The 144,179-nt window shown below is 44.3% G+C and overlaps 3 protein-coding genes across 8 annotated transcripts in view; 2 read left to right on the top strand and 1 right to left on the bottom strand.

The window, feature by feature from the left end:
• Positions 1 to 25,344: 25,344 nt before the first annotated feature.
• Positions 25,345 to 98,559, top strand: phldb1b (pleckstrin homology-like domain, family B, member 1b). 5 transcript variants are annotated; one of them, XM_070905783.1, is made up of 27 exons: positions 25,345 to 25,449; positions 26,541 to 26,642; positions 30,289 to 30,412; positions 31,533 to 31,703; positions 53,116 to 53,241; positions 59,946 to 61,441; positions 77,593 to 77,910; positions 78,506 to 78,652; positions 78,884 to 79,021; positions 80,882 to 81,010; positions 83,250 to 83,405; positions 83,717 to 83,827; positions 83,995 to 84,084; positions 84,512 to 84,646; positions 85,395 to 85,517; positions 86,551 to 86,712; positions 87,749 to 87,889; positions 88,749 to 88,865; positions 89,025 to 89,130; positions 89,784 to 89,828; positions 90,879 to 91,221; positions 92,772 to 92,862; positions 94,130 to 94,276; positions 94,622 to 94,841; positions 96,814 to 96,899; positions 97,048 to 97,077; positions 98,018 to 98,559. In XM_070905783.1, the coding sequence occupies exons 1-27, from the start codon at positions 25,414 to 25,416 to the stop codon at positions 98,156 to 98,158; spliced, it is 5,031 nt and encodes a 1,676-aa protein (XP_070761884.1). In that variant the 5' UTR covers positions 25,345 to 25,413; the 3' UTR covers positions 98,159 to 98,559. The 5 variants fall into 5 exon arrangements, with proteins under 5 accessions (XP_070761884.1, XP_070761888.1, XP_070761885.1 ...); XM_070905787.1 differs by lacking the exons at positions 84,512 to 84,646; positions 85,395 to 85,517; positions 86,551 to 86,712; ... (1 more) ...; positions 89,784 to 89,828; positions 97,048 to 97,077 and having other exon boundaries at positions 77,593 to 77,853; positions 89,028 to 89,130; XM_070905784.1 differs by lacking the exons at positions 84,512 to 84,646; positions 85,395 to 85,517; positions 86,551 to 86,712; ... (1 more) ...; positions 89,784 to 89,828; positions 97,048 to 97,077 and having other exon boundaries at positions 89,028 to 89,130.
• A 3,367-nt stretch (positions 98,560 to 101,926) lies between these two features.
• On the bottom strand, positions 101,927 to 127,731 carry LOC139285256 (alpha-2-macroglobulin). The gene is made up of 36 exons (XM_070905790.1): positions 127,649 to 127,731; positions 125,981 to 126,161; positions 124,871 to 125,027; positions 123,860 to 123,912; positions 122,883 to 122,903; positions 122,504 to 122,672; positions 122,303 to 122,387; positions 121,736 to 121,856; positions 121,517 to 121,631; positions 121,322 to 121,431; positions 120,068 to 120,223; positions 119,565 to 119,801; positions 119,045 to 119,108; positions 118,192 to 118,337; positions 117,854 to 118,003; positions 117,309 to 117,584; positions 116,797 to 116,884; positions 116,562 to 116,700; positions 115,662 to 115,887; positions 115,395 to 115,521; positions 113,219 to 113,340; positions 112,700 to 112,751; positions 111,927 to 112,010; positions 111,654 to 111,830; positions 111,050 to 111,131; positions 109,217 to 109,373; positions 107,860 to 107,934; positions 107,243 to 107,408; positions 105,914 to 106,110; positions 105,585 to 105,800; positions 104,742 to 104,860; positions 104,088 to 104,178; positions 103,916 to 103,984; positions 103,621 to 103,726; positions 103,464 to 103,505; positions 101,927 to 102,581 (listed from the first exon to the last, which is right to left on the bottom strand). Exons 1-36 carry the CDS (start codon positions 127,729 to 127,731, stop codon positions 102,559 to 102,561), a joined length of 4,482 nt encoding a protein of 1,493 aa, XP_070761891.1. The 3' UTR covers positions 101,927 to 102,558.
• Positions 127,732 to 141,939: 14,208 nt separating this feature from the next.
• Positions 141,940 to 144,179, top strand: part of atf5b (activating transcription factor 5b) — a 4,629-nt gene continuing 2,389 nt past the window's right edge. Inside the window, exons 1-3 of one of the 2 annotated variants that reach the window (XM_070906105.1) lie at positions 141,940 to 142,043; positions 142,766 to 142,987; positions 143,345 to 144,179. The exon at positions 143,345 to 144,179 is cut by the window's right edge and continues 354 nt beyond it. In XM_070906105.1, the coding sequence (XP_070762206.1) occupies positions 142,849 to 142,987; positions 143,345 to 144,179 (974 nt within the window). In that variant the 5' untranslated portion in view covers positions 141,940 to 142,043; positions 142,766 to 142,848. Of the gene's footprint in view, positions 142,044 to 142,136; positions 142,165 to 142,765; positions 142,988 to 143,344 lie in introns of those variants that run through there. The other variant, XM_070906106.1, reaches the window with a different exon arrangement.

The raw sequence follows: 144,179 nt of genomic DNA, 5'->3' as shown, positions 1-144,179 counted from the left end.
GGTCAAAGGTCAAACACACACTTCTTCAAATGTCAAAACAGTCCCTCTCTTATTTCTTTAGTCTTGCTGTTACTCATGATTTTTATAGTTTTACGCTGCAGTACTCGCCCCTGCCATTGTTTTGGATTCATTGGAGTATAAATGATGATTTTCTGCAGATGGACTGCGTGACAGAAGCTGAACGGCCACAAAGACGCTGCGGCCCAACAGATGGGTAAATGCCGGGAGATGAAGGGTAGGAGGGGATGTTGGGGAGGGGGGGGGGGGGGGGGGGGCAGGGCTTTAAAGGGTCAGAGGGGGCGAGTTCACACCCATATTTGGACTGTGGGGTGTTGTTGGAGGATGGGGGGGGGGGGTGTTAATAGCAGCCCTCCAGTCATAAAAAGAGGGTGTGTCTCTTTACGAATGAATGAGCAGGCTGATAAGCTTTGAAAGGGGTCTCAGAGGAGGGAGAGGGGCGAGGGGAGAGCAGGGCGACACCGGAGCCCGCACTGTTGTCTCTGGCCTGTTAAACACACAGCCGGCAGGCGGACGCCTCACACCGCAGAGCGCACGGCTCATCCAGTGTTTGGATGTTTTGACTGGATTTGGGATCCGAGTGAATCGACTGACTGGAGTTTCGTCGAGGGCTGTTCTCCCTTGAATGGAGCACGGGGAGTTGGGGAAGCTTTGTAACCGGTCAGTTTTGCTGCTGTCCACTCACCTGGATTCAAGGATGATGCTCAAGAAAGTGCGATTCAAGGTAGGAAAAGGGATGTCTTGTTGTGACTAAGCCATCGAACAGGATGAGTGTTCCACACCATCATCACACACAACATACAGGACACTTTCTATTAGAGTAATAATAACTTCAAACTGAGGAAGTTCTAACCTGACACACACACACACACACACACACACTGTTCAAGTCTCCACTTATTATTATTTTAAGCCTGTTCTCCCATACGATCACATGTGACTATCTAAAATCGCAGCATGGGTCCAACGAATATCAGCTTCATGAGATCTTTTGCCAGTTGTTTCCGAACCCTCGGTGTCTGCTGGTCGCTCCCTCAGGGGAAATCCTTCAGCCCACAGGAAGTGATGTGTTTCACCTTTCACTGTGTATGTGGAAGAAATGCAGGTCTTTTCTGGGAAGACCCACAGCGGACGTGAGAGAAGGAGGCTGCGCTCGGGCCTCTGCGGGCTCTTCCTCCTCGCTCCCATATATATATATATATATATATATATATATATATGTCCATCCTGGCTCAGGACGTAGTGAGTGGGACAGGAAAGGAGGGTCGCTGTCTCATGCCTTTTTACGCTCTCACCTGTTAGCGCCAGCTGTTCAGGCCATCCGCCTGAGAGGTGACACTTTTCCCGAGCAGTGTGACAAATGAGAGTGTGAGGAGGAGGAGGAGGAGGAGGAAGAGGAGGGGGCTGGTACCCAGAGAGTGAGAGTGTAAAGAAACCAAGTAAACAAAAACAGGAGAGAGAGAAATTGAGGGTTCTTTAGCAGCCCTTTAGTTGTGTCCGTGAAGGCCTGTGTTTTCTGTAGTCTTCATGAAGGATCCTGAAGTTTACAAAGGAACCACTTTGTGCCGCTACTTGCTGAGCCATCTGAAATATCAAGAGCAGGGACAGACAGTGGGAGGACACTGGATGCATTCTGTATCCGCATGTGGAATTTCCCTTCAAACAACAGCTGACTCTCTGTGTGGGTCTCTCCTCACACCAGCCTGCCACATTCTGCCCCCCCCCCCACCCCGCTCTGTCCTCAACATCAACATCAGCAGCATCTCCTCCACGTCCAGGTTCGGCCCAGTGTACAAGAGGTGATCGTGTCAGTCATCAATGGTACATCAGAAGGATGTAATCTATCATATTTATGACGTGTAATACTAATCCTAATGCTCTCCCATCATGGTTAATATCTGTCAGCGTTGGAGCAGTTCACATCAGCGGCACTAGGTGGCGCTGGTGCTCTGCCGTTCCCCCCCTGCTCTCCCGTCTCAGCCACCAGAAAGAAATGACGCCTGAAGCCAAACTCCCTCAGTAATCCCTCAGAACAGCAGCACTCCGAGACATGTGTCGATATTAAACCACTGCCGGCCATTGTCAAAAGCGGGAACAACATTTCAGCGGTGAAAGGCGGACCGTGACATGGAGATTGACACGGAAGTTATTGTGAGGCACACTCAGTCACTCAGCCTTCAATGAAGCATTTCTCTGGTGGCACATTGTGGGCCCACAACAGAGCTGCAGCTTCCTACAGTATGGCCCCCGGGGCTCCAGGGGCAACACGTGGGAGTCTGATCCACCACCCATCAACTGCAAACACATCCTGGCAAAAAAAAAAATGATGACCCACTTCCTTCAAATCTTTACATTCCTCCCCCTCTGCCGGCCCTGAATCGCTCAGTAATTGAATTTCCACCCCGCGCAGAGAACGTCCAAGCTTTTTGTTCTCTGAGTGAGATACTCCAATCATCTCCGAGGATCAAGTCAGCGCCCATCAAGGCCTTTGATGTTCATAATGAGCGCTTCCCTCGGCTCAGCCCTGCGGCGCTGCGCTGTATGTTTCTATAAAGGCGTTAGGATTTGAATGGGTGTGCGTGGGTGCTGGTGTGGTGCAAGGGGGGAGGAGGGGACCAGAACCAAATATGCTTTTCATTAAAGATGAAAGGAGAGCGAGAGCTTTTACTGTCTCAGACGTCTGTTTATGCTAAGTGTGAGGGTGTGTGTGTGTGTGTGTGTGTGTGCGAGCGTGTTCACATAAAAGAGAAATCTACCTTTGACCCCCCCCCCCCAGTGATTTGTGGTTACCCGGAGGCTCCACAACAAGGATGTGAGGCTCGACGCCATCGTATCAGTTAGCATCTTTGCATCCAGACAGATATTATTTGTCTCTTGTCACACGTTCAGCTCAGAGAGAGAATTGTGTTGAGTTTTCATCCCGAGCGTCCGTAAATCCAAATCCTGTTGCCAGCGGATTGAAGGTTTATGTGTAATGTGAAAGGCGTCGTTCACGGTGAGAAAGAAGAACCACAGCGAGAGATAGTGTGTGTGTGTGTGTGTGTGTGTGTGTGTGTGTGTGTCGAGGAGAGGCCCTAAACTCTACTCAGCTTTTCAGCCTCAGTTTGGTTAAAGGCACATTGTGGAGTTTTTGACCACTAGTAGCGCTGTGGAGCAATGTTTTTTGTATGAGCGGCGGGGAAAAGAAGAACTCTAGCAAACAGGGATGAAAGGGTAGAGTTTAAAATGTTGAAGGAGAATTGCTTTTGCAAATGTTTTACAGGCATTCAACACGTTTGTTAGACCTCTAGGATACACACACAATGTGCTCTGGTGAGAAACACTGAAAGAAAGCAGAACTTTTGTTTATTTACAAGGAAACTCTGTAGAGAACCTTTGAGGTATCAGCGTGCTTAATGCAAACTAGATTCTAAAGTGTTTATACCTGTTTCCAATGGCAACACTTCAAGGGTGGGGTGCGAGACGCGATGAATTGCAAACTTAACGCTGTTACACGATCAATCATTTTGCTTTATAGACCTCCGAGGTATTATTGTTTTTGGTTTTAGCACTTCATCAACCTTATTTCTGGCAAAACAGTTCCGATAAATCAACTAGCGACCAGCTTCTTGCTGGCAAAGACCAAACCACAACTAAAATGAGAGTGAATATTGAACTTGAACATCATCTGGTGGACTGAAACACAATGTCACACAATGAATTCTACTATTGCTCTGCTGAATATGTAAAAATGCGACAACAACCAAAAGCGATAATACGATTAATGCAGCTTTATAAGAATACTCTACTGAAAGGATTTGCTTTGGGGGAGGGAGGTGTCTAAATATCTAAAAAGGCTCAGTCTGGTTAGTTTGGTAAAGGGTCAATAAAAACGTGAGATGCCAATCGATAGCACAGTTTATGGAGGCCTTTAAAAAGCAAAGGTCAATACAAAATGATGCTACAGGACGAACCAGAGCAATAACAGGCATTAGACTGTCATGCATTGTTGTAGCATTGTTGAGCAGTTGTGGGTAGGTGGTCATGGTGGGAGGTAGACCTTGTTCCCAAAATTGAGAATGAGCAAGAAAGGGGGTGGGGGGGGCGGGGGGCGTAAAAGCCAGACATCTCAGTAGAGATTAAAACTCCCATCAGCCCACATTGATTTATTACAGCAGCTCTGTTCTGTGCAGCTGCAGAGAAGACTTGCTGTCGGATAAACAGGTTGAATGTGTTGCGCCTCAGTCAGCTTGGTCGGGATGTTTCTCCCCCCCCCCCCCCCCCCCCCCCCCCCCGTGACAGCCCAGCTGCGTGATTTAGGCCGGCAGACGAGCGTAATTCATATAAATCACGATGAATCCCACCCAGCCTCGCAGGAATGTTAGGCATGTGCAGTTTGTCACATAATTCAAAATGAAGCTTTTCCGGATCAGGACATGACACGGAGGCAACTATGTACACACACAGATGCATGCAGTGGTTTCAGCTGGAATTTGGGCTAAGTGATATCACAGTGGAGAGGCGAGGTAGATCCAGATTGCTGGTTTTGGTCAGAGAGGAACCACCAGCTATTTAACGTTGACAGCTGCGCGCAGTGCTGTAGAAAAACAGAAACACAGCATGACTTTCACCGTCTTTTCTGCTATGTGAACCAGTCCTCCAGCATTACTGAATGTATATAAGTATACGTTATTTGTGTGTATAAGTATATATAATGTGTTATTTCACTTCTGTGCAGGGAGAACTCTAATTGTGGGTATGCATGTCCGCGCTTGTTTGACCTCAGTATTGTTTGTGACTCTATCCGGAACGTCAACGTAGCGGCCACTGTCACGGCAGCCTGGAAGCATTACGGCAACATCTGAGAGCAACCAAGTGTACCGTGCACTAAAATCTGTAAACGTTCTCTGGCATCCAACATGTGGGAGATTTTTTTGTGTGTGTATGACGTTCATACAGCTCTCCAGAATCCAATGATTCTGTCATATGCTGAATTTGATGATGTAAGACAGGTGACAAAGGAAAGGCAAACCCAGAATAAAGTGGACAAACATTAGATGCTTTCATACAGGACACAAGGGGTCATTTCATGATTTGATTAGTGTGGAAATGATGTAAATTGTATGCAATGGCCTTAACAGTCAACAAACCTCCACCCTGAACACCTTATCGCACGCCTAAAGTAGCCCACAGAAGGAGAGCTGTTCTTAGCTACAGACTGTGGACCAGCCTGCCTAGTTACATTAGATATGACCTTTCTTAAAATCAACTGAAGACCTACTTACAGATAATCATATAAGCTGGAATCACAGTGAAATGTGAAATGTAGTTTAGTTCATACAGTACGTTTTCATCTCTTTCTACTACCATTTTGTATTTTAACTACTTTTACTTCTTTGATTTTATTTTTATGAACATAGTTTTTGTATTTTTTTGTTTGTTTTTTATTTTTAATGCCATACTGTAAAGCACTTTGAGCTGCATTTTATGTATGAATGGTGCTATACAAATAAAGTTATTATCATTAAAGTTATCATGGGAGATTTTAGAGCGGTGTTAGACAGCGCTCTGCATCGCACCGAGGGGTCCAGTGCTGCCTAAAGCTGCTGTTTTAACACTATTATTGTCATTTTCGGGTGAGCCTGGAAATGTTGTTGGTTCTATATAAGGAGACGCCTTTGGACAAGTCGAAGTGGCACACCTGAGAAGTCAATGTGAAGCTTCTGACTGAACCTACACGTTTTTCTATCTGATGTCGTCTCGTTTTTTGGGTGCCTGTGTATGTAAATGCAGCTGTAATATTAGTCTGTGCTTGTTTGGCACATTCCTTCCATTATATGCAAAACTAATTATATACCAATTTCAACCATTTATGCATTTTATTGATGGTCGTGTGTTGTTGGTTGTGTTGTATTAGGAATCACTGCTTTGTTGTATGTATTCTTAAATGATTTCTCTCACCATTGTGTTAATGTTTCATTTGCGTGGACCCCACAGAGATTAGCAACTGCTATGGCAGGAGCTAATGGGGATCCTAGAGAAGAAACAAAAGTGTGTGAAAGAATCTGAAAAAAACCCAAAAACTGTTCATGACCTTATTAATGGATGACAGAGGATATCATTTGCTTCAAGAGGAGAAAACAAAACGGACAATTGTACCGCCGTCCAACAATGTCAAGGCTTAAGTCTCCTGGTGCTACACTTACTGGAGCCAATTGGAAGTGAAGTGGCGCACTGCCTGGCATTACACAGCGTGAGCCTGTTAGCCTCGACTCAGGGCAAAAAGAAACTGTATCTGCACACAGATCCCCAACACACATATTTGCAGATCTCAGTCATGGCATGAGCGTATAGCTAAAAGTCACATGTTAAAAAAGACAGCCAGCCTCCTCAGTTCCAGCCAATAGGTGGAACTGAAGAGTTTGATGTGTTTTTTCCTGCTCTTAAAGCTAAATACCTCTAATGCGTCCCACTCATTAACAATGGAGCATTTACATTTGTTTTTTGAGTACCTGCATATTTTCTGATTCTTTCACACATGCACAAATGTTATGGTACAGTTTTGGCCCCATAACTGTCTTTGTCTTAGACGGTCGTAGAATTGACCACAATAAACGAAAGCATGTTTATCAGAATAGAATAGACTCGAATGGACTCTGTGCACCTGAGAGGTGAGCATGAGGGAAAATGTGGTTTCAGAGTAACATTAGTTCCAGTGTGAGAGAACAAATGGCTGTTCTCCAGTGCAGAGTTCCCCCCCCCCCTCTCGTTTCCCCACCCTGTTTGCCCACGAGTCCCGTTTAAGGTGAACATTTCTGCAGGTTTTCATGAACAACACGGCATTTCTTTATCCAGAAGAATGAGCGCCTTGTGTCGATGTGTTGGGGCGAGGCTAACCCACCGGACAGGGAAGCCAGGAGAGGGAGAGACAGGGGGGGGGGGGTACAAGTGTTCAAGGAGTGCGTGTGTGTGTGAGAAATGCCAAAGAAGAGAGAGAGAGAGAGAGAGTGACAGAGTGAGCATGTGAGTCAAGAGAGAGTGAGAGGGAGGGGACCAGCAGCAGCCAGACAGTGTGTGTCAGCAGCCACATGGCTTTAGCCCAGTGTGTGTAATGACAGCGAGAGACAGTGTGTGTGTGTGTGTGTATCGAGGAGAGGCAGTGAGTGAGAGACCCTGACGGCAGAGGGGAGAGAAAGAGAGCGAGAGAGGACACAACAAAGAAAGGAGCTTCCTCTTTGGATCCCAGTCCCAGTTTCGTCTCTTCCTTTGTGTTTTTGAATTTTGTGACACCAGCAGCAGTTTTTACGCTCCCGTCCCGTCTTCATGAGCAGCGGCAGTGTGTTTGTTTCGTTCTGTGTGTGTTAGTGGAGACCCTCCCACCCAACACACACACACACACACACACACACACACACCCACCACTCCGTAAGGTAAAGTAGAAGCTTTGCACATTTAAGATTAAAGGCCGATTGCTGTCTTCTGGGAGCTTGTTTGCAAGATGCTGCGGCTGTGTGTGTGTGTGTGTGTGTGTGTGTGTGTGTGTGTAAACAGTGCAGGTGTCAGACAGTCGGCAGGTTTGATCATAAAGCTACTGTAACGCCTTCATGTCTTTCTTTTAACAGTTCAAGTGCAGTCTGATTTAAAAGCAGTGACAGACAAATGTTATTTCTTACATCGTGTTGTTATCATGTTCACTTATAACGTAGAAGCTGCTGACAATGTCAGAAAGAATCACAGTCAACAAGGTGATCGAACAAAGTGTCATCAAATCCCCAAAGAAATACTAAATCTGTTTCTGCGACACATTTCTGCGTAACGATATCTTCACATTGTTACATTAACTGACGATTCGTAAGATTTGAGCCTTGTTTTGAAGTTGACGTAGTTACAGTATTGACTAATGATGTACTAGAAATTATTTACATAATGGGTTTTATGGGTTTTTTGACCAAGAGTGACATGTGGTTTACGTTTTCCAGTAGTTCTGACATTGTTTGATGCAGTATGATATGTATGAGCAGCACTATCTGTGGCTAAATAAACGATGATGTGTCCATGAGTTAACTGATGAGCACGGGGTTGGTAGTTTTGCTTGGAGGACGTATATGGCATTTTATTTCCGTGGTTGGGATGTAATGCACTCAGTTAAAAAACACTTTGGCGTCAAGCCTAATGAATGATCTGATGCGACCACCGTCTTGGTGTCCCGTGTGGAGTCTCGTGGATGTTTCCCTGTCCGGAAGTCGAGTGTGTCCTTGGCTTATCGGCAGCACAGGCACAACAAGTCAGGTGGCGTCTGCTCTCTGTAGAGTCTGAGACAGTTAGGCAGGACTGGCCGGCCTCTGGGATCACATCCAGAGCAAAATGAGTTGGTTTTAAAGCTGCGCTAATCGAAACATTTCTGTATTAACAGTGGATCAAAAAGGCCCATGTGTATGTGGAAGGGGTCAGCTCTACAGAGCCTTTTAGCTCCCTTCAGCTCGTTGTCTCGGCCCACAACTTTAATGTTTGCTTCACTCTCACCGCTCTCACATAGCAGACAGACACAGTTAGAGACTAGCTGTTGAACACAGTGGAGCATTTAGCAGCTAAAGAGTCGGGTATATTTACCTCAGGAGTTGAATATTGGGCTTCCGTTCATCCAGTTAGAAACACAAGTTAATGCTAATGCTGCTCGGTGTCTGCTGGAAGTCTTAATAGAAAACTGATTGCTGAGATTTTTGTCATTTCACCTTTATGATGGTATGTCAAATGTTGTGGTTTCAGCTTGTTCCGCTGCCTCTGAGTGAGCAGAAAAATCCGTTATGGCTGCTTTAAGATGCCATTTGTTACAGAATACCCGTATGTTTGATCACCTTTGGATTACTTTGCCTTTCATGGGATTTTTTTGTTTTTTTTGCAACACAGCTCTCTGTTATTCTCAGAGATGTAAAATGATATTTGTATCCACAAGCAGCCAGTGAAATGTGTATTGGCAAAACTATGTAATCATTTCTAACATTTGCTAGCGTTAGCCATCATAACCTACTGGTCATACCAGACCGAGTAAGGTTGTAGCCCCTAAGGGTATGTTTCATTGCTGATGAAGCTTTTCACTGAACGTTACATATTCTCATAATCCAAATCATGATCTTACATTTTGTCAAAAGCACCCTACGACCAGAATGGAGTTTCTTCTTCCCTAAACACAGATGGACAGTGTTGCTCTACCTGGACGAAAGAAGTTAGAGATGGAGAGGAAAACGGCAAAGCATGGGCCTGTGAGAGGCAGACCTTCCACCCCCCCCCACCCCCCGAAACACTGGCTGCTTTATAGGGAGAGAGAGACCCATACAGGGTTTGTTGTTGTTTGAACCTCCCTGACCGAAGCAGAGCTGGGCCACATTTTTTGGGTGCCTGGCAGAGAAAACGGCCGCGCAGAGTTCCCAGACTGCGGCAACTCTCCAGCTAGTGATAATAAATCCTTTGTTATGTGAGCTCATTCTGTTGAGAGCATAATCAGGCCAGCACAGAGGCACTCTATCTACCCCCCCCCCCCACCACCCCACCACCCCACCCCACCCCTTTCCCCCTCAACCCCACACCCAATATCCATCCAGTCCCATTCTCTTACTGGCTCTCCTGTGTTGGGTCTTAATGCCTCCTCTGGGTGCTCCACTGCTGCTGTTAGCGATACTGCTGACCTTGAATGTGATCAGGCAGTCACATTTTTTTTTTTTTTTTTGCCTTTTTGGAAATTCGCCACCAGAGGACTATAATAAGCTCATCATTTCAGCGCATCATGGCTGCTTAGTGTAAGACCCATGGGAAATGAGTGAATTTATAGAGGAAAATAATGAAAAGAAGTGTAGACGTAGCATCGTTACATGCAGGCAATTTTCATCAGAGCCTCTCAATTACAACATCAGGGTCTGGATGGCGATTATTTATCAGTGTGGAGCAGTTTGAGTGGTAATCGACCTCCGTGTGTGTAGTAGTGTGTGCTACTGATTGGTGTGCGAGAGTGAACAATAATTGGTCTCATGGGCCTGCTGTTATGAAAGTTATGAAATAATAATAATATCTCAGATAAAAGGGGCATGATGTGCTTTGATGATGCATTCTGTAATTTAAAGAAAATACACACATTGACCTGATGGAGGTGCTGTAACTAAAGAAGCAATTTAGAAGCCATCTGATAGGCTTTCAACATTTCAAATGATAAAATTATGATGACATTTCATCCATTTTAATTTAATTACATTTTTACTTTTCTAATCGACTCTCCAATTACTTACAAGTTACACTGAACGGCCGAACTGGGACAAAGTAATTAAAGGTCAGAATCTTGATAAGATGGTAAAAGTGTTTTGTAGACGTGACACCTCTCTCTCTCTCTCTCTCTCTCACGTTTTGCATTGCTTTGAAAACATTTCACAGATCTTCATGGTAGAAGAAAGATTTGGCTACACGGGGCAAGAGAATGAAACAATCAGACAAGTTTTCAGACAAACCCCCGGGTTAGTCAAAGCCTGACGTACCATACTTGCTGTGGTTGTGCGCGCGCAGTTTTTCCTGTGAAATGAAGAATTGTTAATGAAATTTAATAGGCCATCGCTTTAAAGCTGCTAATCAATATTACCATATGAAAAGTGCAACTAATGACTCCACGTAATGTGAAAGTGTCGCTTGTAGTGACGAACCCACTGAGAATCAACGCCAGGCTCTGCAGTCCCTCTCAGCTCTACAGGGATTTTTAGCGCCTTTCAGCTCATTGTTTTGGTTTTTACGGCCCGCAACTTCACTGTTTTGGTTCAGTATCCTCGTTTCCAGCAGCAGCAGCAGCAGGAAGCTGTTTTCATGAAACAAGCTCTGATAAACCCACTGTACACTACCTGCTCAGCAGACAAAGTTAGCAGCTAGCTGGTGAACACGGTTGAGGATTTAGCAGCTAAAGAGACATGGACTTTCCTCAGCTGGACACAAACATGATGTTGTTCTGTGTCTGCTGGATGTGTAAGTAGGTCATAGGTACTAATACGTCAGTGTTGTGTTTACAGCTCTTTACACTGCCCCCATGTAGCCAACTGGGTGAGTACAATGTTTCCACAACAGATGGACAAACTATGAAAGCAACACCCAAATTGTGATAAACTGGAATGATCATTTTAACAATTATCCTTGTTAAAAGTCATTGTTGCTCCACCACTGGTCGGATTTGGATTACATTTAGAGGGGTGGTGGACCGTGTTACTGACTGTCCCAGATAGCTGCATCATTAAGGGGGGACAAGTAGTGAGGATGGGCACCTCGTCAGGACAGCAGACGTTTCTGTAGGTCAGATTAGGGCTCCACTCTGTCCTGACACACCATTTTGTTATTCACACAAACAGCTGTACAGTCTGCTGTCTGCTCCCTGTCCAACAGCTGCAGCATGTACAGCTCGTACACACATCAACAGGCAGCCAATCAGAGCGCATGTCTGGGATGTGACCTCTGCAGACTTCTCTCCCTTTTTCCTAGCCCCATCATTTCCTCCCTTCGCTGTCTTTCGCCTTTCATCTGCAGCGTGCCTTCAGGCCAGCGATTCATCCCGAAACACAGACATGATCATTCTCAGGCTGCTCACCTCACCTCGCTTCACTTCACCTCGCTCTCGGAAACAAAAAGAAGCTTTTCCTCTCTCGCTCTCGGACGTGACGACTGTCTGAGACACTGCGGGCTTGTGATGTGATAATGTACACCTAACATCTAACCAACTGTAAGGAAGGAATAGGCTGCACACACACACACACACACACACACACACACACACACACACCGCCCAAAAGCAAGTACACACACATAACAATGTTTTCCCTGAGGAGTTGCCATGGTAACAAAGGATTTGGCAGAGGCAGCAGTCTGGCACAGGATGATCTCATGGTGTTTTGGCTGCTGCTCCTCATCTTCACCTGGCCTATTTGGACACACACACACACACACACACACACACACACACACACACACACACACACCCTGGCTTTCTCTGTCTGGCTGTGAGCACACTGATGCACTATGACGTTAACGGGTGTGTCATAAACTAAAAAGATCTGCAAAATACAGAAAGAAAATAGGATATAAATAGCAAATGTGATTGTGTTTGGCAAATATGGGGTTCAAGAACATATTACTGTAAATAATAGCTGGGAAAATAGTAGTATTATTCGAAATATTAGAATAGTCTTCTTCGTGCAGATAAAGGGAAAGCAGCAGGACATATTGAGACAAATAATAATGAGAAGAAGCCAGAAAACGTCCAGTGGAGGAAAATGAACTTAATCACATTAAGATGACAGAGAGCGGTGAATACAGAGAATGTGTGTATTCAGTAGTGACATTATGCATGTTTTCCAATAAGGAAAGATTGACCAATAAGGAAATACAGTAAGTGTTTCCAGACTTACTGTTGAATGTCCTCACAGTGTAATGAGGCTGACTGACAGGACAACACAAAGAGACACAGAGGGCTGTTTGGCTGTCTGTGAGCATGTCTGTTCTCTGGATCAGTTTCCATGACTCAAAGGGATATCCCACGCTGCCTCCAGCCTCCCCTCCTCACCCCTTCATTTCCCTTCCTTCCCCCGCCTCCACCTCCTCTCCCCGTCACTCCCTTCTTTCATAGTTTAACACCAACAATGTCCCAAAAGCCGGGCGGATTCTGGAAGTATTCAAATATGGACACTGGATGGTTTTTAAAGCGCACCTTTTGAATGAGTTGACAGCTGTGAAGGAGAGCATCGAACTGAAGGGAGGAGAGGAGGGTGAGAGACACTGTGAGTGTGTGTGTGTGGATGAGTGTTTGTATATCACAAGTTAAAGCTCCTCCTTCAGGCTGGAGGTAGGAGAGATCTGACGTGAATTTATTTCACATTTATTGGTCAATACGGATCAATACTGGACTAGTTTGTCTAAGCTTTAAGCCAAACTGGTTCTAACGCACAGCATGGGTATGTCGTTTATATATTGAGTTTCAGTGGAGGAATTTAGTGTTTCAAGAACACTAATGAACGCTGTTTCTGATCATGAAGACTCAAAGATACTTCAGATTTTATTACGTAAAATGTTATGTTAGATTAGCATTAGCACCAAAATACAATCTCCTTAAAGGGACAGTTCACCCCAAAATCAATCTAGATTGTTTTGGTGTGAGTTGCCGAGTTTTGGAGATCTTGGCGGGAGAGATGTTTGCCTTCTTTGGAATATAATGGAACTAGAAAAAAAAAAAACCATTTGAAACACTCAACAGCAAGGTTTCTTTCCAAAAATCATGACTCCAGATAATCCACAGACCTTGATGTTAGCAGTTTCATGTAGGAACTATTTTCTGTCTGCCAAACTACACCCGCTAACTGTATCACAGCGCAGAAGGAAGCGTGCATCTACTGGCTGTAATGTTAGCTAGCTCGGCCGAGGAGGACGCCATTAATGTCCTGTGCTGTCGCCAGCACGAGCCTCTCGTCCATGAGCAGATGCACACTCAAAACTACGTTGTGCACCATATCTATTCCTTCTGTTTTCCTCCACTCGGCCCTCTCCTGTCTCTGCCTGATAAGGTGCTGCGAGTGGCAGTTAGTCAACTGGAAAATTGTATCAAACAGTCGAGGTTTGGTAGCAGATAAGAAGTCGCCATAATTCCCCATATTAGTATTCATCACCTTTAATCACTGGGTGACCCCCCCCAAGATTTATCATGGGACACCATCGCAGGGTCCCGACCTCCAAGTTAGGAACGTCCGCACTAAGGTTACATGGACTCTATGATATCTTTTGCATTAAAGCTGCAAATATTTAATATCGTAGACGTAATCGTTGGCGACACAGACATTTAAGTAAATGACTGTTTTGACTGACGAAACTATTTCAACCCGAGGTCCTCTTGCTAGCTTTCTCCAGAGCTTACAACCTCATCACGCGGCCGTGGTCTTCATCGACGCATGGAGTTTGCTCGGTTGTCATGGAGATGGATCTGCCGACATCAGCGCTCAGGCAGCTGTTGCGGTGTGACTTCCTCATCAAACTCCATCCGGCAATAAAAGCTCCCTCCAGAAAAAGCTAGTAAGTGGATCTTGAGTTGTGATTGTGTTGGTCAAACTAGTTCCAGGGTCAGGAATGAACTCTCATGCTCGACTATTTTTTTTGGCTAATCGTCCCAACACAGTGTAGTGTGTTAAAATACTAATAGATCTCAGTGTTGAAACCACCTCTGATATTTAACTCATATCCACTGTTTGGTAAAAGCCCAGTGTTGGTCCCAAATATCAGTCTAACCCTCATCCCCACACACATGTCCCTGTCCCCTCTGGTGTGTTGTGGTCATGCAGTGTGTGTGTGTGTGTGTGTATGTGTGTGAACCTTAGTGTGGGTCTTGTAGTCCAGTATGCAGCAGCAGGCCAGCAGCGCTCCCACTCCTCCTCCAGAGGATTACTGCTGTTGAAAGAACCTCTTTGTCCCCGCAAGGCTGGAATGCCTGTCCAGCTCCACGAACCACTGAGCAATGGAACACCACTGGAATACCACATTCCCAGTCACCCACTCCCACTGGTTTGCTTAAGGTGGGAGTAACACGTGACATTGACTCATGCTACTGTGTTCCAGGTGTTTTTATCTTCGTTACTTTGAGAAGGTTGAATAGGAAATCAGCTAAAGCAGGGCAACTGGGCAGATCCTCTTTCTATATTAGTCATGGAATGTGAGAAAGAAAAATACAGCTGTACCTTTTGTAATGCAAACAAAGTTTCTGGGTTTTGGTTTACTGCTTGCTGACAATGAACTGCTAAAATATTAAAGCCGTTAAAGCTCAGTTTTTTGACCACTTGGGGGACTCCTAGCCTGGGAACCAAACAAAATCGGTCAGTAGCAGCCATCTTGGTTAGTTACGAAAATGCCTCAATGGTGCTCCTCTGTCAGTCATCCTATCAAACCCCTCCCATATTAGATCAACGGTTGTGATTGGCCCCACCCGGGCCCGGTCGGCTGGAAATGTCTGAGCGGGAGGGGGGCCAGACGCGTCAGCCAGAGCAAATAAAACGTGAGCTCGGAGATTCGTTCGGTTCCCAGGCTAGCTTTAATCTCTTGTAGGAAAAAACTGGGAGAGGAAACTTTTTCAGTGGACTTCCATATAGTCAGACTTTTCTTGGATGAAACGTCTAATGGCCATTAGAGGAACTGCTGCTGCCATTGGCTTTACGATTCAAGCTGTTGATTTAGGGCTGCTGGGCCTAAATTGGCCAACCGCGGCGCCAATCTCAGTCTGTTTATAGATTACCAGCTTTTTGGGGCTGAGCAAAGTGTTCATGCAAGGGTTCATACTTCAACTGATCTCTCAGTATACATGCTGTGACTAAGCTGGTCATGTTTCTCGTCGCCTTCATTCTTATCACTATATTATAAGTACTTGGCTCTGAGCTTTTGTTGGCACGGCAACACACTCACCATCATTGTTAGTCTTGGTCCCTAGCTAAGACTTGTTTCGGTAGATTGAGAAGCTTGAACACAGTGGAATTAAAAGGAACACACCTCCGGATATATCTATGCTTTGAGCATGAAGTACTAATACCCTCTTAAAGAAAGAAGAATGGCTCGGAAGTTTGTACATTTGTAGCCTGCTCCTCCACAAAAGACGGCAGTTTGTTTTGAGTATGCCACCTTTGCAAGCCCACAGGCGGTTGCTATTTGATACTCAAAAAAAAGTTTCACCTTTCACAGCTTACTAGCAGCAACACAGCATGTGTAAATATATTGAGCTAATGCAATATAGCTGCAACCTTACTGAGTAGGGGGGGGGCAATGAACCGCATTTCTAATGATTTGCTGTAACAAACAGAGGTGTGCTTTTCAAAAAGTAAAAGATTTGATTGTACAACTGTTTCCACTCCTACTCTTGAGTAAAGAGGCGGCCAGAGAAACACTGAGTCATCTCTGCCTGTGGCTTCAGTCGAGTGTCTTAGTCAACATCACCATTGTGGAGTGTTAGCAGTGGTTTGGATCCTGACAACAAGCATTCTTTCATGGAGGCTTTGAGGTGTAATTTCTACTGTCACTGGAGACAATAATCTGATAATGACAGGCTCTCTGATCCTCAGAACTGCTGCGCTGCAGCTTCACACGTCTCCGCTGGCAGTGATTTCACAGCTTTGATGACAAAAACACACTGCAGCATATATCATCAGCCGAGTTTTCGTGTCGTGTCATTTCCTCTGTTTACTTCGGCATTTGTATTGCAGCCTGCGTTCATCTGCCGAAAGTCACCCGAGGGGCCATGCTGTCTTTCAGCCCTTTACAACCACAGATTTCTACTGTTAGGCAGCAAAACACTTGTCTGGCTCAAGAGTTTCTCAGTATTAGTCATTGAGGAAGGTGAGCGGTATATTCATTCACTTTCCTCCCCTGTTTTTTTCCCGTTGGGTCCTGGGATTCAACAGCATTCCTGTAACCTCTTGTCTCCTGCCACTCCAGTGTGTACAGTATGCTTGTGTGTGTGTGTGTGTGTGTGTGTGTGTTCATACCATTTTGTCTGTACAAGACACAGCGACGGGGGCAGATGGTGTGTTTAGCTGCCAGCTGATAATGGCGTCTCTCCAATGCTCAGCGTTTCATGCCAGAATAATGAATCTGTGTTTACTCATGCTATCAGGCTACGAGGGATACACTGCTATCTCCCTGAGCATAGATGTGCATTTTAATGTGTGGTGGTTAGGCTTATTCTTATCTGCGGAAAAATACTATACTGCATGGAGACAATCATTCAGAACGAAATACGATTCATCACTCAAACTAAATACAATTAAATTACTATACTTTGGTGGAAAGTTGTGAACGAGTCTGTTTCAAGGATTTATTTTGAACCTTGGAACCATTTTTCTGTTTTGCACAGTTTTAATGTGAGCACACGATTCGTTGATTGGAACAATAACACACTGGCATGTCTAAAAACAAATATCTGACCAATGAATTGACAGCCACCAAGGAGCTTTTCTAGCCAGATTAAGCTTTGCTTGGGACAACTGAGCCCATTCATTAAAGCACTGAAACAGCAACTAGTACCCCGGTTCAAATCCAAGTAAACACTGTTACCTGAACATCTGGCACCGTAGGACTAGTGAAAGTGGTCTCCTATCTATTTAAAGCTGCATATTTTTTTGTGTGGCTGCGGAACATCCTTATAAAGCTTTTCTAGCAGCTCTCAAATTTGTCACCAGAACACATATTGGAAAATTTTAACAAATATTTGACATATTGTGGCCTTATAAACTAACGTGTTAGCAAACACATCCAGCAGACACGGAGCAACATTAGCATTCATTGGCGGTTGTGTTTCTGGTCACCTGATGAATGTAAGTCCCATATGCTAGCCCCTTCTCATTGTCTCGCTACCTCTCCCGGGCTTCATACCTCCAGGTTTTGGTTTGACATTTTGCTGCCTTCAACACTAACATAATAATAACAATATACAATAAAAATGTTTGTTTATGTCTCATAAAATACTTAATTGGCGCCACTGTGCTCGCTAGCTAGTTGCTAACTTTGTCTTGTCTGTCGTTTGGTGCTGGGCAGATAAGTGTGCAGCGGGTTTATCAGAGCTTTTAGCTGAAAACGTTACGTACCTGATGAGAGCCGAGCTGTAGGCTGAAAAACCAAAGCGATGATCCAAACCAGACCTTAGGTTAGCGTAAAGATTGGATACGGGGGACACAGCTGGCCTGGCCCTGTAACAAAATTAACATGCCTATGTAGAGGGACAAATCTTGAGAAAAAGAAACATATAATATCATTCAGTATCAAACTGATACCGATACTGATAACGTACATCGGTAGTGTTCGTGGAGTTCATGGTGGTTGAGGGCAGTCCTGTCCCACAGCAGAGGCTAACCCCGACCTCGGCCTGTGTCGCTAACAGGAAGTGCTCCCTGGCTCGGCTGGCTGCACAGGAAGTCTACATATAGTGACGCTCACCGCTGGATGAAGCCTCTCTGTATGTCATCTTCCTCTATCTGTCACAGGCTTCCTCCTGTCGCGCTGAGATGAGTCTTTCCTGAGTACAAACGTATTGCTTAAAGACGAGGTTTGGTCGCATTTGAATCTGTATTATTGCAAATGTGCTCTAATAGGGTTTCTTCTTGCTTAGAGTAATTTTTTTCTGAAAACAACCTTAATTCATTTGACATTCCTTTTATTCTGACATGAATCTTGACACAAAATATGTAAATTGTTTACATCAAATAGAATCAGTCTGATGCAAGTAAGCTAACTATGTTGTCTTTTAAAGGAAAAAGAAGCACACGCAAAAAGTTTTCAAACTTTCTCTTTCTCTTCACCTCACATATCACAACACCTCAATCACAACTTCTTTATTTTCTTTACCTGTCTGACACATTTATATTTGATGTGCAACGAGATAAGCTGTCAGAGCTCGCAAAAGAGAAAGTTGTTGCCGTTGTTTTTATAGCAGTTGTTGTTCTTGAAGCCGAGACGCCACGACTAAGGACGCCACTAACCAGAGCTATTCAGGATCGGCCCATGAAGGCTTGTAAATGCTATGTTTAGGTTTGGATGCCACCGCTGGAGTGAAGAGCACTGATGCCTATGCAGTCTGCTGTATATGTAGTAAGACGTGATTTGTCGTGCCTAAACTTCTATAGATGGACTTCTTCCTGTGCCGCCCACCAAAACCGAACTGCTCCAGGGTGTTATTGGCCCTGTTCTATTCAAGTGTCCCGGTACGCCATGTCAGTGAGACAGTGAGCCAGCGATGCCAGGACCCCGAAACTGAAACAGCTAAATGGAATTCAGCCGTTATTCATTTTATTGTTTACACCTGTGCTTTTCCTGCTGTGACATGTCGTGCCTTTGTCGTGTTTTTTGTTTTTGTTGACTTACAGTGCATCCGGAAAGTATTCACGGCGCTTCACTTTTTCCACATTTTGTTATGTTACACCCTTATTCCAAAATGGATTAAATTAATTTTTTTCCTCAAAATTCTACACACAACACCCCATAATGACAATGTGAAAAAAGTTTTTTTGAAATTTTTGCAAATTTATTAAAAATAAAAAACTAAGAAATCACATGTACATAAGTATTCACAGCCTTTGCCATGAAGCTCAAAATTGAGCTCAGGTGCATCCTGTTTCCACTGATCATCCTTGAGATGTTTCTGCAGCTTAATTGGAGTCCACCTGTGGTAAATTCAGTTGATTGGACATGATTTGGAAAGGCACACACCTGTCTATATAAGGTCCCACAGTTGACAGTGCATGTCAGAGCACAAACCAAGCACGAAGTCAAAGGAATTGTCTGTAGACCTCCGAGACAGGATTGTCTCGAGGCACAAATCTGGGGAAGGTTACAGAAAAATTTCTGCTGCTTTGAAGGTCCCAATGAGCACAGTGGCCTCCATCATCCGTAAGTGGAAGAAGTTCGGAACCACCAGGACTCTTCCTAGAGCTGGCCGGCCATCTAAACTGAGTAATCGGGGGAGAAGGGCCTTAGTCAGGGAGGTGACCAAGAACCCGATGGTCACTCTGTCAGAGCTCCAGAGTTCCTCTGTGGAGAGAGGAGAACCTTCCAGAAGGACAACCATCTCTGCAGCAATCCACCAATCAGGCCTGTATGGTAGAGTGGCCAGACGGAAGCCACTCCTTAGTAAAAGGCACATAGCAGCCCGCCTGGAGTTTGCCAAAAGGCACCTGAAGGACTCTCAGACCATGAGAAACAAAATTCTCTGGTCTGATGAGACAAAGATTGAACTCTTTGGTGTGAATGCCAGGCGTCACGTTTGGAGGAAACCAGGCACCGCTCATCACCAGGCCAATACCATCCCTACAGTGAAGCATGGTGGTGGCAGCATCATGCTGTGGGGATGTTTTTCAGCGGCAGGAACTGGGAGACTAGTCAGGATAGAGGGAAAGATGAATGCAGCAAAGTACAGAGACATCCTGGATGAAAACCTGCTCCAGAGCGCTCTTGACCTCAGACTGGGGCGACGGTTTATCTTTCAGCAGGACAACGACCCTAAGCACACAGCCAAGATATCAAAGGAGTGGCTTCAGGACAACTCTGTGAATGTCCTTGAGTGGCCCAGCCAGAGCCCAGACTTGAATCCGATTGAACATCTCTGGAGAGATCTGAAAATGGCTGTGCACCGACGCTTCCCATCCAACCTGATGGAGCTTGAGAGGTGCTGCAAAGAGGAATGGGTGAAACTGCCCAAAGATAGGTGTGCCAAGCTTGTGGCATCATATTCAAAAAGACTTGAGGCTGTAATTGCTGCCAAAGGTGCATCAACAAAGTATTGAGCAAAGGCTGTGAATACTTATGTACATGTGATTTCTCAGGTTTTTTATTTTTAATAAATTTGCAAAAATCTCAAAAAAAAAATTTTCACGTTGTCATTATGGGGTGTTGTGTGTAGAATTGAGGAAAAAAATGAATTTAATCCATTTTGGTATAAGGCTGCAACATAACAAAATGTGGAAAAAGTGAAGCGCTGTGAATACTTTCCGGATGCACTGTATGTGTATTTTAAAGGTCCGTCTGGGGGTGGAACTAGCTTCGGCTAAAAATGCTGTGGTATGTGGCAAAGGCTCATGCTATATACTTGTGGCTTATACTTAGGCGATAACTCTGATGTCAGTTCCATATCTGTCTTGTTCTGGCAGAAACACTTTTGTTTCATTTTGAGAAATGTTTTGGCTACATAATGTTGTAATGCTGCATTCTCTCTAGCCACGCTCTGCAGTTGAACAAATAGCAGGGTGCACGAGGCTTTAGGTCTCTCAGTATGACCAAACCTGGTCTGAGGGTTCTGTAGTTGACAGAAGATGAAGGCTGTCCTCTGGGTGTTGTCAGACTGTGGTATCATACATGTACGTTGTGTGTGAGCTGTTCTGCCTCCTCCTCCTCCTCCTCCTCCTCCTCCTCACTGCCATAAATTCACTTTCAGTGTTGAGCTAAATGTCTGTGTGTTCCATAAAAGCAGGCTTGTATAATTTATGTTGTGGTTTCCAGATGTTTAACTATCTTGTCATTCTTGTTGTGATGTTGTATCCAAATCAGTGACCTCATCTCGTCCTATTAGTTCACACTAACACTCAGCTGAGCCATGTAAATTCAGCTGAAAGAAACTCTTATTTTGTAGAATTTTACTGCCAGAATGGGGTGATTTAAAAACACTTTGCCATCAACGGCGACATTTTAGACAATTTCGCTCTTATGATTTGCAGATTCATACACAGCATGCGGTCAGCATGTTGTCTCGCCTGAAAAGGAGCCTATCGTGAATCCACCCTTCTTTACCGCGGCACAAACTTACTGCATTTCTGTGGTTTGTTTCCAAAAACAGAATGTGTCATTTGGCTTTGACCGCATCTATCTGAGAAAAACAAAGTGAAACTGCAGCACACGGACAGCAGACTGCCTGGAATGGCAAAAATCTTTCTTCAACTGTCCTGAGCAGAGGACGCTGTGATGCCAGGGATGGCCGCTAGAGAAACCTGACACTTCTATATCACTGCTGTTGCTGTAAGACTTTGTGCAATTTCATGTGTTTATCCGAATTGTAGCTTTAGATCCACCGCTGCAATCAAACCTGCCCTCTCTCTATATTTCTATTGTCTATCTCTGTGTGTGTGTGTGTGTGTGTGTGTGTAAAAAGAAACCTCAAGGTCAGAGAGAGTGCAGCCAGAGACAGACAGAGGCCATGACAATGATAAGGGAATTCAAGACTTATGAAGAGAGAGACTAATGAAGTAAGATAGACAGACAGAGAGAAATGTGGAGGGATGGAAAGACAAATGTTGCTGCAGAGGGAGGATTATCCAGCGGGCTCCATCATCAGAAGCAGAGCCGTGTGGTTGCAGCTGGCTGGACAAGATAGACCCAAGACTTGTCTGTCCTGTCACTCTGCTGTCTCCTCGCTGTCCCTTCCTTCCTTCCTTCCTTCCTTCGTCTGCTCTCAGCTGACTAATGCAGCCAGTAACACTCGTCTCCGTCTTGCTTTGTCTTCAGTTGGACCTGCCACTCCCTTGACACTTAGAGACAGGTGTCCGTGTGATCCGTTCTCTGGCCGCCATGTTGGAGGCCCTCAGCTCATGGCAGTGATTGTTGACAATGGGTCAATGCATTAATCAACATGCATTTTCCTCTGCAGTATAGTAGATAGTAGATTTGTTCGCTTGGACAGCCTTTCCAGGGGTTATTTAGCATGCCACCTGCTGGCTAATGCGTCAGGCTTGGCTAGAAAGTTACAGATAACATTAGTACCAGTCGCTTTACTACAGTAGAAATCTATTTTAAGGTCATTACTGTGAATCTTGTGGCAGTTTTTTAATGTCACCTGTAACTGCAGAGGCATTAATGCCTCAGATAGCCTACAGATAGCCTATAGCCTAGCCCCTTTTCACAGAACACATGTTGACATGCCACAGCAGGAGAAGCACGGGCGTAAATAATAAAACGAATGATGGCTGAATTCCATGTTGCTGCTGCAGTTTCAGGGTCCTGATATTGCTGGCTCACTCAGTGTTTTTGGAACAGAGCTTCTGAAGGGATAAAGACGAGACAGTCACTGGATGTTTCAGGTACCTCTGTCTTTACAGGTTGCGTTGTATACTTTGCCATTATTTGCGCACACACCCTTGTCCGGTGGACCTCCATAAAGCAGCCAGGTGTGTTTGCACCCCCCCCCCTCCATTCATTTACATCCTCACCACTATTTCCTGTACTTCAACATGTTTCTGCTGCGATCATAAAGCGTCTCATCGACACAGCGTCTTGCCTGTGGCTACAGACTGCATCCATTCTCAGGCCAAATCATTTGAACACGCGACCAAACCTGCAAACATGTAACAAGCTGGTAGGAGTGTTAGTTATGTCATGTGGAACACAGATCTTTGCAGCTTTAGGGTGCAACTTTGTTCCTTAACTTCAAACAACGACCTCTGACCTTTCAGAGAGAAAGGCTATTATATAAGGCAAGAAAAAGCAATGCTGTAGTATCTATCAAATAAAGTTAGCGGAAAATTGTGAGAAAATGCAAGTATGTGATTCTACAGGACGCACCATATATAGATTTTACAAAAAGTGAATTGTACTTTTGTTCGAAGCGTGTGAACTGGGCAAAGACAGATGTTGTCCAATCACTGAGTAGGACTAGAACAACTCTGCCTTCATATTGCTGACAGCAGGTTAAATATGTATGCAAACATATGCAACATATTAGGCCGACAATGGTGGACAGATGAGGACGTTTTCACACTCTCAGAGATGGCCCCTGGCCTGTTTGAATGATCGGTTCATTTGTCCCAGAGGAGTGACTGCTGGATGAGAGCTGGACAGCATGGCAAACCTCCTCCCCACAGACACACTTGGCCCACCAGCACCTCCCTTTTCCTGTTCTTTCTCCTTTTATTCTACTGTAAAACCAGGCTATTGTAGAACACAGTAGTGTGTTTAACGAGGCTATACTGTGTTGCCATGGAGGTGGAATAATTACCCACTGGTAAACCAACGTCACGCACCCTTTTAGCTTGACATGCTGTATTTGTCCCATTAACAGCAGGGCCCAATTGCTGGTTGGTCTGAGAGCAAAATATCTGTACAACCACTGGACTGGATGATTTCAACCACAGCTACTGTCAGGGCAATCCACACTTTGGCCCATATCTGAAGAACTGCTGTGGATATTCAAAAATGTTTCTTAGGACATCTGACCAAAACTGACAAACTGGTTTCAATTCTATCAATTGGTTCACTGAAACAAATCTGCAGCTGCAGTTCATTTCACCTTTTCTTCTCCTGTCGTGATCTATATCATTGATCCTGCCTGCATTTTTGTTCGCCAGCTAGTTGGCAGGCTGTCCAGCTCCCCTCCCTGCTTCTACATTTTTGCATTCCAACTAAATGGTGAGCCTCCCTCCCTCCCTCGCTCGCTCCCTCCCTCGCTTTCATAACCCCATCAAAAAACAAAAAAACAAAAAAAAGATTCCCTCATGTGTGAGGAGAGATCCATGCCTGCTCCACAGAAAACAATGCCAGCCTTTCTGCCCTGGCATGAGAGAGAGAGAGAGAGAGAGAGAGAGAGAGAGAGGGAAAGAAAGAAATAGAGAGATTGAGAGTTCTTTGTCTGTCCGGTGAGAGTTTCTGGATCTGAGAGAAAGAAAAGCTGCTGATTTCCTCCCCTGGTGTGAGAGAAATGGGCTTTGATGTGTGGGGAACAAACCCATACTCAGCAATTAGATATTAACAGTCAGGATGGAGCTCTCAATATATGATATAAATGGCAATAAATTCTTCTTTTTAGCCTTTCCTCACTTTGGTATTTTGAAATCTTTAAGAATCAGCGGGCTAGCTAACTAGCTTCCTTATGCACAATGTGGCTAGTTTGAGGTCAGACGGTCAGCTGGGCCGACTAGCTCGAGCAAGACTGCCATGTTTGGCTTTTGAAAACTGGCAGTGCTTTGCTGAAAGGAATTACAAACTTCAAAATGCATCTTACGTAACATTCAAAAAATGTATTGATTGTAACATAAGGTGTCTTGAGAAGTCTCAGGAAGGAAGCCACAGTTGAATCATGTGCATACACCTGACATTTGGCATTAGTTTGACTGGACTATGCTCAATGCCCATCTGTCTGCCCACGTTTCATACCAGCTTAACACACTTTTAACAGTTAGTATGGTAGTAAATTATTATACGTGATGTGTCTTACTGGACTCTGACACATGGTTGCTGACAGAAGAGCAAAACAACGATTAATTCATGGTCATTAATGATGAATTATTGATGCCTCAGGAAGCTTATCAGCTGTTCGTGTCTTTCCACTGGAAATAAACATCGAAAACATGCAGTACTCCAGTTGTAATAGCTGTCCATGGTTTATCCATAGTGGCCTGATCAGTCAGGCATTGTGGGGACATTTGCTTTGTGCATGGTTACAAATTCCTCCTTCAACATGTTCACCTCTTCCTTTCTGACCTTTGTTTTTATCAAATCATTTCAACCAGCCCTCCCTCTTCCTCCCTTCCTCTTTCCTTCTGCTTCTCTCTTTTGATCACACACACACACACACACACACACACACACACACACACACACACACACACACACGTCTCTCTGTCATCTGGAACTTTGGTGCTGCCAGTCAGGAATGTAGGTCTTAGTTTAGTGGAGCAAGCAGCAACAGGTCCTCCTCCTGAACGGGAGTTTGCGGAGGATACTGCGCTGGTAGCTGTAGACAAAGGGCCCGAGATCAAGACAAAGAGACAATCTGCGTTTTCGTGGGAAGAAAAGCAGCGTGGAAGAAATTGTGTTGAACTCACTCTGCAGCCTTAGAGGTGTCCTGCTCCACCAGGTTCCCAGTGATAGGATTGAGTCAGTAGCCAGGAGCAGCTCTTTGCCATGGAGGCTGTGCATTTGCTGGACAACTGGAGAAAGGTAAGTATCACATTTAGACTCAGCAAAGGACAGGTTGACGCCAAGAAGTCGGTTGAAGCTTCGCATGATAAACGTTGCGTGATTCCTGGAGTGGAAGAGCAGTTTGCAGTTGGCTGACTTCTTGTCTCCGGTTCAGGAAAAGAGTTTCTAATTGCACTGAAGCATTTTCAGACAGAATTTACCCCCCCCCCAACATTTATTTCTATTTTCTGGCTGTTTTGTGATTTACTGTTTGAGGCTTCCCCGAGGCCGACTCCGCCGAATATCGTTTCACGGGTCTGTCAGAAGAGCAAACATGATGATATTGCAGCAGGGTTTTGTTGTCCCGAGGGCAGAGTACATCAGAACCATATTTTCCATCCCTGCTGCACAACATTTTAGGCACGCAAATGACTCCGGGTGCACTCTGATTCTCTGTGACTGCTTCTGTGTTTTCTAACCTTTCGCTGTGGTTTTCCGTGCTTCCTCACAACCACACGCTTCTCACATCTCCCGTGTATGTTCGCCCATACACAGAATGTGGCCACCAATATAGACATGGAATATATTTATAGCCGTTTGTTCAGTGCTGACTGGATGGAAATACCCAAAAGTGATTGAGTAAGAAGGGAGGAATTTGTGGGATTTGGGCACTGTGTGTGTGTGTGTATGTGTGTGTGTGTGTGTGTGTGTGTTTTCATAGAGACTGAAAGACAAGCGTGCAGCCAAGGTGGCCGATTTCCAGTGAATGTGTCAACTACCAAGAGATTCTTAATGCATGTGTGTGTGTGTGTGTGTTACTTCCTCAGAGTGTGTTGCTAAATGCTGTCTACCATCTGTTCTGTGTGTGCGCTGACAGCATGAGTCACACCTTGACACATTAGTGCGTAGGCAGAGTGTGTGTGTGTGTGGGGGGGGGGGGATCCCGCTAAATATGGTCTTAGTATTGTATTGTAAGTATTGTGAAAAACAGTGTTGAGACACTTTATTCAGTTGTCTCCAGGTCCGAAGTTGACCATGAGAAGATTTTGATAGTGTAACAAGCCGATGAGGTCACCCATGACGTCTTTTGTTTTTCAGGCTAATCTCCATGTCCTCATTTCCTCCCTCAGGATCTTCATGTGTCGCAGGGCGCCGTGGACAGCTCAGTGGATATGGACCGCCTGAACAGGAACATGCCTGAGTGTGGACGGCAAACCCACCAGGTGTTACAGGTGAGTGTGTGTGTGTGTGTGTGTGTGTGTGTGTGTGTGTGTGTTTTGGGGAGGTGGGGGGACGGTAGAGGAGATGGAGATGGAGAAAAGGAATCAGTCAGAAAGAGAGAGCCAGCGGCCTCATTGTTCTCAACTTGGCAACCATCACAGAAACACTGTGTTTATCAGTGTGTTGCTTTTGGTGCATGTTTCCAGTGTCGACGCATTCTCACACACACACACACACACACACACACACACACAGACAATGAGCGCTCTCTTCTTCTAATAACTGTATCCATTAATGTTAAATGTCACCACATTGGCTGCTCTGGCAGATTTGTGGCAGCAGGTCAGGTCAGGCAGTACAGCTGGGACGCGTCCTGACAGCATATGTCAGTGTGTTGTAAAGCAGGAATCTTCAGCCAGAGTCAGTAATTAGACAGACCCGGAGATTGGATGTCTGTGTTTCCCACCTGCTGGGGTCTGACAATCCTATCAGGCATTAATGGAGAGGGCTGTGTGTGTGAATGTGTGTGTGTGCGTGTGTGTGTGTGTGTGTGTGTGTGTGTTAGAGGGAGCACGAAATTGGGAGATAAAACACGATGAGATTAAACTTTAATGGTTCCTGCAGGGAAACTGGGACGGTGCTGCAGAAAACAGCAATATGTAGAAGACTGTAGCAATTTGGAGGTATTTAAATGTAATTTCACCAAATTAGTTGTCAACGGAACACTGTTTCTGTAGAAATGTGTGATCGAAAATGAACAAAGAATTGTTTATTGCAAAGACAATTATTTCTCTGTGCTGGTAGCAAAACCAACCACTGACAATCAGACAAAGGAAGGAAAGACTTTAAACACGTTTATGTAATGAAAAAACACAATTTATGATATGACTACAACTTCTTTCATATCTTGCAAAACAAGGACAACCAAGAGATTATTGCCTTAAATGAATATGTTTAACCAGCAGACCCACTGGTTTTGTATTTGATTTTCAAGTATGCAGTACAGTAGTGTGTATGTATGCATGCACCATCATTTTTACTGGAGAAAGACTTTATTAGAACAGATTTCTATATTTTCTTCTGCTATCTATTTAAGCTTTGTTATCAGTTATTTTGCTATTCTGTTAGCTTTGCCAGCAAGGTCAGGGCGGAGTGGAAACGAACGCTACTCCACAAGCTGGCTGACTGTATGTTCAATTCAAGGCAGGACGTTAACCTGACGTAGGTGGGGCTTTTGTCCAGCAATGAGGTCAAGATGGTTATTTTTACCTTATCTCCCATTTTATTTTTCCTGCCTTCTCCTCTTGAGAGTTCACATTCTTTAGTGACAAGTGGTGAGTCTTGTTGTCAGGGAATGGTACTGATCATGTTTTTTTTCTGTCTTGAATAAGAAATGATCTAAAAAAGGAAGAGTAACAAACAAATGATGCACAGCCAAACGCTGAAGCCAGATAGAGGACGGCATGCAAAGTTTTAGATAACATGTACTGTAACTGTACAGACTTCTACAGAAAAACATCACCGAATCAAATATATTTAATTTACAGATTCACACTCAGACCTGTGCATTGCATTAGCGTTGCACACTGTCTGTATGTACAGACATGCGGGGGAGCAGGCTGTTGCTGTGTGCACCACATGGGAGCAGCAGCGCACAGCATATGAGGCAGTATGAGTCTTGCAGTGTTGCCCCACTGGCACCTCCCCTCTCCTCCCATCACTCCCAGTAAGCCTCCCAGTGCCTTCCCAGCCAGTCTCTATCGGGGGAAATCCTCTTATAAGCTTGACCCCACTCCACCGACGGCACCACCACAATCAGATAATCCTATTAGGACACACACGGCTAGCTAACCAGCCGAGGGGCTGAGTCAATGGTCGCGTACAGGTTGTAAATAAGAAATGTAAGGGCTCCAGAGTGGGACAAAAAGACTCAGTCGCAGCAGGTTTTTTAAATGCAAATCCTCGCCCATCAGAGTTCATTTAACACTTCACCTGGCACAGAGCGTTATCTGCACCAGTGAACAAACAGTTCTTTAGTCATGATGACTATGTGACTGAAGAGTTATTTGCTGTGATGTGAAACTAAAGTGGTGAATGCTAAATGATCGAGCCTCGCCTCACTGCCGCTGACGGTGATGCTGAATTATTAAAGATGCTGAATCATATGTTAAATCATTAAACCACAGTGCAACCTCGGGGTTGTGACCCCACACGGGGTCGCTTGACAAACAGAGACTGACATATTGATATATTTTGATGTATTTCTAATAAACTAAGCAGGGTCGTACATTTACTGTAAATTCTATATTATCCACTTGGAGAGCCCTTCAAAATAAAATGCCAAATCAATCAATGCTTGACAACTTTAGAATTTTGTCAAATTTTGGGACCGTCAGTCACTTGAATGTATGGGACCACACCATACATATGGACGATTTATGTTACCCCTCTATCAGCTGGAGGGGGCCACCAGTCCTGAGGGCTGTCCTGGTGTAAATTTGTCTTTGATATTCCAAACTATTGTTTCTTTTCCTCCCTTTGGATTAATGGATGTTGCTCAACAGGAGAAGTACTTCATTTCATTACATCGAGCCCTAGAAGGTAAAACTACAGAGGCAGAGAGAAAAACACAACGTAACACATTTTGCTGCAGTTCACCTCCACACTGGGAGTAATTCAACAAAAGAGGGCGGCTGAAAAGCCGAACTGTCTTTACATTCAGGCATCGCTGTGCTGAAAAGTGCTCATCACAAGTTAGCTCGTTGAACGCCCTCCAGGAGCTTCGTGTTTCTTAATTGCAGAGGGCTGTTGCTATGGCGACAACCCTCCCCCCTTGCTGAGCTGAGAGCACATGGTGGTGCTTTAGGCAGAGCTGCGAGGGGGAGAGGAGGGAGACGAGACACACACACACACACACACTTCCCTCAGTGTGTAGAGGAATATGTAAACAGCCAGAGCAGCCAGCTATGGAAATGACCTCCCATAGTGAAGACGTTCAGACTCCTCTCCTCCTCCCCAGAGAGGAGGATGGACCTCTCTCTGCAGGTCTGGTGCATTAGTGAAGCAGTTAAACTCCACAGAAAGATGAACGTTATCCCCCCCGCTGTGGCTCCCCTGTAAATACTACATGTCCACATTTTTAGTGTCATGCACAACCTATTAGTTCAGCTAATGGACAGGAAATGATCACTGGTTAGGTCCCATTCATGGTGTGCCATTTATAGTCCAGACATAAGTACGACCTCTTTAAGTTTAGAGGTGTAGATTTCATACAGTGTGTTGCAATGTCTGCGAAGCTTTTCTTTGTGGAGGCTTTCAATGTCAGTTACTGATACTGTAGCTCATTTACGGCATTTGTAGCTATGAATGAGTTATGAATGACTTTTATAATAATAATGATAATATATTTGATACAAAATACACGTAATCAAAACATGTTATGCAATTTACTGTGAGTTTTTTGTTAAAAACACTAAAATGGAAATAGAAATCTACCAAAAATCTCCTTCTGTGATTCTGAGGATACCACGTACTCCACAACCGTTTTTATTTTTCTGGCCTATAATCAGTTAATTTGAAGACAAAAAAAGGCTCATTTATCCAGACCTAAAGCTCGGGATAAATGTAATTTACAATTTGTTTGGCCTCCTTTTTAAGAGCACTCCGCTGGACCTGATTGAGAGCGGAAAGGGGCTGAAGTTCCAGGCAGAGCGCCCCCACCTGGTCAGCCTGGGGAGTGGACGACTGAGCACAGCCATCACCCTGCTGCCCCTGCCTGAGGGTGAGACATCTGCTGTTCCTCCAACACACCAGTTAGCTTCAGAGAATGACGCAGACACAACAACTGACGTCACTATACACTTAGTTATATTTGTCAGGGGGGAAAGGCTCGAAGACACAGCTTTTATACTTTAGACCACTCTTTATTATTATTATTATTATTGAACTCATTATTCAGTTAATAAAAAATGGTTACTGAGCAGTCATACATTATTACATAGTTAGTTGTGACATCATCTGTGAAAGTGCCATCACATTGTTGTTTGGCTTTTTATTGAGGTGTTGTACATTAAGTTTATTTAAGATGATTTTATTACATTTATAGGCCACAACACTACACACACACACACACACACACACACACACACACACACACGCTTACATCTCTGGTGACTTGACCCTGTTATCACCTCTATATCTGTCTTTCGCCCTCTTTGTCTGAACTGCCTCATCGTGTGTTTCTGTCCTGTGACCTCTTGGCCTTTGGTCTGCCTGTTTGTATGATGTCCTCTCTGTCTGCCTGTCTGTCTGTCTGTCTGTCTGTCAGTGTGTCTGCTGGCCTTCCTGTCTCTGGCTGTGCCTCTGCACGCTGGCATGCAGGGAGATTCCTCTGTCAGAGGTCGTGTCCAGGCAAGGATAGTGTGCATGAGCGGAAATTCTTGTGGCCCTCACTTGTGTAGTTTCAGGTTGATTCTGTGAACGTTGTCCTCTTACTGTCTAGCCACCACAGATGACACGAGATGAGACAACAAGAGAGCTTTTTTACCCTTGGCGTAGCCTCTCAGGTTACATACAGGCTGCCCTTCCTTACTGGTGGAGGTTGTTGGAGCTGTATGCAGCCTGAAAGGAATACCTGCAGACACTATTCAGGGCTGAAATAGGGCACTACCATCATAGTATTTCTGGTAAAAAAAAAAAAAAAATCGCTTGATATATATTTTTATTCACAGGGCAATATTGTCCGAAAATATGCTAGAACTGATTATCAGTCAAAAACAAATTGTGAAGCTCTTCCCCACGAACATCACTATAGCACTGATCAACTCCATAATACATACTGTATGTAAATCAATCAGATTGCATATTACTGCGCCACATCAGACTCTTCTTCCTCCCCCCAGGCCGGACCACACTGGGTCATGGTCCCATGGACATCAGCATCCAGGGCCCCGGGGTGGCTGCCCAGCACTGCTACATAGAGAACAGGTCAGGGGTCATCACGCTGCACCCCTGTGGAAACCTCTGCGCTGTGGACGGGCTCCAGGTCACGCAGCCCGTGCGCCTGTCACAAGGTAGGAATCCGCTCAAACATCTGGCCCATAACACACTCCTGCTGTACTGCTCTTTACCTGAAGTGCACCGTGACTGTCCGCAACGTTCAGATCAGCAATTAAGTTCATTTTGATAATATTGCTTCTACTTTGTATGGATTTCCATTTTCTCCATAAAAGAACAAATCTGACAGGAAGCCAATGACCAGATGTTAAAGGATCTGTGCGCTCTGTTTAACTCGGCTGTTTAAGTCCGCCTGCTTGTACTGTAACAGATCGATCCATCAGCTCCCTGTCTGGTCAATGAAAATGCATGAGTAGGAGCCAACCGGTCTATTCAATAAAATGCACAGCATGTGCTTTTAAATGGCCATCGATTAAAGACCAGCCTGAGGTTCATGTGTTAATGAGTTACCAGAGTGAGCTCTGCTGTGCTCAGGCATGCAGATATTGAAGAAACCAGAGGGAGAGATGAACTGATTTTGGATCTTAGATTGGACTCTGTGGAGGATTTTACTAAAAGGATCCCCTGGGATTGGCATTTTAAAGGTAAAGGATTGTTTTCATAGAGGGCACGGCCTCCTGGGAAAGTAGGGAAGCTGCTACCGTAGGACAAAGGTTGACTGGACGCCTGGACAGACTCATCTGTCTGCCAATAACACAAACCCCCAAAGTGGAGATTCACACGATGCTGTTACTGAAAGGATCTCGCTGATGGGACAAAACGGTTCAAAGCTCGACGACGTGTCTGAGCTGAGGTGTGATGCCTTCACACTTTCACGCAGTGTATTATGAGAATGAGTTGAAGGGACACTACTCATCGTTACTCACAGGATGTGAACGTCCCTCTCCGCTGCTGTGCAATCATGCACTGTGGTGTTATTTCTCCTTCTCAGTTCACCTATTCAAGAAATGCTAATAGCACAAACAGCACATGCTACGTGGACTAATATCATTCCTGTCTAAATGCTCTCTGTGTACAGTATCCTGTGTCCTGCGTGGCTATGCGGTGTGTGTGTGTGTGTGTGTGTGTGTGTGTGTGTGTGTAGAAGAACTTGTGCGCTGTCTGTCAGTGTGTCCCTCTGTCTTTTTGGTATTTCAACCTGGACTCTGGCTTAGGTAACCTGAGCGGGGACGCGGGGCTATTTATACTGCCCCTCTACCCCAGACAGATCCGACTTTAGCCCCAGAGGGAGTTTCAGGTTGGAGAACGAGTGTCGAGGGTGAAGCAGAGTTCACTGTCAGGGTCCAGGAAGAGTTGGAACGAACAGAGGGGAGAGCCGAGGTAGTCGTGAAAGGTTGCGCACGAGGCGGTATGGCCTCCTTTGGTGTTAATGCAGGCTGATAAAGATGTAATCTTACAGCAGGAAGTGGATCAGACATTATTGATGACACATTTTACTTACCACTCCCATGAGTTATGTAAAGTACATGAGTAATACATTGTAGTACACTCAAACGTTCCCTACAAGAACAGTGAAGTATTGTAGGGTCCAGAGGAATCGAATGCTGTCTGCAGTCTGTAGCGTTTTCCTTTGCAAATATATAGTCGGGTGACGGCTTCGACTTGTCAGCGTTACAGGTTATGTTACTGTAACCAAGAAGCAACAAGTCAGTATTGTTGCAAAATGAAAATGTGCTCAACAAGCTTTTAGTGGTAATCCGCCTGGATTTACAGTAGAAATCAGAAGAGCCGGAGGAGGGAAATCCCGACAATGAAAGGGCATGTAAAAACTAAGCCGGCCTGTTCAAAGCGAGATGAGCTGATGTTTTAAAGGGATAAAGGTTGGTCGGCTCGATTCAGCCCATCAGAAGGAGCACACGGGGGGGGGGATAGAGGGGACGGAAGCCTCATCATTAACTGAGGTAGACATTAAGATGAAGCAGTTTCTGGCTGAACATCTGAGCAAACGAACCCCCGCGAGGAGGGAAATAACTGATGACATGATTTTAGATCCCATCCCAGTGTTTTAGACACAGGAAACAAAATATCTTGCATACATTCACGCGAGGGAAAACAGGAAGCTTAGGAGTCGTTATTTCTGAATCGTTGAATCAAAAAAGTTTAAAGGTGCACGCCACCGATTTTACACATCACGGCCTTTAAAACAGCTCCACCATGAAAAGCTGCTACAGGAAAATGCTGCTTATGTCACTTTTTTTGTTTTGTATTTTTTTTGTACATTTGGCCAATAATACTTCCCTCCTGTTAAGTGAGATTTAGAAAGGATCTGAGCACTTCCTCCGCCTCTGATGTCCCTTCTTTACAGTTTGTTGTTTCAACGTTGACACACTGACTTCATATAAAGTCAGTGGGACAGACACACACACACACACACACACACACACACACTGTCATAATATTTATTGCAGAGGTTAATGTGCCTGGAGGGAACACTTATCCCTTTAATGTGTATTGTTTTATGGCTTTCAAATACATGCCTGGTAATACTTAAAGCCTCACCTTTGTTCCTTTACATAGAGATGAAAGAGAGAGAGCCACACCTTGGCGTGCTCTCTCACTGCATTGACATGACAGCAGGTATCAGAATCAGAAATACTTTATTGATCCGGGGGGGGGGGGGGGGGGCATAATCAATACATGTTATTGAACAGTTCAATTCCTCTACTGCGGATTGTGTGTGTGTGTGTGTGTGTGTGGCTGGTAGCTCATGGTCTCCCTCTTCAGTGACGCCCCCCCCCCCTCTCTCTCTGTCTCATTGCACGGCTCTGACTCAGGATCTCCACCTTCTTTTCTTCCCTCTGCTCCTCCTCCCTGGTGTCTCTCCCAGTCTTCCTCACTCCCTGACAGCCCGGACTCTCTCTCTCTCTCTCTCTCTCTCTCTCTCTCTCTCTGCGGGCTTCAGAGATGACGGTGGGCCAGCTGTTTCTCGCAGGAGCCCCCCCGGCAGCGTCGTCCGCTACGTGAAAAGCTCGGAGGGAGACAATGAGCAAAGATTACAGTGACTGTTTACGGTCCCGCACTGGTTTGAATGAACTGGGAGATACCAACGGCACCAGTGGATGAACCCGTGTGTCTTAACAAGTGGGCAAGCAGACAGCTCCCTTTGTGAACATTCAGATATCTGCAGAATATATTAGAGTCTGTGAGGGGTTTTTTTTTTTTTTTTTGGAGGTGGTTGGGGGGGGGGGGGGATTATCATAACAAAAGCGCGTCGGGACAAAACCCCATAAACGCTCCTGTTGTTCCACAATAACTCGCAGAACCGGAGAAAAACACGTGGTTTGATTTAAAGGAGCAGAGGCGATGAAAACAGCGGAGGCAGAGAGGAGTTTCCTGCACTGGAGTTAAAGTAAGTTGGTTTGTCTTTGCTGTGTACTAGTTACAGGGTTTCCAACCCGGTGGTGGTGGTGGTGGTGGTGGTGTTTGCTCTCAGCACTTGCCGGCCTTGTGATTAGCGGTATAGCCGGCGGATGGTGTCATTACAGTTACGGACTGTGGGGAGACAAGTAACAGAGTGACTTCAAGTGGACCCCGGTGCTTCGTGTACGGGACTGTTGAGCTAGCTTACTGTGGGCACTAGTTGCTAATGTGGAAAATACACGCGCTTGTGTTGCTTTTTGTTGTCCTGTTCAGGTTCTTTTCAGTCAAAATGCACTCTATCGCCAAACTCCGTTTAAAAATCTGACAAATGTAATGTAATCTATTTTAATTTAGGTGACTCCATGTAATAGAGCATTACTAACGGCTTTCCCTGAATTAGTAGGCAGCTCTATTTAATTCGGCAGACATATACTAAACATTACTTACTCGTGGTTTAAAAAATATACTTTTCTTGCCTCACAATTTGGTCGTCCACTGAAGTTTACCCTGGTGGGCGATTGCTAGCAGCGTTAGCAATTTAGTACTTTATTTGCATAAAGAGCTGCTTCGGTTTATTTTTTTTTTATGCCGAATTATTAGAAATACCCTTCTGACATTATTGGGTTGATTAATCACACTTGAAGGAGAGCCTATTTTGCCTAAATACAAGGAATTTCTAAACTGCCAGGTCTTGGAACGGAGTTTGGTCTGTCACTCCGCACATGCAACATGAACACCTGCTCTAACGTTGTTGTCTCCAGCCACTCAGTCCCCTGCACTCTAAATCCTAACTTCCCCCCTGCCTCCATGTGAGTTCTTTTTATAGACTACAAACATATACAAGTCTGCCAGATCTGCAGATACCCCCCATCCAGTCTGGCATGACCAGACCTCACTGTATCTGTCTACTGTTACGCTGCTATTCCTGGTTGCCAATGTGACCTAACCGGGGCTGCTGTCTGGAATAGAATAGAGCTTTCCTTTCATGCATTCCGCGTATTCAGAGGTCTCTGGGTCCACAAGTTTTGATCATGTTAGACAGACCAAACCCAGGGCCTTCTTGTTGAGCTCATTGTGCCATACACACTGCTCTGGAAGTGTGGTCATTCTCTCTCCACCGCTGCACCTCCTCGACATCTGTCATCTCTGACACATTGCGTTGACCCCATTGTAAAGAAAGGATGTGAGGAGTCAGGGAGAAGCCCCTCTGCAAACAGTCATCAGGCTGCTGTGAGTGTGATGTGGGCTCCCAGCGGGGCCAGAGCACAGGTCAGACATGTGGGGGGCATCTCGGCACAGAGAGAGAGAGGAAAGGTGCTGGTAGCAGCTGGTGTGTATACGCTGGCTCAGTATGTGTGTGTGTGTGTGTGTGTGTGTGTGTGTTCCTGCGTGTTGTTGTTGACACAGTCTTTGACCGTACATCCTCTGACGACACAGAGGTCAAGGCAATGTGTCCAAATGAGACGGCGGTTGAATACTACAAATGTGCCGCCGCTTTGAGTAGATCACACTGCATTCCAAACTGCTTACCATGCCAGTAACAAAAGACAACACACCTTCTCCTGCATCTGCTCCCACTCATACTTCTCTGGGCACATTTTGATCAATGATCAAGATTTTTTTAACATTGCGTCTTTGCTTCAGACGGAGCCAAAATTAGGCCAGTTGTCACTGTTAGATTATATGCTTTATATCAATCCTGATACCTCAACTCAGGGTATCTGCTGACACAGTGCGCCGATCCAACATCAACGCTCTCTTTTTCCAAGATTTGAAAATCTGCATACCTCACTGCATGGGCCTCATTGGGATCTGTTTTACGGAAGTTAAAATGACGGCAGGAGTCATCGCCCCGCTGTGACTGAACGACTGTAACTGTTTTCTTCCACACATCCGAAATGTTGTCACACTAGGGCTGCACAGTTATGGCTAAAAACCGCAAGTTTTATGCTCAGTGTTTTTGTGCTGAACTGAACATGTATTGTAATTATTCACCCCAACTTCAGCAACAAAATATATTGCACTTGAACATTTTTCATAAACAGAAAATAAATCTATCGAGCTATTTTGGGGGCATTTCTGCCTTTATTTAATAGGGTGCAGTAGAGAATCAGACAGGAAATGTGAGGGCAGAAAGAGAGGGGGATGACAGGCAATAAAGGTCCCCTGCTAGATTAGAAGCACAGACAATGGCTATGCCTGAAATCACTTTGTGTTCACCATATAGTGCACTATATTTACCCCCCATAATTCTGAGTGTGAAATGTATGCTCTATATATGGCCCTCAAAAATTCTGCCACTGGAACAAAAAAAGTAGCCCCCATGCACTCTGCCACCGGTCCCATCGCATCATGCTTCTCATTTTATTGGTGCAAAAAATGACCGTTGTACGACTCTGCAACCACAGAATGATTCGGAGGTCTGAAATCTCAGTTTATTACTCACTATAGAGCCAGCTACTGAGTGTGTGTGTGTTATATAGGGAGTGGTGAAGGAACAAGGGAGGGATTTTTGGTCACAGGTGTTGCACACACAGTGTTTGTTTTGTATGCGTCTCAGACCCCTAGACCAGCGTCATCCACGGATCTGACTAAAATAAAAGTAGTACAATTTGAATCGTCTTTATTCTCATGAAATCAAGGTCTTCTTAGAGCCGAATAAAGTTCGGGAAAGTAAGAATTAGACCGCAGCTACATTTTGGGAAGCAGTGACAGCCAACCAGACGGCTTGAAACAAGAACAGATTTGACTGGAGAGCACAGAGATCACACCTTATCAACTTGAATCGATTGATTATGATATGGGTAACGGTGCAGCGAGGTTACACTTGTCAGTTCTTAGTGATTTTATTTTAAAACCTGGACACGCTCGAAGCCAGTAAGTGACAGTAAGTTGAATTTGATGCGCACAGAACACAACATGTTTACGAGCAGTGCATGTCAAAGTAGCGTGGGAGAGAAGTAACATGCCTTAATACACCGATGCATCCAGCAGCAGGAACAGACTTATCATGATCTAATTAACCGATTAGGCCACTTGTAGCCCAACAGCCCACCTCTAAACCACGTGTGGATCACAAAGTTTGGTTCGATATTGATTGATCCTCAGGCCTGCGGCCATCTGCCTCTGGGAGCATGTTTAACAGCAGGGGGTTAGCAGGCTTTAGTTGTTCTGACAAAAGGAGGGGCGGGGGGCAGGGAACATCTGTCCGGACAGGCGGTAACTGGCCTCCGACACGTTGCCGTGATGAGCGTCCACTAGAGACAGTAGCTGACAGCCCGCTGGATGCTGCGTCTGGTCTGTGGGATGTGGATGCTGGGGCAGCGGGGATCTGATTGTGATGAAGTGTTTTAAAGGGGCGGTGTGAAAATAGCTGTATGATGTCTCCTGTGGCTCTGGAGGGAGCTTATTGAAAGCTACTTACCAGTTGCATGATGGGAAATGTAGGATTCGGAGTATTTGAGAGCTTGACCCAGGATCAGGATATCTCGGCTTCTGCGGCTTCGCTTTTGACCATTCTTTTTTTTTTTTTTAAATCTGTCTCTTGTGAGTCCCTCAACTTTATGGAAGTACAATGCTAAATTGCCGGGGGCCTTAACTGTTATGAGTCTGGAAATCCGATATTCAAAGAGTTGATTTTGATGAATAAGATCCTCTTCTGTCTAGGTTCATTCGTGTTGCAGAACACTTTCATCACATATTTAATTTGTCACATGCTTTTAAACGCATGTGACCCATTCATTTCATGTCATCATGCATGTTTAAGTGTTTGTAGTACCATTAACAGTTCTTTGAAACGGTTACATTAGACACTCCAACTTCAAGGATCGTAAATGTGAACTCGCTAGATAGAAAATACCGTTCAACTTTTCTCAACTTTGATGTGGTAAACGCTACTTGGGACCTCAGGGATACACAGATGTTATTTGATTTTATGAATTCATTGACAAAAACAAAAAAATCCCTGACAAAGAGTATATATATTCAAGTCTCAGGAATGAGGGATTCTTTTCAAACCACCCCAACAAGATGCAAAATGCATATTTTGATTCTAAATGTAATTCTGTGATGGAAGGCACAAACTATTTGCTGGATTTTTGCATGTGCTGCACAACATAAACTCAACAGCATGTGTGTGTGAAGCAGCTGCCCAGGAGCAACCTCTGCCTCCAGATATCTTCCACTGCGGAATCTCGCTTGGCGTCAGACTGGTTTGAACATGTGATCACTTCTTCCGACCTTTTATTTGTTGGGACGGTTATTCCCACATGATTGGAATGCAGGATTAGACCTCTCCTCCTCCTCCTCCTCCTCCTCCTTCTCCTCCCCTGTGCGCTCCTTTCAAGCCAGTCCCATGTCTTCCTCTGGTATGTTCGTCTGTGTTTGATGGCCCCTGGCTCGGCAAAAGGCAGTCATTGATTAACTGGTGGGTTTGACTCCCTGGCCTTTGCTGAGGCCGTAAACCATCAGCTTTCCATAGCAACCGTCAGACATAGTTTTGGGCATCCCTTTGTCTGCAGCTCCTCCGCACTTTAGTGACGTCCCATGCTGGTGGTTTAGTGGCGACGCCTTTGTTTGTCACATACAACACTAAAATCTCCAAAAAGTTAGTGAACAGTGAATTCAAAGTTGCAGGTACTGCAGAGACTTGGTGAAGAGCACGCCTTTAGGCTGACAGGATGAGTGGAGGCGAAGCTCCATAAATACATAGCTTCAGGGTATTATGGAGGTTTTCTGCTACTTGAATCCCAGTCAGGACTTTGGGAGGCAGATTTCCTCAGCTGCTGCTGATATGTGTAGTGCTCTCATCATGGTATCAAGTGGAAAACTGTATACCACCAAACTGCACCTTCTCTAAGCTTGTGTAGAAGAGCAGACTGTATGCTGTAAATAACTTATAAGCTATAAGACATATAAGCTGTCTTTAGATGTGTTAAGGCTCTACTTGGGGTGGGATTTAAAGCCACTTGAAAGCCAGACTGTGTAACTTTCGAAGGAAGAAATGGCACCTCCTGCCCCGTTCAAATGAAAAGTTGAATTCGTAAGAAATAAAATGAACCCTCAATTCAACGCACTCGGGGGTTTTTGCTGCTACAGCCTTACTTGGTCTGGTATGACCAGTAGCTTACTGTGGCTAATGTTAGCAAACTTTAGATAGATACTGCTGTGAAACTGACATAAACTTACAAAGACCTACAGTATAACTGCTTTGCTCTCATCGCCATTTTTTTTTTGTCACCATACAGTATTTCTGTCACAGTTTTTCTGGCTCTGGCGTGGGAGATGGAACCAGGCTACCTAAGGTGATCTCTGCTGGCAGCTTTCCCGCTTTTTAAGTGATGGAAATAACAAATAGCAAGTTAGTGCACTACTTGCTCCAACAAAGCTGATCCAAATGATAGCCCTTTGCCGTCCAGAACCCTCAGAGTCTGGTAGAGTTTTCCTGGAAAAAACGTCTCTGGTACACAGGAATCTTAATGCAGTTCATGATTGTGGTTAGTTTGGAATAAACAGAAGGACTAGATAGTTGGCATGACTGGTGAAATCCATTATACTTGAACAGAAAGAAGACTACCAACAGAAACCTCATCAGAGAAAAATCCACGAGAAAGATTTCACAGTACTGCTTACGATGATCAGATACCGATATTCCTCCTATTTCTGTCTGCATGACACCATCCCATCTCATGAACATGCGCACATGAGATGAAGTATGTTCTCACAGCTTCTGACAGGCAGGATGGCGCAGAGAATAACATGCGACAGCACCGGAAGCCACTGCCGTGATGTGCCACTCCGCAGAGCCACCGTCGCCAGTATGTAATTAAATGTCTTTGTCGTATCATGATGCAAGCAACACGCTAACAAACTCTCCCGACTGTGCATGAGCCCACTCCGCTAATATGTGAAGCGCTCTCGCTCTGACCACCTCGGGCTCCTCAGATGTAATCTTCTGGGAAATGTACTTGAGGCTAAGCCGACACACTGGAAAGATTTAATGTGGTCAAACCAGAGTGAGGGGGGAAAAAAACACAGAGGTGTTATTAGAGAAATGATGGAATATTTGGTCCAAAGGCACATTTCAGATAGGGTGAACGGACCAGGGCTGCTAACCACTTCTCCTTTTTAATGCCACAATACCCTTGAGGCATGATTTGGCATTAACGCTGATTGGCCTGACTGGTCCCAAAGGAATACTCACAAGGGTTTACAATGATCATTTGTGACTCATTGTTCAATAAATAGTTCCTTGATTTCAGGTCGCATTTCTTTCACTTTCCATTTGTTTTTTTTTAATACAGACTGCTGTGATGCAGGATTACAAAAATCTCCTTTATGTAGTTTACAGAACAATTGCTCATTTATTGAATTAATTTCAAGACTTTTAACATGCAGAAAAAAATCGCTGGGCCCTGTTTGGCTGACAAAGGCAGCTTCTTTCATTTCTCATTATTAGGTAAACCTGCTGAGTGCAGGCTTTCCAGTTTAAATGCTCCAAACTGATTTGATTGGACGGAGTAATTCTTAAGGCCAAGCTTCAGTGAATAATAGCACAGTTGGAGCTTTACCTAAATGAAAAAGAATTATCATTATATTAGTATGTAAAATAATACTGTATAAGTATAAAATTAACAAAATGATCATTTAAATGAGATGATTTCTGACGTCTGGAAAAAAGGAAATAAGGTTCCATAATTCAGGCCTTGTTCATCTTTAGTGCTTTCACCATTAGTCGATTCATTGATCGGTTGATTGACAGCCAATTAACCTCCAACAGACTGATCATCGATGTATTGTTTCAGTCATTTCTAAAGCCAAAATGTCAAAGACTTGCTGGTTCCAGCTTCTCAAATGTCAGATTTATTTATTTATTTTTTCCTTGGTTTCATCTTCATCATGTTTGGGCTGCAGTAAAGAGGATTTTTATTAAAGATTGCTTATTGGTCAGCTGATTATTTTCTCCATTCATTGATTGATCGTTTGGTCTATAAATCTTCAGAAAATAGTGGGAAAAAACACAATATCCTGGAGACCCGAGGTGATGGCTGGTTTTTGACTCTTGTTTCAGTGTCACAGAAGTCAGAAGCTGGAACCAGAGAATGTTTGTCCTTTTGGCTTCTGTTGATCAACCAATCAAGTAATCAATAAATGGTTTCAGCTTTACATATCTGTGAATTGAATCTCTGGACTGGGCATTTCTCACTCTGACATTTGATAGTCGAAACACCGATTGATTATTTGGAAGAATCATTGACAGACAGTGATCATTGGCCTTGTTGTGCCTGTAGTTCATTATCTACATTATGCATCTTATAGGACATACGGTGTATACTGATCTATAAAATCTTTTTATAGTGCACCTTTAAGGATAAAATGTGCTCTGTTTGATACAGATTTTGCTGACTGACAAATACTATATATAGATTCTCACCTTGCCTCGATCTGTATCCATCCTTGTTTGCATTACAGTATGTGCTCTGCAATCCACTTAGGCGTCCCTGCAGTTTTATTAGAGAATGGGGTTATGTTGTCCTTGTGGGGACGGTAGTGAGGATTCTTCGCTCCTGAAGACGCGCCACAGGGAAAGCTCCGCGCAGATGAAAGGGCTGATAGCATGACGTGATGTGATTGAATGATAGCCCGCGCATTCTTTAATGTGGCACTTTTTAAAGCATGGGTTATGTTTTTGTTGTTTCCTGGGGTTACAGTGGGGGCCACTCTGGAGCAGCACGGTGAGGTGCTGAAAAGATGCTGTTCTTGCAGTAATACTCAGAGTGCACTCACTGTGATGAAGGCAGTGATTAGACCAATCGCTCCTGGAGTGTGCACACACACACACACACACACACACACACACACACACACACACACGTTTATCCTCCTCCCTGTGAAGCCAGTCTCTCTCCCCAGCATTGCCTGTCCTTTCCTGTATGACTTCATTGTAATGATGAAAATGGCAGTGTGCCACATTTTCCTGTTGGAAAGTGCTGGAAGCACGGCCGCTGATGAAACAGATCTCAGCTTCTGCAGCAGCTGGGTTTTCGCTGAGCTCAGCCTTGGAGAAAACTAATCCTGAAGCGCCGGTTCTTAGAAGAATCCTGACGCGCTCATCCCAGGTCAGAGGGTTCTTATGAGAAGAAGAAGAAGAAGAAGAAGAGATACTGGTGTGTTTTTAAAGAACTGAAGCCAACAGGGCCGTGCCATATGTGGAGCTGATATTTTACTGTTGCACACGAGGCCAAGCAGCAACAGCACTGATCCAAATCAAGGCTAATGAACTGTTTGTGACTGATTGATGGAAGTGAATGAGGTTTGTTGGAATAAGTTCCAATTCATACTGTAGTGCTGCTTTTACAGTCCATCCCTGTAGTAATATTGGGGATACGTGTTTTTTTTAAAGAATATAAAAGAAGAATATGCTATTTACAGCCACAACCTTAACATCGCAATACAAGGATTCTGTCCCAAAAGTCAGTTGCGTGCCTATTCTCATTACACAGTGAAAACATTGAAATATGTGCAGCAAAGCCATTCTTTCCTGGTGGAGCACAATAAGGCTGTCTACTAATAAAAGACAGGAATTTAACACAAATGAAGTTGAGCCGTGCGGTTTGCTACTCTCTGGAGTGGTACTTAAAGTCCCAGTTAAATTGTATTTTTAGAGCATTTGCCTCCTCAAGTACAATTTACAACACTATTGAGTTGCATCATGGGAAACGTAAGCTCCTGTGTTTTTGGAGCTCAACCCATTCTAGTGACTAGAATCAGGATATTTCGATACTGACAATAGTTTTAGTGACCCCCCAAACTTTATGAAAGTGCTTTGCTGAATCTCTGGAGTGCCCCTTTAAATATATATATATATGTATATATATATGTATATATATATATATATATATATATATATATATATATATATATATATATATGTATATATATATGTATATATATATATATATATATATATATATATATATATATATATATGTATATATATATGTATATATATATATATATGTATATATATATATATATATATATATATATATTTAAAGGGATGGGAGTTCTGCAATGGAGGGATCATTTAAACGTGTCAACCAGATCTAACGTGTGGAGAGAAATACAGTGTGAGTTAACGGGCAGGATTACTCAAGAAGCTGTCATAGTTTTATGGGTTGGAATTTGTATTTATGCTTCTTAGTGCACCATGTGGTACCCACCAGATAGAAAACAGATTTTCTGCTTTCCGAACCGTAAAAGTAGTGGGACTTTGATGTAAAACTTATTTTGTAGATTTATTGACAAAGCGTTGTACACATAATACCACGGAGAAGAAGCTAATAAAGTGACAAAAATGAATGTTTCATTTCGTTGGGACTAAAACAGCTTGATTGAATAATGCAGTCAAGATGTGTGCTGTTGTGTGAGAGCCGGAGTTTTCATGAGACTGCCACAGCACCAGGAAGCCTAGATACTGTACTGTAGTGCCAAGACATGATACGAATGTGTTTAATTTAATAGACCCCCCCCCCCCCCCGTGACTCTATTGTCATGGTGTGATTTTTCTGTCTTTGAGCATGTGTTCTGTAAAATATATTGGCCAGACACAAACACATGATGACACAGTAATTACTGTAATGATAAAGTTTTTGTGGTTTGTGCGAAAAAACCCATTTGGCCTGTCATTAAAAAAAGCTTGTGTCTTATCAAATCATTCTTATCAAGTGAGCAATTTCCCGAAACAGACTTTAAAGCTGCACTATTAAATATGTTTGTATGAAAAGTGTATCAAATGACTATCTGTAATGTGAAAGGTGTCGCTTGTGCTGGCAAACACCAAATTATCACCCAACTCTGCAGTTTCTCCACAGAGAGTTTTAGCGTCTTTCAGCTCATTGTTTTGGTTTTGCTTTACTGTTTGGTTCAGTCTCACGGTTCTCATTAACCTCGCTCACTGTATGCTCCCTGACCAGCAACAAACAGTGGAAAGACAACATTAGCGGCTAGCTGGTGAACGCAGTGGGACATTTAGCCGCTAGAGAGGCTGATTTTTCCCTCAGGAGTTGGTGGAGACCAAAAGCAGAGCTAAAACCTACACTCACCAGCATCAGCTCGTCACCAAAAACACTAATGCTAATACTTCTTGTGTCTGCTGGATGTGTAAATAAGCAATTGTTTGCTAAGATTTCAATGTCATTGTTGTGTTTTCTGTTTGTTCCTCTGCCGAGCCGAAAATCAGTTAATGCTGCTTTAACTACAGTTGCAGAAAGACAACCCCCCCCCCCCCCCCCCCCAAGATCCATGTCTCAATCTTTCATCATACTGATGGGAAGCAGAAACAAAACCAATGCTTTCAGTCATTCCGTGTCCCCGCATAGACCAAAAATGTCAGTTTCAGCATTAAATAGTTGACTAGAAACAGCTTAAACATGCAGATCCTAGTCTGCAGAAACCCGTTCAGTGGTATTCTATCTTAATCAAACCCAGAGCGTACGTTTCAACATTTGTCCTTTATTCATCCCAAGTAGGGACGGAGCCAGACGTTTGAAACATTCTGGGTTTATCCCAAACCTGGGGGTGTGTCCTTGGGTTTGGGAGCTATATGCACTTTTTTTTCAAGCCAATATGAGAAGGTAGAATGCCTAAAAATCTGTACATTGTTTGGGAAAACGTGACAGCCCAGGAAGAAATTCATCCTGTAGAGCCTGACAAAAAAGATGCACACCTTATTCTCTTAAATCTGCTCCTCTGCTCTCCTTTCCTCCTCTGTTCTTCACTCCCTTCTTCTTCTTCCTGTTCGCCTGCTTTCTCCAAACGTTTTCACTTCTCTCCTTCATTCTTTTCCACACTTTCTCTGTCGCTCCTTCCTTTCTTCCTCACTCCTCAAATCCAGACTGTGGAAAGCAGAATGTGGCGTTTCTGTCTGCACAGTGCTCCAGCCATTTAAACTACTCAAACAACTTGTTAAATGCTCTTTGCTGAGCCCCAAACTGGCTGAGGGGGTGTTGTGGGAGATGCACCTGCTTTGGACCACTTTCTGCAGTCCCTAGATCCCCAGTTGCAGTTAATCCACCTGCCCTGCTGTCCCTTGCTGTGATGCCTAGCAAGCTTGCTCACTGAGGTGACACCTAAAGATAACAATATTTCCCCAGGTAAAAAGAGTAAAGTAAAAGATTGAGGGCTTTCGAGTAACAACCCCCACGCGTGCTCCGACGTTAACCCCAAAACCAAAGTTTTACAGCTAGCTGCAACTTTTGAAGCTCAATTTCCAAATGTCAAAGGGACCACCCTCCCTGCTGTGGGGAAAGTTGATCACCAGAGAGCTCAACCTCCATCACCCACTGGGTTCACCTTCCCTGTCACCTCAGCTGACTGGCTCCTGCGATGACTGATGACCGCAGAGAACGTGACCTTTTTGAAGTCGAGGCCTCACAAGTTAAAACCAGAGTTCGCCCGGGCCACCTAGGGAGACGTGTGCCTGATAGTGTGTAGGGAAAGAATGTATGTCTGCGTTTTGCTTCTACAGTGTTGTCCGTCATCACCATGACTCACTGCTAACTAGTCGATGTCTGAGCAGCTCTGGGTAGATTAACCGACAAATATTGAGTCCTGTTATGTAGTCGTCAGGAAGATAGAATCATAAATGTGTTGAGCAACATTCAGACATGTGGGAAAAACAGACTCATCCCAAACATTTTTCACTTAAATCCCTTCCAGTCTAAATAAAGGATTTAGTGGTTCGAGGTGTGGTGAATATCTCTGCGTGGTTAGGGTTCGGCATCTCTCTGGTCTCATTAACCGCCCCGCCCAGCGGCCTGTTTAATGTGAGAACGGCACGTCTGCAGAAGGTCTGTTCAGTGCTGGTGATAAGGTGGGGATAACCCCCCCCCCCCATTGTTTTGGTAGAGACTGAAACAGACGCCGTTTCCATAAACAGACCGTCGAGATAAGCTATTGACAAGCGCCTGTCCTGCCTGCTCCTTCTACAAGATTTGATTTGGTGGTCTTAAATGTTGTTCCAGCTGGAAATGCCCCAGCACACCTCTCGTCATACATCGGTCACATCCAGTTTATTGACTTTACACCAAGTGCGTCCATTCAATTACCTTTCATTCCTGTAATTGCAAAATGAAGCACTGCAGTTTCTCTGTGTCAACACTGTGTGGGTGCTCCATAATGAAAAACTACATGATTTATGATCCTAAGCCTCCCCCACCTCCTCCCCACTGAATATGATACATGGCCCGTTTAGAGCATCTCCACATCCTGAACCGTTCCAGGGACCTGGATAAATGCTGCGTGTCTCACAGGACCGTAAGTCTACACGTATTTAGTCGAGATCTATTGTCTGACACTCCCTGAAGTGTGCCTCGTCGCTGCGGGTGGATCCATCATGATAAGTAGCTGCGTGGTGTTGTAGCCGCTGCATTGATGAGTGCTAATTGGCATCAAGAGACTGCCAGTAATGGACTTCAACAACAATTTGCTGAAAGCTTATACCAGATGGATTGATTAGGAAAATGTCATGGCTGTAGTTCAGCTGCAGCCCGTGATGCAAGTGAAATCGGCTTGGCTTTGTTATTCAATTATCAATTCGGTTTTTTTAATTGAAAAAAAAAAGTCTTTTGAAGGTCAGTTTCCCTGCATTTACTGCCGGTTTTCCTTTCAAATGTCATGATGTGTGAGTTATTGTAAGGCGTCAGTGAAAGGGCAAATATTCAGGTATGTGAAATGTTGAGATGTATTTTCGGATTGGAGCTCAGACAGGATGAAGATTTCAGTCCTGGTTGAATTGTCGAATGCATTAAATGTGAGTTTGCATTAGCAGTGAATGGGATGCTTCACTCGTCGATGTCTATTGATCTATGTGGGCCCATAGTTGGTGTGCACTAATGCATTTTGAATGCCTTGTGTCCAATAAAGATCCTGCTTTAGACAGACGTGGGTTTTGAGTCTGCAGACAGTGATATTCAGTGTTTTCTCCCTCATAAAATTAATAGCAGCAAAAAATATCCTTGTGGTCAAGTGGGAGCTGATGTTTTTAATGGTTTGTTTGCTATGATGTAAATAGAGAGAGAGAGAGTTTTTGGTGGAATCATAATATTATGATATGATCACACTGTGTTTCATGAGATTCTGTTGTCCAAAACTATTCCAAGCTATATAGACAAAATAAGTTTTATATGTTTTTGGGGCATTTTAACCACCTGAAAATGTTGTAAAATCCACTCCGTATTTTATTCATAAGGTGGGTGAACTTTATTTACTTCCACTACATCCCATTATTTCCTGTCAGAAGACAATGCAGTACAAAAGTGTATAATGAATCACACTTGTACCACTGTTTCTGAATGAGCATGTTTGCGTGTACAGTATGTGTGTGTGTGTGTGTGCTCTCTGTTTTGCTGACGCATCACATGCTGGTCCCTGGTGGTCCCTCTCTGCTCTCGGTGACCACACACACACACACTCACACAGGGCCCGTAGGCTGCTGAGGTGTAGGGTCAGGCTCCCACGGGGGCAGCAGAGGACTCAGTCAGGGCGTGAGTGTCAGCTGCCGGCAGCAGTTTGTGCTGAGAGAACGGTGTTGGAGGAGGAGAAATGTCTTCCCTCATCCGTCAGCCTGCAGCAGCCTCCGCACCGCTGGGGCCTGCGTGTCCACATGTACACACACAGCAACACCACACTGAACAATGCTGTCTGTGCCGGGTGTGATTTACTCACAGATACTCAGTGTATGGAAGCTGTTAGTCCAGTCTCTATGTAGCGCATGTACTTGGAAAGTAAATGTGTGTGTGCCAGAACAAGTCTCTTGAAGTAAAATTTAATAATAAGTAATTCAACTTCAACTGGATGTGGTCATTTTGAGCATTTCTTGTGTACAGGATGCTAATACCTGAAAACTGAACAACTAAAAAAAACTATGAAATAAACTGGAAGTAGCTACTTGCTTAATGTGAATTTAAAAGGACGTGGTATGGTACTACAAAACAGTGCAATTTATTATTCCAATTTTAAAAGAGAGCCATGATTTTGTGTCACAAAACAAGTCTGGTCATGCTAGCAGCTCTGTGAGGCTGTACTTAACCGTGCTTTGAGGTAAATGCTAACAGCAGCTTGCTATCATGCTAACAATGTCAACGCTTATATACGCTGATATTTAGCAGATATAATGTTTACCATGTTCACAAAGTATAAGCATGTCAGCATGCTAACTTGCTGTTTTTCTTTTTCGCAACTTTGATATAAGACGAAACAAGACGAGTCATTTAATGTGGTATTTGGAAATGTTGATGGCCGTTTTTTCCATTACTTTTTGGAAAATGTATTATAATCATCTGTAATTCCAATTGTGATGGAAACCCATGATTTTGTATCAGAAAAGAAGACTAAAAGTCATGCTAGCAGCTCTTTGAGGCTGTTCTTAGCGGTGCTTTGAGCTAAATGCTAACGTGCTCACAACGACAATGTTGACTTGCTGATGTTTAGCAGCTATAATGTTTACCATGTTCACAATGATAGTTTTAGCTTGTTAGCATACTAATGTTAGCTAATTAGAACTAAACAAAGTACAGCTGAGGCTGATGACATTACTTATATTTCTGCATGCTTATGTTAAATATATTTTGAAGTTAAGGCCTTTCCATTGGCAACCACTAGGAATATTAATCAATAACACAATAAATATACAACCAAACAGCATCACGTTAGCTGGTATATGATGTTTATTTGATGAACAGGCCCATATTGTCACAATATATCATTAACCCACAGTTCTTACAGGTGCAGTTATTAACCATAGTCATCATTGTTGTCCCAAACCCTCTAACAGACGCGTTTACTGTTTGACAGAAGCGCTGAGTAAAAGTGACACAGTGTGCCACAGAGCCGTCGCCAAAACCCCCCCCCCCCCCCCCCCAGATCTCAGAGCGAGGGATGAGCTCGTCATCAGATGTGTCAGATACGCGCCGCTTCAAGCTACGTTCTTTTAAGCAGCATTTTCATTGGAAGTGACTGAATTGAATCTTCATCGGGGAGATCATGTTAGTGCAAGTCAGACGTAGGAGTGTGTGTGTGTGTGTGTGTGTGTGTGTGTGTGTGTGTGTGTGTGTGTGTGTGTGTGTGTCAGTCAGGGAGGTGGAGGGAGGAGAGCGCTGCTGGCAGAATCCAGAGGAAACGGGAGCTAGGTGAGGGAGTCGGATGACTGCTGAAGTGGAGAGCATGAAGACACGGTGGCTGGGCTGACGTGGCTCTGCAGACCGCAGCATTAACATCCTGATGACTGCTTTCAAATATCCTATTCAGCGTCTTTTTGTTTTTCCCCTTTCATGACCAGACTGATGGTGTACTCATTTTCCTGCTGATGGGACTTCCAACTATCGACAGAATCAATTTCAACTGTGGAAAACGCCAACCAAAATTATGTCGAGCATGGCGTCGCAACCGCTGTGGGAAACGCTGATGGAAATTTCCAAAACGGGCCTCCTCACTCCACACACACAGAAACTGAAAATACTAATGCAAATAAGCAAAGTGCTGCATTTGGACGGCTCATGTAGGCATGTGGCATTTACTGTACCAGTATAAAGTATCAATTTAACTGGTATTTCGCACCACCACTGCACTGGTCAGCAATTCTTCACGAGCAGATGAAGTCCTTACTTGTGTGTAGAATACACAACTGTTTGCACAGGATGTGTACATTTGGTTACACGGAGAAGAGTGTAACACAATTGTCAATAATGTGTTGTACAACCTTACTAGAAAACATCTACCCCCAGCTAATTTATCCACGGCAGTGCCAGACCTCAATGAGAAAAGTGAGAATTGTACATACTAGTAAATAAATAGATAAATTCTGGTAATTGTGGAACAGCTACAGCACCACCGTGGTTAGCACTGTCACGTCACAACACGAAGGTCCAGGGGTTCAAATCCACCCGCTGGCTGGGACACTCCTCTTTGCATATTCTCCCTGTGTATGGATGGGTTACCTCTGGGTGCTCGAGTTTCCTCCACAGTCCAAACACATGCATTTAAAGGTGACCTGACAACTTCAAGTTGTTCGCACGCGTGAACGGGTGTCTCTAAATGTGTTTGCCTTGTAATGCCAATCTGCCCCGGATGTATGCCACCTCTCACCCTGTGTCGGCTGGCCCAAGGCCTGCACAGGATAAGCGGATATAGATAATTGATGCACTTTCAAAATGTTTTGTGAGAATAAAATGAATAGTACATTTTGATAGAAGAAATGGAACGGAATATATTTTCTTGGCAAACTGGTGTATGGGCTGCATGCAGCGCCTATTTTCCATCGCCGTCACTTCCCACAGCTCATGATGTAATCAGGTGGTTTCTTCCCCAGCTGTCAGTGCGGGTCTGTCCAAAATAAAAGGGCATCTGGCTTTGTTGTACATTTCCATCTTTACCTTAGGCCTCATGTTCTCTCTGCTGACGACAGGCAGGGATCTTATCTCTGCCGGGGCCGGAAGACCACCCCCTCATAATCGCGGCAGGACAACGGTGCTATATCGAGAAAGCAATAAACATGAGATTGCTTATCTATTTATCGAGCGTGTGGCACAAGAAGGGAATTAATTAGTTATGCGCATTATATGTTTTGACATTTCAAACCAGGATGGTAAGTGGATGCGATTGATAGCACCATAGAGACCGTGTGTGTGTGTGTGTGTGTGTGTGTTTGCTGGGTCTGAGTCATGTGAGTGAATGCAGGTCTGATCAGTGTGAGGATGGACACTCGCTCACTTCATGAGTAATGGCTATAGTAATATCCTGTGCCTTCCGCTTCACTCTAGAGACACCTTCAACCAAAAGCAACATTAGCAGGTTATTTGTATTCTTTCTTCTTGACAGTCAGTGTACAGGGGTGGACCGCCACACGGACAATGGTGTTTTACTTCGAGTAATCGTGAATCATGGGAAGATTGGTGGGTGCTATAAAGTTCATCTGTCAAGCACTATACACACTCTGTATGTCACATTTCAAAGCAGCGTTGGGCGACTTGAACTTGAACCAATAACTAATAGTCACTTTGGAGTAGCGGAAACAAGCTGTCAGCACAAAACTGACATGTCACTTTATGATATTTAAGTGGGTATGTCAAATCTCTTAGCCATCAGTTGCTTATTAACACAAGCAGCAGATACGTTAGCATCCGTGTGGAGTCATGTTTGTGTTCGACATTCACTCTCCTTTTAGCTCTGTTTTTGGTCTCCACCAACTCCCGAGGAAAAGAAATCTGGCTCTCTAGCTGCTAAATGCACCTGAAAACCTAACATGAATTATTGGATGTATATTTGCCATAGCTAACAAACATCTAACAAACTCAGTGTCCTTTTAAATGGAAGATTCCGCCTGTCATCACTTTGTTTACTGAGGGCTTAAATACCTACCAAAACAGCATTTGTTTGGAGAGCATCTTATCTCCTTAATTGGATGCATTTCCTGTAGAAGCAGGATGTCGGGGCGAGGCACCATCAGATAGTTCAACGTGCGTCACCGATGGGACTTCATTTAGCGAGAGAAGACAGGCTTATTTGATGTTGGGTATTTTATTAATTCAAGATTTCATTTACACTTCTGACGCAGCTTCCTGCCTCCCCAGGAAGGGAGGAAAAAAAAAAAACCCATCTGGAGATTATAAAATGTAAACACGAATTCTCTCATTTTGGTGCGATGCCCAAACTTCTGTGATACTTAAAGATCTTTACTCCACTCTCAGCCCAAAGTAGTGCTTTGTCTCTCCTCGCGTTGATCCGCCGTGTTGATGAGGCTGAGCACAGTGGCGTCTGAGTCAGCACGGCCTGGATGTGTTGTTGGTTCCTGTTTGAGCACTTTGCGCTGCTCTCATCCCTGACGCTGTCAGAACAGCTTCACTTTGCTTACCTCTCTCCGTTGGCTAGTGTGACAGTCCTCTGCGTGTGCTTCACTGTATTCTGTGTGACAGCGGGCCACAGTTCTTTGAGTTTTAAGATAAACAGACCCGTACACTTTCAGCAAATCTCGCGGTAAATTCCTTAAATCTGTCCTTTTGTTCCTTTTTGTAAGCAAAATTAATAGAAATGATGTATGCGCTTGTCTTCCAGGCTGTATGCTGTGTTTTGGCCAGTCAGCCTTCTTCCGCTTCAACCACCCTGAGGAAGCCTTCAGGATGAAGAGCATGGTGCCCCAGGGAGGAAACGTCTCCACCGGGGACTACAGACTATGTCCAGGTACTGTACGATCATGCATGCTCACGTTACGTCCATTCAGTCTTTTACTGTATTTTCAGCCTGTTCTCACTCAGCAGTACTACCTTAAACATCATGTCAGGGCTCCGTGTGAATAAACACACACTGACCGGATTGTTGCAGAGTATTTTACAGGTGGATGTTTGCACTGCAGTAAACCCTCTGTATTTATCCTTTTTTATAGCCCAGCAAGGGTGGAGGAAGTGTAGAACCACAACACAGTCTGCTTGGGACTAGAACAGTATATTCATTTTGGTGATGCACAATACTGGGCACATTGGTTCTTGCTTTGAGGACAATAAGTTTCCGCTGCTGTTGCTGTAAGGGCTGCAAATCCACCTAAAGAATGCACTGAGCTGGTTTAAATGACTTTCCCACTCTGACAAAAGAAATATTACGTGGAAAATAGAACCATCTCATCATTTGTGGGCCCCAAAATGGTCACATTTGAACATAACTACATGAAATAAAGGCATAAATTGCCTGTTTGCAGCTCTGTTACGAGACCGTTGTTGACAGTATCAGCCTTTAAAATGCAGTACCCGTTGAACCCTGCAGCCTGAATGGTGCCCAGCTGGGACCTGGTGCTGGAGTTCACGCCATGCATGTTTTATGAGCATCTCATTCCTCTGCGTCTCCAGGCAAAGTTTTCAGCTGCTTACGTGTGTGTGTGTGTGTTTGTGTGTGTGTTCGGAGTGCTCCTCCTGGCAGCCGCTCAACAGTAAGTGTACCTTTTCTTGGCTAGCTCTACTATCAGGGATCTGTCATAGCATCTTGTTATTTCCCTCCTCCTGCTGTTAACGCTGCCTGCCACTGGGGGATAAGTATAGCGCACTGGCAAGCTGTCTGCTGTGGACTTCCTGATCCAGTAATGAAAGCCTTCCGTTGTTTAGAAACATACAATTTCCCTCAATTATGCATTCCTGAGTTGCATTCAGATGAAACTTGTTTATACCACTCCCACGATAATCTGGGCATATCTGTCATATCTACTTGGAAACATTTTAAAACTCGTTATCTGTGTACGAATTCAAGCACCAGAGCTGAGGGCAAACCCAGCTATTTTCTGGCCTTTCAGTCCGAAACACGTGCACATCGGGGTTGAACCCTGCTGAAGTACGGTGTTATGGTCAGTTTGTGCTGCAAGGCTGTAAAACTGTACTCTTTGGGCCAGGAGTTACATTTTTTTTCCCGGTTTGCAGCAGCTATCTAAGAAAGAACTGAAGTAGAATTGAATCTTTTGAGTACAAAGGCTTGGCACTGTGGCAGTACCATGGATGGAAGCGAACTGGATACCATATTCCACGAACATGTTCCAATGAAACTTGCTAACTGGGCAAATAAGGGGGGAAGCATTCGCACTACAGTCCTTCTTTTTTTCCATTCATGTGGAAAAAAAGATAATTTACTGATGTGGATTGTAGAGTCTTTCTTTGGCCATGAGTTTTGTTCCTTGGGGCTTGAGCAGTACCTTTTATAAAAGTACAACTCAAAACCCCTTATTACAATACAATTATTATACCTCTATATTTACAGTATTACAGTAATGTCCCTATAAGTAATGGTATAATTAATAGTGAATGAGAAGCGGCACACACACCTGTACTTACTGGTGGATTTCCCCCCTCTTCTCACAATTTGAAATGCCCAGTCTTGGCCTGGGAGGATGTTTAGATGGACAGTGGAGACAGACCAGGCAGTAAGAGTCACTGACAAAGACCTGATCCCTCACTGAACTTGTATCATCAATTGCTACTATTTTGTGTCCTTACAGCGGATCAAAAGGCACACCTGTGCTGTCATCAAGTCCTATTATGTTCCTGTTATGGTCCTGTTATGTCCTCCTGCATGCAACACCACGGTGCTGCTGTGTCTTTGTGACACCTGTCACATTCACCTGTCTGTTGTTTAGTTTTGGCGAGCTTTGCCAGGTCAGTGCCGCTCCACCGACCTGTCGTCTCTCAGCTGCCACCTTTTCACTGATTGGACGTTTCCTGTGCCTCTCTGGCAGGCCAGCAGTCGGCTCTGTGACTCCGAGCTGCTTACTGAAAGTGGGCAGCGGGTGAAGTTACAGTATCTTTTTCAGGGACTATTTATAAACCTCCATTTCCAGTTTCGCTGTCTGCTATCCCTGCAGCCTCCCTCCCTGGGTTTCCCCCTCCAGTCTCTTCCTGCACCCACCCACCGTCCTTCTGTGCGTTAGCCTCGCTTTTCAATAAAAGGCCTTTATCTTCCTGTGATTTGGCTGCTGTATCTGTCACTGGCTGCTCGACGGTCTGCAAAAAGCCACGCTAAATGCAGGGCTGAATGCTTGTGATGCAGTTGATCGTTGTTGTGCTTGCAGTATGGCACCGCCACATGTTGAAAAGTGCCCATCAATAAAATAGTACTGGACAATTTTGGACAACAAACAGAGAATCTTTTTGCCATTTAAAATAGTCAGCACCTCTTTCCTTCCCCCGTAATTTCCATTTTCAAAGGAGGAAAATCCCCTTTTTCCCTTTTAATATTTTACCGTATTGGATCAATTAGGTCTCCTGCCAGTGTTTTGTATGGAAACGTTCAGCCAGAAAGCGGAACACACATAAGCTATAAATAACTGTAGTTTCTACTTAACTTCACCCTTCCAGAGTTCTTTGTTTTGATTAATTGAATAAATGTTTCACCCTAGTAGCTTTTTACACCACCTAAACTTTATATGTGTGTGTTTAGGCTGTATTATATTCTCAATATACAGAGTCAAATTTAGGTAGACCTGCATTTTGGACAGTGGTTGAATCTGAACATGTACGTTTAAAGGGCGACACGTGTACTTTACTTTCTATTTCATGCTACCTTATACTTGTACTCCACACTACAATTCAGAGGGAAATATTGTATGGTTTACTCCACTACATTTATTCGCTGCTTACATGCATATACATAGTAAACCAATACTGTTATATATTATAGCATAACACTCACAGGGCTTCAGTTGTCTTTGTATGTATGCATACTGATTTATTTCTTATTTAAAGGTAACTGCCACTGGATGACTACATTCAGTATCCTTTTTAATGGTGGTCCAGTAATCCAGTTCATCTAGAAAGCCTGTTTTTCATGCCACTATAACATCAGTATGGTGCCACATTGTGCTGTCCAGGTGGATAATTTGTCCATGCTTTGTCCCCTGTCTCATCTAAAACTGACTAAATCTGCATTGTAGAGCCAATAACAATGACAGGCCATAAAACCCAGTGCCGTGACTCTTTAAAACAGAGCTACGAATCTCGCAGCACATCCCCCTGGACAGGAAGAGCTGCGTCAAGGTAGCGACGACACTGGAAGTAAGACGATTTTACCTTCAAAATAAAATGCATTTCTCGCGCGAGTAGAGTGGCATGTTTAAGAGAGCTGTTCCTCTGATCAATCTAGCTTCATGTTTGAATGTATGTGTGCTTTAAGTGTATAGGGCAAACTCCAGTATTATGTTATATTTCAGAATACTGATCCGTGACATACCGAAGACTGACTTGTGTTATTTAGGTATGTCACATTGAGATGGACATTACAATATACCCTTTATTATTTGCTCGTTGTTGCGATGACAGCACACTTTCAAAGAATTTAACACGTTCCGGTTTTATTTTGAAGATGGAGACCGGAAGAGGTATGTTATGTTTGAAGTAACTTGACACCAGTGGTACCGCAGACGGCAGCGGTGCCTAGCACCCCAACCCCCGGTTGAAATATCACCTCGGTGGTGAGTCTCCATATCTCCCTCGGTGTGTGCGGAGCCAGGCACGGCAGGGCTCCGTCACACCCGGTCTGTAACCGGTGTCCGGAGGATGTGGGCCTCAGTGTGTGTCATATAGCAGGTGAACCGCACTGAAACTGACCGGGTCGCAGTTTTATTCCTTCATGTGAGTAACCCTACTGCTTAATGCCCGAGCTTTGGGCAAGAGAAGTGATTGGAACCGGTCACACGCCAAACTCCATTAAAAATCTGTTGGTTTAACGTTCGTTTGCTTTTCTGGAAAGGTGCACACAGAGTAGGGCATCATTACATGCTCAGTGCGATTCATTGGAATGTCATTCTTTATTCAGCATACAGGTGATGAATAAATATGTCCTTTATTCGGAAAGAAAAATAAATTTTTTTTGTTTGAGTCACAATATCACAATCTGTTCTGATGAGGGGACATTTAGGGAATGACAGATGTACCAAACGTATGTTTTAGCAGCAAGAGTTTATTGACGATGGACTTGATGCCGAATTGTAGAGGTCCTCAGATGTAAATAAAATCTCTCAAGTTATATTATACGAGATGCTCAGTTTTACCGGCGGGTATGTTAACATTAAATTGCCAGCTTTTTAAATGAAGTTTGGCACGGTCTTCTCGAGGCGATAGTCTGTATCCCATGACATCATTGCATGGGTTTTCTCTCAGCAAACGGTTGCTTTTATTTTTGTCACCCCCCCCCCCCCCCCCCCCGGTTTTGACTGTGTACATAAGAATCAAGCCGATTTGTTGTCTGTGAGACACGATGTGACATTGACAGTCACGGGGTGCTCAACGGATGCATTGTATTAATGTGACAGCCTGCAGACCTTAATGCTGTACAATGTGCATGAAGATGTTTTCACATTTAATTGTGGTCAGGCTGTCATGAAGGCAGAGCTTCATTGTACGGCAGAGTCATTATAGGGGAGAGGGCAGGAAGCTGCTCCCATGTCTGTTGAGCAAGCACAGCTAATGCATTATTTGTGAAGCTTATATATTTTAGAGCAGTTTCGCTAATGGGACATCTCTCTCTGACGTCATCTTTACAAAGATACCAAACTGACTTTTCTATTTTATTCTCTTCTGTTCTATGTTTGTGTTATGTTTTTTTTTTTTTTTTTTTTTTTACATCACTGTTGGACATGACAGCTCTCTTCTTCTTCTGTTACCTCTCAGCGTTTGCACTGATGACTCCACGTTGCAATTATCTTCATGTTTCCATTTGAAACAGGCAGCAAGTCCATTTAAACGGATTTCATTTAGCATGAATAAAACCTGACCTGTGCTCTGATCCTGGCCTCAAGGCCATGCTGTCGAATCTCCCACGTGGCTGTGCGTTTCTGTTGTAATAATCTACTATGCTGACATTAGAGAGAGACGGTTAAGATTAGATTACCCGGCCTGTGTCCTATGTTGCTTTCGGGCCACACAGTAATTGGGTTATGTAGGCACATTTTCTCCTGATCCCTATCCAATGCAAAAGCCTGTCTGTCAGTTCATCTCCTCAGCTGTGTCCTTCCTTCTTTCCTCACCACTAATCCCTCCTCTGCCCTCATGCTTACCTGTCCTGCAGGGCTTCTACACTGGGCAGGAAAATATAGATTTGATGATGATGATTTTGAGCATATCTCAGATAGTAGGGACAAGGTTAATACTGGTTCTGAAATATCACGAAGTTCAAGGAAATGTGTTAAATTCTCTGGAGAGGTCAGGGACTTTTGCAATGTATTTTCTGAATTTTCTTACAAATCCTGACTTGGACGAAAACCCAGACTTATATACAGATATTTTCTGCATGGAAACACAACCTAACCAAACCAGTATGGAAATAACTTTTTGCCATCATGAAAACACCCCAAATTAGTGATGGAAAGTCCTGAAGAAGTTATCAAGGCTATGGTGGGGACCCTGTAAGGAAAAATACAGGCAAATATGACACATTTCTGAAAATGCGTGGAATTTCTCTGCACTGTATTGCTTTTTTGATCACCTTCTTGACTACCTCTATCTCTCAGGGGTAGGTAAGGTTAGGTAAGGTAAGGTCATTCAGCAGATTTCCATTAGACCTTATCATAGATAACAGGTAATCAATAGATAATGCAGTATTACGCTCTCGGAGTAAGAGTCATTGAAGGTACTTGTGTACTCTCAGGCCAGTGGTTTAGAGAACTTTCTGTTGAAAGACAAAGAATGACATGATGTAAAGCAATATGTTAAAAAAACGCAAACGTTGGTGGGGGTGTGTTGCTTCAGGTACTGGTCCATGAGTTTTGCTCACACCAAAGCAATGCATAGTGGTTTATAACGTGGTGAGACAGGATTTTCCATCTCTGGAAAGTTATCACAGCGACAATCAGGTCATCCTTTTTTCTTGGCATTGTCCAGGTAAACAGTAGAATTACACTGTTACCACGTTACCAAAGTAATCTACCAGGTATGAGGGCTAGCACATATTTGATTGACCAGTGCCTTGCCAGATGATGATTGCCAGGGCCAACTTATTTGTTTGAGGACCTTGTGTTTTTTTGCCAGCGCCCTCAGCATCAGGACCCGCACCACAGATGGATTGCTAACCCCAACCCTTGAAACGAATGAGGAGGCTACGTTTTAGACACACTCCTAATCTCTGTCTGAACATGGCCTAAACACCTTTGTTGTATTTGGTGCATTTGTTTTGAATTAAGGAAAGGCCATTTCAACATATTGCTACATTGAGGTTTGATAATCTTTGTGACATTTACTGACTTGGAACACCGGTTAAAAGTTTGTTTGCATTCTTCTGTTTGAGGATGATTTAGACTCCCAATTTAGACTTGATTGCACAAAAGATTAAACATGACTATATTCTATTTTGATGACCCATTGTATTTGTATTTGTTTATAAGACAAAGCCTGAGTTGTTCTCTGTCTTCTTTCTCTTAGACACGGAGAGCTTGGTCAATGGGAATCACCAGGCCAGTCCAGTCCAGTCTCCCCCAGCTCCTGGAGAGAGAGTCCAGTCTGAGCACAGTGCAATCGTCAGCTCTATTGAGAAGGACCTCCAGGACATCATGGACTCCCTAGTCATGGATGACCCCCAGCCTTCTTCCTCGGAGGGGAAAAAGCCTCCTGGAGGCCAACCCATTCCCCACTCCCCTCTTTCACCGATGGTCAATGGAGGGGGCCGGTATCTGCTGTCCCCTCCTACCAGCCCAGGGGCTATGTCCGTGGGGTCCAGCTATGAGAATACATCCCCTCCCTTCTCTCCCCTCTCCTCCCCCTCAGCGGCCAGCAGTGGGAGCTTTACCAGCCCTTCTCCAAGTGGAGGACCCCAGGACCAGAGTTCTTCTCTGCCGCCAGTGCCTGTACGCTCCTCTAGCTACAACTTCACCACCCAGCCTCCACCTGTACCCCAGCCACGAACCATACTGCCTAACTTCAGCAGCGGTGGGGTGGGCCAGAAGGTTCAGGAAAGCCCCAGGCTACAGAGGAAGGTCTTAACAGAGGCTCCTCCGAGCCCCAAGCCAAGCCGCAGAGGAGTAGGCCAAGATGGGTCTGAGAGCCCACGACAGACCCTGTCCTCTAATGAATCTCTCAGTAGTAGAAACATTGTGCCAAGTAGCCCCAGACTCACTCCTAAATTCCCTTCCTGTCCATCCCCGTCGCCTTCCAGTCCCAGGACCAAGACAACCACAGTGCTCCAGGAAAGGCCTGCCAGCCCTTTCAGAGAGCAGACCAGTCTAGCTGATTGCTCCCTAACCTCCAGCCCCTCCAGGCAGCTTTCACAACCCACCAGAGCCTTCCAGCCTCCCCTGGACCCCATCGTCCACATCATCCAAGGTTCGCCTCTCCAGCAGCATCCACGTTCACTGCAGCCCCCTGAAAGTCCTCGCATGGTCAGGAGAAACATGGAGCTGAATGGTGGCAGTGGAGGGGGCAGCAGTATGAGAGAGCTGCCACCTCTTAGCCCTTCAATGGCTCGGAGAGGGGTCCCGGTACTCCCAGGGGCGCTCCCAGGGACAATCCCTACCTTGAGGACTCCAGATAGCCCCTCAGGTCTGGGCAAGTTTGTCCCAGAGAGTCCCAGGCTCCGACGCAAGTCCGGATCTACATCTGAGGAGCCGATGTGCAGCAGGGGGATCCGAGCCCGCAGTCCGTCGCCTACCTCTATGATGATGGAGGGTGGTGGTGGTTCGGGAGTACGGAAGGCAAGCTTTGGGAATTCCCTGTCACCTGCTTACAGTCTGGGCTCCCTGCCTGGCTCGTCCCCCGTATCCAGCCCCAGGACCCATAGGAAGATGTCCGCAGGGAGACCTCACCCTGGGATGAGGGAGAGGAAGAACAGCATCACAGAGATCAGCGACAACGAGGACGAGTTGCTGGAGTACCACCGACGACAAAGAGAGGAGAGGCTTCGAGAGCAGGAGATGGAGAGACTGGTGAGTCAGGAACGCACGTCATCAGGAAACTACTGTTATTTCACTGAATGTACAATTTTGACTTAAAGGTTAAAGCAGACTTACTTGATATGTCACAGGGTTTGAGCTTTTTACTCATGACCGTGGGTCAGTTTTACTGTTGAGTTGTTCTGATTGCTTATCTTAATCCTGTCAGAGTTTTTCAGGTTTAGACAGATATTGCGATGCTGATATTAGGGTTTCGCTAAATCGTTCATCCCTAACCACAGGTTCCAAATCATTCTTGGGAATAGGGCTGCTACCAATGATTCATTTCTTTATCTATGAATCTGTTGAGTGTTTTTTGATATTTGTTTAGTCTGTGAAATGTCAAAACATTTTGAAAAATGACTGTCACAAGTTTCTAGAGGCCAAGGCGAAACCTTTTTAATTGCTTGTTTTTGTCCGACCACCATACAAAAACCCAAGTATATTCAGTTTACAATGATAGAAAACCAGCAGATCCTCACATTTGACAACCTGTTTTTTTCCTTGATAAATGACTTCAATGATTAATCAACTATCAAGCTGTCTAATTATTTTCTGTCAGCTGACTAATCACGCAATCAACAGGCAAATTAGTATCCTGAAAGACCAAGTGAAGTCATATATACATATAAGGGAGCCCACAATCAACATTTTAGAGGAGTTTACAATCTGAGCAACATAGGACAATCCACTTTGTACTTGCAGGAGTGTAAGACTGGAGCAACTGCAAGGCAGTCTGTGTTTACATCTACAGTGCCCTTCATCTGTGCTTGGTGCCCTTGAGCAAGGAACTGAAATCCCACAAGTGAACCAGGGTTACTGTGGCAGACCTTGTGTATGTGTAGGGGCTATGTTTATTTGTAACTAACTTGGTGACTAATTTCAATGTTCTCTTTTTTCCTTGATGGAAAACGAAGCTTGGTGTGACCTGTTTTCACATCAGATGAAGAATATCAAAATGACTGAAAAACTGAAACTATGCAGTCTTCATCCTGAACACATTTAAACTCTTTTCTTGGCTGGTAGTCCTGCTCAGAACTCCTGGCAGGAATGAGAAGATTTTGGAGAATTGATTTATTTAGCAATGTTCAGGGTGTTTCCAGGTGTACTGAATATGCTGGTACTGATGAGCCTTGGATTATTATTATTAGTTAAAATTAGTCTGTTGAATTAGTTTAATGATGTGATTTTTATTTTCTTTGAAAAAGAAAATCTTTCCAGTGTGATGTGGCAAGACGTCACTGAGGATTGTCAGGCATGTCAGAAACTTGCCTCAAGCACCTTCTAACCCATATAAAAGAATTTCATTAGTGCGATTATCAATAGAGGAGTTCCAGTTTGTGATGAAATGTCGCAAATATTGTTGCAGAGGCTTGGTCTAACTTCAATCTGTCTGAGTGTTGACGATTGCAGTATGGAAAATGAGGAGTAACCAGGCCCGTAAACCATCTCAGTGTAACTGTCTGTAACTTGGCTGTCGGCTGTCCAAACTGCTGCTGACATGTGGTCTCAGGGCGCCCAGATGAGCCCATAGCAACCGCATTGTTTGTTGTTGAGCAGAAGGGGGAGGGAGCGGCGTTAGACATCCTGAACGTGTCTGCCAGTCTGAATGAAACTGCTGAGACAGAGTCCTTTTTAAAAAGCCTTTATATGTGTTTGTGCCTGTGTGAGGCGGCATTTGTCCGCCCTGCTTGTAATTACAAAATGGGTGTGTTTCGGAAGCGTGAGCCTGAGTGAAGGCAGCTCAGTTGGATAGACTGAGACGACATGCCCTTTGTCTCTGTGTACCAGGTCATGTTCTGGTACCTCCTGTAGAGGTGACAGTGTGTCTGCAGTGCCAGGTCCATACACTGAGACTGTGTTTAACCCTTAACAGTGAAGCGGGCTGTGCTAAATGCTACAGGGCTAGAGAAAGGCATTATCAAGACAGGCAGGTCTGTAGATCAAAATTAGTAACACAGATGTTTTGATTCCTCAGACGTAAGCAATTATTGAAATATTTGGTTATTTATAAGATGCTAGTCAGCCGGTCAGTGTTAGGAGGTCTGTCCCTCGCCACAGATATAGAGAGCCAAAGTGAAACCGGTCACAAGTTGCTGTCAGGAGGGCCCCAGGACTGCCTGGTCAGGCCTCAGGTTAGGTTATAGTTAGGCATTGCAGAGATAACCTGGGGCTAAGGTTAGGGTATCCCAATGTCTGACCTCAGTAATGTCACGGAGTAACATACAGAGTGCTGAGGTCATAAATGTGGGAAGGTTTAGGGTAAAGGATAAGGGGAAAGCCAAATCGACAGGGAAACAGACTTTGACATACATACATACAGTATAACATCTGCACTTGTCATAGTGCAAATGACTGAAGATCCAGCCCTACAACATACAACTTTCATGTTTCATATTTGAAAAAAGAGAGTTTCAGTCTCTTATTATAGTCTACAAGCTTTTTCACTCCTGCAGTAATACCATTTCAGAATCAGAATCAGAATCAGAAATACTTTATTGATCCCCGGGGGGGAATTTGTAGAGGAAACACCAAGTTGCAATGTCTTGCCTGATATATATATATATATAGTGCAGCCTTTTTGCACCTCTACTGCCCATATTAGCCTTCACATACCCCAATCAGTCAAACCCTAAATCCTTTGTTCTCGTTGAAAGGTTAATAGCCACAACAACCTTTGGACTTGTACAACTTACAGGCACTTCGCGAAAAATATTGACATTAGACATGTGCAAACTGCTAAAGGTCAGGAACACGTTTATGTCGAGTAAATAAGGCGTACAGGGACGAGCGAGGGCTGCCGCTGCCTGAGACACCGAGGCAGGATTCCTCAGCAGCCTGTTATGTTATTGTATTTTTCGAAATGCAGAAACTCGCAGCTCTTGGAGGAGGCAGGGCGTGGAGCTGCGGGGCCTGTAATTAGTCACAGTTGACTCACTGTCATGACAGATTTTTCTTGCCCCACGGCGTCTGCATTTAAATCGTTTCACACACAGCCTGCTACTCATTCACACAACTGATTACCAAAAAACACAGTTATGTGAACAGCGCGTCTCGGAGAAGTTTATACAGGGAAAAGAGTCTTATTGTGAAATCAACAGGAGTACACAGCTCAGAGGCAGCGGGAGGCTGCTGGCAGACTACCACTGCTACACTGATGCACTGATACACTAACATTGTATAGGCTGATATTGGACTTTGAATGGGTTTTGGTCTTTTGTTGTTGTTGCTTAAATACAGTTTAATCACATTGTATAATTGATTCATGCCCCTTTGGTTATGTAGTGCTTAGCCTGAAATATTTATACTGTGGCATTCAGGCTTTTTCAACCTAATTAGTGGAAGTCTTTGGGAAATACTGGAGACTTTTTTTGAAATACGATTTCAAGATATTGAATGTTAGCGAAGAAACCCAGTCCAATTATGTTGGTATAGCTGTCACATTTTGCAAACCCATGTAGGTCAAACCGTGTCCATTCACACAAACAGTAGTTTGACAAAAACATCGTAACTCAAGGTCCATTTACTGGCTTTTTTCAGTGATGTCCACCGCGTCTCACAATCTCACATGTGGAGCTGCGGTCAGGTGGATTACAGGTGGTTGTATGTTGGCAGGAGATTGTAACCTCTGTCTTTGCCGGGCTTTGCCAATGGATGTGATGATAGACCATGAGATGCGGCTGACAGGTCTAAAACACCTGACTGATACTGGATTTTTGAGGCCGATACTGAGTTTAAAAAAAATTCCGCAACGATGCATATATTGGCCAATAGTCATTTTTAAAACACACATAACATGAACAAAGGATCTTGATATGGATCCCTTAAATTTGGCCCTTTCTGTACAGTCCTCTGAGCTCTTTACTGGAACACTGTTGTCTGTTTACATGTCGCATCATCCTCTCAAGATGTGGTTGATGTGTACTGGGCATGTCAAGTGGCACATTTTATAATGATGGATGTACTAGTGGAAAGTGTATGTGGTACACCAGTATGCAGATGTATGAGACAGATTTTTGAAGTTGAGGGCCCCTTTATACATATCAGATCAGACCACTGGTTGATTATAGGAAGCCCTTAAAAGGGCACTCCACCAATTACACACATAAAGGTCAGTTTGTTTGTCACGGTTAGTACTACACAGCCTGGTCACGATATTCATAAATTCTGTCTCTCATACATAAATCGCTGGAGTGCCCCTTTAAAGCTGGAGTGCCGGACTTTTACATACAAATGACCGTACGTTACATTCGAGCTGTTGCCGACACAATATGGATTAAGCCTATCACCGCCAGGCAAATCTCTCTGTATTTCTCAGCATACAGAGTTTTTAAAGGTGGCATCTGTGGCGACATTCCCAAACCAGCAATGATTGGTTTTCCGGAGCTGAACTGGGGAGCAGTCGTATCGACGGGGGAGCATTCAGCTCAGCTTCTTTATGTTGTCCTTCGGAGCCTGGAGGTAAGCCCTCTCTAATGACCAGTCTGCAGGGAAGACCGTGTCCATCTGATCCAAGCTGTCCGGCCTGGCACTGCTCTCTCCACATGGCCGTCCGACTGACACGCTGTCTTGGCAAACACACTTGGCATATGAACCGAGTCGCGGCGTGCTTCGTCTGTGGCAGACACACACACAAACACACACACACACACACACAAACGCGCCGTTCTTCTTGTCCACCGAAGATGACCTCATCTTTCCTGTGACGTTAGTTAAGATTACACCATTGTTTTTAATGAGCTTCTCTCTGTCCTGAAGCGTAACGTGCCCAGGACAGCGTTGCGTGCAGCTGGCGTTGCAAAACATTTCAGCAGTAAAACATTTCAGCAGCTAAAAAAGCTATAAAGCTCATCTCAGAATAGCAAATGACAAGGAGGCTGGAACACCGCTTTGTCATTTGCTACTTTTGAGTTGAGTTTTTGAGTTTATTTTACATGGCAGTTCATTATCTCTTTGTGAAGAACCCCTGTTTGATTTTCACTCTAATTAGCTCGCTTGACTTGTGTTGTGATGGCTGGGAGGGGGGCAGTCTGAGCCAGGGTTCTGTGGAGGAGGAGATCTGTTGTTGCAATCCCTACTGGTTGCTGCTGGAGGTCGGTAAAAGTCACAAATTGCTTAATGCATCTTTAATAAAGGCCTACATGAGGCTCTTTCCCAGTCGCTCAGGTCTCTTTGCACTCAGGTCAGTTTTTTTTGTGGAACTGCCCTTGAGATTTTACCGTCATCGTACGGCAGAACGACACCGACAACCTGAAACCGGCCTGCCTCCTCTCACCCTTTTTCTTTCCTCTCCTCCCTTGTCTTCCTTTGTGTCTGCTCTGCTCTGTCATTTCCCGGCCCGACAGGATGTCACAAATGTCGGCTGCGCTTGCCACGGAGACTGAAGTCTCTCCGGCATGGTTGGCATCTATGCTACTGTCCAGGATCAGCAGACTAAAATATACCCTGGCACTGTCGAACAGAACACCACACACCAGCATCTTACAGAACATGGCCAAATATATCCAGCCACTGCGGGACACCAAACCTGCCCACCTAGGCCTCCAAATATATCCTGCACCTACACTGATCCAGAGTACTGCACAAACCCACTGACCAGCGGGTGCAACTTTATTCATGGTAGTTTTCTGTACTTTTCTGTAGAGGGAAAAAAAAAAAAGCATACAGCAATAAATGTTTAGACTGCAGGATCAGCCTGCTCATTTGCATGTTTGTGTCAGTGCTTCAAATCATCATGAGGCAGATTACTATGATTTTTAAATTTATTTATTTATTTATTTTTTACCGTTTTTGGTTGCAAATTAAACAGGCACGAACAGATAAGACAGTGGAGTAGACTCTCCGGCTCTTTATCTGGGACAGCGATAAATCTGTTTCTCTGCCCGTCCAAAGGAAAGCTGCAGTAATCCAGTCTTGAGACAGCACCAACAAATATGCCTCATGTGGATTTTCTCTACTGAAAAACAAGTACCAGATTAGGACGCAGCACGTCACTTGACGCGGCGTTGCTTTCATTCGCTCCGTGAGGTTTCGTTGACCATCAGAGGACATTCGAGGGGGCAGTTGTTTGAAGCTTGAGCTGGAAAGTAACTCGGAGTAACTTGTGGTCATATCTTTAATAACACAAGCGCTCTGTTGGAACTGCAGCAGTGCAGACTGCTGTGTTGTGACCTCTCCACTAGAGGGGGTCATCTAACTGTTCAGTACTACAGGTGGAAATTCACCCGCTGACTGCTAAATCCTCATGGGCCAGTTTGCTTCAGGTCATTTCAAAATGTTTAAATATAGCTGAAGTCACACAATGACTTGGTTGTAACATTTGTGTTATTTCACACTTTAGGGTTACGGGGTTACACCATATATTCTGTCTGAATGTATTCCTATGATTGTTTATTTAGCAATGTCTTATTTATTTATTCATTTATTCATTCATTCATTCGTCTAAGCATATTAAGACTACATAGTTCTGATTATAATCGTAGCATAAAGTGTAAAAAAACCCAAATTTGAGCATATTGAAAATGTATTGTAATGCTAAAACGTATATATTATATATTTTAATGATTATTTTCATTGTTGATTTTCTCGATTAATCATTTGGTTTGTAAGAATGATCACAATATCCCGGGACAAGTGACTTTAAACTGTTAATTGATTATCAAAATAGGTGACGATTAGTTTTCTATTATTTAATAATAAATGAATTGACTAATTGTTGCGGCTCGAATTCAGCTTGAATGAGTTGGACTCAGTAGCATGTACACACAGAAACATCGGCTAAATCACGCAGTCTCTCAGTGTCGTCTAACCCACCACTAACAAAACCACATCACCCGACCCGCTCCATTATCCCAAGCCCTCGCCCATTTAAGGCCTCAGTGTATTGAAATGTTGTGCGGACTGCTTAAGTATTTTTTGACCGCCTAAGATAAATTGGTCCCTTTTTTATTATTGCTGTCCAAGTGGATTCCAAACTCCCTTTTTCAGGGGCCTCCCTCCTGTTATGTAACACCTTAGCCTCATACTGACTCCTGGAGACCCCTGATACCATTCAGTTAAACAGAATGGTCTGTGGGTCTACGTTTTCTACGTGATGTTGAATGCATCACGTATGCAAACCATATGCTGCCTTATTAAACAGTCAAAATAGAAATACTAGAAATACGAATGCAAGAAGTCAGATTATGTGCAAATATGCAGCAAACTGTAAGCTTGCAAGTACTTCAAAGTGTGTTTCAAACCTGTTATCTACACCTAGAGGATTTCTGCATTAAACAGCTGAAACCAAACCTGGATTCAATTCATCAGCCTGTGTACAAGTAAAGCCCAGCCAGTGCCTACAGTGTAAAGTTGTACCTGATATGGAACGTTAGCCCCTTTTGCTTTTCTTAGAACCAACCAACAATCCGCCTCCCGCTTGAGGAAGTCCCCACACATGTTGATCTCTAACTCCGCCCCTGTTCCCACAGATCCCTCACCTCCTCTCACAAGACCTGGGTATGGGTGGGGTGGGGGGTAGGCTGCACTCCATCCGTCCCAAAGTAGCACAGCCAGTTGTGAAATCACTTTACAGTACAGGAGGAGCTGTGTGGACGCACAGGAAGCAGCGACATCTTCCAGTCCTGTTAAGGAGCTGCATTATACAGATCCTGAGTGTGTGTGTGTGTGTGTGTGTGTGTGTTATGGACCGGTATCATGTGCTGGGTGGCAGCAGGAATGTACCGGCGCCGAGACGAGGTCAGAGCAGGGAGCAGGCTGTGGTGTATCTGCTCGCCCTCGCTAAAGAGAAGCCGGTGTTTCTCAACAGCGTGGCAGCTCTCATGAAGGTAACTGATGCCGCTGCTAATATTAACAAAGCCAGTTGTTGCCTCAGACTGGATTGAAATAGACTGCGGATGTGCCTGTGATGCGCTCTTATTGGTTGTGATTTTGGACAAAAACACATTTAGTGTTTGAAAGGCCTGCTGCCAACATGTGATGGTGTGGTTACAAGCTTTCTGCTGGCTCGGTCATTAACAAGGGGAGCTTTCAGGCTCTCGCACTGCTTTTTTTTATGCGGGAGATTTAATGAGTTGAGCTTGAGAAATATGTTACATGTCTTTACAGGCAGGTAGGAACTTGCAGTGTAGGTGCATTTAAAAGTGACGTAACCAAGTGAATCAGTAGAATCCTGCAATGTGTAAACAAAAAAAAAAAAAATGACACCCAATGAAGTAACCTCTAAAAGCCACACTTCGCCTCATCAAGTACAGTTAATATGTTGAAAGATCCTTTGGTAGCTGCGCTGTGATAGAAGGACCTGCTGTTGTCCAGTGAACCAGAAAAGGAAATAACATGGAGGAGAAAGCTGCTGCGGCATTCAGTTCAAGTTTAGTGGAGATGTCCATGTGGTACCACCTAACCAGGGGTCTGTCTCTGGACACAGAGAAGGGACTTTGGATTAAAACTGAAGTTTTGTCCAAATATTAAGTTTCTTTCAAATAAAAAAAAAAAATGTATGCGAAATCATCTCAGATCAAAATGTCACACTAGAGTCAATACGGTCGAAGGTGAACCAATGAAATATTGGACGAATGTTTGGCATTTTTAGCCACACATGGCTTTATGTCCGCCACTTTGGTCCAGACGGAATTATCTCAACAGCTGGATGGATTGCCATGAAATTTGGTGCACACATTCATGCCTTCCCCCCTCAGGATAAGTTGTAATAACTTTGGTGATCCCCTGACTTTCCACCATCTTGCACCATCATCAGGTCCATTATGTCTAAAACTAACGACATTCCCATCAGCCTCAGCTGTACTTTGTGTGTTTTTTTTGCACTTTGCGTGCTTATTGCCGAATGCTAGCATGCTAATATGCGGAACTAAAATGGTGCTGATGTTAGCGTTGGCGTTAGCTTTTTGCCTCACAGAGCCGCTAGCATGGCTGTAATGACTCTCAAGTCTTGTTTCTCGATAAATTACTGAATGATTAAATGATTAAGTGATTAGCAAATCATCTAATCGATCGACTTATCGATGAACCGACTGAATGAATAACGTGAGAAGCGGTTGAGGAGCTTATGCTGTATTGTTTCAACGCCAATTTCAGCCAAAGGCATGTACAAAAATTTGAATAGAATCATCAATAATGGTTTTATTTTTCAGTTTTTCTGATAAGAAACATACATTATGATTTACATAGAACTCCTTGGATAGTGATAACATGGCTGTGGAGCTCCAGGCGGCTGTGTGCATCTTCCAGTATGACGGCTGGGCAGCTTGGTACTGCTGTTTACTTTGGCTGGTGCGCTCTCTAAATCTCCTCTGGCTAAACAGTCTCTCATAGATAAACAGTACAGCAGTTCACTACTGTACCAACCAGCTGCTATTGACTTATACTTTTTGGCGGGATATTGATATTTAATCTCATAATTTCTTATGCACAGAAAATTGTTTAATTTAAGAAAGCTGATGCAACTGACTGCAGATCTTACAGGCTCGGTGTTATCTCTATCCCGTAACAATAATCCAGCCATGAACCTGCTTATTATCAGCAGCAGTGTTTAGAGAATGTAAAGACACCACTCCCATCTAGCCTTTAATCACTGTGTCAAGTCTTTGATGTTCCCATCTCTACGCTGGTAGTGTTTGACATGATAACTGGAACCCGGTCCTTCACTTTGAGAGACGCCTCCAGGGTTTGGATCCCAGTTGAAGCAGAAGCTTCAGCGGTTTAAATGCCAGCCGCCCCCACTGGGAGCAACAACTCCACAGTTTCATCTGGAGATCAGTGCCAGTGACATCAGCATGGAGGACCACCAGCTTATTATTCAGAGAGGCTGGCTGCCATTGGAGAGCCTGCTCGTCCCATTCCCCCCGCCTGGCTTTGATGCTTATGTGTTCCACTGGGGGGGAAAAAAAGCAGCAGCAGAAAATGAAGTAGAAATATCTCTTGTTAGGATCATCTGTTTGTTCCTCCTCTGGGACCTGAGCATGATGAACCCTCCAAGGATCAGAGTCTGATCATGAGTGGGGTTTGTTTTGCAGACGGTTACGGAGCGCTCGCAGATATATGTAGAGAATAAGGCTTTGTTGAACTTTCACGGTTTAGTCTCAAAATGCCATGCGCGTGAGATTTCTGTTTACGCCTGTGACGTAGGGGGGGGGGGGACATGGCTGTGCACTAATAAAGAAACTGCTCTGATCAAAGGTACACAGGCAGGGAGTGGCCCCGGGGTACTCGGGGAAGAGGAGGGAGGAACATTAAAGGGCATGAGAGAAAACAGGAGACACCGACTCTCATGGGAGAGAGGGAGACATGAGGAAGAGATGCTGACTGCTGGGAGGATGAAAATAAGGAAAGAGTAAAGTGAAGAGACCGTACCGACTAAATGAGGAAAAACTGACAGAGTGAGATGTAGGATGTCACATTAGAAAACTGGCTACAGTACGTAGGAGAGTGCATGAATGGGATTATTCCTAAGTGCTGCACATTTATTGTAGAACACAACAACATTGTTGCGTCCATTAAAATACTACAAAGAGGACACAGCAGTTGACTAAATAAAACTCCATAATTAGTTCAAAGCAACATTATGTAACTTTTAAAATATGAACTAGCACGGTCTTTTTCTTACAAATTAAATGTTGAATTCATAAACAATTAAATGCACCCTTACTTGTTAAATGCACTCTGGGTTTTTTGTACTACAGCAGAGAACTTCTTGTTATATCCAGTTTTTATTTTTTTTTTATGTACGCTAAATTTGGCTTTTTATGTCCCATATATCATTTAGCAAGGTGTGCAGAACTGGGGAACCTATCAACATAAACATTTATGTAATTAGGTCATTTGAGTCTTGGACCCCTAAATTCAACGTGCCATTATACTGTAATTGCCACCCGTGGCCACAGAATGTGCTGTTAAGTGTACGCTATTATAAATGAAACCTTTGCAGGGGTTTTGTTTCATTGTTCATTTTCAGGTTTCGCCTCATTTGCCTGTCTTGTTGGTTCAGCTTGGCAGGACCCTGAGCGACATCGATGTCCTCTTGGAACATGTGTTAGTTTGTGTGTTAGTGTTATTACAGGTTATGTCTTTCATATGTTGACTGCCGTTGCCTGTATGACTTCGCATAGTCTCATTTCAACTTTCAACAAGTCATAGCTTTATAGTTGGATGTCACCAATTTTGCATTTCCACCTCAACACATGTTGAAAGAAACATCAGCAGCAGCAGCAGCAGCAGCTTTAACCTCAAAATGTATTCGTCAAATCCAGTTGCCATGAGAGCCACCCACTAGGTGAGATGTGGAGGGCTGTGGAATGTGTGAACTGGGGTCTGGGGGAGCCTGTATCAGCCTGTAGTGCAGAGACATTATTGCACTATTTACCACATTGTGCACCTTCTTCTTGATGCTTATTTTTGGTTTGTTGTGCACCCTGACGATGCCTTTTGGAAAAAGTAAAGTTGTATTGCTCTGTTAACACAAAACTCCAAACAAACACCATCTAGTTTGATTTCCATATACAGTATTTTTGGAATGAAAACCTGCACAAACCTGGGCCTGGGCCACTGTTAATAACGATGGGAGGTTAAACCTGATATCATGTGAACAGACATTCACATGCACTGGCCGATATGGGTAAATTAAAACTCTGGGTTTTTTGTACTACAGCAGAGAATTTCTTGTTATATCCAGTTTTTATTTTTTTTATGTACGCTAAATTTGGCTTTTTATGTCCCATATATCATTTAGCAAGGTGTGCAGAACTGGGGAACCTATCAACATAAACATTTATGTAATTAGGTCATTTGAGTCTTGGACCCCTAAATTCAACGTGCCATTATACTGTAATTGCCACCCGTGGCCACAGAATGTGCTGTTAAGTGTACGCTATTATAAATGAAACCTTTGCAGGGGTTTTGTTTCATTGTTCATTTTCAGGTTTCGCCTCATTTGCCTGTCTTGTTGGTTCAGCTTGGCAGGACCCTGAGCGACATCGATGTCCTCTTGGAACATGTGTTAGTTTGTGTGTTAGTGTTATTACAGGTTATATCTTTCATATGTTGACTGCCGTTGCCTGTATGACTGTAGACTTGTATAGTCTCATTTCAACTTTCAACAAGTCATAGCTTTATAGTTGGATGTCACCAATTTTGCATTTCCACCTCAACACATGTTGAAAGAAACATCAGCAGCAGCAGCAGCAGCAGCTTTAACCTCAAAATGTATTCGTCAAATCCAGTTGCCATGAGAGCCACCCACTAGGTGAGACGTGGAGGGCTGTGGAATGTGTGAACTGGGGTCTGGGGGAGGCGGGGGGTGGATGCAGGCTGGAGCTTGGAGAGCTGTGGGAACCAGGCTCTCCTCTACAAATTACAATTGTCTGGAAGTATCACCCCCCCCCCCCCCCCTCTCTTCTGATAGAGTCTAGAGGACTTTGACCCTGCATCTACTCACGTGTATAGCTGTACACTAGCCTGATGTGGCAGCTAACCTAGTTGACAAGTAGTCTTGACTGACAAATAGGAATTGAGAAAAAGGAAGACACATTTCTAGGACACACTTTTTTATAGAAGCTATTAACTGTTCATTTGTTCTACTTGTGAGCCAGTTGGTGCTATTTAAAGTCCGTGCAGAAAGCTGACATTAGTGATGAATCATGAAAGGAAAGTTTGTGTTCACGCAGATGGTTGTTAAATATTACTTGCATGACTGCGCTGTTTTTCAGGAATGTGTTTAGCAAACATGGCTCAACTAAGCTTTACGTGCTTGCGTGTATCACATTGTTGGTGGTTTCAGACTTGTGATTTGGCTTTTCTCTTCGCGCCCTGGTAGCAGAGCAGGGCTCACAGCGGCTGTTTCCACTGTTAACAGACACAGAGCAGCCTGGAACGGATCAGCTGCCTTCAGACAAAAACAATGTGTTCGATGATGATGATGACACCCTCGAAACAATCGCACACGGAGCTAAAGCATGCGGGCAGGTGCAATAGACTTCAATAGAGACTTCAGGTGATATAACACAACCAGTGACATGTCACTTCAGGCCAAACAAAAATGTACAAAACTGACTATTATACATAATATTACTAAATGGATTAACACCCACTCGACAACAGTATTTTTTTAATCAGCTGTTATATATTTGGCCTTCATAGCTGGGCTAATTCCTTTTTTTTTAATGAATGTTTTATTGATTTTTCTTTCAGTGTAAGTAAGTAAGTGTCTTTGTTCTGAATGTTTGCCCTCAAATAATACAACACGTTTAGTTGAACAGCTAACTTCCTGGAGTTTTGGCAATATGTCGTTAACTTTTGCCAGCAATTTCATTTTGCCTTGTGATACCTGCAGATACCATAAAGTTCGCAAATAACTAACATTATGCATGCCAGCCTGTTTTGGCACCAGTGTGAAATCATGTTGGTTTAGCATACCTTAAGTGAAGATAACAGTGTCTTGTTTTGAGCACCAGCATCTTCTAACCACGGAAACCTCTCTGGTGTGAATCAATATTGAGCCTTTCGTTTGGATGCGAGAAGCAGCAGATGATTGAATGTTGCCATGGAGCTCTCTAACGGCCTCTTACCCTCCCAAAGGAGGGGGTTTGTTGTTACGGTGGTGTCACAGAGGGGGGTGTTACCGGCTTTTAAAGGCCAGTATTTGTTCATCTGTCTTTTCGCCAAGCTGTTTTGGCTTGAACGTGTGCCTCATTTCAAGTTTTGAGCTGTTACTTCTCACAGTGTCCGCCATGAGAGTGAGTAAACCCAGATTTCTATTCTTTATTCTTTGTCTGACAACAGATTTCAGGTTAATGGGTGGGAAACCTCTTTCTTACTGGCTAACGAAGTTAATTTAAAAAAGGAGAAGCTATTTGCAATATTTTGTGAAATATTTTACTCACCAGGGTAACCAGAAAGGCCTATATTTGCATTGCCTCATTGAACTATTGTAAAATGATGTTGTTCAAGCCAAAACCTCACTGTTTCCAGCTGGGACATGGGAGCTTGGCATCTTTTAAAATGGTTTGGATTAACACACTGACCTGTTGTACCACCTTGTTCCTTCCCAGCCAGCTCTCAGAGCCCTAAGGGACCTGCTAATGACATCTACATATATATACTGTATATGTACATATACACACATGTATACACAGAGACCTAAATATAAAGGATTCTCAGTGCCTGTGGCAGCAACAACCTCTGAACATAAAAATTCCTGTGGCATTTAAAAGACCCACACGAGAAAACAGCAAATATGGTATTCACGCATGTCTGTCAACATGCCGCTGATTAGGAGCATAATTTCAGCACAGTTTGCGTATGTCAGGCGTCAGATTTGATGCTGCCGCAAGTGGATTTATGTCGAGGCCAAACACATTTAATGGTTTGAAATCTGTCTGTGATCTCATCCATCATACAGGTTTGGTAGCCTAAAGCCTGTCTGGCAATCAAACGAGACAATGATAGTGCCTTTCAATCAGCTTCCTTGACAAAAAAAACGAGACAGGCGTCAGGGCGCTGAGTGGTCTAATCTGTGTGTATGTTCAAGCAGATGTTGAGTGGGAGGACTCATGAGTAGTTGTCGACTCGCCAGTAAATGTTTGGAGTTACTCGTTTCTCGTGAATATACAGCGCCGTTCCACAGCCCAAAGGGGGTCTTTTGCTCCCACCCACGTTAGAAGCTAACCTGCCCCAGATTACAGGTTCAAGCTAATGGCGGGGCTGTAGCTCCTAATCATGCAGATGCTCCCTTGGTGGGAAAGCTATGCTCACTGCAGTGTGAGGGAGAAGATGCACCAGGGCATTTGTTTGTGGGTGAGAACAGTTTTGCTGCCAAGTCTTCCTACACGCCAAGAAACAGATTGAGCCTGAACTAGGTCATGAAAGCGTAAAGTACCACAGTTCGTCTTCGGTCCTAAACCTTGCCCAACTTTAACAACACGCCAAAGTAATCGTTTTGCGGAGGGTAGTTCCTGATGATTTATAGTTCAAGCGATGTGTGCTTTTCAAAGCTATTTGTTTTCCCAGTTATTCTAATGCTAATGTCAATTGCCAACTTTTGCAAACATTAGCCACAGCTAATCCTGACTCAAGGGCCACTTACTAGCTTTTTCCATAACTGTCAACCGCATCTCACGGTCATCCTCCGCTGGGAAAAACCTTGAGATGCTACGAAAGCTTCACAGACTTTTCAGACTAAATGGTAGATGACTTGGGACCTCCCATTAGCAATATCTGTACATAATTCATGTATATTTGTCTTTTGCAGACATTAGCATTTGCTTTTAATATTGCCTATTAAATCAGTGTATAGTCTGAGCATGTAGGACAGGAGCCAGTGTCTTATGAGTTTGATGTCTGCTTTCTCATCACTGAACATCTGAGCTGACCAATGAGGCCACCTGCCAAACACTAGTGTATGCTTTTAAGGCTCAGGACTTCAGAGACGCTGTGTCTGCAGCAGCAGCAGCAGCAGACGGCAGCTGACATTTAGAGTTCAGAGGTCACCCTGTTGGCCTGGTCTGCCAGGGCCCTCATAGGTGGGCTGACCCCTCATAGTGACAGCTGGACAACCAGTCACAAAGTCTGACTCCCCTGCAGCACCCGGGGGAGAGGTTGCCGCGCTCCTGCGTTGTTCAGCTCAGTAAAATAGGATATTTGAAAGACGGCAGTTATGCTTTTATCCCAGTGAGGTAGTTTGAGATATGGAATATATAATGGATAAAACAATTTCTCAGCGAGTCAGCATCAGGCCTGCTGTCTGAGCTGGTCGTCTTCAGATCAGTCGCTGGCTCAGCCCCACCAACCAGCAGACAGACAGACAGGAAATGAGAAAGCAGGGACACATTCCCGACCACGGCTGGATGTAAGCCAATGTAGGTTTACATTGATACATCAGTGTGTTGAAGATAATTGGCCCCTTTATTAAAAATTGGATACTATTTTAATTTTGGTAGTTAAGTAGCCTCACGTTCAGTATATGTTATGTTCAAAAAAAGGTTCAGGATTAAATCCAGTGTGTGTAAGAGACGATGGGTTTTTAAATCCCAATTCTGCGTTTCAAAAGCCAAAAGGAAGAGATGAGAGAAATGGAGATTTGTCAAACCCTAATCTGATGTCCCTCTTTGGTTGTGCTTATATTTTTTTGTCCACAGGAGAGACAGCGACTGGAGACCATCCTAAACCTCTGTGCTGAATACAACAAAGGAGAGAGCACCAGCCTGGACCCCCTAGGCTCAGGGAGGACAGGTTTCCCCGGGGGGCTGACAGATGGCTTGGGGCGGAGACCGTCCATGGAGAACGTCCTAGGAGGGACGCCGTCCTCAGCCACGCTCCGCCTGATGCAGAGGCAGAGAGAGAGCGACGAGGAGAACCTGAAGGAGGAGTGCAGCAGTACAGAGAGCACTCATCAGGAGGTGAGGACATCTCCTGCTCCCAGCACAGCATCAGCACTGCACAATGGAGACAGACAGGTCAGAGGGGACGGCTTACTTCCCAACAAAGACGCTCTCTGCATGCACGCAGTGGAACCAGCATGCGCTCATGATGTGCTTGGCTTTGCTAAATCAGTGGTTCTGAGAGTGAGGTTCGAGGACCACCAGGGGCCCTTCGGGGGTTTCTGTGGGATCCTGAAGAAAGGGAGTGTTTTAATTTACCCATATCGGCCAGTGCATGTGAATGTCTGTTCACATGATATCAGGTTTAACCTCCCATCGTTATTAACAGTGGCCCAGGCCCAGGTTTGTGCAGGTTTTCATTCCAAAAATACTGTATATGGAAATCAAACTAGATGGTGTTTGTTTGGAGTTTTGTGTTAACAGAGCAATACAACTTTACTTTTTCCAAAAGGCATCGTCAGGGTGCACAACAAACCAAAAATAAGCATCAAGAAGAAGGTGCACAATGTGGTAAATAGTGCAATAATGTCTCTGCACTACAGGCTGATACAGTATCTGACATGTAATCAAAGGCGTGTACACCTGTCCCCCCCCCCCCCCCCCCCCACCCCTCCCCTGGCTTCACTTCCTCTCTTGAAAGCCTGACCTCTTATGTTCTCCCCCCCTGCAGCACGAGGACTCATCCAGTTCAGGCAGTGCAGGTCGTCTGGAGCTGGGCTACCTGGAAGACGAGCGGGTTCGCGTTCTTGCTCGGATCGATGAGCTCAAAAGCCGGCTGACGGAGCTGGAGCAGCAACTCCAGGAGTCCAAACAAGAGGTAGAGTACAGGAAGCGGATGCTCGCGGAACATTTCTTGACTTCAGCCTAGATTCAAGGAAAACTAAAACTTCAATATGTAAGAGACAAAGAGTCCACAGGAGCAGTTAAAGCTGAATGCAGTTCATGGCCACATCACCATCACTATGCGGTTGCGTTACTCCGCGGAGGCCCGAAGCTCCGGCTCATGTTAGTCTCATAGCTTGCTGGGTTGACTTTTATTTTCTTCCAGGCAGAGATGGAGCGTGCCTTGCTGCAGGGCGAGAGGCAGGCGGAGCTCGACCAGATAGAGGCTGAAATGGACATCATCACTCAGCTGCAGCACAAGCTGGACGAGCTGGAGAGCGCCATCCAGAGGGAGAAAGACAAGGTATGGAGAGCAGCGGCCAAAGGTTGTGGGGTGGATATATACAGCTCACTTGCTCACATAAAGCTCACATGCTTTATTTGAATCCACCGCTGACATCCAAGTATACAGGATGCCAACGTTTGCTGAGGTTATGTGCATTCTTTTAGAAAGGAGAGGAAACACACACACACATACACTCACTGCCTGTGCTTTTACAGTCTTCTCTGGTCACATTCCCCCTACTGGTTCATCACTGTTGGTGTCCTTGCATAAGTCAGCATTCCAGTCTGCACCAAGCATCCTTGACTTGGAGAATTGAATGCATTGCACAGACAATTACAGAGAGCTGGAAGCCATATAAAAGGCTAAATAAAGGATTGGATTAACCTCCTTGGGTATTCTCTCTTGCATGTTTTCATCGTAGTGGTTTGCTCTCAGGTCAGGTCTCGTCTGTTTTCTCCGTAGCTGGACTCCGCTAACTAACCGACATCCATTAACCCCCTAATCCTTTTTCTGCTTCCTCTGCTGTATCTCTGATCCACTGTGCTCGCCCGTTTCTTCACTGTCTTGCATGACAGACCCTGTGGGGGCCAGGTTTGGGCTGAGTCTTTGGTTCTGTAGTGCACGGGTTCCGCAAGAGACTTTGAATAAGGTGTCCTGGTAGAGGACAGGGGGAAACTACCAGCATGTTCTCTGTAGTGGTTCTTTTTTTTTATTTTTTTTTTTTACCTGCACCCACCACATTTTAACTGTAGCAAGAGAGAAAGGAGCTGGAGAAGCAGCTCATTCTTCACTTCTGGTTGTCAACTTGTGGTTAAAATCAGCTCTTGTAAAAGTCACAAGTTTTTGTCTGTATCTCCACAGGGTTCCCAACAAAATGTGGAGGTGTCATTCATGATTGTTTCATTGGAGGAGAAGTCATTGAGTCTTTGATCTGATGTCCCAGCGTTACCTCACCTTCTACACTATAAACCTCTCTTGGTACTTTGTGCCTAATTATGTCCAAGAACACAAGTTATCTTATCGTGGGAATCCTTCTCACAAAATTGGATCAACATTTGGCATGGAAGCCCCAGGTGTTAAATTCTCCCTGAGCCTGTGGTTCTGCTGCTGACTGTAAGATTTTTGGCATTATGTTATAAAACTCTCTTAGAACTGATCAAAGCTTCAGCTCGACTTTAGAGTGAAACTCCCGTCAGTGCTGGCAGTCCTGAAAGACCTGTCGACCTTTTACCGTTTCACACATCAAAATGAAGATGGCACAGCTCCAGCACAGCCAATAACAGCAAAGTTAGTCGTTTATTGATTGATCCCTGAGCTTGAAGCTGGAGCAGCACCAAAGAGATGTTTCTGGACTTGAGCTGGAGAGCAGCTGAGTCAGTGTCACTACCGTCTGATTATTAGTTTATAGTTTATAAATATTCTGGGGGACAATAACTGTCAAGTAAATGATGGGGCAATTTTCTCACAGCTTATTGAAGTTATATTTGTTGGCTGTAAATATCCTGACAGAGCGTATATATCTTCCAATAGTCATCAGTGACACACATAATGATTTTAGCGGATCCCAGGCTCTCAAATGCAAGTAGAAGTGTCTATTACTAGAATCTAGAATGATCTCCTCTGGCTATTTTAAGACCGTGTGCCATCTATGAATCCCAGACTGCCGGCTATAACATCCCCACAATTCAGCACTTAACTTCCTGTGCCCTGCCAAGCCCTGAAAATCTGTCACGACGTGTCCGTTGCTAACATCTTACAGCTTTGTATTTGCATGGCGTGGATTTTGAGCAGTGTGTTTCTCTCCCTCTCTCTCTCTCTCTCTTTCTCTCCCCTCGTCCATCCATCCTGTGTGTGTGGGTGTGTGTTGTGTCTTTCTAGGAGAGGGATAATGTTGAGGCCGAACGCCGGGCCCTGCAGAGCCTCCAGGAGGGCTACGCTGAGTTGAAGAACCAGCTTCATAACTGTCCCGAGTCCCTGCGGGAACAGTTGCAAGAACAACTCAAAAGGGTGGGTCGTCAAACAGAAGCACCTAGACCACCCCCCCCACCCCCCACCCCCCTCCCATCTACGGACTTCAGTCTGCAGTAGCGTGCCCTCTTTGAAACTACAAAACCTCACCCAATCCATCACCACACACACCTCCCCTGAAATCAGTCACCATCCCACCCCCGCAACCTTGTAGTGAGTAGCACCAAGCCAGGCACAGCGTTACCTTCCTCTACACCAGCCTGCCTCACAGAAGCAATATTTGGTATTAAGCACCAATTTTAAATGTAGAATTCGTGTTTTTTTCAAATTATGTCAAGCTCTTGCATTAATGTAGACGGTGCACTGTATACTGCCCTACGTAGGCAAAACGCAGCAGTTTACGTATGTTTGGTCAAGATTGAGTCGAGACCCGAATGACTTTTTGACGTCTGTTTTACTAAATAAAAAAGCATACGCCATAGAAACGTGTAAGTTCAGTGTCCACAGCTTTGTAGTCCTCCTCTATCAAGTGAAAGCTAGCCACAGCTAGCCTTGGCTAAAGCTCCAACTAAATGTACTTACTGTTATCTGTAAAACAATAATACATTTGATGAACAGACATGTTGGTAACTTGGTTAGTTAGTAAGTTTATTTTCTTAACCAGTTACAATGGGCAAGACCGGAGAAAACCCCCATTGTGTCGGTTGATGCTGGTTTTTGCATTGTGTGAAAATGATCCGAAGGCAGACTGCAGTATCAGTATATTTTAGGTGTTTTGGCAATGATTTTTTGGGTCTAATAATCAGCCTGAAAAGGCATTAAATGAAGGCATTACAACCTTTCTATGTGTTCCACAGTTTGCCTGCCAGCCAGCCTGAAAACTAAAAAAACAAAAGGTTTTCCTCCCTCTCACCACTTGTGTAGTCGCTGCTCTCTGTATATGTGTGGCAGTATATGTGCCAGCACTCGCGCATAGTGCTACCGGCACCTTTAACCCTTAAGCAGGGGCCCACTGCATATGGTTTACCAACACACACGTACACACGCACTCTGCGTATTTATGAGAAGCCCCCTCGGTGCCCCCTCGCAGACGTGCCGTTGCCACAAGCTGCAGGAATTTTCCTCCTCCAGACCGCACATACATGCTACTGAAACCCTCAGGTCGACACAGGAGCACGCAAATGGCTCCCGGTCACTTCAGCTGCTAGTGATGCATTTTGGTAAAATGTGCGTCATGTGTTACCGGGGGAGGAAGGGGGGGGGCGGGGGGGTCGCGCTGCACTGCATGTGTGAATCTGATCTGCATCTCTTCTGTGATTTTGTCATGGCTCGCATAATCTGTGTAACTGCTCACTAATCAATTAACATAGGCCCTGACTAGATCCATTCTCTGTCTCCCCTCGCTCTCATCCTGTGACTTCTCTTATGGAAATTAATGTTGTTGATTGATTTAGCACTTAGACAGAATAATTATTGCAGGCCACTCTAAACATAGAGCAAAAGTTCTTTAAACGCCTGGATGTTTGACATTTTGAGTCCTTTGTTCCCGTTTTGACCACTTGCAAAAATGAGTCATTGGCATCTCAGACTGCATGTCAGTACGTTGCAGGCTGTCGGCTCCTTCGCAAGTGCTAGAAAGACTCTCAAGACTCTTCAGACTCGAGCACTCGTCCACCCTGCTGCTGACAGAAGGGCTGTAAAACTTAAACTTGTCAGCAGCTACACGGTGACATGGCAACAGCAGGCGGGCTGATAGCCGAGATAAACCTGTGGAATACACTGTAGTATGTACATTTACATTGAACTTTATTAGCCCATATTGTAGTTGTTCATTCTTCCGAACGGAGTAGAGTGAAAAGTGATGGAGGGACGATTCAAATGACGTAAATGATCCAGTTTTAACCACAAATCTTCCAGCGCTTCTGTAAATGTAAATGGCCGTCCCTTGCCTCTGGTGTATTCCAGTGCATCTAATTACCACACACACCAGTAGCTGTGCTGCAGTAGAAGCATGCTCCTCATAGCTGTCTGCTTGACTGAGCACGTGTGCTTTTAGTTGCCCCCCCCCCCCCCAAAAAAAAAAGAAAGAGCTTCAGCCATGCTGGGGAAATGTTTTAAATGTAAAAGTCATGATGTTTTCGCTTTAGCAACCACGCTAGTCTGAGAATAGTGGATGGCTTCAAAATGAGCAAAATATAGAGTGTTTCTCTGTTCGTGATGTAACCGCTGATGTTGTGTGTGTGTGTGTGTGTGTGTGTGTGTGTGGGGGCCCCATCAGGACGGAGAGGCGCTGGAAGCAGGAACCAAAAAGTTTGAGGACCTGGAGTTTCAGCAGCTGGAGAGAGAAAGCAGCCTGGAGGAGGAAAGAGAAACCATCAGCCAGCAGCTGCTCCAGGAGAGAGCGGAGTACCACAGCAGCGTGGCCAAGAGGAAGGTGAGGAAACTTCAGACAGACTGTGGGGGCCATCCAGAATACAAGAACACCCTGATTATGGTTTGAACCGTATGGGGTTTTGTGTAAGAGTTGAAGCAGCCAATGGCAAATGTTTCACATTGTAAGCAATGTAGAGAGACAGTGCTTGAATTCAATATTTTCCAACAGTTGTGTTATTTACGGCAACAAAATGCCACACGGAGGATTTAAAGTCTGTGGAGCGGCAGTCATTTTAGCCATGCATTCGCTTTGCTCTGCGCTCTGGTATTTAGAAAGTTAACGTCGAATGTTTTCTGTGTTGTCTTCCTCAGGAGAAGGTGTCGGCTCTGGAGAACCAGGCCAACCAGCTCGGCCTGCAGGCATCTCAGGAGTGTGAGCGGCTGGCCAAAGACAGGACCCTCACACTGCAAATGCTCCAAAAGGTACGTAGAAACCGGGTCACTTAACGTTTCACCCAAACTGGTATTTGTTTTTAACGGAAAAAGTACAGCTGCAGATAATCGCAGAGATCTAAAATGAGCAGTTTACAATAACGCAGATGTTTGGGCTTTTTAAGAGCTGCTCCTTCAACAACTAACATATGTTCCAGGAGAAGGAGAGGCTGTCGGCCCTGGAGAAGAGATACCACAGCCTGACGGGTGGAAAGAGCTTCCCCAAGTCCTCCAGTGCAATGAGAGAGGTGAGAGAGCTACTGAACCTCTGTGTGGATGCAGTGAACACGAACGCACACTCACTGCTCCTGGCTCGGATGACTCATAGGTGATCCCTCACCACATGGGTGTGCAAGCGTGGTGATAATCTAAAACTAACATCTAAAACTGTTCAAGACACCTGGTGTAACCAGACTAATTTATGGTGGTTATGTGTTTCTAATGTCGAGTTATTGATGATTAGTGTGTGCAGCAAGCTAATCCTTTAATGGTCATGACATTAGCGGACTATGTGTTAAGTGTTTAACTCATTGGACAACAGACGGAGGGCAATAGACGCGCCACCTGTTTCGCACGTTCCCTTTATTTTTTTCTGTGGAGACCAGAACTTGCATCTAGTGTCTCGTAAGTTTTCTGCCGACATTAAAAGCACTCATTCCTGAATTGTTGAAACAGGGTGCGCTCCATATCAGCGAGGCCGACCTGTTGCTGGAGGATGTCCACTCCTCCCAGTATTCCCTCTGTCGAGCCTCTCCTCCCTACTTACATCCCTCCCCTCCCTGTCAGTTGTACCCCAGCAGCCCTACGGAGGTAACCAGACTAATGATCCCTGCATGAAGCCCGCTGCTTCCCCTCTGCTGTCTGTGCAACTCACCCCGAAGGTCACCCATTGTGCCGTTAGCGTCCTGGTCACACTTCGACTCTAATTGCACCTGTGACTTACTGTGTCTGCCCGGGTTGCTTTTTCCAAGTAGAACTGGAACACAGCAACTGTGTTAAAAGAGGAGGCGGCACAGTAGCTTTCAGTCCAAGTTGTCTGTTCCGTTTTTTGTCTGTTCCCAGCCCAGGGATGTAGTGGAAGATGCGTTAAACCCACGTGAGGTGCACACGAGTAACCAGAGTCAAACAGGAGAGCGTGTAAAGAGAAATGAAAGCCTTTTAGAGATTGTTTATAACCTTCTGATCACCAGCTCGAGGTCACAACGTCAGCATCTTCCTTATTTACCACTACATCGCTGGTCATCGTAACAGCCAACAGAAGTACCTGTGTGTGACGTCCTGTGTGTGAGCCGTTTGCCATGCCAAAGATGCACTTCCTGTTTGCTTGGTGTGTTCCCGTTTGTCTGTCGTCACATGCACCGCACACCTTTTTTGAGCGGTAATAACAGCACTTGAACGGCCGGGTTGAATAAGGGCCTGTTTATTTTTTTCCTCCACACGTAACCTCCTCCGGCTCTCTGTGCTTGTGTGTGTGTGTTTTATGTACTGTACATAAGGAGTACGGTACAGTGTTGTTCTCATCCTGTCTGACCGTTGTTGGCTGTTGGCTGCTGCTCAGGAGTACATGAAGCTGTCGGACGTCTATAAGATGTACGGCAGCAGCGGCCGCCGTGAAAGCAGCAAGCCCACCCCTCACGGCCGCTCGTTTGCCGTAGACGCTGCGTTAGCCGGCGCCTGTGAGGTACCATCACTTCCTGTCTGTCTCTGTGCTGATTCCTTTCTGTCTGGACTCTTTACTTTGTGCTCTCCTCTCTCTGTCCTCTCTCCATCGCCCCATTTCCATGTCATGTTGCTCCCTCTGCTGGTTTGCTGTTAATCAGACTGACTGTGCTGTTGGCTTTGCTGTCTTGCTGCGTGAGCCTGTGGTGTAAGCAGCTTGTACTCACCCCCTCTGTAGCTGCGAGGCAGCGTTCACTTACAGTAGACACTCAGGATCTACGGAGGCACCACATCAGCAATACAGAGGGTTTAATTAGGGTCGGACTGATACACGCGGGTTTGCTTTGAGGCAACCAGAAGTTGGTATGCAGTTATGGTATTATTTTAATAACTGCATGTCAAAAACATTCAATGTTCCCCTCATAGCTTTATACAAAAATGTTATTGTATAACAACTCGGGCTGGGTGTACTGACGGTATTTAATAACAGTAGTTTTGGGGGCATTTTTAGGCCTGTAGTTGATAGCTGAAAGTAGAGACATGACAGGAAATGAGGGGAGAGAGAAAGATCGACCCCACCAAAAACTATGCTTTTATCAATGCCTCCATTGAGACATCTAAACATATATTTTGCTACAGAAGTTTTCTGTTTACCATACAGTAAAAGGACTGAACTGAAGGACCCACAGTTTTCGATTGGTTCCCAGCGATACCCACGCTCTAATAACACGTGACAGAAACCCAGTATAATGCGTGAAAAGTGACTTATGCCTGTCTAGAGAATAAACATGTTAATGGCAGCACATTCGGGGGGGGGAATGACACGGCTCCATATGTCAGATGAACCCTAACGGTGATCGTGTGAATCGTGTTGCTCTGCGCTGTGTGTCATAAAGCAGTCAGTGTTTCCTTTCAGACCCTCCTCCCCTCACACCGTCGTGATGTAGAAGGTCACTGAGCGTTTCCCTCCTGCTGCCTGTCTTCATTGCTGTCTTTCTCCTCTCCCCTCTCCTCCTGTGTGTGTGTGTGTGTGTGTGTGTGTGTCCTTTGGGAAGGAGTATGTGACAGTGGGCCAGCTAAATCAGATGTATGGGATGCCAAAGGTGGAGTCGTCCCCCACTTCCCCGCTTCGCCAGTGCCTGCAGTCTGGAGCTGTAGACCCCGTCTTCTCCTGCCTCCCCTCTCCTCATGGCTCCTCCCTCTCTCTCTCTGTGGAGGTGTGTGCTGTCTTCCTTCCTTTCTTCCTTTTTTTTTTTTTGGCTGCATGTGTTTACTGGCTGTCACTGGTTCAACCGAAAAGTGTTTGTTTTTTTTCCCCAGGAGAATAAACCCTTAAATAATTAAATTAGGGGACAAGAAAAAAAAAAAAAAGGGGGAAATCTGTTAGTGTTACTTACAGATACTTGAAGTGTTACAGGATATTACTAGACTTTTTCCTGTCACTATAGAAGCCCATGGAGACTCAACCCTGTGATGTTACTGTATTTGTCAGAGTCGGGAGCTCTTACTGTCTGTTGTACTGCAGGTTTGCCTCAAGTCACAGACTCCCATTGTTTCCAGAGATTCACCAAAAGAGCCTCGCATTCATTCTGCTGATTTTACTAATATAATCCATCCCATTTGACATCACGTGCATTGAGGTTTTTCCGCAGCCATTGCCTCTGCATCATGAAATTAGATTTCTCCCCGAACTTGAATACATCACTTTTATCTCTTCACTTCCGCCATGACAAGGTAACAGATTTATTTCAAATGGTGATTCGCTGCATGATAGTCTTGTTAGTAGCAGCTGTATTGTGTAAGCAGCATGTCTCAGGCAGAAGAGACAGTGGGTGCCTGTAACTGGTAAAGCTGTAGAGATATACTGTAGGTAATAGGCACCGAGGACAGCTGAAGTGAAGTAAAACATAAAATTAGAAGAGAACTTAAATATTCTTGTGAGAAACTGGGTCATTGCAGCAGCAACATAGAATTAGAATGGAGACATGTAAAATAGGGATATAGCAGCTGCAGGCTATGAAGCACAATGCAGCTGACAACAATAATGTGTTGAAGGTGTTTAAGAAAAAACTTTAAAGTATTAAAAAAAAAAAGCCTTAATTACAGCTTTTGAGGGTGTGTAAAACAAATGTTTCTACCCTCTTCCTACTGTCTTTGAATGCTTTCTAATCTCCTCTTGTCCCCTTCTCCTCTTTTTCCTTTCTCTCCTCTCCTCCACCCTCTCTCCTGTTCTGTCTCTTTGCCGCTCTCCACTACCAGTCTGAGGGCAGTAGGCCTCACCTCCCCAAGCTAGACTTAGAGCAGTGGTACCAGGAGCTGATGGCTGGCTCCAGCCAGCTCTGTCCTCCCCCTCTGCCAGCCAAGTCCCTGTCAGGCCGCCGGCATGTGCTGCAGGTAGAGGGCCTCTCTTCTTCTTTCTCCTCATTGTTTCCCACTCGTTCTTCTGCTGTTTGTGTGTGCTGTTATTCCTCTGCCAACCTTCAGCTTAATTCAACTCACACCCAGGGAGTTGGAGTTGTGACTGTGTGTGTGTGACCAATGAAACGGCCAAAGACAGATCCACCAGGACACAGCGGCGTGCTGGAGCTTTTGTTGTAACTGGAACGTCAGTGTTTGCTTTGGTGTAAAACAAGAAGTCAGTTTATGTGTTTTAAGTGGAATAAAGCTGAGTAATCGCCTGTAGCAGAAGTCCACAGAAAACTTCAATCGCCGCTTATATAAAGTTAGAATGCGTGAACACTTTCAAGTCACCACTTTGAACGTCAAGTCATCCCACACAGACACTCCCACAGTACATGAATGCAGCATTAACTTAAGGAGGCCTGATCAAAGCGCTACTCAATGAAAGGTACTCGGCGGCTGTTGCAGGTCTGTGTGTGTGTGTGTGTGTGTGTGTGTGTGTGTGTGTGTGTGCGTGTGCTGAACTGCAGCCTAACTCATTTTTGTATTGTCTGTAGGCTCTTTGATATTTTTTGTCAGTCTTTGATTCTGAAATTTAAACTGCTGAAGGAACCTTGATTCATTAAGTTCACCAACGTCCGTGTTCAGCAGCACTCGCAGCGTAATGCTGATCACCAGCTTTTAACCATTGTTTTCCTGCAGGTGCTTGCAACTCATCCGTGGTGGATTTCACTCGTGCTCCTAACGTTGCTGTGAAAAGCTCCATCTGCCGTCCTCATGGGTTTGTGTTTGACACGCGTCATCAGCACGTCCTCATCTTGATCCCTTCGTGCTCTCCCTCCCCTCCCCTCAGGTGTTTCGCTCTAAGCTGGACAGTGACCCAGGCCTGTCTCTGCATCAGCCCAAGTCAGGCTCTGCATCCCCTCTGCAGCACGGAGCCGCAACACTGGGACGCAACACGAGCTCAAAGGTAACGTGTTCCTTTTCAACAGGTGTGGTGACGGGGCCTTCAACCTCTAATTCAGTCTTCATCCACTAATCTCCCTAAAATCCAGGGACTAATTTAAACCCCATGTAAACCTGTGTGTGACATTTAATCCTAATATTTTGGCTGCTCCCTCTGACCCAGCAGAGCCCCCTGCTGGTGGCCAACAGCACTGGCAGTCTGCCCCGGAACCTGGCTGCAACCCTGCAGGACATCGAGACCAAGAGACAGCTCGCTCTGCAGCAGAAAGGTAACTGACCTGGTCTGCTCCTGAGCGTCACTTTACAGAAACCCAACACCCCTGAACACATCATTTAATGATCCAATAACAACTAACTGAACGCTACATGGATGCCCCACATTGTTTACTCTTTAAAGGTAGATGCTTTGTTGCAAATAATGAAAGCATTATAACATTGTGCCATAGTTATTCACAAGATAATTAGATATGTGCTTTTCTTAGTCGCCCCTCATCATCTAGGTCTAAAGGGTTTGCCAGATAAATCTGGGGTGTCATGAGACAACAGGATAGGAAAACAAAAAAAGTTATCTTTTCATAAAAGATTTTGTTTATGTAGCACAATTTATGCATTTAATATAGCTCGTTGTTGGTGTTGGTTATTGTTAAGTGTTACCCTGCCCTTCCTCATGGAGCTGGGTGTGTACGTGTGTGACGTCAGTGTGTTGTAGAGACAGTTCTGTTCCACCTGCCTCACTCTTGTTTGACTGAACGGATCAGAGGGGAGCAGTCTGGTGTTTTAGCTCAGCTGGCTGCCACCCGCAGGTGCTGGGCCTTGAAACCCGAGTTTTAGTCACGTCTGTCAGCGTTTGCAGTTCAGGTTTTCTTCATGTCTGCCTGTCTCTGTCTGTGGACTTGCCTCTCCCTGCCCTGCTGCACCACAGAGCCCCAGACCACCAGTCAGACCGCCGTAGAGGGAAGCCCAGCAGGTAGATGGATCCCTGCGCCCGGGAGTTGATGATTCTTTTACATTTTCTTCATTTTGTCCGGCAGGATTCATCCTGTTTGTTCGCCATCCAGTGTCTGAAATGAACAGTTTGTTTCTCCTGCCAGGGGTCAACGTGAAAACTGCTGAGAATAATAATCACTGAGAAATGCATTTGCTAATGTATTAATTCATCGTTAAGCAAAAGAGAAGCAGAGAAGTAGATGCCACAGAGAGCATAACAGGCAGCCAATCAGGAGCCTGCTTCAACATAGGTGAAGACCAAAGACTGTGCGTACCTAAAAAATTCAAGTCCAAAACTTAAGCCAGTCTGGCAGGTTACTTTTATTGATTCATCCATCAAAGGTAATGTTTACCAGGACTTGACACCTGGCAGCTGTTAATTTCAGACCCTGTGTTCACCTAACCCCCCCCCCCCCCCCCCCCCCATCCTCCTCTCTCAGTCTCTTCCATCCCCGGTGTGTCATTAACTCTTCTCCCCCGAAGATTCCTTTTCATCTTGACTTTTGTCTGTAACGTCGAACAGTCTTTCTTCTTCCATCAATCTTCTATGAACCGTCCTGCTGGCGGAGAATAAATCTTGCATGTTCAGCATTCAGCGAGCTCCTCCTTTTTCACTTATCGACCCGGGCACGTCTTTCCAGATGTATCTGCCCGTTATCGGGTGCACAGCAGCGTGGATTTGGAACGTGAGAAGTTAGATAGATGCCTAACTCAGTGGTGACGGGACTTTATGGGTTTTTGCAATTATCCTGGAGCTTGAGTTACTGAGAGAGCACATGCTTTCATGTGCGGAGCATGGCTCATGGTCTTGTAGCTCGTAGGCTGGTGCTGGTGATGGTTAGGGTTTGGCCTGAGATGACCTACTCTACAGGTAGCATGTTGGTTTAAATGTGGTGGTCTCCCAGCCCTGTCGGGAAACAAACGGCCCTCTGCCGGCTTGTTGGTCGGGTTGCTTGCAGGTTGAAAGTTCAGTCATTGTTCCCGTCTTCCACCTCGACTCCAAATCAGAACTGACCCCTCCTCCCTGCAGGTCAGCAGGTGATCGATGAGCAGCGTCGCCGGCTGGCCGAGCTCAAACAGAGAGCGGCGGCGGAGGCCCAGTGTCAGTGGGAGGCGCTCCACGGCTCCCAGGCGCACCTCATGACTTCGTCCTCCTCGTCGCCCTCCTACTCCCCGGTCATGTCCTACAGCCCCGCGCTGAGCCACAGCTCTGTAGGCCCACCCCCTCTGGTTCACCACTCCATCCTGCACCACCAGCCCCCGTCAGCCGGGGAGCAGCCCTACGACACCCTGAGCCTGGAGAGCTCCGACAGCATGGACACCAGCGTGTCCACGGGGAACAACTCAGCCTGCTCGCCAGATAACATGTCCAGGTACAACGGAGGAAAAGGCACACACACACACACACACACACACACACAGTCACGGCCAGAGCATACTGACCATTCATTCAGTCCATCCTTTGAACCCCTGAATCTGATTTAAAATGATTGACATATGGTCTTAGTCTGGCTTTCCCATATATTATGTATCATCTTCAGTTATCTCCAGGCCAGATTCTCTTTTTCCTTTTGACGTGGACCCTTGAGTTTCGGAGGTTTGCATCAGTGTTAGTGTATCTAAACTTTTCCATCAATGTACTGTACATGTTGACCAAATTAGGTTTACTGTCCTCCGCTTGTTGAAAGTCACTAAATGCCACAGCAGTGGATTCTATGTTGGCTATTAGTGCCTTCAATCCAAACATATGGCGATCAGTATCAAGCTACTGTATGAAGTATTACAGTACAGTGGTGTTAGAATCCAACACACACACACACACACACACACACACACACACACACACACACACACACACACACAGAGACAGCTGCTCCCACCAGGTGAAGTCTTTGTCCACAGGTCGGCTCATTTGTAGACCATCCGTTAACACGTTCACCACAGCGTGTTCTGAGCACCACCTGTTGTTCAAATAGATTTTATAGCTCTCGGGAGTCCAATTCCAAAAACAATTAGTAATGTTTTCTGAGATGACTTTAATGGGATTTGTCCTGTAATGACCTGTGAACAGTGGGAAGGGAGGAGACGGTAAAGCAGCAGAGTTTATGAGCCATGTTTTGGCTGCTCATCAGTAACTGGGTGGTTTTTGTGTTTTTTAATAAGTTATTGTTCCACTTGCCAACAACAGAGATAAATATTCAACCTCCCTAATTGGCCTCATTTGCTCGGGTATGTTAAAATGTTTCCGTCTGTGTTGCTGAACTGAATAAGAGCTACGTACAATGCACACGTGCACTGTCAGGAAACATTGTTTTGCGCTATAGGACCTCGTCATTAAGAACGTCTATATTTCATCACATCTCCATCCTCATAGTACAATAACAAACATTTTTAAAATCGCTTAGCGACCAGAGGCACTTTCCCACTGCAGCTACAAAACTCTCCCATAACTAAAAGTCTACTGAAAGTAGATCAGACTGATGGAAGACCTTCAGTGTCACCACTGCTGATGCGCTGATTGTACAATTGATCAACACTTCACTGGACGTTGACGAGAAGCTTCAGATTGAATGATTTAAAGATTTATTCAGTGTTCATTAAAATGTTCAATTCTTATTATCAGTGTGGCTGTGGTTCTCTGGGATTTAAGGGAGACTCTCAGCGTTTTTTAATGCTTTTGCATATGTCTGAGTAAACACTGAAGTACTAGACTTTCATCGGCTCTGCAGGGAAATGAATTCCCAAATACTGTCTACAAAAATGCCCTGCAGATATTGTTTGAACCCTACTTTGTAGTAAAAGGCGATCTGAGTTGATATGCAGTCGCGTAGTTGTTAAATGTTGTTCCTCGTGTAGCATGTAGAATCCCTTTGAAGGCAGATGAAGGTTGCGTGGGTAACACTGTGCTTGTGTTTGACATCAGCGTCGGAGGAGTGGACGCGCTGAAGATCGAGGAGATGGAGAAAATGCTGAGGGAGGCGCAGCTGGAGAAAGCCAGACTTATTGAATCGCGGGTAAGACAGCACTTCAAAAGAGCGTTACAGTATGAGCAGCTGATTATTCACAATCCATACCTAGTGATTGGTGAGAGTTCCTGCAGGGCCCCTGTCAATAGCTTTAAATTGAACATGAATTTGAAAAGTAAAGATTCAGGACAGCGATCCCAGGCTCTCATTCATTTTTATCGGCCTCCGTGTTTCAAACGTCTTCATCTCTTTGTGTGCTGATGAAGAAGTTTAGGCTGGAAATACGAAGACTGATAAAGATGATCGAATCCATTTTCTGGTCTGGAGCTTTTTCTCCCACATTGCTCTTTTAGCCGTAGTTCTCGTGAATTGAGTAGTTTTTCCACTAAGTTCTGTTTATTAAGTCCACTCAGTTGATTTAAACCGTTTAAACCGCCTCTGATAACAACTCTCAAACAGATAACAGCCATAACAACTCTCAAACAGATCTACAGACAGATTATGGATCTGTAAAAACGTTTGGGAGTGTATGAAATGACTGCAAAGCTCTTATTTATAAGTGTGTCCAATCCAAATCTCTGACTGTGGGTACGTGCCAATTCCTTTATTTCGCTTGTCCTGGAATTCATTCCCGTCCGCCATCATGAAAGCTCTTCCGATGCTCTTCTATCAGCTCTGATCGTTGCTGTTTTGTACAAGTAACAAAACCAGCTCAACTTTAATACTCCAGATCTCCTAGATCTTAGATTTTATGTTTTCTGATTCACCATCTAGTTGAAAATAATAGATCTGTGTTGCGTGTGCAGGTCTGATTATCAAAAGAACCATAATAATAATAATAATAATAATAATAATAACAGCTGTGCTGCCGTCATCAGAAACTGACGGGCCTTTTCCTTGCATCTCTCCTGCCGTCTTCAGTGGATGCAGGTAAGAGAATTGGCATGTACCCTCTGAGTGAGTTCATCACAATTCAGAAAATTCAGAATAGTACCTGCTCAAGGTCTGAGGACCAAAACATTGTTAAGCGTGCGTGCAGGATTCCTTGTTTCTTTCACTGTCAGGTTTGTAGTGGAGACAATGATGAGGTCTCTGCGTGTCTGTAGACGGCATCGTACATATACAACACATTCACGCGATCGCCGATCATTACTCCTCCAAATAACCAAAAGCTTTCTGCCTAAAGAATCCGTTTCTGTGGCGGAGCTGCACGGTGGCCAGCAGTGTGCATAAATGTATGAGTGTGAAGCGCGCGTGCTCTGCAAAGCTCTTCCATACATCAAAAAAATATGTAATGAAAGGCGCTCTCCTGCAGGAACGAGAGAGCATGGCTCGCCGTCAGATGCTGGAGGAGGAGAGGAGGAGGAGGGAGGAGGCGGAGAAAAGACTGCAGGATGAAACTTTCCACCGGCAGCAGCTAGTGGAGAAGGAGGTCAAGATGAGGGCCAAGAACTTCTCTCAGGTCAGTAAAATGAGACGTAATTGAGTCTGCATGGTGGGGGAAAGTGGAAAATGACTCTTACCTGTCTGCTAAAAACATGGCAGGAATGGGCTTCAGGAGGGTGGATGCCTCAGGAGCTTTTCACCATTCAGTGTCATTACATTTGACCATTTTCATAGCAAAGTAACCGTATTTTCAGTTTCTCCTTCAGAATTGAAACGTGTAAAGAGCATTTCCACCATCACGGGACACTCAGTCTCTTCGTGGACAAGACAAAAATGCACGTGTGCAGTTTGATCACAATGTTCCGTTATTTGAGGTTGTTTATCCTCCCGCCTTTCCTTCCTCATTCTTTGCTCCGTCCAGGCCCGTCCTATGACTCGCTACCTGCCCATCCGGAGGGAGGAGTTCGACCTGCGCTCCCATGTCGAGTCGTCGGGCCACAGCGTGGACACCTGCTACCATGTCATCCTCACAGAGAAGATGTGCAAGGGCTACCTGGTGAAGATGGGAGGCAAGATCAAGTCCTGGAAGAAACGCTGGTTCGTCTTCGACCGCCTCAAAAGGACCTTCTCCTACTATGTCGGTAAGAAGTGTTAAGACGCAGAGATTCTTGTTCTTATTTCAGCATTTGGTGCTACAGGGTCAGTGCTGTTACTGTTTGTTCACGTAGCCAAGCTCATGTCTCAAAGGTCTGGAGACATTTTCATAAAAGACTTTTTGAAGACAGGAAACACTTTCAGACTAGTCCTGTCTGGACGGTTTCCCTCAGACACTATTGTTCTGAGGAGAACATAGTCCTCATTATTGAAGCCTTTTCCCCCGTAAAAGCCAAACATGAAAAACTTGCGTTAAAGCAGAATGAACTTGACGTGATTTGTGTAGCTTGTCGAAGCGGTCGGAGTGACTTTCTCCCCGCCGCTCGCGTCGTTATCAGACTGCCTGAGCTCTTCAGCATGACGTTCTGTGACTCTTGGTAATTGGGCTGTTTTTGACAGAAGATTCGGCCTCTGGTTTGTTTTTACAGTAGAGATGGCAGGAGACGTTTTTGACTCATTCTTACTGGTCAGGAATTGATTTTTTTTCTGAGGCAGCAAAAGACATCACACAAGCCTGCAGAGACTCCTGTATGTTAAACTGGGCTACCTGAACTCTTTCAGGGTTGCCTGTGAGCAGGCTCGTAGGCTACAAACAGCTCATAATGCAACAAATGCAATCCAACATAACAACACTGTGAGTGTTTTACTATTATTATTATTATTATTATTTACAGTATATTATTGGATTGTTAATACTGATGCTTTAATGTGTAAACAGCGTTTTGCTGTTGTAGTTGAGGTGGAGCTGATTTGAGCCACTTTATATACTGGTACAACAGTGCATCATATTTTATAAGTTTATAAGTATTTTCCTTTGAAATGTAGTGGAGTTGAAGCATAAAGTAACTGTTAATTTGTCCACCATGTGTCACTAGTGGCCGATGCATTCAATTCCCGTGTCATTTTTGCGGTGTACATGTAACAGTTCCGCGACAGAGGCTACAATCGTGAAATGGTGAAGCAGAAACATTTCACATGTAAAGTGGCGGAGATTTCCTGCCGTGGCGGAGCGGCAGACAGAACGCGCGTCCTCCAGACCTTGAGCAAGCGGCGCATGTCGTATGTGGCGTGCACGGTCGTGTAATTCGATCGTGTGCTGTGAGCTCTGGGACACTTGTTCGCTGTCAGGCCTTTGAAGTCCTCTGAAGGTTCTGCTTAAAGCTGCTTACGGCGTACCTTGTTGAAAGTGAGCCAGGGCGAGGAGGTGTGCTGAGATTACTGTGGCAGTAGTTCAAATGCGCGCAGCGCCGCGCTCTCTGAGGGGGCTGATTGAGATGCATCGCTTGCCCTTGTCTCTTGACCTTGAACAATGAGCAGCGGGAGGCGACGAGCGTGAGCCACGAGCGCAGCTAATTCAGGTTAATCAACCACAACCAACATTCTGATTTGCTCGCGTTCAGATGCAGTCAAAGAAGATGCAAACGCAGGGCTATTTGAATGCTAAAGAGGTCATTAGCAGATAATAGCTGCGTGTTAAAAGGAAAGTGTTATTCCTCGAAATGAAGCGCTGCGTTTCTACCTACTACTCTTAAGTTGGCTTGTGGAGTGTTTGTGCCTGGAGGTAGAGAGGGGTGTTGAGTTCCCCACCGGTTCCTCACTGCAGTTCTGCAGTGGCTGATGAAACAAACTGCAATGATGTACCAGAGTAGCGTAAGAATGCAGTCAAGTATGAAAATACAATGAGAGCCCCATTGGTTTTAAAAACAGAGAAAAAGTGCTGTGGTTGTCTTTTTCCATCCATCATCACAAACCATAAATTGGTCATGATCAAAGTTTGATTTCTTCTTCTTTTTTTTTTTTATTTGGAATGACCGCATCGCGTGTTCTCCCCTCCCCCCCGTCGTTATTCTAGGTGACATGGAAGTGATGCGCCTTTGCTTTTCCAGCCAAGAAAAGTCCGTCATCATCCGTATTTCTTAAGTCTTTTTAAACAAACCCACATTATTTTCCCTCCCGCAGACAAACACGAGACCAAGCTGAAGGGCGTGATCTACTTCCAGGCAATAGAAGAGGTCTATTATGATCACCTCCGCAGTGCCACGAAGGTATGCCGCGAAACGACCATTCTCTCTCATCTTCTTCACCGTTTGTTTATTTTCATCTTACATTCTCTTTCATTTAAAACCTGTTTCTGTGGTTTGCTTCTTTTCTCCCCCACGTTTGTGCTTTTGCTTTGGCTGGCTGCTGTCACAGAAGGGATTTTTCAACTTGAATATGACGAGTGTATGTATCCACGCTCTCTCTGTCCACCCATCTTAACCCTGTGTGTCCACACCGTAGACTGTGTGTTGTGATAGAGAAGAGAAGAGGGCTGATGATGCATGCTTGATGACCTCAGACAGCGCACTAGTTTGATTCTTGCTAATCCCACTTGTCCCCTCTCAGTGTTCCCAGTAAATAAACCAGTCAGGTACTTAGAAAACAAGAGCCTCCTTATTAATATGAGTCCATATAGCAGAGGAGATACCCTTATTACATTTTCACATCCCAGTAAGCACAATACTTCCTGACTGATTCAAGTTATTCAGCCATTTTCAGTCATTTTCAGGCTTCACCAAAGTACAACCCCATTTGACCTCTGTGCCTTTTACTCATTTTCAACCACACGTCTCTGTTCAGGAAGTGTTGTTTTTCCTTTGAGCTGGAGGTGTAGTTTTTGGCCATGTTTCTGTTCTTTACGATCAGGGCTGCTTGCTGCTTGACTTGAGCATTACACGTCTTGTCATTTCTTTTTTTCTTTTTTTTTATCTCCAACATAAAGCTGCTGCCGCTGCCTCCTCATCTTCAGTGTTTGTGTGTGTGTGTGTGTTTGATGGCCTGTCGCAGTTCACCGCACTCTGGCAAACTGTGTGGCTCTGATCAACTCTTCGATTTGTCTTGTCACTTCCAATGTCACGTTAGAGAAGTTTAAAGCACTTTGCAAAGACGGAACGATGCTGGTTTAGAAAAAGGAAAACTGTGGAAGGATTGCTTTTCCTAAAACATTCACGTAAACCTTTATCAGGCACTTTTCTTTATGGACTGTTGTCATTGATCCCCCAATTCATTTACAGTACCAGTAGTTTTGGATTATTGCTACAACAGTGAGAAAGCAGGAAGCCGGTGTGGTCCGTGAACGTGGCAGTTGCATATGAAAGTCTGAGTCTAGTTTTCCGTCTTCCAGAGCCCAAATCCCTCCCTGACGTTCTGCGTAAAGACCCACGACCGGCTCTACTACATGGTGGCCCCCTCAGCAGAGGCCATGAGGATCTGGATGGACGTAATCGTCACAGGGGCAGAGGGATACACGCAGTTCATGAACTGAGAGACACGGTGCAGAAGGTGACGAACAGATAGTTTCGGCAGGGACTCTCCCATCACAGACTCTACAGGACCTCCCTGTTTTCCGGTCCACACAGGACGCAGCGCCTTGTTTGTTACTTTTCATTTTTAATCTCACACTTTGATTTTACTATGTAGACGTTTTCACCGCCACGTTTTCTACATGATTCTGTTTGGATTGAAAAAGGGAGCCGTTAGAGGACACACACACACACACTTACACACACCTCTGTATATAAACCAAAATGTATACCTGACAAAGACTTTTAAAAAGCCTTTCTATATTGCCAAATGGAGATCTTGTAGTTACTATTTGTTGGTCCTTTTGTATTATTTGTTTCCTTTCTTTTTTCTTTTTTGTTTTTTTTTTTACTTTACTATACAGAAAATTGCCAAATGACATAATGCCAATGTTTTGTTTGTGTTCCATCATGACTATGCTCAGTTTAGACAGAAAGAGTTTAGAAGAATCTTCAATCAAAGGGTGTAATCAATCTAGAAATGTATTTGAAAGAATCTTATTCAAAATGTATGAATCTGTGAGAAATAACAGAACCAGTCAGTCAGCAGGAGCTCGAGATGATCTAAGAGTCCAGCGCACGTCTGTAACAGTGAAACATTGCATCAACCAAGTCCACAAGTCACTTCGCCCCCCATGCTGCTCTCAGACTAAAGACTAACACTAAATCAAGTGCAGCGTCTACAACACGTTAAGGTATCCAGAGCTACATGCTAGACATGTTTACTTCACATAGGCTTACCAAAGTAATTAAAGGTATGTTGTTAAGGCTTTGACCCACTACAGCTCAGGAGTTCACTGCAGTTCTCACTATGGTTCGATCAACATGGGGTTTGAAAAGATGGTACTGATATTAGTATTGAAGCTGCTGATAAACATTATCCGGTGCAGCATTTAATATATTTGAAAAATCTGAAATACAAATGTAAAAAATGAAATACTTTCAGGATTAGCGCGTTAGTTTGAAATACGCTTATTATTTAAATACGCGTCCAGCTCAAAAGCATTCAAGGCTATGATGAATTAGGTTTATTTCTCAAAATGTCAAACTGTTTCATTAAGGAAGTATGAGGAAGTAGTTTGGTTAGGTTACCGGGTCCTGTAAAAAAAACCTGTAAAGCTCTCTCAAAAAGTTTATCTCATTTGTTTAATCCAAACAAACAAAGAGTAAAAAAGTTGTGGTTTAGCAGGGAGTTGCATGCTGGAACTACTACAGTGACTTTTACCACTGCCTCCAGTGTTTATGCTAAGCTAACAGTCCTCTGGCTCTAGCTTAATTCTCTACGCTTTAGCTGCTTTCTTGCCAAGGGTTAGATGATAAGATTGATACATCTCATATCTGTACGCTAAATATGAAGCTACAACTAGCAGCCAGTTAACTTAGCTTAGCATAAAGACTGGAAGCAAGGGGAGAGAGAGCTAGCCTGGTTCTGTTCTAAAACTCACTAACATGTTATATCTTGCTTTTATAATTGGTTTGCAGATTATTTGTACCTTTATGACAGAGCCAGGCTAGCCTTTTCCACTTGCTACCAGTCGTTATGCTAGGCTAAGCTAACTGCCTCCTGGTTCCAACTTCATATTAAGTGCACAGACACCAAAGGTATCAATCCTCTTATCTAACTCTAAAGAAAGTAAATAAGCATGCCCCTCCCCCCCCCAAAAAAAAGTATACTATTTATTAAAAGAAGAAGTCAGACATTTTTAGAAATACACTTAATTCAACACTTCTTTGACAGCTTTGGCTCTAGATTTTTCCCTTTTGCTGCGATGCTTTCTAACCGCTTCCAGCCTTTATGCTAAGCTAGGCTGAACAATCTCGGCTCAACATGCTTAAAAAAACAAAAAAACTCCAAACTTTTAACAATTTATTATGTAATAACAAAGTGGCCAATCCATCATATCAGTTGGAGGATACTTACCGAATGAGATCCAACACTCCCGAAATAAAAACCCTGTGTATTGATCAACCGTAGCCGCCACGCTCTCAGTGTACTTGTGAATATGTTGAACATGAATATCTCACTGTGTCTGTGTGATGCTGCCATGGTGCAAAACTGCATATCTTTATGTGCTCACATATAAACAGAAAAGGCTCATCTATTTTCCAAGTAGCCTTTAGCTGTCTTGATGATGTGACGACGCAGCTGGGAAGCAGCCATCATCACTGCCAGCCTAAAGCGAAACCACTAGAGGGCGCTACAGAGACCACACCAACACAGGATCAAAAATACGGACTAATGCAATTCAGAACTGTGCCTTGACTATGTGTTGTTTTTGATGCCATGTATGAGTCCCGTACAGCCTCGCCGGAAGGCTACAACTGTGTGAATGAATCTGAATTTGTGTTTGAGCTGCAATGCAGCATGTGGACAGGTTTGCATGAGGTTTTGTACACCACTATGGGGGGGCGTCTGCCTGTAGCATCACTGCAGGCAGAGACACCGAAGGCCCTGAGCACAGTGGGGATCAGCTAGTTCACTGTCATTATTTAAACTCTGAATGTACAAAATATCAAGTATATCCGTTTATGTTATTATGTCAGAGTCGGTTTACTCATCGCGGGGAGTACTCTTCAGCCTGTGAGAACACTTGTATAATGTCTTGAAAATTGAAATTTGGTGTGTGCATAAGGAGCTTAAACTGAGAAAAATGTACCTTTTTATATTTTGTACATTCAGTATCGAAGGCTTAAGTCCTCATAACTTAGTCTGCCAACCTTTCATTTGCAAAAGAAAAACTGGCTTTACTGTCAGTTCAGATTATATTATACGAAGCATTTCCCCAATTATGGGTTCTTAGATGTCAAAAGAAAAAAAAAAAAAAAAGGTGAGACTACATACCATCTTGAAATTCAGTTATAGAAATATATAGGGTTTTTTTTATATATTATCAGTTATTGATTGCAGTCGTTTGCCTTATAACTAAAAGATCTGTTTACTCAACTTCTAATTGAATACGTCACTGAAGTCCATCATCAGTGATAAAGTCACACAAACTCACAGAAATCCGCCTCCCTGCTGTGAATCCCCACTGTGAGCCGAGGCCCGCCTGCACGAGGATGAGGACGGATGAAGAAACCTTGTATCTTCAGCTTTAACAGACTGTAACCGACCGGGCTCGCCTGGCGTCTTCGTCGCCGAGTGTTGATCACCGCATTGTGAATCTATTGATCGGCCTTGAACGCGACAGTTTGTAGTCAGCGGATGCCGTTTTCTGTTTTGTAGAAGCAGAGGACAAACTGCGCTGTGATTTGTTTTTGTTTCTTTGGAGCATGTGGAACTGTTGTTTAGTTTCATGTGTTGGTACAGTGCTGATAATTTATGGTTGTGGTGCCTGAGATAGTGACACGTTTACTTCTTACAACAAAAAAAAAAAGAAAAAGAGAAGAAGACTAGTGAAAAGACCTTAATATATTCTGTCCCCCTTGCCTTTACTTTTCCCTGCACAGTTAACACGTGCAAACCAAACTATTCAACACTGGCAAGGCTGTTAAATCATGTCCGTTGATAGTAGGTGGTAAATACATTACTGTTGTTATCTATGTTGAAAAGAAAGGAAACTAAATATACTGTAAAGAGGCCTGAATGAAAAAAAAAAGAAAAAAAGAATCTTACTATTGAAATGAAATGAAACAGTATTGTATGGAAAGAAGTACAATTTTTACTTATTTTTGTCATTTTAGAAATTTTATTGTCAGTTACATTTCAAATTGTATGGTAGTGATGTATCAATCTACCTTTTGTTTTTTTTTTTACTGGTACAGCAGAACACACACATCTGCACACACACACACACACACACACACACACACACAATAACTCACTTAACACTCATGAGACTGTGCTTGTTTTTCTAGAAAGTAGATCCTGATTCACAGACACACACACACACACACACACACTCAGTACTCGGACCATACTGTGTTATTGGTACCCTGTATGTCTCATGCGTTACTTTCACGTATGAATAATATGGATTTTGTCGAATCTATTAAAAACAGAACTGTTACAGAACATGGGCTGCTTTTCTTGAACTCAGCGGGTTCTAATGTGAAGGTTCCAGTGTCGAGGAGCGAGACAGTCGGCATGGGAAGCCGTCACTAACACGAGGACAAGACTACCATGGAACAGAGTAGAACAAAAACAGTCGAAAGCTACAAAAAAAAAAAAAGAAAGAAAATGACACAAAAATTGGCCTTCACTCACAATGAAACAGCTAAAACCAAAAGTTTAAAAAGGAGTTAAAAAAAAAGAAATAATAATAAAGAAACGGTCTAAGAAAAAAATAAACATCTAGAAGTTTCTTTCTCTGACAAATCCTTCCGACTGAAAGACGTCCCGTCGGGGGCTTTCTGCAGGATTTTACAGCTCGTTGATGGTGTCACCTAGACAGGAAACATTTCAGTTATTTACCTGCAAACTACCCAGAGACTGATGAGAAATAACAGTCACATGGATTTTGTCTTGACATTCAGTTCTATGTGATGCAACCACTGGCTAATGAACTTCAATAAGACGTCATGGGACGCTTATAAAAGATGGCATGAACCAGGTGCAGTGACAAAATCTAGACTGTACACTTCAAGGGTCAAATTATCAATAACTTCAGACGTTTATACACCGAAGTCAAAGATAAATAGCACAATTAGCATAAATCCCTTTTAATGTGTTGTAATTGCTTTGCCTCAACGAGGAACGCTCTGCCAGTTACTTCGCCAGCGTTACTGTAGCTTCCTGTATTTCACGTGACTCGACTCGGCTGGTGTAAATATCCAAGGCGTCGCCAACGGAAACGAACTTTGTGGTCGATGCAGGACAGAAAGAGTAAACGGACACAGTCGTTATTTTGTCCTGTGTGACTGTAGGATTCAGTGTGGACTGACTCAGACCGTAGATTCACAGTAATGCGCCTTATTCACTAATCAGTGATGAACATAAAAATCGTCGCGGCGCTCCGATAAACTCGGGCGGGATGCATTACCTCATGTAGAGCATTTTGCACGTTGGAACGTTGAAAATTGAGCCAAAGCACTGTATCGTAAAATAGCGTAACATACAGTGTGATCAGTGAGCCACATTTCATTTGTATACACTTTTAAAAAGCAGCCATTTACACCAATGACGTTCCTTAAATCGGAAACTAACAAAACTGAGTAACTGATACTTTTAATTCACGCCGTTTTCACCATAAATTACTGGTTCAGACATTGTCATTGTGAAGACGCCCTGCCATGTGATGACTATGTAACTATTAAAAGGTTACTTACTCTCTGCACAGGGGGAGGTGTAGTCAGTGACTGCCTCATCACCTGAAAACATTACATGGAAAGAAACACATGAGACGCACAGTCGGAGCTCTCCCTTCTCACGTTCGTTTCAGTAAAAGAAGAGCGAGCGGGGGGGGGGAAAGAATGACGCTCTTACTTGTCTGGTAGTAATCGTAGACTTTGACCACAGCTGGCTTCAGGTTCCTGACGGGCAGATCCTCCTCTATTGTCACGCTGTATATCTTTGTCTCATCCTGCTTCAACTGCAACCAGAAACAAATGCTGACACTCTCTCCAACTTCCCCCATTAACTCGCATAGAGACGCATACAGGAGGACTCTTCTGCTCAGATATGCTGATATTCACACCATGGTGTGACTAGTGGTGGGTTGTTCGGGAAAACATTATTTCACTATCACCAGACACGCGGTCACTCCGCCAGCGCTTCCTACCCCATCCAAGTAGATGTTGATGTATCCTTCCTCCACGTCCACGCGCTTCACCGAGCGGTCGCTCTTCAGCTGCGAAAGCACAGACTGCCGTCAGTATACGCCGACAACCAACACACATTGTGATGCAGGTTAGTCCCTGCCTGCTCGTGGTTTCGTTATGTGCAGAACTGACCAGTTTCAGGGAGCTCTTATCCAGAATGTATCCAGACAGCAGCTTGATGTTGATGATGACCATGTTCGTTTCCTCCCTCCTGCCCTGGTACCTGCCAACACACACACACACACACACACACACACAAAGTCAAACACCACGCGGTAGTGCCGCTCACGTACTGTGGCTTCACTGCAAGTGGTCCCGACGGTTGTATTTGTGGTGAACCGAATCTCCACACTTGTGGCACACGTTTAACATTCCCTCCATGTTGTGGAGTGTTCGAAAGCACTTTCTCTTTCAGAGTACCTGAAACAGGAAGTGAAAACTAAACCCAAACCGGAAAGATTAGGAATAAAAAGTGTGAAACTGAAACGATACAATCTGCTTACAGAACAGGTCATAATGAGTTGCAGTTGGTGCAGCCGTAACACTAACAAAAAGTCTGTGTGAAGGTCATCTCAGAAGGTCAACGCCATTACTTAAGGTTTCTCATAATTAAAGAGCTAACTGTTGCCACTGTATTGTTAATGCAGCTACTGTGCTGTGTTACATCATGGCGCTATTTGCTGATGCAACTCGACTGTCTCCACTGAAGTCCGGAGTAATTATTAACAACAAAATACCATCATTAACGTCTGCCATCACACACACACACACACACACACAGAGTACCTGACGTGCACAAACAGGATAAGCTGAGGCCTGCTGATGTTGCATTTGGCCATGGTGTTGGTGGAGATGTTGAAGGCAGAGAAGTCGGGGGGAGGGGGGACGTTGTAATGCATGGAGATCTGTGGAGAGACGGACCGTCACAAACATCTGTCCTTTTATGAACCCCTGCCACAGTTTTGATGAAATGTCTAAATGTATACGGTCATTGCTCTGTAGGTAAATCTGGATCCAAACTCCCAATAAAATATTGGGAGTTCATATTCAAGTGGTTTCACTGAAGCTAATTAATGTTTCATGACGCACTTCCACTCCTTGAAGTAGTTGGGATTGCAGCCAGATTGATGGAGTATTTTTAAAAGGTCAATACGGATTTCTGGTAACAAAAATCTGATTTTTAAAAAAAAAAAATAGAAAACATAAACATTTTGAGAGGAAGATCTATTTGATGAAGCTGGTGTACCTGCATGATTGTTGTAAGTTTTTGGGTTGTATCCACGTGGGTCGAACGCGCTTATTGTAAGTCACTTTGGATAAAAGCGTCAGCTACAATAAATGTAATGTAAAGATACGTCTGAAAAAAAGCTAACTTACGGTGGAACAATACACTTTTATCAAAGATATCGGCGGCAATTAATAGAAAAGAACCGTACATTTGAAAGAGTCAACATCATTGAAATTTCAATTATTTTAAACAACAGCTAAAAAGACAAACTATCTTTAAATTCAATCGCAAAAAAATAAGAATCACGTTGAATATATATGAAAATATACTGCTGTTGTCTGCTGCTCTGAATTTTATTTTTGTCTCCTCTTGCGAGCGGCTCGCCCTGCGCTCGGTCGTACCTGTGCCAGCACGCAGCTCTGTCCCTGGGCTGAGACTGTGTACTCTCCGGGGACCTCGCTCAGCTTCTCCTCCTGGTACAGCAGCCTGTTGCGCTGATCCACCGTGAACTCTTTGTTCAGGCCTCCCAACGACGTCACCGTCACTGTAGTGGTGCCCTCCTCACTGTAGGTGGCAGCGCCGTACTTAGCCAGAGCCTGGAGGGCCACCACAGTGTCCTGAGGAGCGGAGAGGTTAAATGTGTCATTAAAAACAGTGAGTAGGGGGGGGGGGGGGGGGGGGGGTAAAGGCTTCCCATAAACCCCTCCCCCGTGTGTGTGGTCTGTCCTACCTGTGTGGAAGAGAAGCCACCATACGGGTTCTGCTGCTGAGCGAGCCAGCGGATGATGCCGGAGGAGTAATCCAGACCAAATTCTGGCATGGCCGGACCAGAGAGCAGAGCCAGCAGCACGTAGGAGGTCATCTCCACCTCTAAGGAGTCCAGGCCTTTCCCAGAAGCCCCTGCTCTGTCCCAGTGACGGGTGCCACCTGCCAGTCAGAACAGTGGAGTCATCTATTAGGAGGTGAGCAATGACTAATGTGCACTCCAGTTAAAATCAATGAGTACATGTCGGTCTACAGCCCACAGATTTACACACAGTGTATTACCGATTATTATTATTATTATTATTATTATTATTATTTAGACAAAATCTCCTTCATCATGGAAATTATCGTCTCCCCTGTGTTTAACCTTCAGAACACCAACAGCCAAGCTACACCTGTTACAAACCTGTTTTTATTTTTATTTTTCAAGACTTTTTCTTGTCATTTTGAAAAATAAATAAATAAATATGAACAATATGAAAATAACAGACAGACAGAAATACATTGGTGCGTATTTCACAGTGGGTGACATCAAACTCACATTCTGCTGTCTAATTGACTTAAGAAGACATTTCAAGTGCTTTCATTGCTGACACTTCAACTGCTTTCACTCACTACATGTCAATGGAGACTTGAACACTGCCAACAGTGCTTACACACCAACTGACACTTGAACTGCTAACAGTGCACACGATTCGGCGCTACTTTTGACACTTTTACTTTAGACATACTCGGGTAAACAGACATTTCAACTGCTTTCATATTTTTCTTCAACTGACAGCTTAACCAGTGCTTACACTTCAACTGACATCTGTCAAGACTTACATTTCAACTGCTTTCATATTTTTCTTCAACTGACAGCTTAACCAGTGCTTACACTTCAACTGACATCTGTCAAGACTTACATTTCAACTGAACTTTCAGCACAATTTATCACCTACAGTTCAACTCCTTTCAGTCCTTGAACTTCAACGGCTTCAATTGACACTTCAACTTCATTCAATGCTTACACTCGAACTGAAACTTCTACTTGTCTCAGCGCTTCCATTTTCCATTTTTGCCATTTCAACTTCTTTCAGTATTTATATTTTGACTGCCACGTCAACTACAACTGTAGTTTCAGTATTTCAACTATTTCATTTCATATTTAAACTGCACATTTTCAGCAAAGAGACGTCTTCATTTTTCTAGTTTTAGTGCTCATGCTGCTCGGTGGCAGCCGTACAAAATGTTTGGTAAAATCTGCTGAAAAGCAAGAAGTGCAGATGTTGCTGATGGTTTTTCCCCGTCTCACCCTGCGTGTTGGACTTCTGGTGCAGGTACGTGATGAGTTTGCTCCTCATCTCCTGGTCTCCAGCCAGAGTGAAGGTGTAGGACAGCAGGGCGGTGGTGTACAGGTTGTCCAGCTGGCCGGCCACTGCTGCCTTGAGACAGCCCAGGCAGTTCTGCACCATGGGGTCCTGTCGCCCCGCAGGCAAAACACAAAGATGAGACGGTGCGCAGGAGAATATGCAGAAGGGAGGGAACTGAAACAACTAATGAAGCAATTTCTCTGCAGGCTTCCAAAGATTAGAGTCGCTCTAAGGTTTGAGCAATTCTTACAGACAAATGCAGGGGGCATGTAGTGTTGCCTCTAACAGCTCTCACAGGTGACTGATTTTCTGATTCTGATTAAGTTACAGAAAGTCAGAGAGTAAACACTGAAACTCCCACATTTCTATCTTTCTAGATCCCTTCGGAGGACGGGGTTCATTTGTACCTCCCCTCCAAAAATAAGAATTTCTATTAAAAATGATGAATTCTAAGAATCTGTGAGCATTTAGAGTGAGGGCAGACCCAAAGAGTTACATCTCACAGCTGCAGCAGCGAGAGGCGAACGTGGCGGTCTGGGGAGGGGGGGGCGAGACTCACCGTGGCGTTGGCGTCCAGCTCCAGCAGGGCGGTGGTGATGTAGGCCGTCAGGGACACATCGTCACTCACTCCTCCCTGTTGAACAGCAGGAACAGTCAGAGACGGAGCAGCGTCACTGACACTAAACTGGAACATTTTGATTGTTGACACAACGCATGTACGTAACATCCATCCATAGTTTTGGGGGTGGGGGGGGGGGGGGGGGGGGGGGGGGGGGTTGTAATTTACTTTGATGCTTTGTTGTTGTTTGTTTGACCTTTTATCACATCCAGTTGTCCTTTGCAGCATATTATAGCATTCTGTGAGAACACAGCTTCACAGTTTACAAAGCTCAAAAAAAATCCACAACAATGTTAATAATACAGCATAATATTTTAATATTTACCATCCTGCCCACATCACGGGAACCGGAGTACTTAAAGCTGATTGCAATATTTAACTCTAATTTCACTTTAATGCCTAAGACAACAGTAGCGAGAGGACAGGAAAAGACGGGACAGAGATGGGGAAGGACACGCAACAAAGATTCATTACAGGTGGCAAGGTTGACAGCTTAAATCCCCCCCCCCTCCCCCAGGCCACCAGGGCGCCTGGTATTTTTCTCTTTTCAGCGACAGATATCAGTCATGTCCCGCACTGCGCCATGATTGAGGCTCTGTTACCCCGGAACAATGTGTGACACTCATTACTGTCACTGAGCACTAGATGGGTTGGTTTTTTTTGTTACTGCTGACTGTCAGCATCGCTGCTTCATCACACGTGCGCACACCTTGGCCATTAAGACTCTGGATGGAAGCTGTAGCTGCGAGAACCTGCGCACCGATCAGCTCATTGCCTGAGAACGCAAACACACACCTGTCCGCTCTCCACTGCGCAATTTAAACGCAGTTGAAAGGTTTAAGGTCGCCAGCTTGTATACTGTCAATGAGCCAATATTACCAGCAAAGGCTTCGATGTCATTTCTGAAGCTCTTAAACAGAATAACATCAAAACACAATCAACCTTTTACATAAAAGCACTTTCAAATTCTTTAGACGGTCCTTGGCTTCAGGAGATGCTGTAGTTTTGATTGGGGCTGGCTGGCAATCATTTGTTTGGGATGCCTCCTCAGCTGTGTGTGTGTGTGTGTGTGTGTGTGTGTGTGTGTGTGTGTGCCTGCAGGCCTGGGGCAATCCCTGCTCTCTGCACACACTCACAGCTCTCAGAAAGCTCCATGCAACTTGCTCCCCACATTCAGCTGACTGTGATTTTGTCTTATAGGAAGACATTCACACCAAGCAGAGCTCTGCAGAAAGCGGATGATGCGAAACCAACATCCTCCCATCTCAAATGTCCACGTTCAAACTGCTGTCATTACCTTCATGCCGTTGTGGAAGAGCTTCCCCACAGATCTGACGCAGCCGTCAGGGCGCTGGTGTTTGGACAGCCACCTCCTGGCATCTTTGATGTGCCTGGGATGCACAAAGATGTACGGCCTCGCCCCGCCGAAGGACTTCATCACAAAAGAGGTCAGCCTAGAGGTTCACATACAGGAAACACACACACACACACACACACACACACTCCAGTTTTTTTTTTTTGTTTTAGAAAACAAATCTAATCCTGTGCGCCTGTGTTGGTAAACCCAAAATGAACCCAGCTTCAGACAATTACATAACCTCCTGTCTCACAGCAACGCGGAGCGCTCGGCCTGACAAAAGAATGGTATCCCTCTGAGCTGCACACGAGACAGAGAGGCAGCAAAGGTCACGGCCATGTCTTCGCACGTAACGCTTCAGAGGGAACCCAGTTATAGACATTACATTGCACTATAATCAGTATGCACACAGATATTTCATTAATTACATTTGGGGTTTTTTTTTTTTCTCACCACTTGGGGGCAGCGGAACAAGCTGCAAACACAACACTGATTCTGATTATCTTACAGATTAAATGTGCAAACAGTTGTTCATTCACACATCTAGCGGACGGAGGGCAGCATTCATCTGGAGCCGCGTTCCAGTCCAGCATTCACTCATTTTAGCTCTGTGTTTGCTCTCTGCCGACTCCGGAGGGGAAATATCTCACTCTTTAGCTGCTAAATGCTCCACTACGCTCAGTGGATTCATCAGAGCACCTTTGCGGCCTGCTACGTCTGGAAACCAAAAACAATGAGGTAAAAAAGAGGCTAAAAAGCTGAAATCTCTGTGGGCTCATCTCTATTATCAACGCCTGTCACATTCCACATGGTCCTTTTGAGCCGCTGTTGGTGCAAAAATACTGAATAGTGCAGCTTTAAATAAACTTGCTCACAAGTTCCTTGTTCCAAAGTCCTGCGATTTTAAGTGATTTGGACGTGTCCATCCAATCTCCTGCTGGAATTTTAATGTAATTGAACACTTGAGAGCCCTAGTTTCTCCCAACCACAAACACACACCCACACACACACTCACCAAGTGCCAAACTGCCCAGCACCCTTTCAAACAGCTAAAGGGTTTGTTAAATCCCCCGAGGCACTGTGCGGTAAGCCCATTAAATGCAAATATTAATATTTTCTGGCAGGTTCCCCATAAAGTAATTATTAGGACGCTTGCTGGTGCCAAACACCCCCCACTGTGTCTGCATGTCATTTTTATTCTCTCATCAAATGAGAGTGTGAGATTTGAGCTGAAAAATTAACAGCAAGAGCTGTTACATGTTACAGTTGCATCAGTAGTTATAAAACATTTTAAAACACGAGTTATATAATCATATAAACATATTCTATTTTGGTAGCATCAAGTTTTAGTGATAGGTGTGTAAGTAAAGGGAACGCAAGCAAACAGACAGTACTAGTGTTTTTACTTTCTACAAGTATTTGGGCTTTTTATGAAACTTAAATACATTATGAATCATTTCACATGTTAGATATAATCTTAAAATAATACAATACTATAAAGTCACTCTAACTGAATAATGTGTGTTGGTGTATGATGTGTGCTCCATCATTACTAAAACCCCTACAATACTGGACTGATGTTCTTATATTAGCTAAAATATGAAACTGCTTTTGATTACAACTGACTCAATTTGTTGTTTTTGGTTTTTTTAAATTTAAAGTTTCTGTATGTTCAGAGAAAATGTCTCCGCTGTTCCACGACGTCATCATCTAGTGTTTGTGTCCTAAGCAGCCCCCTCCCCCTCATTATGGTACTGAGGCAAGTTCACTGACCAGGTGTTTCCGGACTCATCATTCTTCCCAAAGGCACTGTAGGAACCGTCGTCATGCTTGTAGGTGAGCTCCCTCTGATATCCTACAACACACACACACACACACACACACACACACACAGCACAACAAAACCATCACATTTACAAAACAAGGCCCGCAGAGAGAAAACAGCCTCGCCTGAAAGACAATGCAAAGGGCTACGTTGGTGAGAGGCTGTCGTTTCGGATACTGACGAGACCTGTAGTTCCCAACCTTTTCAGCGTGTGACCCCTTAAAATGATGCAACGTCTGCTCAAGACCCCTCTTGCTGTTTGCGTTTGTGTCCTGGTTGTCACTAGCTGAACCAGAGCCAGAACCAAAACCTTTCTAGTTATATTATCTAGTCATTCAAAAAGCAAAGATTACAGTTTTTTTCTGCTTGTCCTATCTTCTTAACCATCTAGTGACCCCTCAGATTTATCTTGGGACCCTTTGTGGGGGTCCCGTCCCCCAGGTTGGGAACCACTGGGCTAGACGGTGAAACGCAATCCCAGATGGCTGCTTTACCTAACAGATCCATGAGACTAGATTTATAAAACTACGGAGACACTACAGAACGACTCACCGCTCTCCAGGAAGCGAGTCGCTTTGTCCTGAATCTCCGTGGTCAGCTGACCCGTGCTTTTCAGGTAGTTGAGGATGAAGATGTTGGGAGCAAACAGCACCATGTTCTGCTCCCCGCAGCCGTACGGCATGGCCAGGAGCTTGTCCAGGTTCTTCATGGCGCGGCCCATCAGGTCGCCTGCAGGAGCGACGGGAGAAAGATTAAAATACTGCAGACAGGGACAGCCGGTCCATCAGCGGTCCGACGACAGTGTCTGCAAATAGCGTCACTAACCGAGTACAGAGACTGAGGCCCGGGCTGATCCGGCCACAAACATCTCAGGCATCAGAAGAGAGATCTTCTTCTCCACAGGCCCCTCTGGCAACACAGACGGCAGAAAAGACGACACATAAGCGATCCGCAAAAGGAGGAATAGTTTGACAGTTTGGGAAATGTGTTGATTCACCGTCTTGCAGAGAGTTACGCGGCAAATATGACACTACAGCCAGCACGTGGTTAGCTTAGCATGCAAGCTGTGGTTATGTGGAGGCTTCACTTTTTTTTTTCACTTCGGTTTTTATGCAAAATATAAACATGTTAATTTAATTTGAGCTTTAGGAGGGGCTGGTTTTTACCGTTGGACACAACCAGGCTAGCCGTTTCCCCCAGCTTCCAGTCTTTATGCTAAGCTACAGCTATCAGTGATGTGTGATTTTATTTAAACGTCAGAGTCAGCGTCTTCATGTAGAAACCAAACTACAGCTGTTGTTATCCTCCTGTTCTGACACGGTAGATAACCGCCACCCGTTCCATTTCAGACGCTCTTATCTCGAATCTGACGGGCAAGCGCTTCTTCACAATAATGAGCGGCCAATAAGGATGAAGCGTCCCTCACACTGAACGACAGAGAAATCCAACCTCTGACCCTGTCCCCCATGACAGACTGACAGCGAAAGACAATCAGGATCAAGATGGCCGTTTAACCCCCCCCCCCCCCCGACCCCCGACCCCCGAGGCTCTCAGATAACAGACGCTGATGGTTGCACAGGACGATTATGAACGCTCACCTGCAGGACAGAGGAGAGCGTTATGACTGACCATCTGTGGTGTTCCTTCAGCCTTGAGGAGAGAGACAAAGAGAATTGTATTGAGTTTCGTTAAAAGTCCTGCTAACAAGTGTTGTATGTGTGTGTGTGTGTGTGTGTGTGTGTGTGTGTGCATCTAAAGCCTGATATATCTTATTCCTCATAAAAACAAACGCTTGTGTGTTCATAATTAGACGCGTCAAGAAAGACGCAGGTGAACCCAGAGGAGTGACTCCATTTCAAAAGCTGGTTCTAACAGTCTGGATAATAAATCGGATGGGTGCTAAACCATGGCACAAACTGTGTTCATCACAAATGTGGAAAAAAAACCCGGCACGTTTTAAAGCAAAGTTCCGACCGTGTTTCACTTCTGATCAAGACGCATCTTTTCTGAAAGGAATCTTATTGATGCTTCCGTGTTTGCATGCTTGTAACAATATCGTTTGTCTTTTCTTCTTTTACACCACAGGCTTTTGCCATGCGCTTTTGACAGTCACTGACCTCCACCAGCAGGGTGCGGACCACCGTGTCGATCCGGCCCATGTTGGGGACGGTGGCCACCTCGTTGCCACACAGTACATCGGTCTTCAGGGCCTCTGCGCTGACCTTCAGATTCACCTGGCCTGTACACACACACACACACACACACACACACACACACAGACACACACACACACACACACACACACACACACACACAGACACACAGACACACAGACACACACACACACACACACACACACACACACACACACACACACACACACACACACACACACACACACAGAGTGTTATTCTGATTGCCGCTCCCTGTCACACTGTCACATTTTGTGTACGGAGGCAGAACAGCCTGCCATCTTCTTTTCAATCCCACTCATTATCCTCCCTGCTCCTCCATCCCTCCTCTCTGTGCACCCCCCCCCACCCCCCCCATCCCCCCATCTTATTTCCTATCTTATTCGCCCTCATTAATCCCTATTTGTTGCCTTATTATACTGCCTCTCCCCCATACTGCTCCATCTCCCACCCCCTCCCTTCCTTCACAGCCCACAATCCTTCACACAGAGGACAAGTACAGATCACCCCCCGAGGGAGAGGTTTCTGAGTGTTTCGTCAGAGATACTACCTGACTTGTTAGTACAAGTGATTGTCAGCATTCCTTTAAGGGGGAGTTAGAGGAGCGCAATTTGACATTCATCAGAGCCTCGTCTCCATCCCTGCTGATGGAGGCTGATAGAAATCCTCTGCTTTCAGGCCAGGCAGCGTTACAACAACAGCCCCCCTGTCTTTGCTTCCAGCAGTGCAGACGCAACAGCTGCCAGTGCCCTTAATACAGATTAATTAGCTTGTTCCGTCTCATCTTTGTCACTGAGAGCGTCAGTTTGGGGTGGGACGGAACAAACAACATCAGTATCTAATTACAAAGATGTAAAGATTGCAATATGTTATTAGTGGCGGTAATAACAGGCAGGGAGAGCAGAGCTAGTTACAGTTCTAGATTGAAGCCAATAGGTGATATTTTTGCACAGATATTAACATCAAAAACTATTTTAAAAGAATACATTTTGTATATTCAGCATTTCAGTATGTGTTTTTCTGTGCTCTGGGGTTGAAGTGGGCGGAGCTCATTTGGACAAAGGGGATTGCACATATATCTGTGAACCAATCAGGATTAATCATATTTGAATAAATATGTATGGTTCTTTTTTTCAAGTGTGTTGCTTATTTAGTCATAAATATTTAATGTTACAAAGAAGTACTACCCCCCCCTCCCCACCCCACACACACACACACACACACACACACACATTTTCTGGGGTTTTAAATGTAGGCCACAGCCAAAGGAAAAGCTAATTAAATTTTGATGGTAGGCTGTAGCCAGGATTTTACAAATCCGGGAGGTCAGAAGCCTAAGCAGCCCCTCCGCCCCATAATAATTTACAGAGACCTGAAAATTCTATTAATTTGGGATATTTTCCATGTGTGATCCACTCAACTGTTCTATTCAATGCTTTGTCATTTTTTTAGGCACTGAAAAACTGCGATGTCCTCCCCATAACTGCTGTACTAATGAATTTATCTATTCCATCATTTTTTCTTAGCCTTGTTTGAAATATCAATGTCCCCAAATTCCAGAGAATATATAAAATATAGAAGACATGATCCCAGTGTCCTCAGTATAGCAACTCCATCCTGGGATTTTTTTAAATGTTTTCTTAACACTTTTTTTTTTTAAACCTAAGACTGCTGCATTTACCTGAATTTAAAAAAAAAGTACATTTATAGTTTCTCATGATTGTCCATCACCATGCGTACATTGTTACAGATCCAGAAACAGCCTTTTCTCCTACTGAAATAACACATTTGAGGATTTGTTCAGCCTTGGTTGTTGTGTGGTTTTCAGTTGTGGAAAACATATTTACATTTGTTACTTACTGCAACAACAAAAATAACAATATAGCAAAATAGCAATAACACAATGGAAAATATTTTCTTATTATTAATATTATTAATAATTAGAGTGAAGTCCAATATTGAAGTGTAAGTACTTCAAAACTGTACTGGAGTAAGTGTACTTTTCACCACTGGTGGTTTCCAAATCAATCTGCACTCACAGCTGCATTACCACACAGCATCACTTTCAACAAAAAAAGTTCATTTCTAAATCTATTTGTACCTAAGGCAGTTGGAGTTACAATCCATGAGAAGGTCCTGCTCTCCTCCCCGCACAGACACACACTGTACTGGCAGCCGTCACAGTTTCTGGCGGTGTACTGGTCTGAATCAGCCAGTGTAATCTGCACCTGCAGACAGAAACAAAGACAAAGCATGCTCAGCCACAGAAATAGAAATATATCACATCTATGGACTTGTGCAAAAGTGAACCTTAAAATTACATCATCATACTTCTTTTTAAAAAATCTGTAAGGCCTCAAACGTTTACCATAATGCATTTGGAGAGATAGTTGAAGACAGTCGCTTTGAGTGTGAACACCTCCCCTCGGATGACAGAGTAGGGCAAGGTGAGGCTGACGAAGAACGGCTGGAAGGCAGTCAGTCCGGTGTTGGGCGACACGCCGAAGCCCACAGAGGAGACGCAGAAAGCTCCAGCTGCCCACTTAGTGATGGTGTCAGGGACCGTCTTCTCCACGTTCACTGAGCCGCTGTCTCTGTACAAACAAGAGTCAAATGAATGAGCTCAAGCAGCACGGAGTTCACTTTAAATGTTTATGAGTGAAAACACGAAACAGCAAATTTCACGACAATCTGCGTTAATGCATGATGAGATATCTTGTACCACATCTTCATACCACACCCACACTTAATATATAAGGATGTCTTTTTTCCTAACTTTGAATTTGACTGTTCCTTATTTAGTCACGGCTAATAAGTTTTGTAGAAAAACTTTACAATGTTTAATATCATCGTAAACTGACTTGTCCCCCCCCCCCCCCCCCGACACTATTTTCTGACGTATAAATGTCTCATCTGAATGGTTAATCGAATAAAAAAAACAAACACAAACAAAAACAACAAATCATCAGGACAAATCATCTTGTCAATATACTCCCATCAGTGTTCAAAATGCACAAATGTCTGAAAATAAAAGTTTGATGATCCTTTTCATAGGATATATTATCATTACCCCACAGCAACTAGGTCCCAGATCCAGGTCTCAGGGAAGAATGTCCTAACGGTCTCCTTCTTCTCCTCCTCTTTCTCTTTCAGCACACCACTTGCACTCTGTGGCATCATGTTGAAGGCCATAGGAACTGGAGAGTCTACAACATCTAGGAACACAAGGACAAAAAAATAATAATCCAAGTACACAACTAAAACTTACCCAACAGAAACCAGCTCCCAGATCCAGGTCTCAGGGAAGTATGTTCTAATAGTCTCCTCGGTCATTCCAGCTCGCTCCAGCTGTCGATCAGAGAGAGAAGGTCCCGCTACGAGCCTTTCCATAAACCCTGTTGAATCTTCTACATAAGTTCACAGTGTAATGGCAGTTGCTTGTTCTCAATGTCAATGGACAGTGGAAGCAACGGACAATACCAGTGGCAGACCATAACACATACCATCATAGTAGTATGGCTCAAAGTTCCTTTCATGGCAGTTGTAAGGTTTTTTCACATCGGAGTTGGTCACAATTTTGATTCCAATTTCCTGGAAGGGGGAGAGAGGGAGAGATGAAAACCAGGTCAGAGATTGTAAAATCGTATATTGTACATGATTTGGTCGCTACTGATGAACACACAGAATGAAACAGAAGACGACTATATGCCTCAGGTAAAACTTGAAATGACGTTCGAATTACAGACAGATATAGACAGAGAGAGAGAGAGAGAGAGACAGAAATAAATCGACATGGAGATACATCGAGATAGATGGAGACGAAGACAGAGAATATGAAATAGAAAGATAGAGGTAGAGAGATACATAGAGCGATATATAGAGATAGATGGATCTAGAGATGGAGATATATAGAGATAAATCAGCATATTCTATATTTATTTTTCTTATAAATATCCAACTGACTATATATTAGTAGCCTAATATTTAATAGCCAAACAAATGACCCATTTTCTACTTTAAAGATGCTGTAGACATCGTTCTTCTGATTGGGCGGTTTAAAGTAGATTGAGCGCTTCGCTCGACCAGCCTCCACGTTGACCGCACTCTCCGGTTCTGGTTCGACTTCTGGTTCAGGCTCGGGCTCAAGCTCAGGATCCAGCTCCAGCTCCGGCTCCGGCTCCAGCTCCGGCTCCGGCTCCGGCATTGGCACAGGGAAGCAGGGATAAGGCTCAAGGTCTTCAACATCATAGGTGTATCCTGACAGCTTCTGTAGCGGCAGCTGGCTGTACAACTGCACAAAAAAAACAAACAAAGAAAACACACAAACAAACAAACAAACATGAGCCAGCAGGTACAGGCCAGTCCACCAATATGATGAAGGTCTACATAATCCTTAATACAAATAAGTAGGCCAGTCCGCACCACATTTTGTAAACAAATAACTTTTCTCATCTCTGAAATGCAGGCACTGTGCCTTTTACAATGATCAGCTGTTGGTGAAGGTGCCGATGGTACCAATGCTAACATGGGTCAAACCAGCACTGGGGAGCGGTATCGTACATAGTCGACAGTGAGTTCCTGCTCTTGCTGCAGCAGGAGGACGCTCTGGTCGATGGCTCTGACAGAGCACATGGAGCCTGGGTGAGCCTGGAGGCTGAGCGTGGTCTTCTCTGCCGGAAGCTCCTGGAGAGAGGAGAACCTCAGAGACACCTGCACAGGAGACACCGAGGTGGAGAGTCATTAAGTCTGAGAGCTGATTAGAAGGAGGTGAGGTCCACAAGTACCAGACTTCAAATCATCTAAACTTCTTCATCTTTCATTGAATATCAAAAGACTTGGACTCATTTTATTGGAGCTTTATGTCGTAAAAAGTCCTAAAGGGTACATTCAGGTGGTACCTTGTTATTGAGGCAGAGCTGAACGGGGAAGTCCTGGCTATCAGCCACAGCCTCTCCACTGGGCATCACAGTGTAAACCACCACCTGGGCGATTGGTGCCAGGTTTGTAACCTGACGGAGTGACATGGACAACTCTCCTTTGTTGACTGCGGCATGAAACACAGAAGGACAAGGAAATGTGACACGGGACCGTGTGAAACGATCAAAATACACTCTGCTAGGTTAGCATGAAGCTAATGTAGCTATGTAGGTTTACCTGAAGCCTAGAAAATTTGCATTTTTGCCTTTTATTTGATAGGCGGTTCAGAGACAAACAGGAAATGTGGGGAAGGAAAGGGGGGGTATGACATGCGACAAAAGGTCTCCCCGGCTTGGCTGGAACCAAACATTGAGATTATGTGGTATGTGCCCTAACCATTGGGCTACTGAGGCGCCCCACAAATTATTAAAGGCAGGCATATTCTATGTTTTTGTTGCGGTCAACAAATCCCAAGATTAAGTCAATCTCACAGTAATTTCTGTAGATCCCAGTCTGACTGTGGCTCTTATCCCTATGCTATTTTGTTCCTACTGAAGACATAAACCTTTAAACCGACACCGACTGATTTTTAAAAGGCTCAGTAATTTCCTAAAACAGCGGGCACTGTTGTTTCTAGCAAACATCACTCAAACGGGAATAAATTAAGTATTTGTTGGGGACTTTTTTCAGATGTGGATTTTGTGTGCTAGTAAACTTTTACTGCAGCAGGGCAGTGAATGCGGGATTGACAACATAAACGACAACGGCAGTGTTCATGCAACGACGGCATATGTCAAGTGTAAAGCGTAGTTTAAGTAACATTAGTTTTTTTACCAGTTCCTGCTTTAACAGCCACTGGGACACGGCCGTGCTGCACAATTCCACCCCTGGACATCACCTACAAAGACACACAACACAGGCAGAGAAATTTAATGTGTGGTTCTTACACAATTCACAGAATTCTGGAGTCCATTTTTATACTCTGTGTACACCTCAGTAAGTCCACCTCATGTGCAAAAAAAGCCTGTACAGAGACTGAGTCAATAGAGTGGTTTAATTACTGTTCAACAAAACGTTACCATAACGTAGGCAAGATGCGCTATCTAAGTGATTCTGAAACGTGATGGATGTCACTGTCACCAGTTCCAACTACTCAGAGTTCGCCAAGTTAGAACAAATAAAGCATCCTTTGAACACCACAGGACTCCCAAACATTGGAGATGACCAGGTGTATTTCTAAAAATGTAAATAATCAGCAGACATGAGCTGAACCACTGGGCTGATGGTCACCTACACAGTAGCAGTGTGAGTGTTAAAATACTGACAGCAGCTCATAACATCACACGAGTCTTACCAGGTAAAAGAAGTCCAGGACTTCCTGTCCCTTCTTTATCTCCTCCCCCTGGATGATGTACTGAGCACGCACGGTCGCATCTTTGTCACAGGGGATCTTCCCGCTGACCTGCATGAGCTTCAAAAAACTACTGCTCTTGGAGTAAAATGCTGCGGCGTGGTGGTAGGCCGACCTGTACTCCGGCCGACGCACATTGGGCACATATTGCTCGTACTTCTCCGTCTTCCGAGACCTCGCCTGTTGACACAACAGCCGCGGGTCAAAAGTCAGATTTTCACTCAACAACCTTCACTTATCAACCCCTTCTTACTATGAACCTACATTACACCAATTCACAAAAACATTTAATACGAATTTAGGTCTGTGTTGTTAATCTCCAACATGATCGATATGATGGAAAGTTTCCTTAATTAGCTATTGATTGTAGAATTGATAAATACTGAACTGGTTGCTAATAGGAAGCCCTTGAACTGAATTGAAAAACTGACAAAGCAGTAACCTACCTTTAGAGTCACAGTGTCCTTCCAGAGGGCGGTGTCCAAAGAAAATGAAGCCATGCCCTTCATGTCCGTAGTGAGCGTTAAGTTTTGTGCGTCACTGGCAAACAGGTACACTGCCTCATCGGCGACAGGTTTGTTGTCCGGACCGATCACTTTGACCTGCAGGCAATTCAGGAAGCAGAAGCTGACCAAAAAGCAGACTCTCAAGACATATCAAGACAAACTGTTCATCCTTCCACAACATGCTAATGATTTTGCCACTCCCCAGCATTTCCAGTAGGACTAAAAATACAAACTTTGTGGTGCTGGTCATTAAAGATTTAAAGGGTTTGTTCCCTTTAATTCACGAATGTGTTCAAAAGTATTAATGGAAATATGCCTTTTACAGTATTAGATATGTGCAAAGATGATAAAAGCCAGAAGGTGGCACAAGAGGAAAGCTAATGGAGTGGCTAAATTTTAAAGGGTTCATCCTCTGGCGAGCAAGAACGTAATCAGTTTTATGTTATATGCCCAATAGATACATATTTTAAGTGTACTGCTGGAAATCATGGCCTTGCAGTGGCACTAGAAGAAAGGTTATTTAAAATCATTAGAAATCAACCTCTGGGGACCATGAATATTCACAACAAATTTCATGGATATTTGCCCGTTAACTGTCAAGACACCTTGTCATGGACGGTGGCACTAGGGTTAACGTTGGGGGTCACCAAAAACACAAGGATTCGTCCTCCAGGGACCCTAAATAGCCACACATTATTTCAGTTGTTTTAAGCATCCAGGAATTAAAAGTTCCGTTCATTTTTGAACCATGACACTCTCCAATTGAACCATCAGTACAAAAGATGAGCAACTGCATTAGAAAATATCTGGTTCTATGATAAGAAGTCAAACAGGAACAAGCCAGTGTACACAAAGACCTTAGAAGATAAGTAAACTGTCACTCCCAAGGAGCATTTTGGTGAGACGCATTCAATCACCAAGCTTTTAGAGGTATTTGGTCAGAGTATGGTTTGGACAAAAAACAAAAATGTCTAGAGGACAAGTCAGGGGCTCACAATAGACAGCAGGATTCATCCTGTGGGGACCATGCATGTCGGTACAAAATGTTCTGGGAATCCAGTCAAAATTCTGGACCAAAATGGTGGACTATTGCCACACCACTGGCATGGATAAAAAGAAATATAAAAGAAAATATCTTTGTGCTGTGCTGACAGCAGGCTATAGCTCCCAACGGTCATTAATGAGACTGGTCACCTTTCCCTCGAACGGGATGCCGGGCTTGTATGCTGCAGGTGCATCCTCAAATGTGACAGTTCTGATGTGACTGCTGAAGCTGGTCCGCCCACTGCCTTTAAGAACGACCCCTAGAAGGCAAACACACAGATCACAGCTCATCAGGAACTAGTGCCGATTACTCAACGAACAGCATCCGACATTCAGTCAACCTACCTGTGCCGTATTCCTCCATTTCAGCATTCACCTGAAAGCTGTCATCGTACATGCTCTTGCTGAGGGAAAACTCGGTCATGTTCACAGTTTGTGTAGCACAACCGCTTCTATCCGTCTAGAAGACAATAACAGGAGTCAATTTAAAAAAAACAACAAAAAAAACAGAATGAGTGAAAGAGAACTGTGATTAAAGCAAGTCCCTTTATCTGGAATACTCACCGTCAGTTCATACAGCTTGCAGAGGTCATTTTCTTGGGCACTTAAATACCAGTAAAACCGGATGGCGTTCCTACAAAACACTGCCTTCACTGAACCAACGACTGGTTTCCCGTAGGTGTATCTGCAGCAGAAAGTGCAAGGATTCAGAGAACCGTATCACCTTCATAACTTCCCACAGACAGCAAGCGTAGCATTTACTAGGGTAAAAACCGACAGCACAATATCCATCACATCACATGTGGATGACACAAACTGGCTAATGATTGAAGTCAAAAAGAAATCCTCAATATTTATCAGAGTTTGTTTTGACTTTTGCACCTTTTTTTGTTTTTGTACTGACCACAAAAACGCATAATCTTTTTTTTTTTGCAGTGTTACAGCGCCCCCTACATTAATGTTCACCAGGGGGCAGGAATTTTGGGGCAATATCTATACTGGTCATTTGATCTGATGCAATAGATCTATGTGTGGGCAGCCACTACAAAACAACTTTGTATGATGAGCTGCCGATGACATTAGTCTGTCCTAAACCTTAGTGCCTCTGTTCTGTTTAGGTGGGACACTCACTTTCCACAAACTCTTAGGGTCGCCTCTTGGTCCAGGATGGTAATCACACTGGGTAGGTGAACCTTCACCTCATACTTTGGCAAAACTAAAAGCAAAAGGAAAAAGAACAAATGATCTTACAGCTGGGAAATGTACGTAAACACGTCATTATTTTGGTCAGTGAGACATTCTTGAAGTTGTTGGCATGTAACTGCAGCAGACCGTATTCCTTGATGTCAAAGCTGTGGGATATTCGCTCTCCTTTGTTCGTCGAGGCGGTGATCATGTAGCTTCCTTGTGCCGCCTCAGGAATCATGGGATGGGAGAGATCAAGGATGCCACCGACAATGGGCTTATCCAACCACTGGGCAATGCGATTTGAATTGGGCTCCTACATAAAGACAGAGTTCAGAGCTAATAGCTATCAGCATGAGCAACTGACTGTTTCATACTATATAAGCACAAAAGAGCAGCTTTGTTTTTTATCCTCTGAAATAAGGCAACATAAATCCTACTCCATCCCCTAGGTATAGAAGTTTTATCACCCTCCCCCCCGCCACTCAGAAAACCTAGTTATACAATAACTTTTAGTGAGTCTTACCTGGAGCTCCACCACTTTGTACTGAAAAAGAAAAAAAACAATTATGCGTTTAGTGTTTTTGCACTAATTACACAACAGTGATTTTGAGCTACAGCGAGTTCACAGGAGAAAAAAAACATTATCTTGTGTATTCTTCCATAGCAAAAAGTTGTGATGCGCAGAAAGTTTGTTTGGTTTTTTTTAATAAAACAGAAGAGCTGGATAGTTAGCAATATTCACCACGGCTGAGCAGACAAAGAAAAGCACAACCTACAGAGAGTCAATAGAAAATCCAAGGGAAAAAACAAACAAACACACACCTTAGATTCACATTTTCAAACCACAAACTTGTGGACAAACTTTGTTCAAACCCACAGAACTTTATTTTAAATTCTAATCAAGATCCCAAAGTTTCTGAAGACGCCAAATACGTCAGGTTACATTTTGGGGGGGGATATGTGTACAAGACATTTCTATATTTGATTTAATGGTGCAGGCATAAAAATGTTTTGAATATTGTACTCTTGCATGAAGTGTTGAAAGCAGCAGCTACATAGTGGCATACAATGTGGTAAAAAAAGAAAAAAAGGCACATTTTATAAATGACAGCTTTGCTGATGAAGGGACCAACTACTTTCTAGCAAGCGACCCTCATCATATGATACAACTGAATGAATTTCACGTTCGCCGCTAGCAGTCGTGCTTACAGGCTCTCAACAACGGAAAAGGCCTTGGGCCCGTATTGATTCAGATGTTTGGGTCAAATGCAGTGTGTGCCAAATGAACTCTGACAGCATGTTTATCACACTACTCCACACAGCGCCTCACGCCCACGCTGTCTTCAAAATCAACAAACAGCCCTCCTTTCACCTCCCACTCTCGTGAACCAAAATAGACCTCACTCGTCAGATTCACTGACTGCTTGGGAGAAGTCGCACCAGATTGCAAAGTTCGTCATTTTGAAGTGCAAAGATATATAAATAAATAAAAAAACTCACCACTCGATCCACAGGGATGAAATTGGAATCCATCGAGACGATTCGGAACTGGACTTTAAGGAAAAGGAGGAAAAACAAACATACCATCAATATATTCTCTAAATATAAACACAGCAGTACGTAACAGGAGTAAGGACAAAAATCCCACAGTACACTTTCCATTGTGTGCCAGCAGGTGGGGGGAGGAGGGACATCTGACAGATTACTTGCATGGCACACAACAAAACAAAAAGGAGGTCACCGCTCTTACAGACCAAACTCGGCTGAAGTTTGCAAAGTTTCTGGTGATAGCAGATGGCGTGAAATTCTAAAAATATATCATAAGGTTTTCATCTTCTTCGGTTGAAGCAAAGACACCAGTAGTGCCAGGAAGCAAGCGTTTATGGTTTATGAGAAACACGGTGACATCCTGACTTTAAATTGCTAGAAGGGGTCCAAGCTCCAAAAACATGGGGTACTACGTTTCCCATAATGCTACGATGTTTTCACAAGCTGGGTGTGCCTTTAATTTTTTTTTTTTTTTTTTTTTAAAAAGGGGCACACCATCAGTTTTCCACATCACCTCAGATTAGACTCAAATTATTGAGAGTTATAACTTGGGGCACAATGAGTTGGAGACGGCAAGGTGTAATGACAGACGCTGTCAAGTTGCATTATGGGAAGAGAGGACTCAGTGTTTTTGGAGTGTGAGCCATACAAGGGATTCAATGTGATTTTATTGATGGTTTATTTTTCATATTTCAAATGCACACAGCTTCTCCCAAGAACTCTTGGAGGAACCGACACTTCTGTGTGCTGAATACAGACATAATTCCTAAAGTTGTCAAGTTGTGGCTCAGCGTTATGCAGATATTGTAATGTAGTCCAAAATTGTGCAAGTGCAGCTGAATTGGTAAGCAGAGAGGATAATGTGGGACTGTGTGAACAGTACGACTGCAGCACGTCTACCACACAGCAGGAAGCTCCAGCACTTCAAATGGTGGTCAGAGCACCACAGCATTTAACACGTACCAGTCTGGCCAGGTTTGTAGATCGGTTTATCAGTCTGGATGATATGGATGAAAGCGGGAGGCTCAATGAGGACTTTGGTCTTCTTGCTCATCGAGGCGCTCTCACCCTGAATAGTGACATTAATGGTTGCCACAGTCCTGGCGCGCACTGTCGGGACCTGCAAAACCAGAACACACTCAAGAGAGGACCAGGGAGGAGAGGAAGGGAGGACCTTTTGTGCCCGGCTGACAAGAACTTTTCTCGATCGAACATTTTCCTTCTTTTGGAGCGAGTGTGCAACATCTGTCAACTGTAACGGTTTAGAATAAGTGCTTGGAAGCGAATCCAACCGAGCTCCGCTGAAGCTGAGCAACAACAGACCTCTTCCACGTCACAAGGTTAATTATGAAATGCTGTCATGCTGGTGTAGCATATGTTTTCACTTGCTAATGGAGCTGCTATTACATAACAGGGAACAACTTCCAAAAAGTTGTGAGCGGGTTTTTTTTTTTTATATGTGTGTGTGTGTGTGTGTGTTGTGAGACTGAGGGCAGGGGGTGTTTTCCAGAGGAATGCAGGTACATAGCTAGCCTCTGGCAGAAAGCAGCCTTTGTTTAGTTGCAGATAGACTAACGCCAGACCGGGCCTGCAGCAGGGCCAAACACTGGGGAACCAAGTGAAACTAAGTGAAACTAAGTGCTATTGTCACAGAGCTGATTGGGGTCGGCGGGTCGTTTCGCATCAATATGGAGCAAGGCCCGTGAGTTGCATAACAGCAAGCAGCGGTGTGACAGAAACCAGAGCAGTAATTTACAGAGAACCATTGGCGTTGACAGCCTCGGTCATGGCGCCGCCTGGATAATGAGGTACATAACGACGCCAGTGTTTGTGCCATTAGTTTAATGGAAGACTCGGGGATGAGGAGAGGGAAGTACACTGTGCCTGGAAACCTTACGGATGCATTTAAGCTACTACAAACATTAAAAGGTTCTCCTCTTTTCTACCCCACTGCCACCGAGAATGCGGGTACCAAAAAGATAATTTTATGTTTTTTGTTTATCTAAACTGAAATATGACCTGCCGCTCTGCAAACTGCCAAGCTGTGTGTTGTACGTATATGTTGAGTCAGACCTGGAAGTTTAAGCAGCGGTAAAAGTCCTGCTTGACGGCCTCCTCCAAGAGGACGGTGCTGCCGGAGTCCATTTCGAGGGCAACGGTCAGAGCGACGGGCTCCGTGGGGCCGTGGATCTGGGCACACAGGGTCTCTTGTTTCCCTCCTCTCACCTGGGAGCTCACCGTCACTGCAAAGATACTGCACGTGGAGAAAGGACATTACACTGGTCGGGAAATAACTGACGTAGGAACATTACTGCAATTACAAAATACACAAGAATGACCACTGTAATGCTAAAACTGACACACAAATCTCTGCTCATCACAAATGATCCATTGGGCTGCTTTTTACTGTTGCCCTCGCATTGGTTTACTTTTCATGTTTTGTCCCTGTAGCGCATCATATTGTTTGTTAGTATTTTTCAGTACCCACTGAGGCTGAGCAGGTTAATTGAACGTTGCTCCACAACTGTCGGATGTGTTAATAAGCAAACGGATGCCAACACATTGCTATATGAACTTAGAGGGTGATAATATGTCGGTGTTGCGTTTATTGCTCGTTTCTGCTGCCCCCAAGTGGCCAAAAAGACCAGCGGTGGAAAGTAACATTTACTCATGTACTGTAACATACAATTTTGTTGCATTTGTACTTTACTTGAGTATTTCTGAACAAGTACTTTGACTTTTGACACTTGAAGTACACTGTGATTATATTACCTCTGTGCTGTATTATTTCAAATAAAGGACTTTTACTTATAATGGACAGTTTTTTTGACATTGCGGGATTGGTACTTTCACTTCAGGAAAAGATCTGAATACTTCTTCCGCCACTGAAAGAGACGTATGCAAATCAGAATGCGGTGTTATTTTAACGTGCATGGAAGGACGCCATAAACAACCATATTATCTGGATTCAACCAACCACCCTGCTGCTGAATATTCTGTGTTTGAGGCTGGTTGGCACACGGGGGGGGGGGGGGGGCCTGCTGCTGCTGCTGCTGCTGCCAATGAGAAATAAAGGACACATTTAATTGAGTTTTGGGTGGTGCTGCTGAGAATATTGATGCCGTTTCAGCCAGAGAGGTGGTTGCATGATGGCGATGAAGATGAAAAGTCATTTGACTCCGATACAAAACTATGAAAGGCATTTGAGTCACGGTGGCTGCAGTGCAGATAGCACACAGGGCTGCAAAACAAAGGTCAGAACTGAGATCAATACGCAGGGACAGTGAGTTTGTGTCTTTAAAAACCAAGAGCAGGGATCTTGATAAACCCCCCCCCCCCCCCCCAAAAAAAAAACCCAAGACATCTGTTTGGCCTTACAGCCTAAAAACACCTTTAAACTGATAGCTGCTCACTACTTTGGGTGACTCAGTGGATTTTGCTCCACCTTGTCCTCAATGATTTGAGCAGCTATGAGCAGATTATTAATCAAATGGTGGTAAATGGTAGCAGATGGAGGAACTTCGACACACACACACACACACACACACACACACTACAGATTGCATAACAGCATCCCGAGGCCAACGATGCTGGATCTTGCTGGTCCCTGGTGACACCACACGCGCTCCACGATCTTCAACTTTCTGCTAACTTTCTCACGTGCAGCCGCTCCTCTCTGCAAACTTTCTGCCACGCGAGATGTGGCCGTTTGTTTACAAGACGGGAACTTCTTCCACTTACGTGTCGTTGAGGTGGGCCGATGTCGCAGTTCGCGGGAGCGCCGATGCGATGAGGACGGCAAACAGTTGGAGGACAGGTGCCATGTCTGCGGGGCAGAGTCGGTGCTTTGCGGGCAGCGGGGCGACTTGAGCGGACCGGGACTGCACCGGAGGAGGACGCAACTTCCAGCCTGCTACCCCCGAATGCGGGCCGGAGTCAGAGAGAGAGAGAGAGGGAGGGAGGGAGAGAGAGAGAGAGACGGATGTGCAGGGCACAAAGTTGCTGGAACGGAGGGGGCGGGGGCGGTGGTTGGCTGTTTATACCCCCAAACCACAGCCACCCCCCCTCCCTCTTGAGTCACTCCCCCCCAAGTTCGTTGGACCTTTGCAGCCTCCTCCCTATTCCCGAAGGAGTCCCACTTCCCAAAAGTTGAATGACGCAGTCCTGCCTGCAGCCAGCAGTCCACCTCCTCCAGTTTCTGAAGAATCTGAGACAAGTCCATCCAGTGAGTGGGGGGCGAAAAAAAAAAGAGGGGGGGGCTGAAAATACAGGAGCCCTTGTCTGATGCAGGCATGATGACCGTGCAGTTCTAACACTGTTGAGCAACAACAGGCCTGACTACAATTACCAGTACTGAAGACAACAGAGATAACACATACCCTGTCTCACTGTCTGTGGTGGGGTGGGGGGGGCGGAGTGGCTCCACCGAGGCCTCCTGCAGTCCTTTCTCCTACTAAAAGAATGTATAATAATGACCTTTGTGATCATAGATGTCACAGTCAGTTCTCTCTCTTCATGCAGCTCTACACTCCAGTGCCAGATCGTGTAAAAAAAACAAAAAAAACCAGTACGTGGCCTTCATTTGATCAAATGTGGGACTTAAAGGGCACTCGAGTGATTTAGTCTTGCACTTCCAAAACGTTGATGGACTCACATGAGACACGTGGAGGAAAGAGATGCATTTTTTTTTTTTTTTTAATGCAACTTTCTTAACGCGGACGTAGTCCCATTTTAACCCCAAATGTGTCCATTTTAGGCCGAATCAGAAAATCCGACTGGATTTGGGGTCAACTAGTGCATGCTGCAGATTGACCAGCTCTCCCGCCTGATTTCCCGGGTTGTGCCGGTTGACTGATCCGTAACCGTGCGAGCATAGATAGTTGTAAAGTTTTGGCCACGCAGAAGGGCTAATTAAAATGTGTGGGTTAAGTTAACACCACGTACTGTGCAAGACTCATGACGACAACGAACGTAGCGATGTGCGGTGAAGAAGACTGATTGGGCGTAAACAATGCAGGTGTTTAAATTCAATTTAAAATATGATATATATATATATATATATATATATATATAAAATGTTTAATGAGAAAGGAAAATGCGCTCAACATGTTTGGTACACCTCAAGGATACACTGCGCGTTTTGGTGAGTAACACTGAATGTAAGCACAGCTTTTGCTGTGGGCGCCTTTAATAATTACAATTCCTGTCATGCAATTTGACAGCGTCTCATCACTAGACCCCCCCCTCTCTGCCCGGTAAATGCCCACGTCTTTCGAACCTCACGCCCCCTGTTTGCAATTCAGGCTTTTATGTTAAACATTTGGAGTTGCCAAGCCCAAGATATAATGACATCAGCGTGACTTTTCTCTGGCTTGACACGAGTCCCCCAGAGCCACAGAAGACACCGTCCGACTGCTCTCCCAGATTGGACTCGTGACCCATGACAAGTGAACCGAGCTGGATGTGGGAAATGTGTTGGAATGCTCCTTTTAATGTGGTTCACTCTGATGTGAAAACATCAGCAGAGAAACGTCCCCCGGCGTCGTCATCCACCGCCTCCTCCCTCTACCAACATTAGGATCCTGTAGGCAGATTGGGGAAGAAGTAGTCCTACCTGTGTTTTTTGGCAACACCAAGACTCAACCAATAAACCAGAGGGGGGGGGGGGGGGGGGGGGGGTGAGTAATTATTATCAAACAGCTGAAGGAATCTGGCACAAGACATTGTGTGTGTCAAGGACAAGCCTGGCGAGGGGCCCGTCATCCTCTGACACGCAGGAGAGGCTCAGCATGGAGGAGAATTTCTGGCAGGATATTAAGGATCTCCCGTCTGACACGCCGCACTCCCTCTGCTGAGTCCTCACTGTGGACATTACATGTGCGTGGTCTGACCTTTCCAGTTTGTAAATGCCTGCATTTAGCGCCCTTAACCCGAAAGTGTATTGTGTTGAGTTATTCCATTCATTTCAGGTATTTTGGTTTTTTTCTTTTTCTTTTGGAGAGCCTGTTTGCCACTCTGCTGCAGGGCGACACGGTGAGGTTTCCAGGATGTCTTTTCCTCCAGCTCTTCTTTTATCTTCTTTTCATCTTTTTGTCTCCTCCTGCCTTTGATCTCCGCTGCTACAAAAGTCAATCAAAGATAGGACCGAATGGCACAGAAATTTATAGCGATGTGCAATACGCCAGTCTTTGGTTACACTTGACTGTGTGCAGCGCTCTTCTTATCCTGGTGTCAGATTCAGAAACATTCCTCAGGACAATCAAGGTGTAAGAAATCTTGCACAAAAGGTAGTGCTCGGGATTCGAGATGAACACTTTGCATGTCCACTGGGGAGAAGAAAAAGAGTGTTTAGGCCCGTGTAGCAGCAATTTAACGTAATCAAGCTGGCCGTTAACAGCAGTTTGTCGACTGATCGTATGGCTTCCATAGTGGCTTCAGTGCCGTCCAAGTACCACTGGCAATAGCCTTCATACTTTCATGGGTAATTGTTCAAATGGAGCCGTTCTTTTCTTTCCTATCTTCTCCCCTCCCTTTCCTCTTCAAGTGATATGAAACCACGAAAAGCTGGAGGTTCATGGTCTCTTCACACAGTGGGACTAAAGTCTGTTCTTCGTCACTGTTTGCTTTGCACACTTGAGTAAATTTTACTCCTACGTGTTTACTTTTACTCAGACAAATCGTATGCAGCTTTCCACTTCATTTTGCCACTTCCACAGTTTTCAGTGCTTCCACCACTGACTCCCCCCTAAGATCCTCTCACATTTTCAGTTTGCGACATGGACGCTCTCACTCTCGTTGACTTTTTGATCTTAATTTTTACTTTTAAGCGGAACGCCGGCTTGTTAAATGAGTATATTTCAAGCTACTTCCAATAGAAATCAACATGTTTCAAGAACTTCCTAGAAATGAGCGTCTGTGTCTTCAAACAATAAGCAATGCAAAAAAAAGAAAATGGCAATTGATTTTTAGAAAATACTAGAAACTAATAGTTTTACATTGAAAACAAGATATTCTTATAACACCAAAAAAAGGATTTGAAGAAGAATGAGATTACTGCAGTATTATACGTCACATTTCCCTGAATGCCTTCTGACAGCCCTAAAGGAAAAGATGTAATCTGGCTTTCAGTCACAGGTGGGCATACAGGCATTACCTGAGCTGCGTTCAAAGCCAGTTCTTTCAGTGTGTTGTTGGATTGTAATCAACAATCTGTAAAACCTGCTGAGAAACCTGCTCCACCCCGCCTCCAGGAGCCGCCAACATTTCATCAGTGCGACTTATGGGGATACTCGGTGTCTCGTGAATGTTTTTTAAAAAATGTTTGGTAATTGCCAAAATGCTCAGCTATTGGTAGCTTTCTTTAACAAATAACGTCTCTGTAATCTTTTTGAATGTAAACATACTTACCAATAAACCAATAAAGCTGCTTCTCATACTGATTTAGATTCAAATCTGAATGCGTCAGGCCCCCCCCATTGACTGAAAAATGTACGATGTAAACATAAATACATTAGATAAAGATTAGGTTAGATTTTAACACACAGCATTCCCTCATAATGAAGGACCTGTTCTGATTAGTACTGAAATGTAGCCATGCAAACTCCCTAATAAATCTGATAAAATGACAAAAAGCAATTGATAAACAGTGAACCTGGAACTCTGGAGGCAGGGCAGTGGCCCGCTTTGCCCTGTAGGTAGTCCAGGCTTTGGCTTTCACAATCAAGCCGCCCTGCCTGGGCAAACGACCAGTGACCGCGTTCCGAGCGTTCCACGTCACTTGAAAATGAAATGCAGAAATGCAGATAAACAACATGCACTTTGGTGCTAAAGCATTTTCATTGCACTGGCTTCATAAGGCAGCACGGCCGCTGTACAAAGCATGTGAATGGGACGTGTGTGTGTGTGTGTGTGTGTGTTCACAGCAGCAGGCAGGAGAGGGCAGCAGACGGTCGGGCTGAGAGAGCAGACTGTTTGTTTCATGTCTCTCTTCTCCAATCCAGGGAGGGGCTCATTAAATCGGGCTCCCCCATCTCTGGCTCATTCTTTATTAAAACAATACGATCACCCTGCGCTCCCACAAAGATATCATATAAAAGTTCAATTAACTGGGGCTTGATGATCTCAATGAGATGATCTTTTACAGCTAAAAGCTCCCTCTGCACGGTCCACCGGAGCCTCTCCAGAGCGATAGCACACACGGAGAGAGAGGAAAAAAAAACAAAAAAAAACAGCGAGGGAACATCCACCAGCGAATAACAAAGGGAAGTCAGACGCTGCACGGGGATTTAGATGTTCAAAGGAGCAGCTTACGCCTCTGGGCCATGCAGGGCCCTCTTGAGTCGGAGAATGAAATCTGTTGTTTAACAAGCCTTTATTGGAATCCACACTTCTACCAAAATGTTGAAGATCAGGGACAAACAGAAACCCGCAGCGGAGGTACATGAGCCAGCGATGAGCCCGATCCCAGAGAATTTTTGTCAGTGAGGCCATATCAGACTGTATGATTCCCATATTGGTATAACAAAATCCAGGGGATGTGTGTGTTTGTCTGTCTGTGTGTGTGTGTGTGTGTGTGTGTGTGTGTGTGTGTGTGTGTGTGTGGACACAGCTCGAGCAGGGATATGTTGAGCTTCAGGTGGTGGATATAGCGGAGAGCTGGCTGCCATTGGTTTCCTCACTTCTTTTGGCCGTGTAGTTTCTAGAGGTTTGTTAAGCGCCGCCTTGGTTCGTTTCAAGACTGCCGTGGGTGCTCCAGAGACCTGGACCCCGCCTTTTAGCTTTAGCGTGCTTTGCGTGACTTAAGATTGGGAGGAAAACTCCCCCCTCAGATATGGTGTTAGATATCTCCGTTTGGTGACGTCCAAAAACCCTCCAGTTAGTTTTCATTTTTAATTGTACCCTCTTTCCTGAAACCTGAATCGTCTGCGACCACGTCACGCAATCATTTTCATCGCGGTGTGTTAAGAAAGTCCTGTATCATATCTGTCCATAATTAAGTCCTAACAAGAGTCTACTAACCTGCTGGGGACATGAATGTCATGGAGATACATGCAGTAGTTCGGATTCATTCTCTGCGCACCATGAGTGTCTGTTTTTAGTATTTGCATGGCAACCAATAGACAGACAGACCGACCTTGCCATCCGACGCTACTTGTTTAGCTAAAACACCTAATAAGGGAACATTAAAATGAAATCTGCAACGTTTCAAATAGAAATAAACTAGTGTCATTCCTACAAATGAGTTTGAATAAGACAGGTCACTAGGATCAGGCAAAATGACAAAAGTAATACTTGAGATTTACATTAGAAACCAGTGGAAATATTCTTACAGCACCAGCTGATTTTAGAAAATACTGCTTATGCATTAAATACATTTCCCAGAATGCCCTTTGACAGCTTGCAAGAAAGGTGTGTAAACTGGCTGTGAGTCAGAGGTGCGTACATAAGCGTCGCCTGAGCTGAGAAATATTACAATGTTTTTCACCACGAAAAAACATTCTAACAGTTCATGTTGCAAGTCTTGTTTATTGTTGCGACTGCTTGTTCCTGATTGGTGGGTTTGTCTGGGATGATGACATAAGCATCCATGGTGAAAGCCTAGTGGAGCAATGACGTGCACAAACACGACAGTGCTCCAAAGGGCTGTCGGGGGGCACCGCGGAGCACGGCTTGAACCACCTCACCTAACGAAGTTATTAAGGCGACGGAACAGAGGCCAGGCCTCGCTTTGATCCAGTCCCAGTGGATCACGTGACTGCTCGTGTGTGAAGGTATCGCTTGTAGAGATGAATCCGCACAGACTTGTCACCCAACTCCGCAGCTCCCCTCAGCTCTACGGAGCATTTTAGCATCTTTTAGGTCATTGTTTTGGTTTTCCAGCCCCACAACTTCACTGGTCAGTCTCTCCCCAGCTCAGTTTTGATACCGTTCTCATGTCCGGTTGGTCGATATGAAGCTACAGTCAGCAGCCACTGAGCTTAGCTTAGCTTAGCTTAGCATAAAGACCGGAAACAAGGGGAAACAGCTAGCCTGGTCTACCAGCTTTTTTAAAGCTCACTACAGTAAGTAAAGCGCTGTATCGCGTTTGTTTAATCCATAGAAAAACTGAAGAGATGCAAAACAATGTGAAAAAGGTTTCTATACCTTACATGATCCTGGAGGCGGTTTGGCTGTGTTTTCACGCCTCCGTCACTTACAGCACATATTCTGCAGCTGCATTGCCTCATGGTCAGTTGAGTCTATTCTACCTCGTCTGCTACAGGAATAAGACATCAACCATTGGGATTTCCTGTTTGACATAGCTGTATTGTTTTAAACAGTGATAGTGAGGAGGACGTCATTCTGACTCTCACTTTGTTTAGTCAAGCAGAATCCTGACTATACTGCATTCTCTCACTCTTCTATGGAAATTTCTTCCACTTATTTGTTGGCTTACTTCCATTACTGTTCGGTCCTATTGATCCTAGCACTGAATTACATTCTGAAGTCCCTTTAAAAAAAACAAAGAAGAAGCCTGTTTTCAATCACCCATAACGTGTTCACTGTCGTTTATCCTGAAGTACTGATGTGCTCTTAAAGCAACACTATATAAAACAAATACTAAATGAACATCATCATTTATTTCATGACGAAGGTCGTGTCCCATCTTTTGTCTTCTTCGTGGGTTTCTGTGTATGAATGACATGCTGCGCTCTGGTCTCTCGTTAGTTGTGGACTCGCCTGCCTTGAATCATCCCTTGAGGCGTGAATAAAGCGTTCTGAATTTACTTGAATTGAAAGCATGCTCCATCTGCTGCGCCAACCCCCCCCCCCCCCCTCACCCCCACCTCCCTCCGAATGACAATGAATCTCCTTCTAGTTAACCTCAGATTGACTTACACACCGCCAGCAAGCCTTCATCTGTATTTCTGTCTCACCTGCGTTCATCTGAAAAACAAACCAACCTCCCTCCCTCTCTCACATTGCCAGGCTGTGGCTCCTCAGCCACCACAGGGCTCCTGGTGGAGGTGCTGAGGGAGCAGGGAGAACATTGTTTGAACTGCAGTAAAACACAGCTCCCTTCAGCTCCCAGATCAAAGGCAGAGGATTACCAACAGCCTGCTGTAATGAGACCACGATGACTTGAAATCGCTGGGACGGCTTGCTTGGTACACTCTCCCCCAACCACAACATCGTTACGAGAGACTGCGGTGGAACACCCGGAGAAAGACAACAGTAATCTAGTAATGTGGGTTTCTCTGGATGTAAACTCATCGGCTCTGCTCGATTCTCTGCTCTGTGTGTGTGATCCTGCTGTGGAGTTTAAAAGCTGAGATTTGATAAATATCCTTGTAACGATAGGATCAGTATTCCTGCTGTGCTTAGAAATAATTTTATTTAACCGTCACACCTTTTTTCCCCCGCAGTCCACTGACACTGGTGGATGGCCTATCTCAGCCAATACACCTCCTGGCCTGTCCACATAAATCTGTCTAGTTTAAAATACAGTATAAGACACTGTGTGTGTGTGTGTGTGTGTGTGTGTGTGTGTGTGTGCGCTTATGTTCCTATCATCAATTCAGGTCTGTGTCAGTAGGTCTTGATTGTTTTTTGAAGGTCAGTACTGATTTTTCTTGTCTTTTTAAGATGACGTTTCTGGCATGTTTGCCTTTATTTTGTGAGTGACAGTGGAGCCACAGACAGGAAATGCAGGCTGACAGATGCAACAAAGGTGCTCTGACAGAATCAAACCACAAAGCCATGAATAATTAAGTTTGATGATTTTTAAAAAGGAAGTCCCAAATTCAGCTTTCCCTTCGCTCCCAGTAAAGTTCGCAATTCAAATGTTGCATTACAATTTGCTCTGTTTAGGGGGGCTATGGTGGGCAACAGTTCCACACTGATCAGTTCCACCATCATCTCCAAAATAAATATGTAATAAATCAACGTCAGTCACGTCAGTCAGAGGTGAAAAATTCGGCCTTGTATCTGATTTTAGTAAAGGTACGCACACATGTAACCAGTGGACCAATGGTTTTCCCCGTTGAAGGCATTTTTTTTTCTTAATGCAAATCAGTTGTGGTTTTGGGCTTTATAAATAACACTGACTTGCCTTGCTTGTGACACCCTGATACAAAGCTGCGTCCACTTGCAACCCCACAACTTGAGTTGTGTGCAGCTGAATTGAAAAGTGATTTTCCCCCTTTCTTCATTTGAACGCTTTTTTTTTTGAGGCCTGAAGAGATAAAACTACACGCGTTACATATTTCCCATTTCCTCCCCAAGCATTCATCTCACGTCCTGACCCTTAGTTAGTGTGGGGGCCACTGCAACAGACTACCAATTAATTAACAGTGTAATGGTCAAACCTATAGGTTGAATAATATTCTCCTCCAGTCAGTTTGTACAAATATTTACATTTGTAAAGTCGTGTTTTTTCCCAGAGTCTGAGCTGATACGAGAATACAATTATTTCACGACACAAACGAGAGAAAACAAATAAGAGGATTGTCACATTTTGATCGGTTATTTCAACATGCAAAAAGATCACCTCTGACACTATTTTCATGTCGACCACATGTAGGTTTTAGAGGCGGCGTATGTGTTTGCAAATCTTTAAATCTACAAATCTGTGAGACGAGTCAAAATGTCAACATGAAACAGATTTCGTAATGAGGCCTACAGTAATCCCTGCTGCATCATCTAAAAGATGTTCATGGCCAGAGTAATGGGTTAATTAATCCGTGTTTATTTATGTTGCTTTTGTAATTTGCATTTGTAAGCAGAGACGCTGTAACATTAATTAAAGTTTCAGACTCGCTGTAAACAAATGTAGGAATTTACGGTGTATTTGACATTGCGTTTTGTCTCGTAACAAGCACTTAGAGAAACCGATGGAATCACAGTGAGCGCTGATGAAAGCAGATGTGTGTGTCGTGGGGATTGGATTAAATTGTCTGCATTTCCCATTCTCCCGTGCTCCCTGTGCACCCGAATTATCATCACCATCTCAGGGTCTAACATGTTAATTTAGGTTCATGTTTAAAGCAAATTAATTCATTTGCACTTGAGCGGTTTGTGTGTGTGTGTGTGTGTGTGTGTGTGTGTGTGTGAGAGAGAGAGAGAGTGAGTGTGAAGCAACCGCTCTGCAGTATTGTTGTGTGAACGCTGTAATTACGGCTGCTTTTTGACGTTCCCTCGGTGCCTGGCTCCCTATCGCAGAGATGAGAAGAGAAAGTGACACGCTCCCTCACATGTTCTCCTCAGGGAACACTTATCAAAACAATACGCCAGCCATCATTCAAACACAGCCCTGCATACTTTTCCACTTTGAAGTCTCCCCGTCCTCTTGTTTTTTTAATCCTCCCCTCGCCTTTTCTCCCAATGTAATCCCACTGTAACTGCAGGGATTCTGCACAATTCAGACCATTTGCTCACACAAATACAACACTTCATCAACAAATAACAATATGTTGGGAGCAACTATTGAATGGGAGGCGAAATCTAAATGGGTTCAAGTGCTGGCACTGCCATGCATCCCTGCCTCTGTGTTGCCAATCCCTGTAAAAAGTTAATGTAAGCAGGATTCGCAGGGAGCTGCTGGTGATGAAATTATGGTGTAACTGATACCAATGTGCCATAGTAGAGGAGTGCATGGCCGCTTGCGTCTTTGAAGGAGGCTCTTCCCATCCCACGATGCACTGCTGGAGAGGGCTCCTGTATGGTTGTACAGTACAAACGGACAGATGGAGGGCAATACTGCACAAAAAGCAGGCAATCGTTTTGCCGCAATACAGAAAAAGCCTGCAAGTTAAGGGATTCATTGTAGATTCACTATTGCACACAGCGCTGAAATCTGGGGACTCTACTGTAAATAATATACGTACAGTATACTGAGATCTGTATTTTGTTCAGATTCAAATATTTGTATTTCTTCAAATCTGCAATTAATAATCTGATTTTGGACATGAAATTGTGAAATTTGTACTTAACTGTGTTATGATTTAAAATATGATGGAGTTGATCATCTGTCTGTTTCCTTGTGGAATGATTCCTCTTAAATCTTAAGCTTTCTGTTGAAACATTGTTTGGAATAAACGGTTCATTCACAGCTGATCTGAGTGACTTGTTAGGGGTTATAAAACAGATTACATTTACTAGTCTTGCAGGGGCATTGCACATATCGTCAAAACTTCCCCTGATCTCCGCGACCTGGGATGATTACAAATTCATGCGCGACTAAAGAGGTGCATCATGCATAATACAAAAAAAACTGCACCATCTGCAAAAATAGCAAGACGAACACTGTAAACAATGGGGGTGGAAGAGCTCTGAGGGGGAGGCCGTAAAAACCCACGGCTACAGGGATGCCAAAAAACATGTTTTCGAGAGGGGTGAGCCAGTGTTGCCTATTACTATAGCAACAGGAAGACCTGGCTGCTTCAATCAGCTTTGGTTCGACGGGGAGGCAGAGGATAGGCAGAGGAGCTCCAGCCAGGGAGTCGTGCAGAGTCGTCCTGGTTTTACTAATGAGGGGCAGCGGGACACGCTGGGTGTCAGCCATGTCTGTCCGACCTCCACGCATGTCACACGGCCTGTCATGCCACGCCAGCAGGACCCGGAGGTCAGGCGCAAGGAACACAAACGGAGTGACGTTAAATCCATCTGATCATGGAAAAACTGGGACTATCACCTGTAGTAAAACACAGACCCGTTAGCACATCACAGGTGGATTTCAAACACGAGGCAGTATTGTGGTATCATGATGGATTATCAGACACGTTTCAGAGGAAAAAAGTGCTTAACACACACACACACACACACACACACACACACACACACACACACACACACACACACATTTCATTGTGTTTAAATTGCTGTCACCAGAGAGCAGCAGTTTTATTGCCACTGTCTGTAAACTTGACTGCATTGTCTGTCTGTTTCACTCTATTTGCAATTTGCGATGAACCAGTCTGGGATCAAAGTCTGTCCTTCAGCAGCTGGAAGTGCCAGTCGGCTATATTTAGAGGATTTTTTTTAAAAACATCCACATCTTGTGTGTAATTAACTTACATGTCTTTACATGTTTTTTTTTTTGTTTTGTTTTGCGCTTGCAGCCATTGCAGTGGCTTATTGTTTTTCTATGGTTCATTAAAGCTCATGATTAAATGAACATCCTGTTTTGAGAAGCCTGTTTAATGGTAATGAGGTTGTTGTAACGGTAATAAGATGTATCAGGGCGTCAGAGTGGGAAGTGACAGGTGAAACTGTACGGTGAGGCACATTCTCACACACACACACACACACACACACACACACACACACACACACACAAACCCCACTAGTTAAGCAGCATATAAACATGTAATAATTGGTTTGTAACACACTATAATGTAGTTTTAAGTGCACAGTATTTGCCGACTGTTCCTAACTCTTGATGACTAAATATGATTACAACTGTGTTCTACTTTATTGTTATTCATTATCTGTTATGAATACAGGAGGAGTCATAGTTGATGACAAATGTATATCTGCTTACAACTACATTATAGTGTGTTATAAGCCATTTATTAAATGTTTGTATACTGCTTATGATGCAGTTAAAGTTAAAATGAAGTGTTATAATATAGTTAAAGTAAAGTAATTACTAATTATAATTATTATATTTCACTTAAAATATGCTTCTGACTTTACAGATCATTGAACACTGCTGTACTAAAATAGACAGTGGTGAGGTGGACAATGGAATCTAAAAAAAACAAGAAAAAAAAAAAAAGGTTGCCAAAGCTGATATTGATATATATTGATACATACACAATTTTAGATAGCTTTCAACTTCTTGTGCATGTGCGTATATGTACATGTATGCACGTGTGTGTGTGTGTGTGTGTGTGTGTGTGTGTGTGTGTGTGTGTGTGTTCTCTTTGCTGACCGCTCAGTGTCTCTGTGAGAGCCAGACTGCAGGTGCTGAATATAACATAACGTGGGTGGTGGTATTGTTGGAGGCATTCTGACTCTGATCAATACTTGGAATCACTTGCATGTGTTGTGAATGGTTGAGAGCTTATAGCAGGTTTTATACAGCACAACATGTCCGTCCTGCTGAATGACCTGCCACTGCTGTCAGAGACGAGAGACGTAATCATGTCCAAACACTCCAGCACGATGCCAGGAGGGTTTGATGTCCCTGGTGACCTGCTCTGTGCCATCTCCAACACTCCTGATGTCGCCTTTGTAAATAGTTTTAAAAGAGACGATAAAACTGATCAGGCACCGGTCCATGGTTGCAAATTTCAGTGAGCAAGGATACAAATGTAGATTAGTGATGCTGATGTTTGTCAGCCCTGAGCAGATTCACTAACTGACTGGCAGGCTTACCAATAGAAACGTGCAACATGTGTCAAAGAATGTGCAGAACCTCAGTAAATGTTTGAATCCTGAATACTCGTAATGTCAGCCACAGATTCAAATAAAGCATTTAAAGTGTGTGCCGTGTGTGGGGCCGTCTTGACTCCTTTCTGTGTGCAGTTCATAAATTCCCTCAGTGTGTTTGCATGGGCTTCTTCTACATTTCTATCTTAAACGAAATACAGGAAAATATATGTTAGGTAAAAATATGCTTGGGAGGGGGAGGTTACTCGTGGGGACTAATAAAGTATATATTAAATCTAAATAAAACCATCTATTTTTTTAGGCAATATGTATCTGATGAGGTGTGTTAGTCACACCTGGTAAAATCTATTTAAAAAACAACCATTAGCTTGAGTTTTCTCCTCGGCTCAACTATCCACGTAGTCTATTTCTATATTTGTTCTTTTCTTTTTTTTTTTTTTACACGTAAAAGACATTCTATGATGCTGCTGTACTCTCACCTACGTATTTATGTCTGAAATGTTAATAGAAGCCTCACAAGGTAGATGAAGTGGTAAACTTTATTATCTACATAAAAAAAAAGTTTAACAAAGGGACTTGAGGTGCGTTTAGCCTCCAAAGTATTTAGTTCATCTTTTGGTTAGTGAGTCAATTCACACAGGGTGGGTACACCAAGTACACAGGGATGGAAGTGATGATAAATAAGGGGGAAACATGCAGAAAACAAACATGTGTCGAATTGTAACTGATCTGAAGTGGCTGTTTTTTCTCGTTATGATCCCAGCTGGAGGTCACGGCTATAATACCGCTGGTTATAATAAACAGTAAACCTGGTGATAATGTGTAATGATTAGCAATCAGTGTAAGACTGATAGCAGGCCAATAGAAATAAAAATAAAAAAAAAGTTCCCCCAGATAAACCAATGGTGTGGCCACATTGTTACAGCGCTCAGCGAATCCCCTGCGGATCTGATGCAACAGGGCTGCAACTAAAGTTACACCTTCGAACTGCAACATGATGTCCCTCCGCTACGACGCTACGGAAACTAGTGCCGGCTGTACCGGTCTGATGAATTAGCCCTAAATCCTCTACGCTGGCTCTGTTTAGAAGTGTGTTTAGGCTTTTAATCTTTAACACGTTGTTTTATTATTTGGAGTATGGCTGGACTGCTCGTGGCCATGTTTTTCTGTCATTGACTTTTTCTTTCTTTTTTTTTAATTTCCAGCAGGCTAGGCTACTGCTACATTTTAGTTTCAGTGATGAAATTAAGTGAATACTTTCTACAGCATCTAAAGAAGCACACATGCCATACAAACGACACAAAAAACCCCCCCTCCATTTTGATAGTGTGTAATTTATTATTTCTATCATTATTCCTGTAAATATTTTAAAGGGATAAGATGAAGATGAAATATAATTTTTTTTGAAAAGTCAATATTATTCAACATCAAATCCAGCAGGAGAGGCTGGATGAGTGTGTGCTGTCTCTGGATAATGGGAAAGTCCCCAGGTTCATGACGTAACGGCCGGGTGAACTCTGTAAACTGCGCATTCATCTCGTCTGCTGTGATCAGGTCCGGGCATTAGGAGTTGCAGAAGTAGCGGATTTAAAAACTTTCTGTCTGCAAGTCTGTTCGTCGAAATAGCGCTTCATGAAGACTCCCTGACTTCCTAAAGGGGAAAACATGGCTTTTTAAACTCCGACTGTCTTCCTCTTCGCCGTAAAGCTCCGCGTGCTTTGCTTCTGCAACGCACTTTATAAGATTATCCAGAAATTATGGGGTGAGTAAAACTGCTTTCTAGCTTTTGGGGGGGGGCGGGGGACAGAGGAAAGTTCAGACTTATCATTTCTTCTTTTAGCGTTAGCTAACGAACATCACGCAGTTTAAACTAACGTCACATTGTACGGTGAATTTATCTGTTCATTAGCGTCATTTGAAGGACTATTTTCGCCATTATTGCTATTTTAAAGTGACCATGTCAAAGTTACTTTTTCACGTGTGAGAATGGTGAATTTATTTGCTTTGTGTTTCCAGATAGTTTTAAGTGCGCCACAAATATGTTTCTACAAGTTCCACTGTGTAAAACAACTTTCCATGTTATGTATGTGAAAGTGTGTAATTATGTTATTCAAGTAACGTTAAAGTTGTTGTGTTTTTTTTTTTTTTAATGTTAAAAATTCTCCTGTGGTTTAATTGTTTCCCAAAGTATGTCAAGGTGCTGTTTTGCACTTATTGCTTGATAATTGTATTGTGACATAAATCAATAATAGCTCCACAGCATGAGGCGGCAGGTGAATAGAAAAGTGAAGAGCTCAATAAACCTTTAAAATAAAATAATTTTTGTAGTTTCATTTTTAGATATTAAGTAACAATATATATGGGGTTTTTATTATTTTTTATTTTTTACATTTTATGGCATTATTAAGTGCTTTTAGAGGATGGAATTGGAGATTTTAAGGCTTTAAATTAAAGGCCACTTTTTTTATTTTCTTAATTTTTCAGGTCTTCAGGTATTTCCACAACTCTTTCATCCACCCAGTGCACGGTTTGTGCTTTTGAACAATTTAATCGAAGCAGACGACACAATGGCGGCATCGATCCTTCGCAGGAAAATTCCTCCCATTTCCACAGGCGAGCTCGGCGCTCCCCCTCTCCGACAGGCTAGCCACAGCCAATCACGGCCCAGGACGGGGGCGGAGCCAGCGGAGAGGCAGCACTTAATTGGTGAGTTTTGCCAAGACGCTTTTTTATTTTTCCACATCCCGAGGTCGGAGCCGCAGTGCAGCACGGGGCTAATGTCGTACAGTGAGTACAGCTAAGTGGATATTTATCGAATGCAGACGATGCTGTTCAATCATTTTCAGATGATCGGTTAGTTGTTCACTTGGATTTGTCGGATGTGTTGCTTGATTTTGAACTTAAATGTTTTTACAATTATCCTCTCTACCTTGCGTGATTTAAGATTTTTTTCTTTTTTTCCTGAATTTGTAGTTTTTATTTCAGTTATTCTACACAAACAGCTGAATGAAAAGAAATGGATTGCTTTACTGATTATATGATTTTTATTTTGAATTTTTATAGGTGATGGTCACTCAGATTGGATGACGGAAAAAGTTGATTTGTCTTCATTTGTGTCGACAACCGAATCTTCTCCCAGCTCATCCCTTCCACCCTCGCCGTTAGAACAAGATGTCAAGGTGCCCTCGGATCTGGAGGTCATGACCTCTCTTTTGCAGGAGGAGCTGGCTCAGCTGGAGGACTACTTCCGCTCCGAGTCCACATCGACAACAAACAAGTTGGAGAAATCCTCAAAATGTGACAAGGGCGCCCAAGCCATGGGCTCCCAATCTTATTATCAGTTACCCTATGGCTCGTATGGGACCAGCCAATCAGAAACCAGCCCTGTGGTTGTTACCTTGGCAACAGGGGAACTGGACCTGGCCAGCTTCTGTGGCGGTCCCATCGCCAGAACCAAAATCGCACGACCCGCTCCGTACAACTACCATCACCGCTACCACCACAATAACGGGCGAAGACTCATCAGCGAGGCGGTGAAAGTCGGGGAGGAAGTTGGACTTGATACGTGGGGCTCCAGGGGAAGTTACTCAGGAAGCACAGAGTTGTCTGTGAACCACTACTCCACACTGAAGACAGTGAGCAAGAACAGCCTCGGTAGCGTCAAGAAGGTGAGAGAATGTGCTTTATCGTTGAAGGAAGAGGAGAGTTATTGCTTTTCAGAAGGAATGTTTTGCAGCGAAGAGATTGCTCGAGGTTTTTGTCTGGGCGGCTCGTACGACAGCCACCACAAGCGAGATGGACAGTTGATGCACAACGTGAAGGTCAATGTAAGTTACGACAGCGCGGGGCTTGAGGTCTTGCACTGCAGCAAAGATGGAGGACTTTCGGGAAGTATTCC

The sequence above is a fragment of the Enoplosus armatus genome, chromosome 5 (assembly GCF_043641665.1).
Source record: "Enoplosus armatus isolate fEnoArm2 chromosome 5, fEnoArm2.hap1, whole genome shotgun sequence".
NCBI classification, from domain to species: domain Eukaryota; kingdom Metazoa; phylum Chordata; class Actinopteri; order Centrarchiformes; family Enoplosidae; genus Enoplosus; species Enoplosus armatus.
Note: the sequence above shows the minus strand (reverse complement) of the source record. Positions and strands in the feature narration are given on the sequence as shown.

Bases quoted from the DNA above. Each gene is read 5' to 3' on its own strand.
- phldb1b (XM_070905783.1), top strand. From the start codon at position 25,414: ATGGAGGCTGTGCATTTGCTGGACAACTGGAGAAAG. The intron at 26,643-30,288 runs GTGAGTGTGTGT...CTCCTTTTTAAG, and splicing joins AAACCCACCAGGTGTTACAG to AGCACTCCGCTGGACCTGAT. The intron at 79,022-80,881 runs GTATGGAGAGCA...GTGTCTTTCTAG, and splicing joins TCCAGAGGGAGAAAGACAAG to GAGAGGGATAATGTTGAGGC.
- LOC139285256 (XM_070905790.1), bottom strand. From the start codon at position 127,731: ATGGCACCTGTCCTCCAACTGTTTGCCGTCCTCATCGCATCGGCGCTC. The intron at 122,904-123,859 runs GTGAGTTTTTTT...TTTCTTTTTCAG, and splicing joins TCATCCCTGTGGATCGAGTG to TACAAAGTGGTGGAGCTCCA. The intron at 122,388-122,503 runs GTCTGCTGCAGT...TTTTGCTTTTAG, and splicing joins CTTTGACATCAAGGAATACG to TTTTGCCAAAGTATGAGGTG.